This window comes from Marmota monax, unplaced genomic scaffold, assembly GCF_021218885.2.
Source record: "Marmota monax isolate L192 unplaced genomic scaffold, Marmota_monax_Labrador192_F-V1.1 WCK01_AAM20220418_F8-fsc00010, whole genome shotgun sequence".
Classification (NCBI taxonomy): Eukaryota; Metazoa; Chordata; class Mammalia; order Rodentia; family Sciuridae; genus Marmota; species Marmota monax.
The window spans coordinates 22850158-22979568 of NW_026692321.1; the positions used below are offsets into that span (position 1 = coordinate 22850158).

Genomic DNA, 129411 nt, shown 5'->3' on the forward strand with positions numbered 1-129411 from the left:
TCTGGTGTGGAGATGGTCCCCAACCCTTTGGGCTTCCTTCTACAAACACACATGTCTTTCATATAAAATGAACAGCAAAGAAGGCCAAGGCAGAGAGAGTTCTCCTCTGGACACAACTCCACCGGGCCAAGACCAGCAGAGGAACTGTCCCCAGCATCTTGCTTTGGGCTGATGGCAAAATGGGAAAGAAATAGCAGACAATGGAGATGTCTCTTGCTTTTTTTTATTTTAAAGGAAAAAGGACCATCTAAGTCCCTGTCCCCACCTTCACTTGGACACACACACCACATTCCTGCCCTTCTACATCTCCCTGCCTCCCCCGCCTCATCTTCAAGCCTCTGCTCAGGGGGATCTGCCAGGAGATTCCATGTGTATTTTGTTCTGCTCTCCCTGGAAAGAGGAGATGATACTTGAGGCTACTTAAAGGTGGAAGAAATAGATGCAGGTCACTCTGGATGGTGCCCTCTGGTTCTGGCTGCCTGGTCCCTCCAGACTCTGAGAGTCTGAGGAGATCTCATGTCTCAGCTTGGGGACATTTCACTCGGAAAGTGGAGACCTGTCAAAGCCATCTTGTAGACAGGAACCTCTGGCATTCCTGTCCTGCTCCTTTCTCCCACACTATCAGCCTGGACCACAGTAATCATCAAAGGAGCAGGATCACCCCACACTTCTGGCTCCTTGTCTCAAAGAGCTAAATCATGACCAGCGAATAGTCATTTACATGTGCGAGTGACACTCTGCTAGTCATAGGGCTCTGTTTGCAGAGTGATCAAAGATTGTCCAAAGTTATCCCTACTTCCATTTGGTCCCTTCTATTTGAAAAGCCAATCTCTGAGATGGCTCATCAGAATGAGCAGAAGTATCTGGGAAGAAGAGTGGACTTGTTCTTTCTCCCTATGAGATATTAATTGACCTTGTACACATTCAATCACTTATTCTTCAGTGTGTCTATTCTTCCACCCTCGCATCCAGCCATGCACCAGTCATATATCCATACATCCATACATCTTTCACTCAAAAGACAAAGAGAACCTCCCATAGAGAAGACCCTGAGGGAAAATATAAAGATCCATTCCTTGAGCCATCTTATGGATTTAATAAAATCCATCTGTGTAGCAGGAACAATTCTAGATGGATCAAATCAATGTCCTAGAAGACCAGAGAGTTCATGTCCTGAAGGGAAAATAAAGTATTTATAATAGCATTGATTATACAGGGAAGAAGCGTGATGGGTCATGGGGATCTTGTCTTCAAATTGGAAGGAAGATGGTCAGAGGTAGCCTAGGCTGAGGGTGGGTGCTTGAGTTAAACCAGAGGGAGCTACTGGGGCCAGCCTCTAGGGCTTATCTTATTTCCTTCTAGATCCAAGGAAGAGAAACAGAATTTTTATACAAAACTGAACAGCTTTCCCAGCCCACCAAATCATGACAACTGAGAACCTCTGGTATGTTTGAGGAAAAGCACAATGAGAATTTGCCTCTGGGGACTGCTAATTTTTCACAGGTCATTTCCAAGTGAAAATTGTATCAGTGTCTTCGGAGTTGAAAATTCCAGTGCCTAGAGGAAAAGAAAAAATGGCTATGGAGAAGCATTCCCGATCCCAGTTGAGCAGTGAGGGAAATGGGGAGAGGGAGGACTCAACCCTCCCCATTAGTGCTGTTCACCAAGATGTGGTTCTCTCCTCCCGGCCCCAAAGAGAAATGAGCTTCCCAGCCCTTTGAAGTTAGGCGAGCTGTGTGACTTGCTCTGGCTAGAGCAGAGCCTTCTGGAAACAGGGGTGCAGGTTGCTAAGTTGTGCTTTTCCTGACTCATCAGGAAGGCACACAGGAGCAAGCTTGATGATGGAGCCCTGGTCAGTCTGAGTCCTGACTCTAAACTCCTTTCCTGACCCAGGTGGGACAGGTGCATTAACAAGATATAAACTCTAATCGTTTTAATTTTAAGCCACTGATAGTCATGGGCTACTTATTTCCTGGCATAACCTTCACTATCAAGCCCAGGAGACCTCAGAAGGACAAAAAGTTCTTAGGAGACCAATTTCCTGCCTTAAAGAATGGAGGTCACCTGAAGCAGAAAGGATGGATGATTTGCAGAAAGGCTTTCAGTGAGTCACATTCTGCCACATCCCAGGGCCAGATCCTTCACTGTTGCTTTTTTGCTAGAGAATTTTGTGCCTACAGTGTCAAACATTGTTAGGGTGTACTTTCTTCCCAGGAATGTAGGTACTGGGAATTGGACATTTGTTTTCCTAGGGCTACTCTGGACATGTTATGGTGGTGGAGCTGGGGTCAGTTGGAAAGAGAAAAAAAACTACAATTCCCAAACTCCCTCATAACCAGGTTCAGGAAGTGACTTTAGGTACTGCCAACCAGCTATACTCCTGAAAGCCTGCTCAAGTGGCTCCTGCTGGAGGTGAACCTAGCAGCCATGGCAAAAGCTTCCTGGTTTTGCAACTTCCTGTCTATGCTCAAGTTAGCTAAGCCCTGTTTGTGAAGCCAGAAGAACCAATGGCTGACAGCAGTAGACAGCACTGTGACCACCCGCCACCTTGTGTTGGCCCACCTAACCCTGGTGCCTTAGTACTGCTGAGATGTATGAAGCGGGTCTAGTTGCAGCAGGGGAAGGTTCCTGGATGTTGTTTTTGTGTGTGTGAGTGTGTGTGTGTGTGTTTGTGTGTCTGTCTGTCTGTCTTTGGGTCAGGTTAGGAGGAGGCATTAGAGTGGTTCTTTCTGAAAAATGAAGAGAAAAGAGTAGGGCAGCCCTTTCCAGAGAGAATGACTCTGGGGAATTTTTCAGACAGTTATTACTTTCTAAGAATCTACATGGATGGATGAGCACACTTGGGACACTTGATATTATAAGAAGAGGACATGATAGCAGAGCACTCACAGTTCTGTCTGCCTCCCTTTGGGTTGAAGGAAGGGCAGATCCCCTCACCCTACCCAGGGAGATCACCGAAACATAATGGCAGCCATGGCTTGAGGACAGATCAGCCTGTAAACATACGACAACACAGAAGGGAGACTAGAAAGAACAGGCACACGGGTATCATGTGACCTGAGTTCCAGCATCAAGACAAGCCATGTGGCCTCTGTGCCTCCATTTATTTTTCCCCTATGTCAAGGTCATTTCAGTCTTTCGGGGCTCTTAGGAGATACCCAGAGACAACGGGTGGGAAAGCTCACCATTGACATCAACACTACCCACGAGAGCTCCGTCGGCACATGCTGGAAAAGAGTCACAATCCATGGAAGAGATGAGAATCCTGACTACAGAAAGGAAGGAAAGTCACCAAGCCCTGGAGAAACAGGAAGATGACCACTAAAGAGGAGAGGTGGAGGGTCTGAGCAGAGCCACACCCTCAATCTTGATACCTGAAAAGTGCTTGGGGGCCTGGATATTACCTGGGGGTGCCTGTGGCCTTGGATTACTGGGGCCCACTGCCACCCTGGGAAACACACAGCTCTGAGTCCCTGCCTGGTCTTCCAGCACCGTGACCTTGTGCTGAGAGGGGTGTATGAGTATCCAGATGCCTCACTTGGGTGGGGGGCAACAGACAGCCCGGCTCCGGCTCTGATGCAGAGCACCTGAGAACCGAAGAGGCGAGGGCAGACCCTCCTGAAGGTTGAATGGACAACCCCATGGCAAGCCTCCGGTCACACTGCTGTGTAAGGTCACGTCTCCTTTTCTGCCAACCTGTGTGATTTTTTCATCTTAAATCTTTTAAGACAAGAAGCTAAGGCAGAGACACATACCAGGTCCATGTGAAAGGAGGCGACCCTCGTATCCTCCTAATGGCATCACAGGAAGGGACGGAGATTGGGTTCACCTTTGAGAGACAGTCAAACTTGTTGGTGTCACAATGACACTGGCAAAATCTGACTTGGGCCCAGGTGTCCTTTCACACAGGCTGCTCTTCTCCCTGCCCTCTTCTGCTGTCTGCCCACCTGGTCCCAGGCTGCATCACCCCTCCACTGACGGGGCTTTCTGTCCTCACTGACCAGTGATAGGAGTGTGTATGCGCATGCACGAGTGAACACACACACACACACACACACACACACACCACTCCATTCCCGTCTTCCACGTCTGCTCCATTACCTACACTAGAGTTTGCCTGATCTGAAAACTCAAGAGATCTCATGTGTCTCTATGGGGTCAGATGCTACTACTCTAACTCTGATCGCAGTCTAACAGGAGCTTTGGGAGCCCAGTGGAAGAGGTTCCTGACATTCTGGCAGAGAAGTCTCAAGAGAGAGGGTCAGGCAGGCGTTTGGACATGCCACCATGAGCACCCACTAACATGCAGAATTTCCCTCCAGGTTTCATCTGCTCGCTAAATGCCGCCACAGCTTTCTTGGCCGTAGGAGGCAATTCCCCTCATTCCAGAAAATCCTAGTCTTCAGGAACACGCAGTGGAATGAAAAGATTTGACTCAGTGCGGGGAAGTCAGCAGGCGCTTCTTGCCCTGAGCACAGTGTTCATTCCAGCCTCAGAGCAGCTGCAGCTTGTCCTCTTGATACCCCAGTTGTCCAGAGCCCCGGAACTGAGGCCGGCAAGAATGACAGCCCTGACCTCTCCAGCGATGCTTTCCGGAACTTATTTTTTTTAAAGCACTTTTTATCACAATATCTTTATTCTATTTATTTATTTTTATGTGGTGCTGAGGATCGAACCCAGGGCCTCACACATGCTAGGCAAGCGTTCTACCACTGAGCCCCAGCCCCAGTCCCCTGGAACTTCTTGAGATGAAGGGAAAGCAAGCAAACTGACTCTGAGCTGCAGCACTTGGCCAGATGTCACTCCTCAGCCCTGGGGACTGACTTATCATCTAATCAGTGGTCCTAGTCTGTTGGCGTGCTTAAAATAAGCTCCACGTTACCCACCAAGGATTTCAATCCGGTTACTTTTGAGGACAAAAATTTTCAAACTAGACCCAATATAAACAAATATTCCCGGAAATGTGACACTCCACCCTCTCCATACTCCCATCTGCAAAACCCCAGAGCTTTGGAGTTCCACCTACCAGAGGTCACCTGATGGCATTGTTATTTGCATACTTATTTCATTCTACCCATCCAGATAATAAGCTCCTATGAACACAGAATATGCTTCACCCAGAGCAGTGGGTACTGTGCTGTGCCGCCAGATCCCTTCAGGGGTGAAGGACTTAATTCTTCCACTACGGTCAGGGCTGCCAGCTGCCAGCCCTCAACTTCAAGCTGCCTCCTCAGCTGCGGAGATCAGCCCCTTTGGCCCATGCCACACCCTTTTCCCAGCGGCAACTGTAGAAGAGAAATTATTTCAAATTCAGCTGTCACTCAAGGTGCCAGTCAACCCCACATCCACCCAGGGGAGAAGGGGGAGAACTAGCACAGCCCAGTAAAAGTGAGCTTCACTGTGTAAATGGGCCTTGAGCTACTTGGCAGCTCCTCTGCTGTACCAGAGTGTGTACTTTTGCTTTCAAGAGACCTTTGCTATGCTTGCCGAACTCTTGTGTCTCATTCAATTCTTTGTTCTAGATGCCAAGAACCTGGACCCTGGGGCCTCCTGAGGGCTCCTGCCCATGCACCGGTAACAACATTCTGTGCAGAATAACACTATTTTCAAGATTTCTCAATCTATAATTTCTTCTTTTTGTCAAAAAACAATTCCCTCCTGTTCCGGGAATATTCACAGATCAGAAAAGACAGAGGCCAGTAGGTGAGGGAGAGAACATCCCTTCCTGGAGTGTGGCTCCAGCCCCAGATTTTCAAACAGTGTGCATTAGAAAGAAGGACAGTACCTTAGGAGTGAAACTGATGACAGTAGTGTCCTCGAGCAGCAGCCTACAACAGGCAACCGCATGTTGAGACTGAGGCTTTTGAACATTTGGCAGAAAAGTCCCAGTGATAAGGATGAGATATTTTAAAATTGCAGACTTGTAGGTTATAAAAGATCAGTGGATAACAAAGAACTGGGGCAAGAAAAGAAGGTCTGATGGGGGTCAGGATAACCTCAATGTGGGTTTTAAAATCCAAGGGACCACAGATTGGTAGGTAGCAACCTGCTGGAATGCTGCTGTAGTGGAACTCCTAAGACCCAGCGTGGCTTCTATGATGGGTCAGGTCTTTCCTGGTCCGGAGCTGGGGAACTGTGGTGCGTTCATCCTGAAGTTTTGCCAGTTCCTCAGTGAAGAGGAATCACTCTTAATACCACAGCCATATTGTATGTTAAATGTAGTTTATTATATAAATAATTGTAAGTTCTACGAAGTTAATAACTTTGTAAACCATGCAGATTTTATCCAACTTTCTCAATCACTTTACTACCTCTGAAAAGTCTTGAGAGAAAAGATTCCTCTTCCAATACTTTGAAACAGCAACAGGGCTGTGGTGAATCCCGGTTGGTTTTGTGACGAGGACTCTAGTGGTAGAGTGGGTAAACCTTCTAGAATGTGCCTCAAGGTCTGCTCTGATGGAGTGCTGCCTGGATTTCAGAACCTCAGGATCTTGGGGATGGACAGAACCTTGGAAATCATCATGTCCATTCGGTTTCAGAAACTCACCATTGGAGTGTTCTGTCTCTTTATAACTGTCCCTGGCCACCCACACGTTCAGATAAATTACTTCTGGATATGATGTCTTCCAGAAGTGACAATCTGGTCATTAGAATATTTTGCCTTTGAAACATGCACGTAGAACTGCCTCTGAAAAGGAATTAGGGTCATTATGCATTTGTTGAATGTATGGACCCTACAACAGAGCTCACCCTGGTGCAAACTGTGGGTCTCGGGTGATAGAGATGTGTTGGTGTAAGTTCATCAATTATAGCCAATATACACCCAGTGCGGGGTGTTGATAGCAGAAGAGGCTATAGGTATACAGGGACATGCAGTTCTAATAAATTACTTGTGAAATAAATCTCAAAACTGCTTCCTCCACTCTATCCCTCCTTCCTTATTGTTGAAGGTAAGGATGCTAATGAATCCACACCCATCATTCTGGGCAATGAGACACCTGCAACCCCTCCTTTGCCTTCTCCAAACTTTTTGCTCCGCTTTGCTATGAACCTAAAACTTCTCTAAGAAATAAGGTTTTTCTACTTTAAAAATTTTTTTTTACCTATACATGGCAGAAAAGGAAATCTGGTGTGAACTCTGGAGCCAGTGGAGTTGGTACGTCTGATACTTTCTTTTTTTTTTTTTTTAATTTTTTATTGTGGGTTGTTCAAAACATTACAAATTTCTTGACATATCATATTCCACACTTTGATTCAAGTGGGTTATGAACTCCCACCTTCACCCCATACACAGATTGCAGATTCACATCAGTTACACATCCATTGATTTACAAATTGCCATACTAGTGTCTGTTGTGCTCCGCTGCCTTTCCCATCATCCACCCTCCCCCCTCCCCACCTCTCCCCTCCCCTCCCCTCCTCTCTCTCTACCCCCTCCACTGTATAACCCTGAGGGTCTCCTTCCATTACCGTGCAATTTCCCTTCTCTCTCCCTTTCCCTCCCACCTCTCATCCCTGTTAAATGTTAATCTTCTTCTCCTGTTCTTCGTCCCTACTCTGTTCTTAGTTACTTTCCTTATATCAAAGAAGACATTTGGCATTTGTTTTTTAGGGATTGGCTAGCTTCACTTAGCATAATCTGCTCTAATGCCATCCATTTCCCTGTAAATTCTATGATTTTGTCATTTTTTAATGCAGAGTAATACTCCATTGTGTATAAATGCCACATTTTTTTTATCCATTCGTCTATTGAAGGGCATCTAGGTTGGTTCCACAGTCTTGCTATTGTGAACTGTGCTGCTATGAACATCGATGTAGCAGTGTCCCTGTAGCATGCTCTTTTTAGGTCTTTAGGGAATAGACCAAGAAGGGGAATAGCTGGGTCAAATGGTGGCTCCATTCCCAGCTTTCCAAGAAATCTCCATACTGCTTTCCAAATTGGCTGCACCAATCTGCAGTCCCACCAGCAATGTACAAGTGTACCCTTTTCCCCACATCCTCGCCAGCACTTGTTGTTGTTTGACTTCCTAATGGCTGCCAATCTTACTGGAGTGAGATGGTATCTTAGGGTGGTTTTGATTTGCATTTCTCTGACAGCTAGAGATGTTGAGCATTTTTTCATGTACTTGTTGATTGACTGTATGTCCTCCTCTGAGAAGTGTCTGTTCAGGTCCTTGGCCCATTTGTTGATTGGGTTGTTTGTTCTCTTATTGTCTAATTTTTTTAGTTCTTTGTATACTCTGGATTATGTCACAGGGCAACTCTTAGACAATATAAAGGAGTAGAGATAATACCATGCATCTTATCTGATCATAATGGAATGAAACTGAAAATCAACGATAAAAGAAGGAAGGAAAAAGCATACATCACTTGGAGAATGAACAATAGGTTACTGAATGATCAATGGGTTATAGAAGACATCAAGGAGGAAATTAAAAAATTCTTAGAGATAAATGAAAACACAGACACAACATATCGGAATCTATGGGACACATTGAAAGCAGTTCTAAGAGGAAAATTCATTGCTTGGAGTTCATTCCTTAAAAAAAGAAAAAACCAACAAATAAATGATCTCATACTTCATCTCAAAATCCTTGAAAAAGAAGAGCAAAACAACAGCAAAAGAAGTAGAAGGCAAGAAATAATTAAAATCAGAGCTGAAATTAATGAAATCGAAACAAAAGAAACAATTGAAAAAATTGACAAAACTAAAAGTTGCTTCTTTGAAAAAATAAACAAAATCGACAGACCCTTAGCGATGCTAGGGAAGAGAAGAAGAGAGAGAACTCAAATTACTAGCATACGGGATGAAAAAGGCAATATCACAACAGACACTTCAGAAATACAGAAGATAATCAAAAACTATTTTGAATCCTTATACTCCAATAAATTAGAAGATAGTGAAGGCATAGATAAATTTCTTAAGTCATATGATCTGCCCAGATTGAGTCAGGAGGATATAGAAAACCTAAACAGACCAATATCAATTGAGGAGATAGAAGAAACCATAAAAAGACTACCAACTAAGAAAAGCCCAGGTCCGGATGGGTTTACAGCAGAATTTTACAAAACCTTTAAAGAAGAACTAATACCAATACTTTTCAAGCTACTTCAGGAAATAGAAAAGGAGGGAGAACTTCCAAATTCATTCTATGAGGCCAACATCACCCTGATACCTAAACCAGACAAAGACACTTCAAAGAAAGAAAACTACAGACCAATATCTCTAATGAACCTAGATGCAAAAATCCTCAATAAAATTCTGGCGAATCGGATACAAAAACATATCAAAAAAATTGTACACCATGATCAAGTAGGATTCATCCCTGGGATGCAAGGCTGGTTCAATATACGGAAATCAATAAATGTTATTCACCACATCAATAGACTTAAAAATAAGAACCATATGATCATCTCGATAGATGCGGAAAAAGCATTCGACAAAGTACAGCATCCCTTTATGTTCAAAACTCTAGAAAAACTAGGGATAACAGGAACATACCTCAATATTGTAAAAGCAATCTATGCTAAGCCTCAGGCTAGCATCATTCTGAATGGAGAAAAACTGAAGGCATTCCCTCTAAAATCTGGAACAAGACAGGGATGCCCTCTCTCTCCACTTCTCTTCAACATAGTTCTCGAAACACTGGCCAGAGCAATTAGACAGACGAAAGAAATTAAAGGCATAAAAATAGGAAAAGAAGAAATTAAATTATCACTATTTGCAGATGATATGATTCTATATCTAGCAGACCCAAAAGGCTCTACAAAGAAACTATTAGAGCTAATAAATGAATTCAGCAAAGTGGCAGGATTTAAAATCAACACGCATAAATCAAAGGCATTCCTGTATATCAGCGACAAATCCTCTGAAATGGAAATGAGGACAACCACTACATTCAAAATATCTTCAAAAAAAATAAAATACTTGGGAATCAACCTAACAAAAGAGGTGAAAGACTTATACAATGAAAACTACAGAACCCTAAAGAGAGAAATAGAAGAAGATCTTAGAAGATGGAAAAATATACCCTGTTCATGGATAGGCAGAACTAACATCATCAAAATGGCGATATTACCAAAAGTTCTCTATAGGTTTAATGCAATGCCAATCAAAATCCCAACGGCATTTCTTGTAGAAATAGAGAAAGCAATCATGAAATTCATATGGAAAAATAAAAGACCCAGAATAGCAAAAACAATGCTAAGCAAGAAGTGTGAATCAGGCGGTATAGCAATACCAGACTTCAAACTATACTACAGAGCAATAGTAACAAAAACAGCATGGTACTGGTACCAAAACAGGCGGGTGGACCAATGGTACAGAATAGAGGACACAGAAACCAATCCACAAAACTACAACTATCTTATATTTGATAAAGGGGCTAAAAGCATGCAATGGAGGAAGGATAGCATCTTCAACAAATGGTGCTGGGAAAACTGGAAATCCATATGCAACAAAATGAAACTGAATCCCTTTCTCTCGCCATGCACAAAAGTGAATTCAAAATGGATCAAGGAGCTTGATATCAAATCAGAGACGCGCCGTCTGATAGAAGAAAAAGTTGGCTACGATCTACATTCGGTGGGGTCGGGCTCCAAATTCCTCAATAGGACACCCATAGCACAAAAGTTAATAACTAGAATCAACAAATGGGACTTACTCAAACTAAAAAGTTTTTTCTCAGCAAAAGAAACAATAAGAGAGGTAAATAGGGAGCCTACATCCTGGGAACAAGTCTGATACTTTCTTTCTCCTGTCACTTAGACAAGATAAAAGCAATCACTGCTGGGTATTAACAGGGGTGATTTATGCTGAGAGGTGGGGCTTAGGGCCTGATCATCTCATTAATTACCTGTCATTTGTTCATCTTTACAATTGTAGTTTATCTGGGGAGCACTTGGTTTCCTTGTTCCCTTGACTCCCTTCTCTGTCCCCATTTCAGCTCTTTTATCGAGCCCCTCTTCCATGGCCAAACCTTGAGATCATTATGTCTTACCGTCCCCTTTCATTGTTGGTCTAGTTTGATCCATGCATAGAAAAAATAATCCAAGATAATTTATTATTGAAGAAAAAGGAGATAAGTCATGAGAAGGGAAAGATATTTTTTTTTCTTTCCTGTTCAGGAAATGCAACTCTCTAGATTAGTTTTAAAAAAATGAACTCTTTAATTTTCTTCCAATGCAAAAATGAAATTTCCCTTGGAAACCAAATGTATCATTCATGTATCCCATACCACAGTCATTTTTAGATTTTAAAAGGCAGATCTATAATGGAGGAAAAAATGATCTGTTTCAGTCTACCCCCCTTCTCTGTGAGCATTAATTAAACAAGGATAAAAAGTGAAATAATCCTTCCAATGCCCTTCCTCTGACTTCCTGCTGCCTGCATGGTTTCACACAGAGTTATTTCAGTTATTGTAGTTTCTGGACTTAATCCAACTTTTTTTTTCTTCATCAAAGTATTGGAGGCACTACAGTGCCTACAGGGCTTCAGCAACCAAATGTGCGTGTGCACGCGCGCGCGTGTGTGTGTGTGTGTGTGTGTGTGTGTGAGAGAGAGAGAGAGAGAGAGAGAGAGAGAGAGAGAAGCCTTGTACATGGATTTGTTTTATATATGTGTATCTGTGTGTGCATGTGTATATGTGTGTTGTGCTTTATATCTCTGTACATTGGTGTGGATGCTGGTATATGTTTGGTGTGTGTGTTTGTGTGTGTTTTATGTCTGTTTATGTCTCATAACTATTTTGACCCATTTTGTTTAGCAGTGCCACAGTTGTGGGGAGCTCCTGAGAACAACTTTGAAAGTACCTTCCCAGAACCTCCCCATCCTGTTTCTATTAAGCAAGTCCAGCTTTGAAAAGTGCCTCCAGATGAGCAATCGGAAGATTCAGGACACTGCATGGTATTGAAGAGTCCTCTCTCTCAGTTCCCAAGCCTATTACCTCTGCAGCCTATCACCTGGGTAGGTTTTGAACCCTTTGTAATACCCATAATTACAGTGTTCTCATGAGAGAAAAAAAAATGAAACATCTGTAATGGACCTAGAACAGGGGAGGGGACCAATTAATAACAATTGCCCTCTTTTCTCTCATCTCTCTGTGGTGCTTGGGTGAAGGCATGGTTCTAGTCCCCTTCCTCCTGGTGCTGCCCACCAAGAACCTTCTGTAGAAGGCAAGTTGAGAATGAGCCCACTCTGGTTCTTGCCATTTTACCTTCTTTCAGTGCTGTTCACAAGTGCACAGTGACCCCTCCTTTCCTGAACTTAACAGTACTCACAAATTCATCCCCTGATGACGTTTGACTAAATCACTTATTAAGGGTTTCCAGTGTCTTTACTTTGTCTGCCAATGAGGCTTAAGTGACCCGAGGGCAGGCTCATGTTTCCTGTTCCTGTCATTTCCTCCCAATAGCTTGGACTAATCATAGGTGACCTGCAGATATTTGGTACTAGACAAGTCAGTACAGGCCGCGTGAGTGGCCTCCCTTAAGGGAAGTGGTCAGAGAAACCTCCCGTCTTTTGTACACTATGGGTCACACACCAATGCTGGTGATTCTGAGACTTGGCCAGGCAACTAGTGGAGTGTCTTCCAACCGTCTCATCCCCTTCTGCCCTCTGAAGTTGAGGTGGACAAATGGAGACAAGGACACACTTTGGCAGCAGAAGTGTGCTTGATGTCAGCCATTCACCTTCAAGTTCCTTGCTCCACTAGGGGCTCTCCTATGCCCAAGAGGCACCCAGAGACCTCAGGTAACCCCAATGTCTGGAACCATCACTTACTTCCAGACGATTGTGAAACCTGCCTCCCTGGGGACTGAAGCCTTCTATCTGGCTTTCCAGAAGCTGTTGGTATTTCTGGGACCATATACTGTGACAAGCAGACAGAGTCATCCATCATAAAATGTTGCTTCTTCAGAATCAGTGGGCCAAGTTTGGAAGGCCAAATCTGCCACCTATTAGTCTTGGGTGATAATAAAATAAAGGTCGAATAACCAGAAGTTTTGTGAATATTGAAGTCATTAATAATTGATAACATTTATTAAAAGCATAGTGTATACTGGGCTAAGTTCCTTAGATGCTTTTCATTTGAGCCCCAAAACAACTCTTTAAGGCTAGCGCTGTTCCTGCAACTTCTACTTTACAGATGAGAAACATAAAGGGAAAGGCTTGGATGAGATGTGAGAAATAAAACAAGGTTGTCATCCATGGAGTGGCAGATCCAGGGTTAGCAACAGGAAGTCTTTTCAAGCACTGCTTTTGTGGGTATCTTATCTTCCCATCTCCAATGAAGTCTTTTTAACAATAGAATTAAACCCGTTTCTGCCTTTAACTACATAGCTTTTAAAATATACACACACACACACACACACCCTACAACTCTTAAGAAAGAAATGAAGAAATTTATATTGTTGTTTCAAAAAAAAGGAGCAAAGGGCACACTTTGGGGAAAAAATCTAGAATATAGAAAATATGAGCTATTTGAGAAAATATGAGAATAATAAACAAATGATTCTGCCAAGTCCTTTCCAGGCTTGTGATTCTGAATACCAAAAATAGCTTAGCTATTCAAGCTGTCGACCTTCTTCATGTCTGAAATTACTTGTTATCTATCTGTGCATTAGTTGTTTATCATCATGGGCTCACTATGTTGTCACACTCTGCCCTTTGATTGCAATGGAAAGATAAATTAAGCAGTGATGAGTGAAATGACTTTTATCAGCTTGGAGGATTTTTTTTTCCCTATGTTAACCATGTTCCCAGGTTAACTAGGCTCCTCACCTGTTCCCATCAAGGTCATGACTGCCCTGGGGTAACCTGTGATTAGGAACTTGTTGATCACCTACCTGAGGATGGGAGGGTGCAGAGTTAGGGAAGGAGAAGAACCTTCTCAACCAAATGTGAGGCAAGGACTTTTCTCCCAAGTCAAAGGTAAGATATTTCCTAAAGCTTAGAGAAGTGAATTCTTGCTTATGATATATACGCAGATTCACTGCTATACCTTTGCATGGAAATACACCATTTTTCAGGAAGGATCATGTGGCTTCCTGAAAATTTTCTTATAATATTGAAGTTGAACTCCAAAAGCTGTGTATTCCAACCAAGGCTGGCCGACTCCTTGGAATGACTAACACAAAAACCTCTTTACACTGTGCACACAGTTGCTGCCTGACAGACTGCATTGTCAGCCTTGCTTTTGAGGGCTTTCATGGAAGCCAATAAGGGCACAGAGCCAAGACCTGGCCCTTGAGGGGTATTGCAAATGGGAAGCAAAGGGAAGGTTTCCCACCCCCAAACCTGAGACAGGGCAACAGCAGCTTCAGAGATGGGAGGGGAAAGTGTGATCCCACAATCCAGTGGTACCCAACGTGACGGAACAGCTACCAAGAGTGAGGGCTGGGAAGTGGAGCCGGGGAAGGGGGTCAGGTGTCATCTGGAAGGGAAGGGGACACTGTGAGAGCCCAGCCTACATCCAGAAGTTCAGCAACACAAAGATTAAAAAGAATGGACTAGGAGCTCAAGGGAAGCAGACTTATTTGACAAGGAGGAGACGTGGGTACGTTCAAAGGTTAAGAAGGAAGAAAAGAACTTCGGGTGATTCTGGGTGACCTGCTGTCCCCATGTGCTCAGGGGTTTCCTGGGACATGGGACTTTCAGTGCTAAAATCAGTCAAGTCCTAGGCAAACCGGAAGGAGTGGGTCATCCTACAAAACACAAAGGGAACAGGGAGGGGATGGAGCAAGATAATACTGAATCATGGAGGAGGTAGAAAGGTTAAACTGGGAAAGGAAGGCAGATAATTTTTTATATACCAATTTTTATTACATTGAGAAGTATCTTGCCACACAAAGGACAAAGGGTTTATAAATTATGGCAACAGACTCTCAGTTGCTCTGCTAGCTTGGCTCAGGCCTAAAGTCTCGGCCTTTCTCTGCTACTTTTTTTTTTTTATTGGTTGTTCTACACATTACAAAGCTCTTGACATATCATATTTCATACATTAGATTCAAGTTGGTTATGAACTCCCAATTTTACCCCAAATACAGATTGCAGAATCACATCGGTTACACATCCACATTTTTACATAATGCCCTATTAGTAACTGTTGTATTCTGCTACCTTTACTATCCTCTACTATCCCACCTCCCCTCCCCTCCCATCTTCTCTCTCTACCCCATCTACTGTAATTCATTCCTCTCTTTGTTTATTTTCCCATTCCTCTCACAACCTCTTATATGTAATTTTGTATAACAATGAGGGTCTCCCTCCATTACCATGCAATTTCCCTTTTCTCTCCCTTTCCCTCCCACCTCAGGTCTCTGTTTAATGTTAATCTTTTCTTTCTGCTCTTCCTCCCTGCTCTGTTCTTAGTTGCTCTCATTATATCAAAGAAGACATTTCGTATTTGTTTTTTAGGGATTGACTAGCTTCACTAAGCATAATCTGCTCTAGTGCCATCCATTTCCCTGCAAATTCCATGATTTTGTCATTTTTTAGTGCTGCGTAATACTCCATGGTGTATAAATGCCACATTTTTTTATCCATTCATCTATTGAAGGGCATCTGGGTTGGTTCCACAGTCTAGCAATTGTGAATTGTGCTGCTATGAACATCGATGTAGCAGTATCCCTGTAGTAAGCTCTTTTAAAGTCTTCAGGGAATAGTCCGAGAAGGGCAATAGCTGGGTCAAATGGTGGTTCCATTCCCAGCTTTCCCAGGAATCTCCATACTGCTTTCCAGATTGGCCGCACCAGTTTGCAGTCCCACCAGCAATGTACAAGAGTACCCTTTTCCCCACATCCTCGCCAGAACTTGTTGTTGATTGACTTCATAATGGCTGCCAATCTTACTGGAGTGAGATGGTATCTTAGGGTGGTTTTTATTTGCATTTCTCTGACTGCTAGAGATGGTGAGCATTTTTTCATGTACTTGTTGATTGATTGTATGCCCTCCTCTGAGAAGTGTCTGTTCAGGTCCTTGGCCCATTTGTTGATTGGGTCATTTGTTATCTTATTGTTTAATTTTTTGAGTTCTTTGTACACTCTGGATATTAGGGCTCTATCTGAAGTGTGAGGAGTAAAAATTTGTTCCCATGATGTAGGCTCCCTATTTACCTCTCTTATTGTTTCTCTTGCTGAGAAAAAACTTTTCAGTTTAAGTAAGTCCCATTTGTTGATTCTTGTTATTAACTCTTGTGCTATGGGTGTCCTATTAAGGAATTTGGAGCCCGACCCCACAATATGTAGATCGGAGCCAACTTTTTCTTCTATTAGGCACAGAGTCTCTGATTTGATATCTAGCTCCTTGATCCACTTTGAGTTGTGCATGGCAAGAGGAGGGCATTCAGTTTCATTTTGTTGCATATGGATTTCCAGTTTTCCCAACACCATTTGTTGAAGATGCTATCCTTCCTCCATTGCATGCTTTTAGCTACTTTATCAAATATAAGATAGTTGTAGCTTTGTGGATTAGTCTCTGTGTCCTCTATTCTGTACTATTGGTCCACCCGCCTGTTTTGGTACCAGTACCATGCTGTTTTTGTTACTATTGCTCTGTAATATAGTTTGAAATCTGGTATTGCTATACCGCCTGATTCACACTTCCTGCTTAGAATTGCTTTTGCTATTCTGGGTCTTTTATTTTTCCATATGAATTTCATGATTGCTTTATCTATTTCTACAAGAAATGCCATTGGGATTTTGATTGGCATTGCATTAAACCTATAGAGAACTTTTGGTAATATCGCCATTTTGATAATGTTAGTTCTGCCTATCGATGAACAGGGTATATTTTTCCATCTTCTAAGATCTTCTTCTACTTCTCTTTTTAGGGTTCTGTAGTTTTCATTGTATAAATCTTTCACCTCTTTTGTTAGGTTGATTCCCAAGTATTTTATTTTTTTTGAGGATATTGTGAATGGAGTGTTTTTCCTCATTTCCGTTTCAGAAGTTTTGTCGCTGATATACAGAAATGCCTTTGATTTATGCGTGTTGATTTTATATCCTGCCACTTTGCTGAATTCATTTATTAGTTCTAGTAGTTTTTTTGTAGACCCTTTTGGATCTTCTAGGTATAGAATCATGTCATCCGCAAATAGTGATAATTTAATTTCTTCTTTTCCTATTTTTATGCCTTTAATTTCTTTCATCTGTCTAATTGCTCTGGCCAGTGTTTCTAGAACTATATTGAATAGAAGTGGTGATATGCTACTTCTTATGTCATGGTCAGCTCACGTTTGCTATCCAGAGCCTTCTGGTCACTCACCTGTGGCTCTCTGTCCTCCATTCAAGGTCAAGCCATCACCCCGTTAGTCCTGAGCCCTGATCAAAATAGCTCCTAAAGCTCAGGCCACTAGCCCATTCTCTACTGTGGATCAGAACATTCTCCCCTATGCAGCAAATCCCCTAAACCTGACCCCAGAAAATTTCAGACCTTGCCTCTCCTCCAAGGACCTCCCAAGAATATTCTGTGTTTCTCGCCCTTCCCGGCAGGTAATGGCTACCAGTTCAGATACATCCTCACACGGTCCTTTTCTGAAACTCTCAAGTCCTCACTAGGGGTCTACAGCCCTCAGGGAGGGAAGACTCAGACCTGCAGCATAGACACCAGCTGCTAGTGTCCTCCACCCTACCCCTCCTTCTCCCATCCAGCCATATCCATGCAGAGCCCGTGTTTTTGAATCCCTCTGATGCCTCTACTTGCCCAGACTCCTCCATCCTGGGCCCACCTCCTCTAAATGATTTCTCATTTAGGAAGCAGAAGGCACAGGATTGTCACATTTTGAGGCACCTGGTCCTTTTGAGTGTCCTCTTTCCCAGGGTTTAGAAATTTCCCAAAGCTGCCAAACCTCTCCTCTTTTTATCGGTCAGGAGTTAGAAGTAAACAAGACATCTGGAAAAGATAAAACCAGGGGACCAGGGAATAACAGCTGACTCTGCTGCTATTTGTCATTTGATTCTGGAAAGGTCACTGAAGCCCTCTAAGACTTCATTCCCTTGTCTGTAAAGTGGGAATTGCCATGGTCTGAATGTCCATGTCTTCTCCAAAGGCAGATGTTGAAACCTAATCCCCAGGATCAGTCTTTGGGAGGAGATTGGGTTGTGTTATGCTTTAGACATGAGGTCTCACCCCAAAACTCACGTGTGAGACCAGGCAAGTAAGTTTAAAGGTGATATAATGGGTTTGAGAGCCTCAACCTAGTTGGTGCATTAATCCACTTGAATGGATTAACTGGGTGGTAAATGCAGGCTGGTAAGGTGGGACTCATAGGTCAATGAGGGCGGGACTCTGGGGTGTGTATTTTGTCCCCAGTGAGTTTAGCTTTCTCTTTGTATCTTAGAGTCTATATCCTGATCAGCTTTTGGGTGAGGAGATTGGGTTGTATTATGCTTCCACCATGATGTTTGCCTCACTTCAGGCCCAGAGACATAGAGTCAGCCATCTATGGACTGAGGCTTCTGAAACTGTGAGCCAAATAAACTTTCCCTCCTCTACGTCTGGTTTTTTGGACAAATTTATGAAAAAGCTGACTAAGACAAGTTGTGAGGACAGAGCCTTCTTGAATAGAATTAGTGCCCTTATACAAGATCCCCCAAAGAACTGCCCCACATAGGTGAGATGGAAAAAATAATATACAGTGAAGGATCAAGATGTATGGAATTCATTCTCACCAAATGTAAACCTTCTCTCCTAAGTCTTATCACCTAAGACTTCACAAGAAGTGACACATGATAAAGAATGGAACTTTTCAAATCTGAAATGGAACATCTTTATTTTGCCTGAATTTGGTACTTCCCATTCCAGGGCAAGACAAAAACAGTACTATAATTTATTATTGGAGACAACGAATATGTTATCAACAGAAATGTACATTCCAAGATAATGCAGATCCTGCTTCCCAGGGTCCTGCTTATCCTTCCCTCTTCTACGCCAGTGGGTTGAGGAAGGACTGGCGCCATCTTGGATCATAAATCACTTCCAAACAGTTCCTGGAGGGCACAAACCCCCAGGGCAGCACCTTCCACACAGCTGAAGAATTTCCTGCTGAAAAGGATAAGAATTTCCTGTTTTGCTTTTCATTATTGCTTTAAATAATCCTATTCAGAGTCTTGAAGGAGAATCGTAAGCAGCAGAGGCTGAGAGGGGATGTCAACATCTTTTCCAGATTAATTCCAGACGATGGCAGCAGCTTTAGAAATGGCCAAAATGACCAAATGGGAATCACGTCGCAGCCTGGGGGCTATTCAGATTTCAGGGCAGTCATTCTATAAGCTCTGGGTATTTGGGGGTCAGATATTTCCATCTTTTCCTAATGGAGGCAGATGCTCCTCTGGTCACCTGTAGTGGGGACTCAGTGGATAAGCTTGTCAACTCCTTTAGCCACTTCCCTTCCTCCATGAAGAGCAATCAGAGAGATACCCACAAATAACCCTTAGAGAGATGGATGCCTGATGCCTCAGGTCCACCTTTGATGTGGCACTGGGCTTAGTCTATGCCTTTGACCATGACTCTAAGCCATACAGTGTCCTGCCTATCCCTCAGTGTGGTTTTTACCATAGAGTTCAGGGGGAGTTCCCATAGACTCTCAGGCCACAAGATGGGCAGAGCTATTCCCTTTCCTTCCCAAAAGAGTCCCTGAGAATCACACATCTGTCAGGGCAACTGCAGGCAGTGCCCAAACAAATTGCTCTGTCCCTTTTAGACACTAAAGCCACTGGATATGACTTCATATGCTCAAATAACACAGGGCAGACAACTCAAGGGTCATCTCATAACTTCTCTGAGGGTTTTGGTAACATTGGCTTAAAATGTCACATCCAGACTGCAGCCACCTCTTCTCCCCCATCCATGCTCCCACACCCAGAGTAGGGAACAAAGAGACTTGCTCCTCACCCCTGAACAGTGCTTGCCCCTACCTCCTTCTCTCCAACCCCTTTCAGCTCCCCATCCTGACCCCCTTCTGTCTATGGATAGCACCCTCTTTCTTCCAGTTGCCCTTTCCTCAACTGAACTCTTTGCTATCCTCACTCCTCCCTCATGCTCCTTAAATGCCATCACCTGTCACCAAATCCAAGCCATCGTCTAAGATGCCAAGACCTCAGCTAAGTTCCTTCACATGAATCTCTCCTGCATTTGGCCTATTTCCCCATTACAATAAAACTCAGGGCCTTTTCTTCTCTATCCCAAAGGACAGCAATGGCCTCCTAATGCCTTTGTATTCTTGTTGCCTCTTCTCCAGAGCTGTTAGAACCCACCCACACACTGCTTTCCTGCTCAGAAATGTCATGGCCTCAAAAATAAGGCACACACTCCTTCAAGGCCCTGGTATTGACCACCTGTAAGACCCTGCATGATCTGGATTAGGTCCCTTCTCTTAGAGGTTCCCATTAAGTCTTAGAGGTTCCCATTAAGCCTTTGCCACAGCCTGCCTATTCTCCTGCCACCCCTTCTAGATTCAGTGCTTTCCAATCTCTGCAGTTCAGGGCGGCCTCTCAAGATGTCATCTCATGAAGTCCCCTAGGGCAGTGTTCCCTCCCCATTGAATCACACAGCTCCCTACAGTTTCTGTCACACTGTAGGCACCCTATGGGTATTGCCTAATATTTCCAGTTGTCTAATATTTCCGATCTCCTCTCATTCTGGGTACATGATGGATGACCTTGGGACTAGCTTTAGCCAACAAAATATAAATAGCAATGACATATTTCATTTTGGGCCAGAAGCTTTAAAAGCCAATGTAATTTTGCCATACTTTCTTCCCCATGAAATATGTGTCAAGGTAGAGTCTCCATCAGCCTGAGACCCTGATAGCCTGTTATGTTGACTTTGTATGGGTGAAAAATAAGCCATTTTTCCTAAGCCACTGAGATTTGGAGGTTGTTTGTTATCACTGCAAAATCTAGCTCATCCTGACTGTTCTAAGTTGGATACTAAGAGATCATACAGTCCCATTCCTTAACTTACAGATAGGGAAACTGAGCCTTAGAAGAGGTCACATTGTTAGTTGCTGACCCAAGGGTAGAACCAAGATCTCCTAACATCCAGTCTAATACTTCTTTCATGATCCAATCCTATAGGATCCCGGAGACAGGGCCTAACACTGAGAGTCTGACATTTTGACTCCCATCCTCTACTACTTAGCTACATGATTCTGGATAAGTCACCCCTGCTCCTGGGCCTCAGTTTTCTACTTCTAAAATGAGATTGGGACAAAAATCCCTTCTGGTCTGAGCCTTGCTCTGTCTCCCCTCCCTGCACTATCCTCTGGGCAGTGTTCATCATGGCGCCTTGCACAGGGTATGGTGAGGGTCTCCTAGCTACCTCATAGGCATCTTGTCTCTTCATGGGAATAACTAATGCTATCTCTCCAGAGACAGAGTTCAGATGAAAACACTGACCCCCTTGAACCAGTTCCCACCCCTCTGAGTTCAGCCTTTTGTGCCCACAGGCATCTGAGTTTATGTTTGCCTCTCATCCATCCAGGCCCTGGATTAACTGTTTCCCCCTCAAGTGACACTCAAAGTCCTTAACTGATTCCACAAGTACCTTGTCTTTGGCAATACAGCAAGCCCTTGCAATGAGAGGGGTGAGCTTGTTTTTTATACCATGCCCCAATTCTTGAATCTTCTAAGGGTTGTCAGCCTTTTAACTTGAGTTACTGGGTTTTTATCTGGGACACATTCTAATTCCTTTTTTTCTTTCTTTTGATCTTCTTTCCTTATACTACTTCTGCATGAATATAACCAATTCTTTGAAAGTTAGGAAATTGATCAAGGTTTTAAAATGTGGCAGACCATTTCTCAGTACTAGACATAGTGCCACAAGTTGAGACTGCCCCGCAGCCATTAGCCAAATGTCCAGCCTCCCTTTAGAGAGTGGTCAACCTCACAGCAAGAAGGATCTGAGAGTGGGTGCCCCCTTTCTTATATGGAGAACAGGGAGGACAGAGGTCTGAAACACTCAGGGGTGGGAATGCCTATGGAATGAAGGTTCAGTCCTCATGAAATTCATGTTAGATCCTAATCCCCCAGGTGATGGCATTAGAAGGTGGCCTTTGGGAGACAATTCAGTCATGAGGGTGGAGTTCTTATGAATGGGATTAGCACCCTAGAAATCTTAAGAGACTTCAGAGGGTTCATTAGCCCTCTGCTGACCATGTGAAAAGCCAGCCTCCTAATGGTACAGATGAGGAAACCAAAGTGCTGAGATAAGTGAATTTCATAAAGATTCCAGATTCAGAGTCAAGATGGAAGCCCAGGGATCCTGCAATAGTCTTCTAGAAACAAAAGCACACAGAAAATCAGATATTGGTTTATACAGATCCCAGACAAAATGCTAAAGGTATATTTGCAGGGCTACAAGAAGGTGTTAGGTGACTTGCAAGTGCAAGCAAGCTGGATATTGGGGGGATTTCTTATTCTTCTCTCAGAAGGTAATGATTTGTAATAAGGTTAAGGTTCAGCAAAAGTATCTGCCTCTTGAACTCACAGATGTTCATTCTAGGAGAAAGGATTCATGCAAGCCTGCCAATCATCCAGCTGGTAGTATTCATACTTGGAGCCACTGGGCCCATTAGTTTTGCTTCTGACCTGCAGCAAGATGTTAAACAAAATACTGGTGATTGAGACAAAAGAGTGTGGACTCTAGAATCAAAGATTTGCCTGGATTCCAAGTTCTCTCCACCTCTGTATTCTTCCTGTAAATTGGGGATGATATTGATAATACTTTACACTGGTGTGGGTTAAAGAGACATAATGGCCAGGCCAGTTCTAGTAAGTATAAGGCACACAATCAGACCTCAATACACTTTGGCTTTGCTTCTCTTGAATGCTTGAGAAAAAGGGCCACTGTTGTCCATGGCCTTTACTAAGCATTGAGATGCTGCTCCCTTGAGTTGGCTCAGCCTCCTAATGGATGCCTGTAGAGCAACTTCCTAAGCCCAGCCAGGACTCACATGGAGCATACCAGCCTCCTCCAGTTCCCTCAGTGATCTTGACAGCAACACTGCCACCTGGGATTAGAAAGAAACCAAGTTGGCATGTCAACCATCTTGGTCTCCCCCACCATGTGGGACCAGCCTTAGAGGGAGAGAACCCTGGAAGCAACAGTTTGGGATCATAGCTCCTCGGCTAGGGGATAAATTTAGTGCATGGCTTGGATATGGGAGAGCCTCTGCCTCCCTGTGATATTTTTAATTTGAACATCAAGTAAAAATAGAATTTCCTGTTGATCTGATAAGAAATTCCTGTTTTTCCAGGGAGCAGGGCAACCTCCACTAGGGGGCATGAACAGTGGGGGTTACCAACTATTTCCGAGATGAAGAGTTAAAGAAAGGAGGGGCGCGGTGGGCCTTGGTTCACATTTATTTATTTTTAAAGTGTAAAGACAGCTCTCATGCACAGGGTGTGATGAATAATCTCCTACATGCATGGAAGACCTTGGCTGGCTTTGGAAAAGCTCTCTCTGCTGGAGCTTGGGTATTTTTAGTTGTTAGATGCACTTTGGTTCAGACTTCTCAGGCCTGAACAATTGGACCTAAAGAATCGTGACTGGTGGAAAAAGGGCAGCATCCATGGGGAATGCAGGTGCCGGGCCTCAAACTTTGCCCCAACTCCCCACCCACTCCAACTCCAGATTGTGCCTCTTCAGAAGGAGTTCAAGGAGTAGATCTCCAGTGACAATTTGAGGTGTGGGAGGCCTCCCCGTATCCACTTCCCCTCTTTCTTTAGAAGCTCCTTGATTTCAGTTTGCTACCCCTAGTGAAGACCCTAGCAGAACAGTTCAACAAGGATTCTTGTCTTCCCCTAGTCAAGCCAGCCCATCAATCAGACCCTCTCCCGGAGATTTTGAACCTTGAGTAGAATGGGGCAAAGACAGAAAAAAGGACCACAGCTTATTCACCCAGCAGTCAGTTCCTGCCCCTGTCCCTAGACCTTGACTGATCCCTGCCCTTCTGACCCAGTTATTCACTTCCCCTTCAATCCCGTGGGCTGCCTGGTAGTCAGCCCGATAAATCTCCATTTTCTAACACAAGCAAATAATGCAACTAACGCCAAAGTGACTAACACCAGTCTACAGCCAGTGAGTCAGATGTGGCACCTCGTGTGTCTTCTAACAGGAACAGTCACAGCACTAATGTGTGATCTATTGACTGTTGGAGAAGCACCCCCACGTGTGACAGCACCTCCATCCTTCTCACAGCTCTGCGAGGAAGACAAGCAGTGATCACAGTGCCTTAAAAGAAATGAGGAAGCGCAGGCTCAGGGACGTGCTCAGCCATTACACAGCCATCGCTTCAACCCAGGTCTGTCTTCTGACAACCTAGGAGGCTCGCCACCAGAGCACCCCGACTCTCACAGGTGGTCAAGTGTGATCCAGTCTCTAGCCTCTGCTGCCTATGGATGCCCATAGCTCACCGGGAATGGAAAAATGGTACCTTGATTTTTTTTTCTTTAATTAATTCATTCATTCATTTATTCTAATTAGGTATATATGACAGCAGAATGCATTTTGATTCATTGTACACCAATGAAGCACAACTTTGCATTTCTCTGGTTGTACACCATGTAGCATCGCACCATATGCACAGTCATACATGTACCTAGGGTAATGATGTCATTCTCATTCTACCATCTTTCCTGCCCTCATGCCCCCTTTTCTCCCCTCCCTCCCCTTTGCCCAATCAAATTTCCTCCATTCTTCCCATTCCCCCCCCACCACCATTATGGATCAGCATCCACTTATCAGAGAGAACATTTGGCCTTTGGTTTTTAGGGATTGGCTTACTTCACTTAGCATGATATTCTCCAACTCCATCCATTTACCTACAAATGCCATGATTTTATTCTCTTTTAATGCTGAATAATATTCCATTGTGTATATATACCATAGTTTCTTTATCCATTCATCTGTTGAAGGGCATCTAGGTTGGTTCTACAGTTTAGCTCTTGTGAATTGAGCTGTTATAAACGTTGATGTGGCTGCGCCACTATAGCATGCTGATTTTAAGTCCTTTGGGTATAGATCGAGGAGTGGGATAGCTGGGTCAAATGGTAGTTCCATTCTGAATGTTCTAAGAATCTCCATACTGCTTTCCATATTGGTTGCACCAATTTGTAGTGCTGCCAGCAATGTATGAGTGTACCTTTTCCCCCTCATCCTCACCAACACTTATTATTGCTTGTATTCTTGATACTTGCCATTCTGAGTGGAGTGAGATGGAATCTTAGAGTAGTTTTGATTGGCATTTCTCTAATTACTAGAGGCATTGAACATTTGTCATCTATTTGTTGATAGATTGTACGTCTTCTTCTGAGAAATGTCTATTCAGTTCCTTAGCTCATTTATTGATTGGGTTATTTATTTTTTAAATATATTTCAGAATGTCTGGTTTGCCACAGCATTCAAGCAGAGGACACACAAAGACATTTAAATCCATCTTTAAGATGTCACCAGGACTGTATTTACATATTCGTATAGATTATCCACAATAACCAAAAGATAGAAACAGTTCACCTATCCATCAACAGATGAATAGATGAACAAAATGCAGCAGTAAATGGAGTAGTATTCAGCCACAAAAAGGGATAAAGTACTGAATGGATCTCAGTGTGAATGGACCTCAAAAACATCATGCTGTGCAAAAGAAGCCAGATATAAAAGACCATGTATTAATACATAATTACATTTATGTACAACATCCAGAATAGGTACTTAGAAGTAGAAGACAAGAGGCTACCAGAGTGTGAAGAGAAGTATGACTGGAAAGAAATTTTAATGGGTAGAAGTTCTGTTGAATGATAAAAATATTTTTGAACTAAATCAAGGGTGATAGTTACACAGAAGAATTAGCTTATTACAAGCTGTAGAGCTGTTCACTTTAAATGGTTGATTTTATGTTATATGCATTTCACCTCAAATTATATGAGAAACTTAAGCCAATAAATAATAATAAAACAAATTGAAACAAAGATCCATTCCTTTATTTTTATTCCTACAAGTCTTCCTGACTCTTTTCTCGTCCCCATTTATATATTCACCATCACCTGTCTCGTGGGGGTCCGTTCCCATCACTTACAATCACCGTGTTTTATTCTCTCAAAACACCCAGGGACTGTAGACAATGGCTCAGTGTGGTGATGGAATCTTCCAGTCTCTATGTCTAAACTGCCTCTGCTTCAGCCAGGTGCTTTGTTGCTGGATTTGGGGGAGCTCTTTCTGATGCAGCACTTGCAGGATAGAAGACCCTCACGGGCCAGTATCTTCTGCAAAGGTAGATGGTGATGAAGACAGTGTCACCAAACTCTTGCTCTTAGTGACAATAGCTTCCATTTGCGATAAAATAAAATAACTCTATTTGTCCCTATATAACAACTAGGTATGTTATATTGGGGTACAAACGTTTTCCACTGGAGTTGAGACCGTCTTCCTGAGCTCCCTACTTGTGGGGAAGGGTCTCATGTCACCCTGGCTTTTCCTTCTCTTTCCTTCTGGATTAGACCTGGTGCACATCTACCAGTGATAAACCCCGATCCCTCTTCCCCTCCACCCCTTCCCTCATTGATCTGCAGGATTTATGGGGTTTGGTGTCTGTGTGACTTGTTAAGTCTGGGCAATGCCATTGAAACCAAGATAACAAGAGGATCCACATCCCTAAGGACCTTTCCAAGGGTGGTGCTGTGTATTATAAGTCAAGATGGTCTAAGGAAAGACAAAGTGAGATCTGCTTAAAACAAACATCTCTGACTTGAGGGCAAAGGTCTCATGGGCAGCCCAGCTTCCCTTCTCTACTGCTGCATGGAGGATGTAGTTTAATTAGGTAACGGGAGGCTCTTACTGGGAGAGTTGTCAAATGTCATCCATGGGATTCTGGCGGGTTGAACGGCTGTGTGTTTGCTTTCTTCCCCATTTATATGCTGTTGCTGAACATACATCTCTGGCTCTACTCTGCCAAGGTCAACAGGAGTCAATGAGAGCTAAGATCCTGAGAGCTAAACTGCCAGGACGAGGTCTACCAAAACAAACCAATCACATAAAAGAACATTCTAGTAACACTTTACATATACTATTTTATTTAGCATTTATAATAGTCATAGCTAGAAGAGATATAACTATCCCCATGACGCAAATGAAGAAATAGAAGCTCAGAAGGATTAGGCAAGTTGCCCAAGCCACATAGCAAGTCAATGTGGAATTTGGCCTGGATGCCCAAGTCCATACTTCTCCCTCCACCTCATCCATCCCTCTCCTTTCCTTTTTAATCCATTTCTAGAGGCTCTTCTGAGAGCCATTAGATGACCTTAGACTAGCTCCCAACATTTAAGATCTCTTTTCTGAATTCCTATGCCACATGGCAGCTCTGTTACAAACCTGAATGCCAATTTCATGACCTTCTAATAGATGTGAATCCCATCTAATATTCTAACATATGACTCCTTGTCTTAAGCATGCTCTCTGAGTCCTCAAGGAAAGCATGGATTCCTTGAGGGAGAACACCTGTTCTGCTCCCCCTGTTCCAGCCTGGCCTAACAAAATGCAGAACAAACAGGAAGTGACAGGGCCACCACACACTTCTGGGATCTGGAATGCAAAATGGTCCTTAAGGATTTTTATCCACCCAGGATGGACGCCTTATATAAATCCCCTAGTGATCACATGAGCTAATGAATAAAGAGAAATACTGCTTTAACCCACTTTACCACCTCTGATCCCTTCTGCCTTTAAACAGCAATCCATAATTTCTTCTAAGAGAGAAGAGTTAATTACATTCTTTCCAGGGTCTTGGCTCTTACAGTGCCAGAGATGATGGGATCTACCATTATAAAAATATGGGGACAGAACTATGCTCTTAAAAGTAATACAGGTTGGGCTGGGGTTGTGGTTCAGTGGTAGAGTACTTGCTTAGCACGTATGAGGCCCTGGGTTCAATTGTCAGCTCCACATAAAAATAAATAAATAAAATAAAGGTATTGAGTCTATCTACAACTAGAAAAAAAATTTTTTTTAAGTAATACGGGTTCACAATCTAAACTTTGGACCCAGGTGTGTTTGGGAACTTCAAATTTTTCAGACTTACGTGTGGGTACAATGAATCCTGTAACAACCCTAGCAGTGTCCAGAGTAGTGCTTTGTTAGTATTTCTGCAGTAAACATGCACAGATTCATATTAAGTGGGAAAAATAAACAGTGTAGTTCCAGAGTCTGGGAAGTCCATACACTGTATAAATACAGTGTATGCCACTTCAAGATGGGTTCTTGCTTCCAAATGAATTTGATACCAACCATACAATTTTCAGACCTTTTTTTTGACATCAGAATTGTAGGTAATGGATTGCAGGCTTATAATAGACAATAATTATTGAGTGCTTATTATATGCCAGATGCTCTGCTAAATGCCTACTGTAAGTTACTTCAAATAATTCACCAACAAACAATGAGGTGTGTTCTCATTTTACCTCCATTTCACAGATGAGGAAACAGGTTTAAATGGATTAGTAACTTGTCCAAGATAATACAGAGAGTGAGCGCTGGAGTGGGACTCTGTGAGTTTTATCGATGTCAGCCCTCTGCCATCTTTATGGTTCACTCTGAGGACATCCAGAAGGGTGAACTGAGAAGTGACAAGTGAGCCCCATAAGATCCCCATGGGACCTCTGGGCTGCAGGGCTGGGCAGATTTTACCCTTGGACACAGAGAAGCTGAGCCCTTGGCCTCATAAGCAAGAGACAAGAGAAAACCAACCATCTTCTTTGAATTAAGTGAATGACAAGTTCAAGGAATAGTTTTGGTATTGACTGAGAATTGAGAGAAGCATGACCAGGGCTCACCTGGTCTTGAGGGTGCACACAGTGCACCTGTAACAGGAGGGTAAGTTGAGGTCACCCAAAAGGAAAGGAATCAGCAGCTTGATCCTTCAGTGTTCCTATGCTCAGTCAAAATCCTTTCACTGCCAATAACACCTTGGTTTTGCAGTTCATTGCTGCTCTGCCACACTTGACTGATGATTTTAGGAGATGTGCTATGAGGGGACAGAAGTGTCACTCTCAGAAGTGAAGGAAGTTGGGCAAATCCTAGCCAGGCCATGGAAGAAGGCATGGCTTCTTCATGCTGCCTGAGAGTGGAAGGAGGGTGTTAGTCAATTTTCTGTTGCTATAAGAGAGTACCTGAGACTGAGAGATTTGTAAATAAAAGAGGTTTATTTTGGCTCATAGTTCCAGAGTCTGGGAAGTCCAAGAACATGGCACCAGCATTTGTTTGGTGTCTGGTAAAAACACTGTGCAACTTCAACTCATGGTGGAAAGTGAAAGGGAAAGTGGTGTGTGCAGGGAAGAGAAGACACAGGGGCTGCCTTATTTTATAACAGCTGGCTCTCTAGTAACTAATCCAGGACTGAGAGCGCAAGAACTCCCCAGAGAAAGGCATTAATCCTCCTCTTCACTACCTAACCATCTCTTAAGGGTCCCACCTCCCAACACTGCCACATGCCAATCAAATTTTAACATGAGTTCCGGAGGGGACAAACTGTATTCAAGTCATAGCAGAGAGGGTCCAAGAGCCACACGGGCTGGTACATGGTGGGCTCAGCCGGCCTCAACAAAGACCTTGGACTTGATCTGCAGTCTTTAAGCAGCTTAGAGGAGGGGTCTTGTTGGTTCCTTGTCAACCTAACCTTCCTGGAAGATGACTTGGGTTGCCTGTGATTTTCCTCTCATAGTCCTGAGATTATCTGAAATAAGGGACGGTCCTTACAGATAAGCTGTCCACTGCTTCCCTGCTAAATCCATCACATCAGAAAAGGCTTCTGGTGAGGCAGGAGCAGCCGGCCATTCAACTGGCCCTCCAGGCCGTCTGGGGCAGCCAGACTGTGTTAGAGGGGGATGTTGGCAGGACCACACTTCTTCACTGGGGTCTTCCAGGACCATCCCTGGCGCCCCCTCAGGCCTGGGGCCAAGTTCCACATGATGTTTAAGGAGTCACAGTGCCATGAAGCCTTCATAAACTCCATGAACTCAGGGCCAGGCACAAGGGCCAGCTGAAGGACAACGGAGAACAAAGTTCCACAAAGTCAGGACGTTCATCAGGCTTACCATTGTGTCTTCAGGGAAGAGCGGTGTTTGGCAATCGGTTCTTAATAAACATTTGTTGAGTGAATAAATGAAAAAGGACGTGTGTCTTTTGGCCACTGCCAGGTATGGTTCAGCTCTCTCTGAGGGGTGTCCCTGCCTTGAGTGGCTTTAGGCCCCTCCTGGCTGGCAGCAGAGCTCATCTCAGTACCACGCCCCACCCTGGAGGCTAGAAGAGAAAGGGATCCAGAGCGGAGCATTCAGGCCTGACTGGCTGGCACTGTCAGCTGTGGCCTGTCAACCCCCTATTTAAAGCTCACAATGTCTGCTCTCATTCCACCGATAGACCTGCCATTACTGAGCATTCAAACCCAAACCAGCTGCTCTGAAGAGCAGTAATTAAGTCAGCAGACCATGATGTCTGCATGCAGCGCCTTTCACACCTGTCTGCCAACAGCGGGGTTACTGGGGGAGAGAGATGTTGTCTGTGCCTAGATTAGTAAGCACCCTTCGAAACTGTGCAGAGGACCTGGGACCAGTGGGGCAGCAGGAGGTGGTCAGCCACACGCAGGCCATCTTCTAAGCCCACACAGCAACTTGCTGACATTCCTTTGGGGTGTCATGTGGCAAGCTCAAGATGAGAAGTTATGGGGCTATGGGTGGGGCTGGAGGAAAAGAAGCCCTGGCTGTCAGCAAGAGTCTGTGGTGTCGGCCAGGAATATTGCTTATTTAGTATTTGTTGAGTGCATCTGTGTAACAGGGACCACACTGATGTCCTTGTCTCTTCGTTTGCTCCTATGTGGCCGGACTTTAGCAGTTTGCCCAGAGTGAGGAAAGCACAGCTCTGCCTACAAGAGACATTCTGGAAAGATTTTTTTTTCATAAGTGGGATGACAGCCCCGATTAGAAGCTGTAATGAGATGAGAAGCTCTTCTGCCCAGCTCCCCTCTCCCTGACAGTGCTCCGAGATCTATCCTGCATGGTGTCCTAGGTTCAAAGCATCAGGCTGGGAGGGGCAGAAAGGAGAAGGGTGGTCAGAATGGAGGGCAGTGTGTGAATTTCCTCCCTCCAGACCCCCTGCCGCTTTCGGTAAATATATCCAGCCTGGAATTCCTGCTCAGCTGATTGTCCAGGAAAAGAAAAAAATAGCCACGGAGCTCCTGCTGAGCCTCCACTCCGCTTCAGATCCCATAAACACCAGGATTAAAAATACCAGGAGCGCTTGAAAGGGCACCTCACTCACCAGAGCCCTCCCAGGTCAGAGACGGAGCAGCCCCTCCAAAAGAACACTGGTAGGACTCCAGTGTTCTGGAGGCTGGTGGACTCCAGCCGGGGCCTGGGGCACCTCTGCACCAGGGGCTTTGGTAAGGAAAGCCGGAAGCAGGGGTGTCTCTGGAACCTGGAAGACCTGAGATGATACGCATATAGAAGGCCTATGGGTCCCTACTTATAACGGAACCCAAAGCCTGTTATGCTTTTCCTCGTAGCTGAGACATTGAATAAAATAAAAAGTAGGAAAGAGCCAATTGTTGTCACCAAGTGGGGAAGTGGTTGCCTTTTCTACTCCAATGGCTCCATCAGGACTGTAGCCGCCAGGTCCTTCCTGAACTTTCCAAGACACCGAGGAGTGGCCTGGGCTTGCTCCTCCAGAGGGAGGGACTGGGATGCTAAGGAAAGTTTTAATCCTATAGAGCAGGCAGTGATTGAAAGAGAAAGAGACAAACAGAAACAGAGAGAGAGAGAGAGAGAGAGAGACAGAGAGACAGAGAGACAGAGAGACAGAGAGAACACACCCAGGTAGGCAGTCATGAAATTGGGCTGAAAGGATCCACACGGAGAAGGTTACAGGTAAATGTCCCCTGGGCTGGGAGGACACCTTGCACCTTTCCTGAGTACAAGATGATCTGAGTCCTACCTAGAAGGGTTTTTTGTATTCCAGAGGAGCCTTTCCCAAAATGTAGAGGTAAACGCAGCGTGCGTTGGTTAAAGCTACAGCTGTTCCAGCCCTGAACCGCAGGAGGAGGTGGGCTGCGCTCCTCAGTGGGGGCGGGGAGGACAACCTTCAGCGCCAGGTAGTCCATCTGGGTGTCTCTTGGTGCTCTTAGGCCTGAGGTTGACAGTAAAGGAAAACGAAGCAGTCCTGGGGAGGAGCTGCTTCCAGAACTCCTAAGACTAGGATCTGAGCGGCACAAAGGCTGGGCCCTTATAGATGCTCTGATGAGTTGCCAGGTCCCAGCTCAGCACTGAAGGACTTGTTCCCTCGGCTGCTGTGAGTGCTTCCAGTTGATAACCCCTTAGAACTGCCTCGATAGAGTAACAGTCACCTGGCTCAAAGTCACATCGTCTTCCCAGGTCACCTGCGTCCAGTGACTGGCTGGCCCAGGGGTAGTAAAGCCCTGTACCTTTGCCAAGGCTTAAGACAGAGCCCAGCAGCAGCTTTATTTGGAAGAGAGTAGGGAAGTGGGTCTGGCCTAGAAGCCCAGGGAGGAAAGAAGACCAAAAAGAAAGGAGAGGCGGGTCCATGGGATCCCTCGTGCTTCACCTGGTCACCCTTTGCTGAGCTACCTCCCCAGCCCTATTTATTTTATTTTTGAGACAGGGTCTCTCTCACTAGGTTGCCCAGGCTGGCCTGGGGCCCATGAGCTTCCTGCCTCAGGCTCCTGCGTCAGTGGGATTCCAGGTGTGCACCACTGCATCCGGCTTGAGGTTTACCCGAGATCATATGCATGAAGCCCTTGGCACCGAGCCTAGCACACAGGTACTACTCAACTAACTTCCTGGTTAGCCTACTCAAGTAGTGACAATGCGGATACAAAAGACAGAACATCAAGTACAAAATGAGTGATGTGGCATACGGGATGCAATAGTCATGGGCCATCTCTTCACACGCCAAGAAAGTACAGGGAAACCAGAAATGCTGGAAGATGGTCAGGGCAACAAAGCCACCTTTGAGTCTGGTGATCTATGTGCCTCTGACCCTGAGCCCTACAGTCCTGCCTGAGCCAGGGGAAGGCACACAGAGATAAACCCAATGTTGCTTAGTGAAGGGTGTCCCAGGTTTAGCAAGCCAGGGTCCTGGGGGGGGGTGGTCATGTACCCCTGGACATGGGCCCTCCTCCCGCTGTGCCTTCCTCCCTCCCCACACCTGCTCCACAGACTCCTCCCCTTCCAGGGCACCAAGCACTCATTGGAAGCTCAGCCTTGCCCATGACCAGAAGCTCAGAGGCCAGAAAACAAGGCTTTTCCCCCCGCCCCCTCTCTCTCTCTCTAACATCTGTGAACTCTCTTCATTGTTTCCCGAATTACCAGGTCACCAGGAGGCTTTTTTGTTTTTCTTTCTCTCCTTTGTGCTTCCTTGGAGACACAGAGCCTCCTGGGGTTAGCCTGTGTGTCCAGTGTGAACCTGCAGGATAACTTTGGATCCCAAGTCTCTGGTGTTTCTTCGGAGAGGCTGAGCAAGGCTCCCTGTGCATTATTCAGTTCTTTCTCTGCAGAAGGAACTGAAAACAGCTTCTCTGAGTGTCCAGAGGCAGCCCCCGGAGCTGGATAATGGGGGCTGTGTTCGTGTTGTTTGTGTCTCACCCTTCCTTCTTCGGGCTGCCATGCATTATTAAGTAGCCTGAGTCAGAACCAGTCCTGAGACTTCCAGGAACCTTCCTCACTCAGTCACTGCTAGCAACTCTCTAGTGCAGCCAGCTGACAGGTAGTCATTACTCCATCTATATGACCTTCACCTCTGCTCACTCACATCCTCCTCACTTGGAGGATGGGTTGGGGGTTTGCAGTGAGCCTTCTCTCCAGAAGCAAAGCGCTCTGCTCGGGAAAGCTGTTGTTCCCTCCATGATGCTTCGAAAGCTTGCAAGTGGAGTAGGCTGTCACCTCTAGCGAACTTCACCGTGTCCTCTGGCACATCACCACTAAGTGAGGTGTTGAATTTGATGACCTTTTTTGATGTCTTCTTTTTTTTTTTCCAGGGGTGGGACGGGTACCAGGGATTGAACTCAGGGGCACTGGACCACTAAGCTACACCCCCAGCCCTATTTTGTATTTTATTTAGAAACAGGGTCTCCCTGAGTTGTTTAGTGCCTTCTTTTTGCTGAGGCTGGCTTCAAACTCAAGATCCTCCTGCTTCGGCCTCCTGAGCCACTGGGATTATAGGCGTGCACCACCATGCCTGGCCTCTTTGATCTCATCTTGATCCATCTTTAAATGCATTTCCCAATGACTTTAGCATTATCTTGTAGAAGTTTCTGCCATGAAGGGAATGTTCACTAAATGCTACCCTGCCTAATAATGGCAGCCGGCAGCTTCACGTGGCCTTTGAGCCCATGAAATGTGATCAGTGCAGCCCAACAACATTTTAAAATTTCATTTAATTTAATTAATTGACTTTTAAGCAGCCACAGGAGCTGGAGGCCACCATGTTAGACATCACAGGCCTAAACTTCTGGATTCTGCCTCTTTAAAACTGTCCTGTAGACTCTATCTGAAAGTTATAATTAATGCATATCCACCCATGCCTCTGCATTTCCCCAGTTTCCACCCTGGGCTAAGCCACCATTATCTCTTGCCTAGGAAGTGACCATGTTTCCTCCTTGGTTTCCCTTCTCCAACTTTAGCCCCCTAGAATCCTTTTGTTTACTGTACAAGAGATGGAACACAGAGCCCCACACATGCTAAGCAAGCACTCTACCACCGAGATGCACTTCCAGCCTTTTTAATTTTATTTTGAGGCAGAGTCTCGCTAAGTTGCCAAGGCTGTCCTTGAACTTGTAATCCTCCTGCCTCAGGCTCCCAAATCACTGGGATTATGACATGCACCGCCATGCTCAGTCCTAGGATCCATTAGCTACAGTGGAGAGTGGTTTTAAAACAAAAATGATGAAATATCTCCTCTTGAAACTCTTCAACAGACATAATAAATGAAACTATCATGTATAATTATAGTGCACCAATAAAAAGTATGGCATTTTGCAAAGTACTAAGGTTTTTGTGGAGTGAAAGTTAAATTTGAGTAACTGTAACTAATTTAATTCAGTTTATATGTTTTGGCTGGGTAAGCATAAAAATGTGTATTTTTATAACTTTATTTCATGTTTATTTGCATTGTGGTTTTTCAAGTACGCTGAAATTCATTTTTACTTGAAAAAAATCAGTCTCCTGGTTAAATATTTTTCCAAATAACATATAATTCAAAAATAAACTTATAATATATAAAATAATTAGCTGTTATTCAGAGAAGCTTCAGCTTGTACGTTTATTACAGTGCTAATTATTTCCTTTCTTGATTCAGTGGCATTAAGACAAATGGACCAAAATTTCAGGACATATGAAAATTATAGACTTTATAATTTTTAACAAAGACTATTTTTTTCAACAAAGTCTCAATGGCTTCCTTCATTGTTTAATTAACCATGTATATTTTTAACTCCTGGGTATTTGTGAAGCTATACCTAAATTTTTATTGGCTTATCATGATGAAAATTATTTTCATGAGTCAAAAAAAAATATCTTCAACAACTTCCCCACTGCAATAAAATTGAAAACCCCTAAAGAGGCTTATAGGTGCCTGCACACTCAGCTTGCTCTCTGCACACTCAGACCTGCTACCTGCACACTCAGCCTGCTCCCTGCACACTCAGCCTGCTCCCTGCAAGCTCAGCCTGCTTCTGCACATACAGCCCTGCTCCCTGCACATTCAGCCTGCTCCCTGCACACTCAGTCTGTTCCCTACACACTCAGCCCTTCTCCCTGCACACTCAGTCTGTTCCCTACACACTCAGCCCTTCTCCCTGCACACTCAGCTTGCTCACTGCACACTCAGCCCTTCTCCCTGCACACTCAGCCTCCTCCTGCACATTCATCCCTGCTCCCTGCACATTTAGCCCTGCTTCCTGCACACTCAGCCTGCTCCTGCACACTCAGTCTGCTCCTTCAAGCCCTCAACCCTCCTCACTCTCCACCTTGCACCCCTGCACTCCCGCCTCTGGAAGCTGCCAATCCCTTTTCCGTTTGCTCTAGAGCTGTGCTGTCCAATACAGTGGTCACTAGCCACATGTGGCTGTTTAATATGTATACATTTAAATTAACTAAATTTATTTAAAAATTCAGCTCCTCAGTCACAATAGACACATTTCAAGCTCTCAATAGTCACATGCGGCCAGCGGTTACCATGTTAGATAGGAAAATACAGAAAATTTCCATCATCACAGAAAGTTCTTTTGGTTAACACACTTCTAGAACATTCTTCCCCTTCATTCCTACCCATTCTTCAAGTCTCAGTTTAAATATCACATTCCCACAGAGGCCTTTACTGACCCTCCAGTCTAAATTAGGATTCCCTGCTTGCTTTCTCACAGAGCCAGCAATTTCCCTCTTCAGTTCTCACAACTGTTTGTAAAGTGAGCGCTTGGTGTGTAATAATTTCTAGGACGGCATCTTTTGTTTACCCATCAATCCCCAACCCCTGTCTCATTGTGTGTCACTTAGTAGAAGCTCATCCTTGAGGTGAATGAATGACGTAATGCAAGAACCCAGGGACAGATAGAGCGCTGCCTACTGTTTACCTGCCTCAAGAAGCGCACAGTGAAGTAAGAGCTCAGGAGCCGCAGGCCCTGAGATAATATCCTAACCTCGGCGCTTACCTTTAGCCTTTGATATTTAACCACTGAGAGCCACTACCTCCTCCTGTTTAAAGAGGAAATGTTCCTGCCTCTCAGGCTGCTATTGAGAAGAGTTGTGTGGGATAATGTGTGTATATCCCTTGGTATGCCCTTGGTGCCACATGTATGTGCATTTCTTTCTCTTCCTCAGCTCTCCTGTGTCCTTGCATCCTTCTCCAGAGTCCCTTTCCTTGTCCAGTGCTTCTCTGGCCCTGACTGTTAATTCCCTCTTTAGTCCTCTTTAAGTGCCATGACTGAAAAGTCAAACCAAAAATTTCCCCACCCCATCTGGGCCCTTCTTCACCATCTTCCCTGTCTCTGGTTACATAAGCCAGCCTGCACTACCTCCCACCCAGAGCTCATAGAGGCAACTCCTGTCCCAGAAGCACTCAGAAGAGCAGGTGCACACGGCACCTGTCATAGAGTGGGCCTTTTTCTTTCTTGGGCATTTCCAGCAGTTTGAACCTCTGGTCCATTTACCCCAGCAATCCCTCCAGGGTTTATTTAAAATACAGATTCCTGGGCCCATGAAATCTCTGCAAGGGGACCTGGGACATTTCATTTTCAAAAACCAACTCAAATGATTCTGTTGCTGTCATTGAAGACTCTAGGGGTATCATATTAATCCCCATGGAAAACCTGAAGGATTTTTCTGATAAGTCACTCGCTGGTCTTTCTTTAATCTTTTAATTTTATATTAAAAGATCATTTACCAGCCGGGTACAGTGGCACATGCCTGTCATAGCAGCAGCTCAGGAGGCTGAGGCAGGAAGATCGAGAGTTCAAAGCCAGCATCGGCAAAAACAAGGCACTAAGCAATTCAGTGAGACCCTGTCTCTATATAAAATACAAAATAGTGTGGGGATGTGACTCAGTAATCAAGTTCCCCTGAGTTCAATCCCTAGTACTTCCCCAAAATAAGATCATTTTCCAAATCCTATTTAGTGAATTATCAAAGTAATTATTATTATTCGAAACTCATAAACTCACAAACTATAGTTTGCATCTGAAATGTCTCCCAAAGGCCATGGGTCCCCAGTCAGCAGCACCATAGGGAGGTAGTGGGTTAAGAGGTAAAAACTATGGGAGGAAGTTAGGTCATTGAGGGGGCTGCCACTAATGAGGATATTGGGACCCTGGCCTCTTCTTCTCTCTTCTTTGTTCTCTGGCTGCCATGATATGAACAGACTTTCTCAGCCACAGTCCTGCCATGATGTACTTGTGCTACCACTGGCCCAAAGTGACAGAGGCAAGCATCCATGGATTAAAACCATGAGCCAAAATAAACCTTTCCTTCTTTAAGTTAATTATTTCAGTATTCTGGCCCCGTGAGAGAAATTTGACAAACACATAACACGGGAACTTAGGTTTACAGTGAACCACAACCTACTGCTAGAAGGAAGCCATGCAGGACCAGACTTCTATGAGGTTCATGTCCCCAAAGGTCACTGCAAGTCCCCTTTTCCATCTAGAAGAGATCGCTGTTATCCTGAATTTATAATAATTTTACATTACTGCTGCTTTTTCTTGAAATCCAATGGTAACATATGGTCAGTATATTACTATGGATTTGCTTTGCTCTGAGTGATCTGGTAAGTCCTGTGAAGTGTAGGGATGAAGATTGACATCAACACAAATTAGAGCCTACACATTCCCAATAACTAGATTTAAGACAGGCATCTTGCTGGGCAAATATAAATAATCTCAGAGCTAACACAGATGCATGCATATATAATTTCTCCAAAATTTGCTTTTTATTGATACCGTATTGTGTTAATCAGGTGCATTCTCCATGTGGAGCTGTAAGGTAAAGCGGGGAATGCAGAGAGGTTGAACAGCCAGGACCAGGTTCTGAGCATAGAGCCTTGGTGACTCCTTCCTTTAATTGCCTTGGGAAGAAAAAGACATATTCCCTTGAACCCTAGGCCCATGTCCTTCCTTCAGAAATGCCAATTCCTCAGGTCCCTTCCTTGGCCCTCACCGAGTTCTCCTCTTAACTCTGCCCTCAGACGCCCCCTGGATACGCACAGCGGGGCTGCACCGGGAAGTTTCTCTGGCCCTCAGCAATCAGCAGTTGGCAGCATCTCCAGCCCATATCTTCTGTTCCCTCTTCCCAGAGGCCCCTTAGACTTACCACTTTCCCACAGGGGAAACCACAGAGCATATAAGCAGCCAGCGCTGGCTGCAGATCTTCCCAGGAAAGTTCCCAGGGGTTCCGGAATGGCCCCCACATATTACCTCCCTGTCTCTGATGAGGTGCCATGCTGGACTCACACGTGGACCTTAACCCCCCCACACTGTGCAGACCTGCGAAGTGGGGCTTCATACAGACGAGAGGGTTGAAGGTCTGAGGATGCAATGCCCCCCCCCACTCCAGGGAGCCCTCCCTGCGGGATCCTATGGAGGGGGGGGGTCAGCCCCTGAACAGCTCCTCTTGGGCATTTCTTTCTGTTTTTACTGTCTTCCTTCATTTCTGTTAATGTTAACACATCAAGATCTTATTTTGCAAGTCTAGAACACATTTTGTTTTTTTTGTTTTTTTTAAAATTGAAGATCATTTATGTATAATGAAATTCACAGCCCCCTTTTTTTTGGGGGGGGGTGCGGTACCAGGGGCATTCGACCAGTGAGCCACATTCCCAGCCCTATTTTGTGTTTTATTTAGAGATAGGGTCTCACTGAGTTGCTTAGTGCCCTGCTTTTGCTGAAGCTGGCTTTGAACTCGTGATCCTTCTTTCTCAGCCTCCTGAGCTACTGGGATTACAGGTGTGTATCACCATACTCGACAATAAGGAAATGCACAGCTAGTAACTGCACCAATTTGATGAGTTTGGATAGATGCATAACCCCATCAACATACCGAATGCTTCCATCACCCCAGAAAGATTCCTAATGCCCTTCCCAATCAATCCTCACCCTCCAGGGAAAACAGCTAAAAAGCTTAAAGGTATTGCAGTTTGTGTGGTTTGTTCGGTTTGTTCGGGTGGCTGGAAGCAGGAGGCAACAGCAGGAGCTTGTGACCTGCAGGCAGCACTAATATCGCCACCGCCCTGCTGGAGCAGGGAGCAAGGCTTTGTTCTTTCAAGCTTTCTTTCCTTCCAAAAGAAACAACTTCCCAGAGAGGGTCCCAGCAGGCTCCAGCATGTCTCCCTGGTGTCTCCTGTCACAAGGCTAGGGAGCCTGCCAACCCCACACACCTGGGGCCTCCCCCTCTTGCCCTCCACTGTGTTTGACCACAGGTGCTCCACTGCCTCCTGCTCCTCTTAAGAGCCTGCCCCAGTGTTTCAGCATCAGCACCTGCACCTTTTCTTTGTCTACCAAAAGGCCCCACCTGGAGCCCTCAGTGCCGCTGGATCAAGTTGAGGACAAAACAATACAGGGTGGTTCTGCCAAGGCTCCCCATAAGGAAACTGGGAAAAGGGCCAGTCATCTTACCAGCTGTATCTACACCCAGGCTCTTCTCCGCATTCCTGCCGACCTGATGACATCCTGTTTAACATGCCCGTAAAAACAATCCTTGTTATGTTCATCTCAGCCTTGCTAATAGTAAAACAACTTGGGAACAGGCCAAAATGTCAACATGGGGAGACTCGGTTAGATAAACTGTGATGCCATTCATGCAACAGAAAGTTACGCATCCATTAAAAACAACATGGAGGAAGAACATTAATAGACACAGAGAGCCGGGAGGAAATACTGTCAAGTTTTAAGGGCCTCTCACAAAACACCAAAGTGTTCAAAGTTGTTTGGAGTGTTGGGATCACGGGTCATTGTTACATTCTTTGGAATTTCTAGAACTCTGTGCAAGGGATATATAATCTTGAGAAAAAAAAAGTTATTTATTAAATGAGCCCAGCTTCACATGATTACATCTTGAGGATGAACAGCAAGTGTAGAAATACTACAATAACAATCTCACTTGCACAACGGGCAGGAATGTCACTGAATGTTCCATATGCCTTGGGTCAGGAGTCTCAGCTTTGGTAATAGTCTCATCCTGCCTTGGACAGATCTTACTCTATCCAAGAGTTGGCACACATATCTCATCGTTTGGAGGAGGTAGCTTGGTTTGCCCTCCAAGGAAGGAGAGCTGTTCTTGATTCTCCAAACCGGTGGTTTCTAGCCTCCATGATTTTGTTGTTTCCCTTCTCTCTGCCTGAAGAGCCCTCTAGCATGGCTTAGCAAATGTAAATTCTGTGGGAGGCACAAAAGTGACTCCTTAAAGATGTCCATGCCCTAATTCCTGGATTTTATAAATATGTTGCATTGCATAGCAAAGAGGATTTTTCAGGTTACAGACCTTAAAATAGGGAGAGGAGCCTGAATCATGTAGGTGAGCCCAATTTAATGACATGAGTCTGTAAAGTACAGAGCTTTCTCCAGCTGCACCCAGAAGAGAGGTGGCAGAAATGCTCAGAGAGATTGGGCACATTACAGGGACTTGCCCCTCCTGCTGGAGAGGTACACATGGTAAGCACAAGGATGGTGGTCAACCCCCAACTGACAGTCTACCGGGAAGTGAGGAACTGCATGTGGGCAGCAACTTGAGTGGACTTAGGAGCAGATTCATCCCCAAACCCTCCAGAAAGCACCACAGCCTACTAACACCTTGATTTTGACCTTGTGAAACTCTCAGCAGAGGACCCAGGAAAGCAACACTTTACCCAGGCTTCCGATCTACAGAACTGAAGGATAATATAGGTGTTGTTTTTATCTGTTAAGTTTGTGGTAACTTGTTACAGCAGCAAAAGAAAACTAATACACTGCTGTGGTTTTGGTGAGTCTCCCTCAAGAGTCCCTGTATAAAAGTTTGGTCCCTAAGGTGGCAGTTTTTTTGAGGTAGTAGACATTTGGGAAGTGAGGCCTGGTGGGACCCCTTTGGTCACTGGGGTCATACTCTTAAGGATGTTAGGGGACCCCACTGGTCTTCTCTCTCTGCCTCCTGGCTTGAGATGGGAGCACTTGCTCTGACATGTGTTCCACCCAAGATGCACTGCCCTCAACAGAGGTCCATATCAGTGGGACTGCCCAGTCTTAGAACCCCCAAAACTATGAGCTGAATAAACCATTTATTTATCTTTATAAATGTAATTGCCTCATGCATTTCATTGTGGTGATAAGAAGCAAAGATACACACCATCCTTCAGCATTCAGTATAAATGCCATTTCCAAGAAACTTTCTGAATCCTCCATTAAGGATGATCCTTCCTCTGAATTTTCCAGGCCCCCTGTCCCCGAGTCTCTCCTGTCATTGCCATAGCCTGCCTGGCCTTTGGGCTATTTATATACATGGGAAATTTCTCTTATTAGACTATATGCTACTCAGGGCAATATGTAAGGCTGATTCGTTTTTATTTTCTTTTCAGAACATAGCACAGCAAGTCATGTATAGTCAGTGCTAAATTTTTGTTGGAAAAATGGCTCACCACCTGGATGGATAATTATTGTTTTGATAAAATGAATTGCTATGGCAATTAGGAATTGAAAATATGGACCCTAGGAATATTTGCAAATGTAGAAAGGAATGGCTAATTGACAGTGAATACTGACAATGTAGAAAAACAGATTGTGCGGAAGTAGGATATCTAAATGTTTCTGATGCTTGGAAGCCAGCAGCGCTCGGGCAGCCGGGCCTAAGATGTAAATTAATACATAAAATAAATAGGATTGCAAGTTGGGGATAAAGGCTTGTGAATACAGCTGGGTGAGGCTAATGGGCATTTCCCCAATCTCAGCTGTGCCACATAGCTGTGGGGAGCTGAGAGTCTGCCCAGGGCAGGGTGCTGGGAAAATCACATCAGGGTGGGAAGCTGAGACATGACAATCAATCATTTATGTTATTTTGGCTAAAATATAACGATGTGAACTGGTCTTACCTTGCTTCAGACCACAGTCATCCATGTGCTGCCTGTTCCCCATCTCCCCATATCTCATTATGGTTGAGGGTTTGGCTCATTCCTGCATTTTCCCTTCCACCTGAGTTTTGAAAAACTTATTTTAGATTTCCTGGCATCTTACCCCTGGAAGGCATGATCAAAGGCCTGAAAGCCACAACTCTGCTCTCTATAAAGTGCCTTTTATCCTCATTCACTTTTTCAGTCTTTACAATAGCTCAGTAAAGCTGTTGATCCCCATGCCCATTTTACTGGTGAGAAGACTGAGGTTCAAAGGAGCTCACAAACTTGCCCAAGAGAGAAGAGGGGAAAAGAGGAGAAGCGTGGGCAGTCCACACAGGTATGCTAATTCCTAACACCAAAGAGAGGGCTGAGGGATGCTGTCTCACTCTCTCCGGGCAGGTGCTCAGTCCAGCCTAGATGGGAAGCAAGTAAAGGTAGTGTCTCCGGCACCAGGAGGACCCTAGAAATACCCTATCTCCTGGGAGAAGGAACGCAGCTCATGCATGGACCAGTTCACCACTCATTGATAGCTCATGGATCAGGACAATTGGCTGAATGTGGGTAGGTACCTGCCAGGATGAGATGAAGACAGTGGTGGGGGGAGAGGGGAGCAAGTCACATACCACTCAGACTCTCAGAAATGTGCTCTGAGTTCCCAGGGTTGATGCAGGAACACATCAGAACAATGCAAGCAGCTTGGGTACCCCACCTTCATGTCCCTCCTCCCAATACTTATAGCTCAAAGGCCCCATGGAGAGCTCTGCTATCTTCCTTCCTACTAGAAGATGTGTAGGAGGAGGGGAAGATGGGAGGCTGGGACATGGGAGGCAAGGCAAGGGTGTGATGGTAGTCCTCAGGACCTCGCCAGAGCCAGTTGACAGTCCACTATTTTGGTCCTAGGGCATCAGATGGTCCCTTCCCCTCCCAGTCCTCCTGAGTGGCACCGCTGGTCATCTTGCCCCACCATGGCAGGAAGTGGAGTTTGTTCTTGTCCTCTCTTCTTGGTGCCCTGATACCTCAGTCTGACCCAACCACAGCTTCCCAAGCAGGTTTCTCATGCTGGGTCTCCTTCCCCCACAGGGTGGGGAAAAGAATGCCCCCAACAGACACACATACATATGCACACGTTCTCCTTGTTGGCAGGGAGGATGCACAGCTTTTTATCTCCCAAGAAAACCTCCTTCCTCTCAAATTTACACTCTACTACTTCATTCCTCTGAGGTGGGTGGTGAGCTAAAGGTGGCAAAAATCCGTTCCAGCCACCCACTCTGCAAGTCTTGCATAGACGATTTAGCACCTCACTTTGGAATGAGGGGATGTTTTTGCACTTACTATTTTGTTCCCCGCCTGTGGGCTTAGGGAAGAATCTCATTGTAGCATCTTGTCACAGAAGCAGAGACATAGAGACACAGAAGGCAAATGTCCCTCTTTGCACAGAGTCCCTCTTGGGCCCTGAGCTGTCCACACCCTTTCTCTACCAGCAGAGCTAAATTTCTATCACTCCCCAACCCAAAGGTTGCATCAGAGAAGGGTCCTCTGACAAGCCCAGGAGTTTGGTGGCCTTGTAAGCCTGGCTTTGCCAGTAAAGGGCCATGGGACCCTGGACAAGTCAATTACCCTCTATGGGACTATGTTTCTTATCTCTAAAACAAATGGATTGAGCTTGATGTCCCCAAGGTTCCTCCAGCTCTAGGATATTGAGTTGGTCTGGGGGACTGTCTGGGGCTGGCCGGGATCAGGGCAGTTCAAGGTCAGAGATGACGCCAGAATCCCTTTGGGCAGTGCCTGGCATTTCCACTTCAATGAATGGGCTGCTTTATTTCAGGTGACAGGATGGTCATGGGATCTATCTCCTATCTTAGGGACATGTCCTCCCCCACTTTAGGATAGAAACAAAACAAAAGGGCAGGCCCAGGGGGCACATTGTGCTCCCAGGACTGACCGGTTCAAGGAAGCTGCATGTTATGAATAGCCCTTCCCCACATCCCCAACTGGGAGCACAGTGAGCTGGTTTCCAAGCTCCCCCTCAGCTAAAAATAAAAATATCTTGAGCTCAGGGATGTTCCCAGTCATAAATCAATCAGCTAGCACTATTTCTGTGTTTATCCCTTGTCCAGGGTTCCTCTTATGACCTCCATCCTGGCCTCCCCATCCTGGCCTCCCAGTCACCTCAGTCCTGGAGGAGGATGAGGTTCATCAGTGGCTCAGTCAATATTTCAGCAGTTTCAGATAGTTGTTCTGGTGCCTCCGTCAGCCTCCATGATCCTGCCTGGGTCCACTTTGACAGGCAGATCAACTCTCAACGTATTCCAGGTCTCCCCGCCTAGGAGCTGCCCACTGTTTGTGGTGGGTTTCTAGGAGTAAGTGTTCCTGAGTTAGCTCCTAGGCATGGCGAAGGGTAGGGCTTCTCCTTCGCGTGATTACATGGATTCGGTTACCTACTCCTAGAGCCACTGGGAGGATTAAACGAGACCATGAAGGTGAAGTATTAAATTTGGCACCTGGCACATTGCAGATGCTCAGAAAATAAGAATTGCTTTTCCCCCTGCTAACCTTCCATCTGGAGCTCAGTCCCCATGGCTGACCCATGTTCTTAAAGAGCTCCTTTGAGGAGATTTTTGCCAGCCAGTCAGCTTCAAATCTGGCTCTTGGAGAAGCCCTTGAGGACATTTGATCTACTCTGAGATCCTGAAACTAACTTAGTAATTAACCACAGTGCTGCTGTGCCATCTGGAGACTGCATCTCATGCTCAATCTTCTACCGCCCTCTGCAGGTTATAGACCTGTACTGCAGGCGGTGCTGACTGCTGGAGGTGTGCAGCCCCACAAAGACCAAAGCACCTCCCTCTCTGGGCTTGCAGCAGTTACTGCAGAGCAAGGTAAGGTGTCTGAGGAGGACAGCGCCTCTTAAATAACAGTGATTTATAGCTCACAAATCTTGCTCATTGGAGCTCCATGACCACTCTACTTCTGCCTTGGTTATCAAAGCACAGATGGGAATTCTGAGTCACAGCTCAGCCCTGAGAGCCTCACCAATGATGTCTCAGGTCCTGCCCCAGAACATTCTAGAAAATCATCTGAAGCAGACCTGCACATCTCACTGTAAATACCACCTTGATGTTTAAAACTTCAGCCTTAACCATGCTGTAAAAGAGACTGCACATCTGGAATACTTTGAAAAACGGACTTTTGTAAAAAACAAACAAAAAGTGTGTGTGTGTGTGTGTGCGCGCGCGCGCATGCACATGAGTGGTTATGCTTTTTAGAAATGAAATCTGGCTAAGAAGTGGAAGATACTAGCATTTGGTGTGATTATGATTACTAATAAGCATTTCTCCCATGCCAACCAGCTGACAGTTTCATTTATTAGTGACATCAAGCACCAGCTCAACTGCACAGTTTCTGTCGTGCTCCTTCTATGGCCAGAACCACAGACTCTGTCTGGCAGGCTGGATATTTTGGACAGTGAAGGCACATGACAATGTCTCATCGGCCACCCAGTACTACGTTGTGATGAAATCACCTGTTGGAGAAACCAAAGGAGACGTTTGTCTCTCTTCTGTTCTTTACCAACCGCAAGAGCTTGAGGGATTCTAAGTGGAGTTCATTCAGTCCAGACATTGCTTCATAGTAAGAGAGCCAAGTCTTTGATAGCTGAAGGTCCCTTATATAACTAGAGTTTTCAGGTCATGTATTTATAGACTTAGAGCAGAAGAAGATCTCAGAGATTATTCCCATCCAATCCTTTCATTTTGCAGTAAAATGAAACACAGAAAGGGGGAAATGACAGTCCAAGGTCACACAGGCAGGGACAGAGCCTGGATGAGAACCCAGGCCTCCTCACTTTCCCTCTGGCTGGTATTGATTTCAATAGCATCGTTTCTAGGTGAGATTTACTCTGGCTTCAAATGAAAATCTGATCTTACACAAAGGGAAGAAATCTAGCACATTGCAGGTTCTCAGTAAGTGAGACAGTTGGATTTTTGTGTTATAGAGTAATTTTACTTTATGCAGCTTAACAAAATTAGATACAATTAACCCTGGATTTGCTTCATTCTTTATTATTTTCTCTAGTGATGCAAAGGTGGTTAGAGGTTTTAATCTCACCTCACTGTTTCGTTGTAAAATGTGAGTATGGTTGAGGTTATAAGATGGTAATCGTTGGTTTGAAGGAAAGGCTTCCTGAGGAAGGCACTCAGATTTAGAACAACTTTGGTTTAAGTTTCTGAAGGTTTGTGGGAATCCTCTTGGAGGGGCAGACACCATTAGCACTTGAGGTTACACAGGCTGTCCAGTGAGTGGGGACATCGCACAAACACTTCTTAAACCTTCCCCCAATCCATGATTAAAACAGACTTGCCCCAGAACATTCTAGAAAATCATCATTCTTGAAATGATCCCAACTGCCTCTCAGCCTCACAGTTCTAAATTTGATCATCATTGTTTGCAAATCATATTTTTTCAAAATCTTCCAATGCATTCCAGTTCTTCCAGGTGAATCACAGCTTTGTCGTCCAGCTTGTACAGATCTGGGTTTTGTAGTATGTGCTTCCTGATCCATGGAAGCTCCACTGTAGCACAAGAACACTCTGCTGGGGACTTTCTCTTCAGACCCTCTGAGACCAGGGCTTACAGTTCTCCTGTGCTCCAGTGACACACTAGGAAGGAATGAAGAGCTCTCATTGCCAGGATCTTCTGATGGTACCCCTCCCACCCTGCCATACACATGTCACCTCCCACCACTGCCAGCCACCCTTCTAAGACCAAACATCATTCTATAGTCTCAGCCATTGGGAATGCCCCAGGGCAGGACCCTTTGGTTTCCTAGTCATTCATTTATTTTTACTGAGCACTTTCCAAATGGCAGCCATTCCCTTAGGCTCTGGAGATATGGTAATGACCAATTTAGAAGTGGTCCTTCCTCACTGTGGTACTCAATCCTTAAAAAAGCACAATTGACTCAGAATCCGCTGCTCATGCAAATCCATTACATGGATTTTAAATCACTGATGTGTTGTTACATAGAAAAGAATCTTTGTTTTAGGTTGGAGGCCTCAGAGGGCCTCTTTAAATGATTAAGTTCCACATTGGATTGTTTGTAAGAATCTAACCTTGCAGTACGTGTGAGCTCATTGGAAGCCTTGCAATGCCAGGTAATGAAGGAAACTCTCAGCATTGGGGGCCATCACAGGTTGTGGGCCATGGAAGTTTGTGGGAACTTCACTGTCTAGGAGCTTACACATGGTCTGTGTGGTTTTTAATCTCATGGCTAAGCTATAGGCAGACCTGAGGGGAACGTGACCAGGGGCCCATATGGCTCTTTCACCCTCAATGCAGAGGTCTGGGATGGCAGATTTGCACCACCACCCCTCTCCCCTCTGGACTCTCCTACCCTCTCCCCATGCTCAGAAGACATCTGGTCCATGAGTACCCACTTCATTGCTAAACCCAAAGGCCTATCAAATTTCAAAAGGACGAAACACAGCTTGAGTATCAGATAGAATCCGGTTCTGCTAACCCAGTGCAGATGGTGGTAGCAAAGGCAACCTGGGAGTTCAGTGCACACAGCGACCAATAGCACAACTCAGAGCAGGGCTGGTTCTGAGAGTCCAGCAGTGGAAGATGTAGTCCTAGCAGGCTCTTATTTTGTCACAGAGGGACTTCCCAAAGTGTTCTGACAGCCATGGGTTCCTCTACTGCATACCCCTCCATGGTGGTAATCACCACATAAAGCCATCACTTGGTTTCCCAAAAGGCTGTGAAGTCCTCAAGGGCACCTACGTGTTCCCAGTATCGGTGTGGCATATGGTAATCATGAGGCAAATGAGGCTGATCTAGTTAATAATTTCTTCTCCCCCTCCACCGCATCTCCCTAGTGCCTCATAACAGTGTCTTTATTAGAGGGGTCCCCAAATACTAGTGACTAACACTAAAGATTTGGCATATTTGGAGTTTTCTTCATCGCCTGAAACTAGATGGAAAATGGTGAAATCTGTGGGGAATGGCAATTACCACACATTCCTCCCACCTCTAGACAGGCCCAGCGGTAAGCTGCAGCTTCAAAGGGGTTTCTCCTTCTTCCTTTGCAAGTTCAAGTGCATACCCAACATGCACGGCAATCCAGCCACTGACCCAGGGTTGCCCAATTGAGAGACCCTGGCATTTCTCCTTTCTGTAGAACCTTTCTGCAGTGTGCCAGCCTATCCCCAGCCCCCGCTGGAGGGAGTGAGTGTCTGAGAGGCATCCTACCAAGGTGGTGAACTGGTCCACACAGGCATTGCGGATCTTCTCCGGGGTCGCAGGGCTGTCCAGCTGGAAAAGTTGCTTTGTACTATAATCTGCACGCTGAGCTCGAGCTGCCCGAATGGCATCCTTGATGGCGAAGAAGATGGAGGCAGCCAGGAAGAGGGGCGGCTCCCCAACAGCCTGAAGGGCCAGAGTGCAGGGTAGGGCATCAGCAGCTGCCCTCGCACACAGACTCAAGAGACCAGGCAGCAAGTCCACACCAGGGGGGCTGGTGATGCCAGCAAAGCCCCACCCAGCACTAGCAGGGCAGCACCCAATCCAACAGGAAGAGGTAGTCAGAACTCATCAGGGACTGAGAACAATAAGTCTGGACTTCATGGGTATGCTCCTGTAAGTTCCTGCTATGTGACTTCCTCTGATGATACTTTGTAAATATAATGTACTATTATAAGTTACATTAAATAATTATATTTTGTGGATTCAAAAACCTGACATGAGTTTTGACCCTTTCTTCAAAGTTACTAGCCTAGGGGGAGTATCTTACGGGCACCATAATTACACTTGCAGCATCTTCTGGAATTATAGGGCATGACAAGTAGGAATCAAAACACTTTCTCACAGAGAAATTTTCCCCAAAAGCATAGATCAGAGACCACCTCCATCAGAATCACTAGGGATACTTATTTTAAATGCGTGTTCCAGGAACCTACTCCTCAGTCCTACCAAATCAAAATTTCTTGGGGTGGGCTCCATAGAGGTGCAATTTAATCCTGAACCCTGGTGACTCCAATGCATGACAGAGTGTGGGAGTCAGTGGGAAAGGTCACAATGTGTTCTGGACCCACCCACTGTAAAGGGTGAGATAAGCCAATGGATATGGTCACCTTCCTTCATAGTGATTATTGCCTTCCTTTGTAGGTCTAGGATTATACTGATCAGCTAAATTAATTTTCAAACTCTGTTTTGTACTTACTGGGAACAAGGAAGAATAAAGGATAGTTATTTACACTCTTTTGGCATGCTGACCAAATCGTAAGTTTGGGTCTGGGTCACTGAAGGAGGCACCAGGGTGAGCTCAGACATTGCTCTCCCACCCTCAGGGAATATGCTGATTTCCGTGGGACACAGGGATGCTGCATCTATAAAACCATCTCTGAGGATCAAGCCCCAGGGATGCACACCTGAGATACAGGTAAAGGTTGGGATTTGCTCTACAGGATGTGATTAAGGAACTCCTCTGTCTACCATAGGAGCTGGCTTCAGACTGCAATAAGGTGGTGCCCTCAACCCTGTTTAACTGGTTCTCAGGTGGCACTGCCCAGCCATCTGCTGTCCTCGCCAAGGCCAGTGTCAGGCCCTCTTCTTTCTGCAAGAAGAATCCCTTGCAGACCCACCAGGTGGGTAGCTAAAGCCCCTCATCGCCACCTGTGGCCTCCCACAGTGCATCCTGGAAGGCAGCACGGACTCAGAGCAACGTACCTTGGACGCGTAGATGGCCTTCTTGTTGGGGCAGTCGCGGAGCAGGGACACCCTGAATTCAATAGGGATACTTCCAAATGCAGGTATCTTATAGGTGCTGGGCCCGCGGGTGTGCAGGCTGCCCTCGGGGGAGTAGTGCAGCTCCTCCAGGGTAAAGAGGCCAAGGCCCTGAACAAATGCCCCTTCCACCTGCAAGATAAATGAAGACCACCATTACCTGCCTCTCCCCTCCCCAAGGACAGAATCACTAGCAGCAATGAACACAAAGTCCTATATGGAAACTAATATAGTCCCCTACTAATCACCTGGTTCCTACCCCAACCCTGCAATAACCTAGTTGGCCTTTGGCTTAGACAAAACAAAGGCGTGAACACTGAAGGTCAATGTCAAAATTTGTAGGCAATTCTAGGAGGATCACATGGGACAGGCATAATTTCCCACTAAAACCTGTCACATGCAGATGGAGATGTTCCTTCCACATCATCACTGAAGAAATTGTGGCCCCAAACTGAGAAGTAAGCTCATAGGAGGAATTTCTTGGATAGTAGTTTCTTTGAGATTGACCTCCAGTCTTACTGAGCCTGTTCTCTGGGAGCAGATGCCCCTGCTGTGGCTTAAAGATCTCTTCTAAGGCACCTGACATACTACGCTGGCCCCATGACTGCTGTCCCAGCTCAGAAGGGTGACATGTGGCATTACCATGACTGAATGAGCCTTCAGGGAGAGGCCAGCTGGTAACCATCCTTGGCTCTGCAGTTCCTAATGTAGTACCTGCACCGGGGGGGGGGGGGGGGGGGGGGGGGGGGGGGGGGGGACTCCCCAGGTGACTGCTCAACGAACAAGTGAACAGATTGACTAATGACTAGATGTCCGTATCCTCAGTAATTGTCCTTTTTGAGAAATGCAATGTTTATTTTCTACCATATGCTCACTACATCTCAACTCTCTGCTCTTCCCTCTCTCTTCTGTTGCTATATATAATCCTCTACTTTACAAAAGCGAATTTCTTTGGGTCATTCCTGAACTCCTGGTTGTGCCCACGTCTTTGACCCCCAGGGCCCTCCCATGCCCCATGCTCATTGCTTACATAGATTGCCTTCCTGGAGGATAAATGCTGTCTTGGCTGAAAGAGTGAGGAGGAGAGAAAGGACTCTTCTAACCTCAGACCCTACTCCCTGGGCATCGATCCCAAACTCAATCTCCATGCGCATGCGCATATGCACACACACATACACCCAGTGTTTTGCCATTCATCATCTTGTTCCCCGGGGTGGGAGTGCCCTTTCCAGGTTAATCCATATTCATTTATTTCCTGCCTCGAAAGTTGGGAGGGCTATCATCAATCTAAGTGCCCTTCTGGGGGAGACTCCCTACAAGCCATTTTCTGGCTGTTTAAAAATAATATTAAACAATCTGCTGTATGGCTGGTGACCCTAGTGGGGATGAAGTACATCAATGGCCCATTCTGTCACCACTCTGGTCTCCCATGGGCCTTACCTGTCCAATGTCAATGGCAGGATTCAAACTGGAGCCAACATCCATGACAATATCGGTGCGGAGGTTCTGAAGTAGATGGCAAACAGAAGCAGTTTGAGAAGAAAGGAATGTTTAAACTAACCGTAGATGGGTCTTGGCCAGCCCGGACAGTGTTTTCACAAGCAAAGATCCCTGAGCACACTCAGGCAAAAGAGTTAAGTTTCCACCATGTCTTGACTGTCCTTGTCACTGCTGAAGTTTGAGATCCTAGCAGCTAGGTAGGGAGCAGCAATGATCTCTCAGCAATCAGAACTAACTGTGTACCCACTCATGCATGAGTAGCAAGGGCGGGTTCCCAGGGGCCTGTGGGCTTGAACCTGAGTCTGGGTAGACGATGTAAGAAAGGGGTCAACAAACTGTGTTCCAGGGCTGAATCTAGCCTGTTCTCTGGTTTTGTAGGGCCCAAAGGCTAAGAGTTATTTTACTAAATGGGTGAAAAAAATAAAAAGATGAATATCTTTTGACAAGAAAAAAAGATCCAAAATTCAAATTTGTGTCCATAAATAACATTTTACTGGATCATAGTTGTGTTCTTTGCTTATATCCATGTTGACTGCTATCACATGACAACTACCATGTGAGTGGATGAGGCAGAGACTCTGTGGCCTGTTGAGCCTAAAATATGTTCTTTTTGACCCTGTATGCAATATTTGCCTATTCCTGATGTTAGGCATAATTTTCCCAACCAGAAACCCTGACTCTATCAGCTCTTAGGATTACAAATCAGTTGTTTGTCTTCTCTTTTTCCCCTTAGGATTAAGGTTTTACAAACTCCTTACCTTATGATCCCCTGTTAAGCAGTCAATTTCTACTTCAGAGCAAGCCACCCCATAGGTGAAGTAGTGGAAGGGATTCCCGGAGTTTGTCTCAAATTTGTAGCCAAGGTTGGGTGTCCTTGGAAAGAAAAGGGAAGAAGCTGAATGTATTAGGATAGCCCACCCTTCCCATATCCCACAGCCTGTTCCAAAACCTTTAAGCCCTAATTATTTTATTCTCCATTCAGCTGTTAAAAAAAAAGATCCCATTTATTTTGAATATTCTAAAACTTTAATGAGACTCAGGTATTACCAAGCATTTTCCGTTCCATTTTTCTAAGGCCCGTGTTATAATCTTTCTGCACAGCCTCGTGGCATTTAGTATCAGCATGCTGGCTTTGCATGGTAGAAACAGAGGTGATGGATTTGCCGGGGTTCACAAAGGACACAAAAGTCACTCTGAAGGATGGAATGAACTAGAATCCCAAGTCTTCAGAACTGTGATGGCGCTTGGGTTAGTCACACAAGCTTAGCTGCTTACCTTTCTCAAGTGAAAGTTCCCCCAGGGAATTCATGCCAGCCTGGGGGCATCTTTAAGTGCCACTCCCCACTTCCTGACACTTTCAAAATTTCAGCAAGAGATTTGAGAAAAATGTTATTTATAGAAACAAATGTTTCTTTTTTGATCCTGGGAACCTTATACAATTCTGATTTTGTGGGGCGGGGATGTAGCTCAGTGGTGGAATGCCTGCCTGGCACGAGCAAGGCCCTGGGTTCAATCCCTAGCACTGTACACACTCACACACATGCAAAAGCCCAAAAGTCACATGCATGTGCATCTTTAGTGTCACACACACAGTATATACTAAACTGGACCTGCGTTATTTTATATATTATACAGAAGTAATGTGAACAGATATGAACAGGAAACCACAAAAATAAACTAATATAGGACCAAGGGAAAAGACTTCTCCTCCCAATAGAACCAGCACTTGACCTCTGACTTCACCATATTCATCTAGCTCTCCCTTATAAAACCCTACTTTTATGAACTTCAAATATATAATAGAAACTTTTTAAAAATCTGCATTAGTTTGTGTTTGTATAAGCCCAATATTATATGACCTGGAGAATATAGGACAACCAATTCATATATACACACATATATGTGTGTATGTACATATACAGAGAGAATATATATTCATGCATATTAATAATGTTCATACGTTCATGCAAGAAATTTTAAAGCAAACATTTTTAAAGCAAACCATTCTTCAGTCTCTTGACCTGTGAAAGAAAAGGTTCTCGTTAAATTTCCCAGAGATAGCTAAAACATTATGACTGACAGTAAATATGACCAACTCTTTTTACAGCTCCTAGTCAGATGGGCAGGTCTCTAGCTATTCACACTGCTACTGAATTTTAAAACTGCAGAAGGTATGTGCTCTCTTTTAAAATCTCACTGCATTAATAAAGTTCCCCTGTACCCTGCATGTCCTCTTCCATTCTGAGGGAAACCTGTTCTGAAGAAGTCTGATGCCCAGTACAAAGAAGCACACAAGGGTTACCCAACTCAAGCAGCAGACACCCCAGAACTTGCCAAATGCCGGGGCAAGGTCAATAGTTGGTTGGTCCCGTCTGGAAAGGGAGGAAACAGGCTCCAAAGGAACCATGTACTTCTCCAAAGGAAGAAGTACACTCAAAGACCCAAACTAGAACTTGATCTCCCAATGCAGCAGCTCCCGCTTTTGCCCTCCTGACTCATGGTTTGGTAATCCCACAAATCTAGAGCATCCTTAGATTCAAATTAGTGGAAATCCATTGGAGAGATAAGCGTTTCAGTAGAACTGCCCTCTCCTGAGCATGGACCGACAGCATTTGAAGCTGGAGGGGACCTGGGACCTCAGGATGACCACCCATGGCGAGACGGGCAGGGCAGGATCACACTTACTTATAAAACCCAGTAGCAGACAAGCTCACTGCATCCTCGTAGGCAGCTTTGACCTGAGGGGAGGAAATGGCCATCAGGAAGTGGCAAGTGTGGTTTCCCAAGAGCCTGACTTGCCTTCATGCTTTCATGAGCTCACCCTCTTCATCTGGAAGCTGATCTGCTAGGGGCTCCTCACTCCTACCACCTCCACCAGGCCCTCATCGTCTGGAGGCTGGAGTGCAATAGTAGCCTCTTAACTGGCCTCTCTGCCTCAGGTCACCTCCCCAGCCCAGCTGGAGTAGCACCTTAACACACGGCACTGCCGAGGCAGCTCCCTCCTCTAGAGCTCTGGGTGACTCCCTATTGCCTGTGGAGCAGATGCCTGACGTTAAGGAACACAGCCTTCCCTCTGGCCTTCAGCAGCACACCAGCCAAACTCGAGTGTGACCCCTTCCCAACCCCTCCACGTCCCCACATTTAAGTTCTTCCACTACTTCTATTTCTTCCAAGACTAGCACAAACTCACTGCTTTAATCACCTCTCTTTGGTGATTATTTTCTACTCAGGCCATTGTAAAAGCAACTGTCTAGAGTGTTCCTCATACTCCACATGTTAACCTTATACTTTTACTTACAGTTTCCTAGCAATAAAATTATTCGTCTATACTTTACTTGTCTAATAAATAGCTTTTGGGATACTCCCACGCATTGGCATATGAAGATTTAAACTGCTCTTGATATAATTTGGATCACCATCATTGTCAATTACCAAGCTCTTTACTAGGTACCAGATGCTAATTAGCAATTTACATATCTTATCTGAATACTCACCATAACCCTATAATATCTGTACTATTATCCTCATTTTACAGATGAAAAAACTAAGGCTTACAGAAAACATTTTGGGCTATGATCTGCAATAAGCCTATGATATATTTTTTTGTGTATGTGCACATACATGCTGGTGATGTGGCTTAGGAAGCATGGTTGTCTGCTTCAAGGGACATGAAACGACATGGCTGGTAGTAGAGCACAAAGCTCAGATCAACTGGTCACATGACAGGAAACATTTAAATTGCCTGCCAAGTCCATGCTAAAATGCAAACTACTGGAACAAGCTACATCCAAGCACTAAAGCTACATCCAAGCACTATTTATGCATATGATATCCGTAAGTGTGGGAAGGAAGTCGAGGTTATGTGAGACCTGGAAAGATGAGGAGGTTTGGCTGTGTTGAGGGAGATTGGTCGACGTGCAATCACATTCAGTGTGTTACTCTTATGCCCAGTTCTCCTGTTCCAGTACTGGGACAAGAGCTGGAGCCTCCATTGATATTCCTGCCCATTGCAGGAGCTGCAGTCTCTCCCCTCCCCCCCAAGAGACTCCTCGGCAGCTTCCCTCTGAGGGCTCCTTGTGTGCAGGCATCTGGTTTAGAATTCAGTGCATTGGGCTCACTCTTCCTGCAGGTGTGTGTTGTGTTATTCCTAAGGCCACAGGAGTGATGGAAGCTTCTGGGGGATGTTTTCTCACAAAGGGCAACTCAGTGGACCCAGACCCAAGAGTGGATGAGGGGAGAGGCTGCCAGGGGCAGCCCTCAGAGAGATGGAGGCTGCTCCATCCAAAACATGATGTGGGACCGGGCTCAAGAGAGCAAGGACTTCCTAGGGAGGTGTGTCTGACAGTCATCCTACCCTCTCAGGCTCGGGGCAGCCAAACCCCAATCCCCACAGGCTGTCAGGATCCTGGATCAAACATTTTCAAGATACTTCTCCAACTCTGAAATCTATGGAGAAAGGGGCCAAGAGAGGTTGAGTTTTACTTGCCCTGTGAAACCCTGCAGACCACCTCAACTTCCTCTGCCTGTGCGACTAGATTATAATGTTTCTACATGTGTTCAGGGTAGGGGAGAGGCCCTGCTGCTGTTAGCTTCTCTCCATTTGCAAGAGTGTCTTTGATCGGCTCAGACTTACCCAGTCTTTCCAGGAGCCTTTGGGATTCTTTTTCTTGAAGGGTTCCAGCCTTTCTAGGATGGTCTGACAGGCTGCCTGAAGAAACCCCCACCATACACAAGACAGGTCAATCCTCTGCCCTCTCCAGCCCAGGATAAGGCCACCTCCAAACCATGCTGTGCCCAGGGTTCCGCTCAAACAGCCTTGCTACCCTCCAGAATGAATGAGGCCCAGGATAAAAGTCACAGGGCTCTGCCTAAGGGGCTGCCATAGGTCCTCACTAGGGAACCTTTCCTGACCTAGTTCCTGGGCCAACAGGGAATGTTTGCAAGCCTCCCAAGAAGGTGCCTTCTTCCATCAAACTCTCCTACATGGGAGAGAAGCAAGTGGGTCTGACCTAACCCCTCCCATAATCAAATTTCCATTTCAGCCAGTTACCATGTGGCCAGTTTCAACACCAAAGGATGTGCCTTCCCTGAAAACTCGGCTTTCCCTCCACCTTCCCTCCCCTTCTGCACCCATCGCTCTTGGCTTTGATGGAAGTTGGATTTGGATTCTTGGACCTCTCTTTTTGCTTGGTGTTTGGAGGCAACATCCTCCTGGGAAACAGAGCCAAAGGTATGACCATAGCCAGAGAACTGTCAAAGATTCATCCCGACTCCCAGAGGAGGCTCTCCAGGCCCCAAGCCCTGAGCTGGCCCTCTGACGTGCTAGCTCCTGCAGGCTCCTTACGTAAACAGCCTGACCGTTGATGTCAGTGCTGACAGAGGCAGCCGTGGGAGAGGTGTTGGGCACAGTGTTAGTGCTCGTCTCACTGATGTAAATCTTGGAGGTGGGGATTTTCAGAGCTCTGCTGGCAACCTGCAAAAAGAGAGGACATCACCCTGTAGGGAAGAGGCTATCATGGCTGCCTTCTCCCTAAAATAGCTCAGGTTCCCTGTTAGAGGAAAGAAAAGAATTTTGTCAACTCTAATCCTATTGATTCTGGGATGTTCTTGCACCTGGCTGATATTGAAGGAGCACCTTATAAAATGGTTTGGAGGATAAAACATTCATAAACCCATCAATGACTAAAGGGACCTTTTCAAGCTAACACCAGCCTTTAAAACAAAAACAAAAACAGTTTGGCCAGTCTTCAGGGGTCCAGCAGATGTGCTAACCATCATGCCACCCCATTATCCTGGCTGCCCTGTGAGAGCTCTTAAGGAGTGTGGGAAACTAGCTGCCATTATATATTAAACATCCCCACCTCACACACAGAGCCCCAGGGCCCTAGCACGGTGGTAATGAAGGCGTTCTCAGAGAGCACTGGCCTGTCCCCTTTCAGATGAAGAAACTGAGGACAGGAGGGGAGAAGGCTTGCCCAAGGCCACACGTACATGAGATCCCAGGCCCTGGCACATCTCACAGCTCAGTTTCTCACACAGCATCCTCCCTCACAATAGCCACCAGATGTCAGAGAGGATGTCCACAGCCCCGGGTGCTCACCTGGACCATCTTGGTGTGCAGGCCTTGGCCCATCTCAGTGCCCCCATGGGTCAGCAGCACAGAGCCATCTGTGTACACGTGAATCAGGGCTCCTGCCTGAGGAAAAAGAAGGATGCCAGACACAAAATTCAGTAAATCCCACTCATTTTAAGGCTTAGGGCCTAAGAAATGGAGCCCAGAAAAAAGAAAGCAAGCAACTGTGGATATAGACCCAGACAACATTTGCACAGTGTGAATCTCCTCATCTAATTAGGTGGCCTTCGGTAGTTCACAAAGTGCTTTTGCATCTATCTCATCCTCAGAGGGAAGCAGGCCATCTGTCTTTGATCTTTGTCCTCACTCTGTACATGAAAGCGCAGTGGCTGTCCAAGCCCTGCAGTTGGGAAAGGTGAGGGCCAGAGACTGACCCCAGATCTCCACCTCTCACTGTCCTGTGACATACTGTACAGATGGTGATATGCAAATTCAACTTTCACTCCAACAGCAAAGAGCTTCCCTGGTCAGCTCTGGTTACCAGTGACCATGGGATTACCCCTGCAACAGGCGAAGGAAATGGGGCCTCAGTCCAGTGGAGATGGAAAAAAAAAAAAAATATATATATATATATATATATAAAGCAAGTACCTGGTTCAGAAAAGGCACAGTGAAGCTTATTCCAAACTTGGTTGGGATTATGCACAGTCCTCTCTTTTTCCAACAATTCTCCCTGGAGATAAAGGAACATTCTTAAAGAGTTTCTACTATGTATTTTTAATAGTTTGGACGTATTTTCAGTCAATATCTTTGTATCAAATCAGAATAGGACATTCCTGAATCCCAGGATCCCAGGCTGCCCTGGCACGTGTTATCCCATGGTGATAACTGTGTAGTTATCACCATAACTGAGTTGGGCCCCGATAGTGCAGTCAAAATGAAGGAAGTGTAGCTGCAGCAGAGCTCACTGTTATTCTGTCTCCCTAGGTGGAACCTGCATTGGGTCAGTGTGCCCTAGTGATCTTGGACTGTCTTTGTCCCAGGGAGAAAGATAACAATGCCTTCTCTGTGCAATTATCCCCACTTTACCGATCATGAGACTGAGGCCCACTCCAGAGAGACAGAATGATTTCCAGGATCAAGTGTATAAATTAGCATCAGAGACGGGCACGTAGCTGCAGTGTCCTTAGTCCTGGGCCAGGGCTGTCAATAATGTGTACACATCCTTGCTCAAATGATAGGCCACAGTAGATGGACCATGACGCCGACTGCAGGCTTGAGCCGTCCACCTGGAGGCTGAGGATCTTTACACGATCTTAAAGGGGTAGCTACCAATGAGTGGGCAACTTCCACAGCCTCACAGGTTGTCCATTAAATGATGAGCTTCATAATTAGGGTTTGGCAGGAAACCCAAGGGAGACGGGACTCCTTATTCCTGGTAGCTTACTTGTTGAACTTGTCGACTTCACGCTTCCGAGCGTGATACTGAGAGCTTGCTAGACATTCATCCCAACACCTGGGCAGGGTGAACCCCTCAAGCTTCTGGTTGAAGTGTGTCAGGTCCCCTTCTTTGTACAGGTTTTTCCTCCGCACCTTCCCAAGGAGAGAGACACCGAGACCTTGTTGGTGGCTAGATGCTGGGGTGGGAGTGGGGCAGCCTAAAGTTAAGCTTCCAGGCCCCTCAGCAGCACCTACCCATCCTCTGCCCTCAGGGGAGATGCCCAAGACACAAAATCACTCTTCCCCCGAGGCGGACTCAGCCATTCTGACTTATGCCACCAAGTTCCCAGCTTACTTCCTCTGCTGGCAGCCCACAGGTCACTGCGACTTCACTCATCCATTGCTCGGCAATGAACATCCCCTGGGGACCCCCAAAGCCCCGGAAGGCCGTGTTGGAGGGCAGGTTGGTCTTGCACACCCGCCCAGTGCCCCGGATGTTGGGGATCTTATAGCAGTTGTCCATGTGGAATAGAGCTCGTTCCATTATCTGAAGCCAAGGAAACCAAAGTAGGAGAGAACAGAGCAAGATATTCATTGGCTCCTCAAACAGCAACCGTGAGGGCTGCAGCCATGCCTGCCTTTCCAGCCCCGCCATCACCTGCTCTTCTCCAGAACCAGGCCATTGAACAGCCTCCTTACCGCACCTTATCCACCTGTGCAGACCCTGGGCCCTTCTCAGACCTCTAGATGGAACCCATCCATCACCTTCCTATTTATTTTTTAAAAGCTGATTTTCACTACATTCATTGCAAATTGGATTTTATTTCCACTCAAGTTGTACTGCAAACAGCTTAAGAGTCAAATGCCTGTATGGGTCACGTTGTGACAAAGAGCAGCCTCCTCCATTTTCCTTCCTTCCTCTCCCTAGCAGGGACCACTTCTGATTCTCCTCGCCTGTTCTTTGGTACCTATTTGGATTAACTCCTACATCGCTAAATACCTTTTCTATTGCTACTTCTCGGCCTGTCCACTTTTAGACTTTCATATTACCTTCCCCCTATAGAGAGGGAGGGTTTAGTTCCTGCCTGATGCCTTTTCCCTACATATATAACAGTTTCCTGTCCCCCAATAGAGTTGTATTTTGTTCTGATCAATAGTCAGTTGGACATAACTCTGCAAATATTAAAGCTGAACCATGTACTTAAACTAGGATTACCTCCGCCTTTCTTGATATCACTTTTCACCCTGAAGTTAATAATTGACATATTTTTCCATGTGCTTCATTTTCCATTCACTTACTAGTTGGCCAACTGAAAGTTTTCTCCAGTTCTAAAAATATGTTCTCAATATGTTCACATTAAAATTTCTATCAGTTGCCTCTTTTTAAATAAATCATTCCTGAAACTGTCTGACCTCCAATTGAAATTGGCTGCCAACAAGCTTCTGCTCAGCTGTGGCCTTCAGAGTTTCCCTCGGTCTCTCAGGGATTCCTTTCTCCCCGATTTTGAATCTTCTGTTTGTACATCCCATGCCTTCCCCACCCCATATTTTTTGGTTTTACACCTTTGTTTTGTTGGAGTGTATTCTTCAATATCTTCTCCAGAAAGGGTACACAAAGAAGGACCTTTTCAACACCTTTCATGTCTGAAATGCCTTCACTATACACCTATCCTTAGCTGGTTTACAATTCTAGGTTGGACATGGGTTTTCCAGTTTCTTTCTGCATTTTGAAGCCTGGTAGTGTTTTCTAGCTCCCTCATATTGAAAAGTCCAATCAAGACTTTCTAATTCTTGGAAAGTGTTCTGGTTTGACCTTCCTGAAAATTATAGCATCCCTCTATCTCCAGGTTTCTAATTTTCACAATAATCTGACTTGGGATAAGCCTATTTCCCTTTATTGCACTGGTTGTTGGATGGTCTTTTTGAATCTCAAAATGTATGTCTGTTGGTTTTGGAAGGCATTTCTTGAATTATTTATTGTAACTTCCTCTTCTGTCTTCTTTTATTCTTTATTTCTATCATTTGGACCTCCCGAACTGGTCCTTGAATTTTCCTGTATTTTTCCCATATTGTTTTCTGTTTGGGGGAGAGTCATCAAGTTTCTTTCAACCCCTTTTATAGTTTTAATTCACAAGAGCACATTTTTATTCTTGGACTGTTCCAGTTTTATAGCATCCTGTTCTCTCTTTCAGGTGTAATGCCTAACTTCTCTGACAAGATAAATGATAGCTTTTATTGTTTTTGTTGGTTTCATTTTGGCTCTAGTTTACCTCCCCAGGTGGAGTCTCTCTTTCCCACAGTTGTTTTATGTGTCTTCAATCATTTCAGTCCTTAGTCATCCTAGAGGATTTTTTTCTATGTTCCAATTAAGTGCATTTCTGCTTTCCCTTAGAACATTGTCGACTTGTAATTTCTATTGCTTTTTAAAATCTATTTCCCCTGCCATTGGTGAACTTCTTAAGGGCAGAAACCATGTCATGAGTTTCTTGATGTTACCACCCTGGATACTCAAGAAATATTCACCAGAGTGAATTAAAAATCTTGTAAGATTTTCGAGGACAAGTACTGTGAGTGCCGATTTTCACTACAACACCAAAAAGCATGTGTTGTACATGATGAAAACACTATAAATATTTCCTTTTTTGAACAATTTTAGCACTAGATCTGAAGTATGAATTCCCCTAATGGAGCCAATTAGATGGCCCCTAGCAGAGAGGGGTGGGATCCCAAGGGTGTAATGAGAAAATTCTGCTTTTCCTGAAAAGCATTACATTTTTAAAGAATTTATATATATGTAACTCATGGTTATAAAACTAAGAATTAATAAGCTTTGAAAAATAGTACCATAGAGGTAAATTTGTTAATTCTCACAAATTATTGTATTTCATCCAAGGACTCTAGTTATCTTCTAAACAGCTCAACATTCCAAGTTCATCTGCCAAAGCTGTGATCACGATAATGAGGAGTGCAAACTCCCACTTCTCATGTTTCCCTACGGTATATTCTGTGATCAAAGGAGCCTCAACTGAGATGAAATATGAAAGCACCTCATAATTGCATTTGACATTACTCAATGTTTTCTATTCTGGGAGAAACCTAGCATGAATGTGCAGTATGGGGACTTCTACTCCCATCAAGCGACACTAAAACTCATAAATATACATATATATACATATATATATGTATATATGTATGTATTTCATATATATTATAAATATTATAATATTATATATATAAATACACACACACACACACACACACCAGCAACACAAGAAACTCTGAAGGAAGGAAAAATGGTCAACACACAAGGGACCTCAGGACATGAGGCATGACAGGATGATGAGTCCCAGGTGGATTCCTTTTGCCTCATGAATCTTAAACTTGGAGCAAGAGCAGACAATCCACAAATACCAATGATTACAGAGTCCAAAGAGGCACACCGTATTCCCTAAACCCTGTTCCCTCCAGCCAAAACACCAGGAAAGGAGGAACCCAGCAAAACTGAAAACTTTTAGACAATAGCTACTCTGCTCCAGCCAAATAACAGAAAAATAATCTGTGGTCCCACTCCTACTCACACCTGTAAAACCTCTGTGCATCCATGAGGCTGCACCAGGTACCCCTGCAGTCTTGCCAGGGAAGGGTCAGAGGTCAGGTAGGAAGCTGAGACTCTTGTCTTTGATGGTCGGTGATAAGGCCCCACCCACACCCCTGGAGTCACTAGAGAACACACAAGAAGCTTGGACTTCCACACCTGCAGCCACTCTTCCTTCATTCCCTGCTGGGTGGAGTCAGAGGAGACCTAATGAGGAGTCAAGCCTTTAATCATAGCACAGCGATAAGGAGAACACCAGGATGCCAGGGAGAACACGAGAGATTGAGATTGTCCACTCCTGCCCAGCAGGAAGAAGGAGCTGCCCCACCCCTAGGTGTCAAAAAAAGCCAGTGGAAAATGAAGACTTGTACCCCTACCTAACAGTAATTAGATGGCGCCTACCCACTCTGACCCCATGCTAATGCAGTATCAGAAAAAGCCAAATAAAATAGAAGATTAAATAATGTCTAACATTTTAGGACTCATCATCATCATTTCATCATCTACCAATGAACCCAATATTAATACACAACAGAGCTAAAAAATATGTCAAGTAAAAACCAGAACTGAAAGAAGAAATGAAAAAAATCCACAATTAACAATTGGATATTTCAATGGCACTCTCAAATTTGATAGGAAAACTAGAAAATCAGAAAAGATATAAAATAACTCAATACCATCATCAACCAACAGGATCTAATGGACATTTATGGGAACCTCTACCTACGGTGGGAAAAAGAAATTCCTCTCCAAAGACATATTCATTTCCTAATCGTGGGAACCGTGACTACTACCTAATGTGGTGAAAGATGGGATCAAGTTAAGGATTCTGAGAGAAGTGGGGGGACCTTGAACATAATCTCATGCATTGCTAGAGAGAGGGCAGAGGAGAATGAGAACAGGCACACAGAGGAGGTGCTGTGGGGACAGACAGCGGTAGAAGTGATGACACCTCAAGCAAGGGACCCAGGAAAGGAATCCCCGCTGGCACTCCCAGAAGGAGTGCGGTCCTGCCAACACCTTGATTTTGGACTTCTGGCCTTCAAAACTGTGAAAAAAAATAAATTTCTACTATATGCATTGTTAAATTACACTAAACTTTGCTGGAAGATGAGTCCTTATATAAAGAACTGCCACCTAACTTAGTTCAGAAACTAACTGGAAATCTAACATAGCGATTTACTTTTGTAACAAATAACTGCATCTTAGTCAAACACAGTAGCCAAGTTTCAGTTACTCACAGGCAGCCAACAGATCAAATCATGTTCAGATGAGGCAAACACCCAGCTGTAAACAATCAAGCTGTTTTGGGATCTCACTCCTATTTTCTGTCCATAGATGCCACCTGCCCACACTGAAGCAGAGCTCTCTGAACACTTCTGGTTCTAAGGGCTACCTGATACACAATCCATTCTTTGTTTAATTAAACTAATTTAATTTGTTTAAAGTTCTTATTTTAATTATGCACAGATATATGCAAATTAATATACGCAAACGCAAACGCGCGCGCGCACACACACACACACACAATGGCCACACCCCATAAAGTTCTGTAACAAGCTTTGCTGGCTTTGATGGATGCTAGAAGGACAGATGGGGTACTAGCCAGAGATTCATCAAGGATGAGAACCTGGAGGTAGGGACCAGTTAGGAGGCTGTTGCAATAATAACAGACAAGAAGCTAGGAGGCCTGGTCCTGTGTGTCGTTAGGCTGTGGGGCATCTCTTGACCTCCCAGTCACCCGCTGGATGCAGGAGCAGATCCTACTTACACTCCGAGAGAGATCCTCGGTGTTCCCGGCATTGCTGAAGTGATCCACCACCAGAGCCACGACCTTTCCAGTCTTCATGAAGCCAACCTGAAAAAAAGGAGAGTGAATCTCATCAGGGCCCTTCCTAACTCTGTTTCTGATTATCCCCCTCCCACTTGTGTGACCTGGAGGAAAAAGGACAAATAATAGAAGGTGACCTTGAGCAACCACCAGATTGCAGCAGATGGAGAAGAACTTGACCTCTCCAGCCATTTTGGCCCACACTCCACTCCTACCTGCCCCCAGCTCCTGAGAAAAGGAGTAAGGAGGTAGAGAAAAGAAAGCTGGTCATGAGAGGGCAGGACAGTATCCTCTCAGCTTTTGGCGAGCAGATATTAAAAACTCTACTCTGCAAGATCCTGAATGTGCTTGCACATACTTGACCTTATTTAACCATAAAAGAGAAAATCTTTACAGACCATTTGACAAGTATGGAAACTGAGACCCCCCCCCCCAAAAGATCACATTGCTTTCTTCAGGTTCACAAGAACTTAGGAAGAAGAAATGCAATCCCTTTCTAGAAGACAAATCATGAAACCCAGTCAGAGCAGGTCAAAGGGAAGTTATTCAAGGCCAGTTTGTGGAGGGAGAGGACTTCCGGGTTACAGAGCTGAGCTGAGCCCTATCAAGTTATCTCTGTGCACAGGGAAAGGAGGCATTGGTGGGGACAGAACCAGTCATCCACAGAAAACCAGAAAAGGGACCTTCCCAGAGAGAAGTTGAGATCATTCCCAATCATGCTCTGGCAGACCAGGTGCCCACTGTAACAACCTGTGCCTGTCTAGGACTCTGGGAGGTTTTATTTCTCATGGCAGGTTGCTAAGAGGTCATTCTGATTTCTACATCAGGTGGTGAGCATGTTGCCATTAGGTGCTCTGTGTGATGGATTACCCCACGCCACTGACAGACTCACAGAAGTCATGAATGCCACTCTGTGACATCTCTTGGGGAGTGTCCTGTGGCCTCCTCTAACACACCCTTCCATTTTGCTGATGGCTGGTTTCAGTTTCTCTGGGTGCTATTTCTTCTTGAACAGATAGTCATGCAAAAAGTAAGAGCAAGTCCAGGGTTCCTGGACCTTTCCCTCCAGGGTCCTTACAAGATGGCACTCCCCGCCCTGACACACCCCCATCCAGAACCTTGTATCTGGCCAGGAAGGGATGTCTGCCACCAGTTATCAGCATGTCCTCATCACGGTCCAGCATGCAGCGTACAGGACGGCCTGTCCTGGAAGGAACCAAGAGGATTAGAAAGCTGTGAGCCTTCAATGGTACCCAGCCCTGTGAGTCTCAGAGATGCAAACAGCAAGGCGACCTTCCTTTCCCACCAGGCACACTGAGAAGACCCGTACTGGGCTGCTCAGCTGTGCAAGTACCATGCAGGACAGGACAGGGGATAATATCAGGACAAGAGGCACACCTTGCCCTCAGGGAGCTCACAGCTAGTTAGAGGAGATAAAATTGGGACCCATGGGTCAGAACACAAAGAAATAGGCTATATTACCCTCATCCTTATGCCCAAGGGTTCTAAGAAGAAAAAGAGCTGCGAGAATTCAAAGCAGGGGAAAATGACTTCCAATGAGGGGAAATCCAGAAAGCCTTCCCAGCAGAGGTGACCTTATCCTCTTCCCAGAGCTGCTGGAGGAAGCAGACTTTGAAACTTACTTGTATGCAGCCAAGGCCACTGCTGTAGACACCACAGTGCTCCGGGTCTCCTTCCCTCCAAAGCCTCCTCCCATTCTCTTCACTCGGACTACAATCCGATTTTCTGGAACCCCCAACATTTTCGCAACAAAACTCTATGGAGGAAAAAAATTCTTTCACTGATGCCTCATCTGGACTTATTTGGGCCTGACCCTGAGCCCACCCCACAAGCGTGGACCTGACTGCTGCTGTGAACTCTGAAATTCCTAGAGTGAAACCTCTTCCCTCCTAGTTAGTGGTGCAGGGTCCTACACTCAAGGTCATTGCAGACTGAACTCAGCAATCCAGACACTTGTTATCAGCCAGAGAGACAAGATCACAGCATGTTGTCAGAGCCAAAACTCTTACCAGCCAGAGGCTGGTAAGTCTGGGTAAGACTAGCTACCCAAAATGCTGGCAATTACTGTGCATTACAGGTGATAGATAATATCTGCGCTATAGCAACTAAGTTAGTGATCCCTGTGAATATCACTGGGCCCAGCTCCTTCATTTTAAAGATGAGGAAATGAAGGCAAGACATGATTTGACCAGAGCTATTTAGCACCGGAATCATCAGAACTAAAAATTACCAGGCTCTGGTGCAATTGTTGAAACTCATCTAATTGATATAACAATCCTACCAGGCTCCATTTTACCAAAGAGGAAACTGAGGCAGAGAAAGCTTACATGACAAACTCAGAGATACCAGCCCTCTTGAGGACCAGCCAGATCTCCCTCTTCCCATTTCCCATACTGCCCTCCTGGTCTGCTACAGCCTCTGCTGTCATCTTTCCAGTGCCCTGAGCTGACCCACAGGTCATCCATCTACCTGTGTCTTCATGGTGTTCTGGGTAGACACAAAGAGCTCCATCTCCCCCGCCTCGCCTTTTGGGACAGCAATGGTGCAGTGAGTCTCCAGGTAAAAATGCTCCTGGCCACCGATGTACAACTCTCCTGGGGAAGCAATGACAGCCCCACTGTGAGCCCCTTGCGGCAGAGGGGCATGCATGCTTGCTTAAGGAAGCCATGCACTCTGCCAAGTGGCCCAAGCAGGAACCCCAGGCCCACAGGTAACCTCTGGTTTCCCCAAGTTTGGTGGGAAAGAGTCTCAAAGTCTTAACCATCTGGAAGTTTTGTCTCTCCCTCCCACAAAGAAACTAGAAGGACACTGAAATACATCAGGCATAGAGCTCTTTTCTCAGTGCAGTCATTGAAAATCACAGATTCCTAAAAATTTGGAAAAGTTGAAGAGAGAATTAATAGATGTAATTGAAAAGCTGAAAACAAGAGCATCTTGCAGAACCGAAGCTGTCAGGCCTGCTGGAGAGTTAGTTGGCTTGCTGGTGACTTAGCAATGCCCAGGAGCCAATGTGGAAAGCAATTCCAAAAGGGGCTGATCAGCTGCCTGTCATAGGCTAAGAGCTGAGGAGCTAACTTCACAGAATCAGAGGCAGAAGGACAGGGACAACAGGGAGGAGGGTGAGCTAGCAGAGGAGCACCTTCAGGCAGATGGAGAGGTTAGAGGACTGGCAGCTCCAAGCTGGCCACATCTGGGATATGACTTCTCTGGACAGTCTTCCGAATCAGAAAACACCACACCTACTCTCTCTAGGATACTAGGATGCTTAGCTACAGCCAGCCCAGGACAGGGGAGTGGAGGTTACTATGGGTGAGGCTCTGTCCCAACGCTGTCTACTGCTCTGTTAGAGATGTCGGAGGTGATCTTCCATTAGGAAATTTGGGGGAATCGCCTTTTCCTGCTCCAGGGCTCAATGTGGATCTCTTGAATTTAATGGGCAAACCAGGGTCACCCCATGCCTACTGCATAATGTACAGCTGTACCTGAAACAACATTATCTGCTTCGGAAAACCCCTTCTTGAGGTCTCCTTTCTCGATCTTCAGCTCAGATCCATAAAAGGAGTTGTTCTTTATAGCATCCTGAGGATCAGAAAGAAGCTTCAGTGGCCTGACTCAGGGGAGGAAGACAGCATCTGCCTGGGGAAAGGAGGTCTCTGAACTGTGGCCTCTCTTCTCACACGTGAATCTCCACAAGTTTCATGAACAACTTAAAACAAGCTCCACTGAGGCCCAGGGAGACATGCTCCTATTTCCTCACCTATACATGGATCCTAAGGAAAAGAAAAGAAACCCAGAAAAAAAACAACTGGAGTTGAAATTTGGGGAAAGAGGAACTCAGTTTGGTTGTTAGTGGACTGGGCCCAAGATGATACATGAAAGGAAAGGACAAAAAAAAAAAAAAAAAAAAAAACAGAGGGTAGGAAGGGATTTTAAAATACACTTATAGATGTTCCTTGATCTGCAATGGAGTGATGTCTCCATCAATCTATTATAAGTTGAAAGTATCACAATTAAAAAACACTTAATATACCTCACCTAGCAAACATCACAGCTTAGCCTCACCTACCTAAGCACCCTCAGAACACTTACGTGAGCCTATAGTCAGGCAAAACCATCTAACACAAACCCTGCTTTAAAATGAAGTGTTGAATATCTCTGGTAATTCATTGAATATTGTAGTGAAAGTGAAAAACAATGGTAGCTGTGTATGCTTTCACACCATCGTAAAGTTGAAAAATCTGAAATCATTTAAGTAGCACCATGGTAAGAAGGGGACCTCTGGTAGCCAAATTCCCACCTGCTGCTCAAATCTCCTGTGAAGGATCCTTCTAACCACACCTGCAGGGACAGAGAGCTCACTCCTACACACAGGCAGTTACCTCAATGGTGATAATAGCCGGAAGGTCTTCATAGGTAATTTTCACCCCTTGAGCTGCCCTCTGTGCATGCTCTGGAGTGTCAGAAACCACAGCACCAATGATGTGCCCAACACAAGTTACCTAGGAGCAAGAGCAGATTGTCAAAGAACACGACTGACAGCTCTTGTGAAGCGTACTATTTACAAATTGTTCAAAAAGGCCAAGGAAGTCCCCACATTCCCAAAGAACATTTTAGGAATGTCCTGGGGCTTTTCAAGTTTCCTCATCCCAGTAACTGGGGGTATGAGCCTCTTAAAACTGGGGTTATGAGCCTCTTAAAAAGAGCTTAGAATCAGTAGAACAGAACAGAGCACAGAGAGATCACTGGTATCAGAAACAGATTTCATCTCAAGGGCCAAGTCTGAGTTTTTAGTACTGGTAGCGTATTGAGAAGCTGCACAGGGTAGAGTATAGTGATTGATTATGGCTGTCTGCCATGAGCAGAATGGAGATAAGGTGCCCAAGTAGGTCAAATCAGACATACTCCAGCACGCTGAGTCTTCCTATGAAGAGGTGGCGACCAGAAGGCACCATCAAGACTGGTTAGTAGTTACCAGATCATGACTAAACCTTAGGCCTTGACTCTCAGTTTTATTGTCGGTCCACTTTATCATTCTCTTAATGTGCTATTTCCCAGATTTATACCAAGAGCTCCCCAAAAGCCACAATCATGTCTTATTATTTTATCTAGAAGCCCTAAAAGCAGTAGCTCACGAAAGATAAGACTTAAATTCAATGATCTATAAATAAGATATTTTTCAATTTATAGAATAACAATTGTTTTTTTTTTTTTCTTTAAATTCGATTCCATAAAAACTTAATGAATCTTCTTCAGGGATAATTTTCATCAAACATTCCCCCTAAAATAAACAACAAAATACATTGTCCAACTCATCACTTTGGAATATAGGGTTTCTAACAATACTTAGCATGCAAGTCTCTGATAATTCTCTCTTAAGGACCCAGTTATGAACTTGGTTAATGCAGTGATAGTGTATCTGCTGACCCCCACTAACCAAAAGGCTAGCAGTACTCCTGGAGGCTCTTGGAGCTTGTAAAACAATATGTTCTTCTAAGGAATCCTTACAGATTCCGGGTTTCATATTTGTAGATTTTTTTGTTCTTTCCTTTACCTTTACACCAATAATAAGGTGAGTTTAACTTTCAGCGATACCTACCCACATCAGATGGGCAACATTTGATCTGTGTTAGAACTATGAGATGACCATCTGAGAACTATCCTATAGTAAAGTATAAGAACTTTTGTAGCAACTGTCTTAAAGGTTTGGAAACTATGTTGCTGTAGAATTCCATATAGTTGAAATCAATAGGTGAATTTTCATATATGTGAGCTATCAATCCACAAAGTGATGGTATTATTATTTCTTTTCTGGTTAGTTCATTTAATGTTTTCTTATTTTTCTTTTAATAAAAGAGTTTAATGTCATACATTAGGAACCCAATTTTTATAATCACCAGCCTTGCTTTACTGTCATGTAGGCCCAGAGTTACCCTGCTATGTGCAAACAGCAGCCATCAATTAAATGTTGACATTTTAAATAATAACATATTCTATCCCATCATGAGTTGTACTGAATAACGTTAACCAGAGCGATGGTCATGGTAAGTGCAAATGTATAATCTTCAAGATGAGGGCAAATTGGAGCCATGAGCATGAATTAAAACTTCAATACTTATTCTATTTATTTCATACAAAATAAAACCCAAGCATACCTCACTTTCCGCAAAGACTGTTTCATCATTAAAAAGTCCAGTTGTGTTACTCCCAGGAATATCGGCAGCTGAGAGGAAGCAAACAAACCCTGGCACCTTCTTAGCTGCTGAAGTGTCTATGGACCTGCAAGAATGAGCCACGGGAGGAGCCAGGTGGGCAAACTGAAGCAGGAGATCCATCCCCTGGACTGGATAACTGGCCTTGTTTTAATGAGCTTTCATTCCCCCCCAGGCTTTCTCAATCTGGCCCCTGCCTGCCTCTGGGACATCAGCCCTGTGAGCAGACCCTCCTCAGGAGTCACAGGGCCCTCACTCCTCCTGCTGCGCTCTGGATGGTGATTTTGAGATGATTTTCCATCCTCATCTCAAGGCTGGGAAGCGCTGGAAGACGCTTGCTAAGGTTACCTTTGTGTGGGAAGCCTCTCAGGTGCTCCCAGCACCCTTCCCCTGGAGCGCCAAGGGCTCCCCACGGCAGCTGCACTCACTTGATCTTGGCATGGGCCCTGGTGCTGGTGACCAGCCGGAGAGACAGCTCGTTCTCATAGCGGGGGATGTCATCACAGTACACTGCCTCCCCGGAGGCCTGCATGTTGGCAGCAAGGTGGGGCATGGGACGGCCCACCATGTCCTCCTCAGATTGACCTTTGGGAACCTCCTGGAAAATCATGATCACCAGTCAGGCTGAGGACACGTTTCTCTAGAGGTTCATGGACACTGGGGAGTCCTTGAGGCCAGATACCAAACCAAACCCAGAGGGTTGGAATGAATGAGGTAGAAAGGCTTTAGGGGTGAAAGTAACAGTGAGGCACCTAAGAAGTCACTGATAAGGGTGCTCATAGTGTAAGTATATCAAGGAACCCCTCCCCCCAAAAAAGGAGGAAACTAAATGTCCATCAATTGAGAACTGGGTTATGCTATAGCATACAATGAAATAGTATGCAACCATCAAAACATATTTCTGAAGAATTTTTATTAAAAAGAAAGAATGCACATGCTAATTGTAAAAATAAGACATGAAACATTCTCTCTGTAATGATTCTAATCATGTAGGGAAAATAATATATGCTATAAATATCACATATGCATGTTCATATATAAATGGGGAAAAAGAACTAAACAAATACAATGAATCTCTCTTGGGTGATTTTTATTTTTGTCTTTATATTTTCCTGTACTTTCCAAAATATCTTAAGATATATTAATTTTATAATAAAGTTCTGTTTTTGTTTTTTCAAAGTAATAATAATGGCTAATATTTTTGAGTGTTTTTACTATATACCAGGAACCATCTAAGCAATTTACTTTTATTAACACATTTAATGCTTGGCCATCCTATGAACCAGGGACCATTATTAAGGAGCACTGGGTGTTCTGGGTCAGGTGGCTGGAGACGAAGCTGAGGTGGTTGTTGCAATAAAGACTGTCTGACTCACAAAATCTAAACTGTTTATAGAAAACGTTTGCTAATCTCTTGCTCAGTTACTCTCAAAAACTTGTAGCTGATAGAATGGTTTGAGCGTATGTGTGTATGCACATCCACTCAGGAAGACATCTGGAGTTAGTCTAGACTTAGTCCTACATAGAAAAGATAAATGGAAAAAAAAAAACTGTTTTTTCTTTAAGGCACAGGTGCAGACTAATCCTAAGAAAGAAATTTAGGCCAACAAAGGGGAAACAGCTCCATCTGCTATGATTCCCCCTTCTTACACTGGACATGTAGGCACGAGAGTGGGGAGCTTTTCACATCTAGGTATGATTCAAGCTGGGCACTGGTCAATGGTCAGTCATCGGCCATCAGGGGTGGCCTGAGCTGGCCTTCATATCAGAACACACATGTATACTCACTTGGAAGAGCTGGACATTGGCTGGAGGGTCTTTGTGGAAGAGCAGAGTGGCACTGGTGAAGGTGGGGTCCAGCAGGCCACAGTTCTGTGGAGGCGAGACAACAGAGGTGGCCATGACAGCGTTGCATCATTGATCCCTTTCTTGGTGTCCCCAAGTGATAGAGGTGATGAGGGTTCCCCTCAGCCCGTCAGGTTATACCCTCTGAGTACTGGAGGGGTCTACCTCATCCAGACGTGGGATCTGAGCACTCAGAATTTAACAACCACCTCAGCTCCGTCTCCAGCCACCTGACCTAGCACACCCAGCGCTCCTTGATTCCTCCCACACTCCAGACTTCCCCTTCTGCATTACACGTGCTGCTCTCTCTGTCGGGAATTCTTCCTCCCCAGCCTTCCCAGAAAAGTCTCCCTTCCCCCTCTATTCCGTGGGAAGTACTGAATGACATGGAGGATATTCACAATACTTGGCTAAGGTAAGGTGGGTATAAAAGTCTTCATGAGGTGTGATCCCAAATCTGTTTAGAAAATGACATCGCCAGATCAAAAAATCGCAAGATGGTAGATGTGTTTATAGACGATGGAAGGACAGATGGAAACAATGACAGACAGGGCAAACAGCATGTAGGGAAAAGGTTAGAGAAGTGTAGGAAAAATCAAAACTTAAGCAGTGACTTTCTCTGGGACCTAAGAATAGGGGGTAATTTTAGTTTTCCTTTATATTCTATATTTTTAAAGCTTTCCAAAATAAATCTTTAATTTTTAAAAAATGGAAGTATTTCTAATGTTTTAAAGAGGGATTTGGCCCAACTGTCCACCTCTCTATAGCGTCTTCTCTCTTCTGTGCTCCCTCAGCACCCCGCCCTTCTTAGTTGTCACACCAGCTGGCCTTTGCTGACTTGTTCTGTCCCACACTAGGCTGCCCTTCGTCCCAAGTGTAGCATGGTATGTAATAGGCGTCAAACAAATGCTTGTGATAAACTGATCTTGGGAGGGGGCTCCACCTCAGCCTGCCAGTCGCCTGAAGGCATATCCTATGTTCCACGTCCCCCACTTACGTCCTCATTCCACTCTACCTCTCTTCTCCCCCTCTGCTCCCTTCCTACACCCACAGCCACAGTCGTGTCTGCTCTGCTTCTGGAAGGGCCATCTGGTCCACCGGCCCCTATAGCATATTCCACAGCTGGGAGGAGGAGAGGGGTGTGGCTATTCAAGTTCCCCAGTGAGCTCATGACACTGGCAGGACAAGAGCCTGTCCATGTCCCTGACCCAGCCAGCTGGTTGGCTCATGTCTGTGGACCCTGCGTCTCTGGTTCCTGCTCCTGCTCTCAGACATTTAGAGTTTAACAGGTTTAAACCCCAACCAGCCTCCAAACACGCCTGCTGCTGAGAATCTGCACCTCACCCACCTCAGGGTTCTCTTTGCCCAGCTTCTGAAGCACCGTCAGGTAGAACTTGAAGAAGAAGCTGAGGCTGAGGGTGCGCCGGAACTCCACCATGCCGCCAGGGGCATCTGGGGCCAGGTGCAGCTCCTCGGCCAGGCCTGCACGCACATCCTGCAGCAGCTCCTCGTTCCAGAACCTGCCAAAGAGCAGATGTGGGGAGTGCGCCTCACCCCTGCCCCAGTCATGCCATGTGGAGCGCAGCACCCAAAGCCTCCTGGCCATGCAAACCTCTGTTCAAAACCTGGCTCAGATACTCAGAGCTGTGTGAGTTGAGGCAAGTCGCTTAACCAGTTACTTCACCTCCTGGGCCTCTGTTTCCTCACCTTTAAAAGTAGATATACTCTAAAAATCACAAGATAATAATAGTTATGTCTTCTGAGTTTTTATAACATGCTAAGCATTGCCCTAGTTGCTTTTTATGAATCATCACTTTTAATTTAATTAAAAACTACAGTAGGGAAAAAGTCTCACACCCATGTTACCACTGAGAAGACTGAGGCATGGAGAAACTGTGTAACTTGATTTATGTTACTTTCCTGGTCAATATTGGAACCAAGATGCCAAATTTCAAGTTAAGCTTTATCGTGTGTGGGTTTTGTAAGGATTATGTAGGATAATGCCAGTGAAGAACTTGGTACAATTGCTGCTTATGACAGTCATGGGAATAGTGGAAGGAGGATTAATAATAGAAGTAGTAACGGCAGCCAGAGTAACAGTGGCTGTGGCGTTAGCAGTAATGGTAGCAGCATCGATGCTACCAGTAGGAATACTAGCAATGGCAGCAGTAGCAATAGCAGTGGTGGTAATAGTAGCAACAGTAATGATAGCAGAAGTAGTAACAGTAGTATGGGAGAAGCAATTTTCTTAGCAGAAAACAGCTGCAGAAACCCTACTATTTATGTACAATTAGTGGTAGCAATAGTGATTTACACTACTAGTCACAATAGCACAGTGGCAGCAGTAATATTAGGAGCAGTAGCAGCAAAGCTAGAAGGTAGCAATAGTAGTAGGAGCAGCATAAAATTCTACTAGTAGCAATAGGAATAGCAGCAGTACACATAGCAATAGTAATGGTGGTGGTAGCAATAGCAGTAGTAATAATAGCAGCAGTAGTAATGCTATTAGTGTAAATACTACAAGCAACAGTCATAATAAGAGTATCAATAATCGTAACAGTAGTAGAAGAGGCAGCAATAGTAGTAACAATAATAATAGCAGGAATAGCCATAGTAGGAATACTAGTTATAATAATTATATTGGTAAGAATAACAGCAGTGATAGTAGCAGCAGTGATGATAGTGATGTCAGTAGTAAGAGTAACAGCAGCATTAGTCCTAGTAAGCAGTACCGTGACCACGGTAGCAGAAGCAGCAGCACTAGGAACAACAGTGATAGCTGCAATATAGAAGCACTAACAGTAATAACAGAATTAACAGTAGCAGCAGTAGTAACCACATGATAGTAGTACAGCAGCAGTAATACTAACTAGAGTCACATGTCACTTAATAACAGGGAAATATTCTGAAGAGTGTGTTAGGCTATTTCTTTTTTTTTTTTAAGAGAAAGAGAGAGAGAGAGAGAGAATTTTAATATGTATTTTTTAGTTTTCAGCGGACACAACATCTTTGTTTGTATGTGGTGCTGAGGATAGAACCCAGGCTGCGTGCATGCCAGGAGAGCGCGCTACCACTTGAGCCACATCCCCAGCCCTAGGCTATTTCTTTATGCACTTACACAAACCCCTATGTGTATAGCCTACTGCCCAAGTTATGTGGTAGAACCTATTGCTCCTAGGCTATAAACCTGTACAGCATGTTACTGTACTGAAACCATAGGCAATTGTAACACAATGATTGGTATTTGTATGTCTACATGTATCTAAATGTGGAAAGATACAATAAAAATACTAGGTACTAGGAATTTTTCAACTCCATTGTAATTTTGTAGGACCACTGTCATATGCGTGGCCCATCACTGCTCAAAACATCAACATACTGTGCATGATTGTGCTAGTAGTAACACTAGTAGCTCTAGTAATATCAGTAGCAACAGCGGCCGTAGCAATAGCCGGAGCAGCAATAATAAAAGTGGTAGTGGCAATAGTAATACTCCAGTAGCCAGAATAATGGCGGCTACAGCAGCTTCACTGGTGCTAGCTCTTACTTGGACAGCTGCTTTGCAGTGGTCTTGATGGCTGAGATAGTTCTGTCTGCCATTCCTCCATAGCAAAGGGCCAGCTCCTTCACCTCTGTGGTCCCTGGCTTGAATAGGACTCTCATGCCACTGGTCACCTTGGCAATGTCATCTTCTCGTCGGGAGGCCTGCTTGAATGCTGAGAAAAACTCACCCTGAAAAAGAACCGGTAGATGCCTGTTCTCCACCTTGTTTCATAAGGACTGCAAGTGGCCAGCCTAAAACAGGACTGTGAGGTGAGGGGAAGTGAGGTGATAATGCCGCCGCAGAGCCGTGGCGACCTTGTCTCGGGATCAAAGACAAGACGTAAGTACCACACTATGGGAGGAGTTCCAGGTCACATTCCCAGAAGCTGGAAAGAGTCAGGACTTCTCCCCGTTGGTCATGAATGCTGGGGGTCAGAAATGCTGAGGGTCAGGGACACAAATCCTAGCTGGGAGAAGTAGGCTCCCGAGACCCACCCTGGGGCCCAGGGTCAGGGCCCACCCAACCTCTCTGAAGATTCATGAAGCCTCAGTCAGCACCTGGCTTCCTCTCAAACAGGGACAGGGAGATGGCACAGGTAATCTGAAGCCATCTCACTTGTGGGTACGCCCTTCCTTGTCCCTCCCACTATTCTAATGTCAACTGAGAAATCTCACTTTCTGCAAGAAAGTGACCCACTAGGAAACAATGCTGCCTCTGTGCTCTGAACCTGTTCTTCCCCTGGGTCTGAGCCAGGGTCTGTCTTGGGGGAGAGGAGGACAGGGGAACTCATTTTCCAGGGAAGAACCATCTGACTTCAGTTCTTCCGTGCCAGGTGCTGAGGTTTGTACCCCATGGATTGCACATTCTGATTAACACCAAGTGGGAGGTTAAGGAAAGATCCACCCAAAGCATAATGAAGCCCATTGCTGAGGCCCCCAAGGGGCACAGATTTCAATTCTCTGGAGCTGTGGAGCCCCTCCTGAGACTAAGCTCATATTCCTGGTCACCGAACCCAGCATTTGGACTTGGTCTGGAGCAGAGGTTCCAGATGTTCACTCTCAGAGTCATTCAGGGACATTTTCACTTGAGTGCCACAAGTGCTCAGCATCAGGTTAACAGCATCCTTTGTTGAGAAATCTAATTCTGGGTATTAAAATCTCCTTTCTTTTACAAAATGGTATTTTCCATTAATGACCATACCTGGCAAAATAAAATCTGAGTAGTGCTAAGCCTGTTTCCTTCCCCTTCCTTGACTCATAATTTAAAAAAAAAAAATAGTGATCTGTAAAATTCAAAATTTCTGGGATTTGGGGAAAATCCCAAATTCTGGGAATCGCTGCTCAGAATGTTCTGCAAAGACAAGCTAGAAAATCCTTAAGAATCCAGTTCAGGGCTATCATTGCTGTAATTGGATTCACATTCTCATTAAGGAGGTCAAAGTTAGCAAAGGCAAACATCCCTCACACACTTGCTGGAGCAGGAGCTGCCGTAGACCCTTCACCCTCCTCGCCCACTGCTTTCCCCGCCTCTCCAGACCATTTTTCCAAGAGGCCCATTGTGGGATGTGTCCTGAGTCAGTGGCTGCTAAGAAAGGAGAGAAGCACCCAGATCAAGCCACTCCAGGCCCTAAGAGCAAAGCACGCAGAGGTGCCTAGATCTCCCCGAATGGGCGAGAAAAGCTGTTCACAAAAAAGAAATCCAGCAGTGCCAGCCCAGAGCAAGGTCAGGGTCAGCACAAGTGGGTCTGATTTAGACATCTTCTGTACTCCACATGCAAGCCCTACACTCTTCACCATGAGAAAACTGTGCCCTTGACATGGGACAGGAACACTCAACTGCTGAATTTACTCTTGGGACTATGCTGGTAACCTCCATGGCTTCCAGACATCTGCCAGGAACAATCTTATGAAATATTTCAGCCCCCACAAGACCATGCACGTACATAACATTTGTGCCTACTTTACAGGTGGGAACATTGGAGCTCAGAAAGGTAAGATGACTCACTCAGGATCGTATGTCTAGCTGAGTGACTTTATGCCCATGCCCTGTGTACCCCTGCCCTGCAATGTCCCATTGTCCTGAGAGGAATAGGGTTGGTTCATCAGAGAGGAAAAACATCAGTATCAAGGTCAAGGGATGCTAAAGTTGGTCCCGAGGCGGGCTCTTATCTCCAGGTCTGAGCTCAGCAGCATGGGTAATTTGGGCAGAGCCTGGAACCCTGCCTCTCACCTCCCTGCTGTAGGGGATCTCAATGGAAAGCAATATCTCCTCCGGACTTAGCAGGGTCTTTCTGTAGCCAGGGAAGAAGGTGTGGTCCATCCGAACAGTTCTCCTGGTGCCTGATAGAGACAGGAAGAAGAGGGCCAACGTGAGGGAGAGGCTGGGGGTTGCATAGGGGGCAGAGGACAGCCCACCAGTGAAATCCATTTTCTCTCTGCTCTCTGACACCCAGTCAGAACACAACCGAGGCCAAGTCCTCCACCTGGAGTCCTAAAGCAGCGGTGTGCTGGCGGGTGTCAGGGGAATCCCTGATTCTTAGCATTTGTCAATCTGTAGTGTAAATGCTCTCTCTAAAGCCAAGTGACCATGTTACATCACTGAATGTGAGGTTGGGACAAGTGCAGCAAAGAGTTAACACAGCAGCCCGGGCTGCTGTCCCTTGTGAGGAGGTAGGCTTACAACAACGGCCCTTGGCTGGCATCTGGGAGCATGGATTTTGGAAGGGTTTGCACCATTCTGCTGTAATAATGGCTCACTATGCCTCTGCCATGGACACAACCTATACAGTCTATACCCGCTCTTCTGCCAGGAGTCCAGACTTCTGGTACATGCCTGTGTGACCAGTCACCAGCCCCCAAGAAAACCCTGGGTGCTCAGTCTCCAGCAAGCTTCCTTGGTGGATGATGCTTCATGTGTGTTGTCATAACTCATTGCTTGGGGAATTAAGCATGTCCTTTGACCTCTGTGGGGCATCCTGAGGCTTGTTCCTGGGGTCCTCTGGACTTTGACCCATGCACCTTTCCCCTTTGCTGACTGGGCTTTGTGTCCTTCCATTGCCATAAACCTGAGGAAGACTCCGAGCTGGATCCTCCTAGCACATCACCAGGCCCAGGGTGGTCTCAGGGACCTTCCAACAAGACAAAGATGCTCAGGAGAGCACCACGGCAGAACACTTCCACAGCACAGATATAGTGGACGTAAACAACCTCAAAAGCATGGCATAATAGTCAAATGAAGTCTAATAGGAATTCACGGATTTTGAGTATTTACCACCTTTGTTTTGAAAATTATTTATTTTATTTCTATGCTTATGTAATTTAATTTTAAATAATGGCCATGTTTAACAAATGGCTTGCAGATTCCTCATAATGGAACAATCAGCTGTGGGAAGCTGGTGCATTCTGGCCCCAGAGCACCCTGGGGAAAGGTTGGCAGGAAGCTGACCCAGTTGTGAGTTCTCTACAAAGAAAAGACACAGCTCTCCCAGCCTCCAACCCAGATGCATTGCCTGCAGCTTCCATGAATCCAAACTGTAGGACAGCCGGGGCACTGAACTCTGGGCTCGGTTTCTCCATAAAATGTCCTGTCTGGTGTGAGTTTCCTCCCCCAAGTCCCTCTTTCTGGACCTCTGCTCCAGGTAGCTCACCTCGGGATACCAGGGTCAGTTTGGCGCCGCTGGCCATCAACACAGGATTAAGGTCAGAGATGGGGCTGGCGGTGATAATGTTCCCTCCAATGGACTAGGACAAGCAAAGAGAGTGAGTGACAGCCCACCCCAGGACCCCAAAGCAGAGGGCAGGCAGGGGACACAGTCTACAGGGAGCACTAAGGACCTGCATCCCAGGTGGACGAGAGCAACCCAGTAACCTGGGCCCTCAGAAAAACGTGCTTGACTTGAAATCAGAACCCTTGGAGTTGGGTCCCAGTTCTGAAATTTAAGAGTCAGTAAATGGAGACAAGGCCTTTTAAATTGTTTGACATCACTCAACCTTTTCCTGAAAGGACTGAGGTGGTTTATCACAGAGACCACCGGGAGCTAGTAAAATGAAATAGAAGATAAGGATCAAGGAAAAAGAGGAGGAAGACTTTAAGTGCTATATGTGGATCTGCACTTCCTGGCAACTTGGCAAAAAAAAAAAAAAATGGAAGAAAAATCAGATAGAGGCTTCTCATTACTGGAAAAGAGGAGGAAGTGTACAGTGGAAACAAAGTCCTTCCTAGAAGCAGATTTAGCAGAACTTGGGGGCACAGTGGAGCTTTCTGAGCTTGAAGCTCCTCATCTGCAGTCAGAAGTGGCAGGTGCTCAGGCAGGTTTGGGGAACAGAAGTGGGATGTTCTGTTCTTAAAAAAATAAAATTTAAACATGGAGTAGAAAGGATGCCTGCTTCAGAGGGCCACTCTGAAGCCTGATTGAACAGTCAACAGGTGCACCCTACCCTCCTCCAGGGGGACTCCATCTGGTTCTCCCCACACTCTGAAATGGAACCCCCTGCTCAGTTTTGCCTTCTCTCTAATACAGTTCTCATTCACCTACTGAGAGCCCCAGCCAAGTTCAAGAAGAGGGAGGCCAGAAGCTGTACCTCTGCAACCTCAGAGGCGAGGACTATTTCTCGATGTGGCCCACAGACCACCTTCAGCAGAAGTATCCAGGAGACTTGGGCTGCATCCCAGATTCACTGAATCAGAAGCTCTGAGTGTGGGGACCCGGGTCTGCATCCTGGGAAATGCTAACCACTAAAAGTTGGGCCCACTGGGCTGGAGCAGGGGGGAATCTGTAGCTGGGGCCAACCTGCCTTCGGCAGAGAGGCCCGCACCCATGGGCCTTGCTTGCCTCTGAGCGACGACTCACCGCCACAGACTTGACCTGCTTCCCTGCAAACCAGCGCAGTTGCTCCAGGAATCCTTTGAACACCTCAGTTTTCTGGGCAGGAAGCTTGGCAACTGCATCTACCAGGATCTTTTCCACAGAGCTCAGGGGGCACGCAGCCCCAAAGGAGATGCCTAGACCACACACTCAGAATCACAGTCACACCCTCTACAGTGAGGACACGTCCCACGCAGGTCCTCGGAGACCCAAGCAAAGCTGAACCATGACCTACATCTTTACGTAGACGAGGAGAGTAGGGCTCAGAGAGGTTCAGCTGCTCACCAAATGCCCAGGCCTCAGGACTCTGTAACCTATTCTCTTTCCTCTAAGCCAGCAGTTCTCCAATAACATCAGCATATGCAGAGGTAAAGTCCTAACATTGGTTTTTTAAAAAGCACCCAAGCACTACCACCCCTACTTCTCCACTTCCCCCCACCCATGAATGACTCTAATGTGTGGGCAGGACTGAGGAAAATCAATGAAATCTCATAGACTCTTGCTTGCTGGCACCTGACCATGGAAACCTGGGGGAGGAAAGGCCAGGAGGGGTGCCCCCTTCTCTAGTCACCCCTCTTCCCTGTGCAAACTGGGCTCCAGGGAAAGCAGGTGGCAGCCAAAGGCCAAGGGCAGGCTGTCCTGGCACCCACCTCCCCCTTGGGGTCCATCCCCAGCATCACTGTGCCACCGTGGGCTCAGGGTGAACCCCTTACCCTCTGGTCCATGTGTCACTGTATTCAGCTCAGGGATCCAGGCCGGGCAGACAATAAGAGGAAAGAGCATGTTCTTAAACTTCATCTCAATGCCTGGAGAGAGAAGCCTTTATAGACCTCAGCCGCCCCTCCCACTATGCACAGCTTTATGACATATTCCCAATTGCCACGTGCTGGGGACGGTGCAGGGCTGGGTTAGGAAACACAGTGGGCAAGGCATGGGATTAGGGAAGACTATGTCTTTCTCTCCCTTACAAAAAAAAAAAAATCTATCCATATTCAAATGAAATGAACTTAAATTTACTGTACTGTGTGTATGCATGTGTGTTTGTGCTGTGTGTGTAATAACAACATTAAAAAAAAAAAAACACAGGGATCTGGGTACATTGGAAATTCTTCCAAGCTCTTTCCCTGTTTTAACTAACTTAATCCTCCCAGCAGCTCTATAAGTACTGTAGGTTTCTGCTCACAGATAAGGAAACTTAGGCACAGAGAGATCAGGCTTTTACCCACATCACACAGCTAAGAACAGGCACATTTCAGTTCTCGAGCTACTGTTAGTTTAGGATATAACAATAAAAAGATAAAAGTCCAAAATTAAAGCGAAAAAGGAAAATGAGAGCAATCTTCCTTCCAGTCCTCAGAATCTGAGTTCTTCAGGGTGTGGGGCTTTATAAGCCCACAACCATGTCCAGCGTCTGTCCTCTCAGCTAAGCAAGTTAGGAGCCTCTGGGACACATGCACACCTGGGTTCCCGAGACCCAGTTGGTGCAGCACCTCTCCTGACCCCACCCGTGGGGCTACAGATGGGAAAGGTTGGAGATAAATGCCGAGCCCCCTACCCAGTACCCAAGGGTGGCCTAGCCCCATGCCTGTGCATTTCTGCATCGAGTCTGGCTTGTGTGGGTGTCCTCACCCCCAGAACACGGAATGCAGATGGAGGCCTGGGGCCCATATGGATCTGGCTTTCTCTAAGCCCACTCCCCCAACACCCTGCACTGGCTGTGGGCAGTTACCTGGGGTGTTGAGTTGATATAATGTGTGTGAATTCCTTTCTCTTGGAAGCCAGGGTTTGTCTGACTCACAGCAAGGAACATGTCCAGTGTCAGGACATCCTGGGATCCTTCTATCTACCTTCAATCAAGCCCTGGACCCTAGGCTATGACTATATGGGCAAAGGCAGTGTAGCAAAGAGAACACCAACTGTTATGAGTCCTACTAAGCCAGAACCACACAATCACATCACAGGCATGTCTCACCAGGCACAATGTGTCACACAAGTGCAGCTGGGGACTCTGTACTGTATCTGTGCTTAAGAGGGCAGGGCCAGCTCTCTGATCTAACAGCACTGAACCAAGCCACCAGGCTACCTTCTATGGCTGAGGATTCAACTAGAACCTAGATACTGGAGACTCCTTCAGGAACCAGAGCCAAGAGACCCCCAACCTCTGCACTTGACTACTTGAAAGCATGGCATGCCACCTCACTCCCAATCAGAGGTCCTCTGAGATAAACCTTGACTGTGCCGTGATCTTCAGCTGGGAGCCTCACTAGGTGCAGGACCTAGCAAAGTGGACAGACACCAGCCAAACCAGGCTTAGAAAAGATGGAGAGTGACAGGGCCTGGGCCTCTCTGTCATCTTGTTCTGTCTGAAAGAGCATGGGGGTTGAGACTGCACATCCTGAGCCCCCCTGGCCTTTCCAACTATTGGGGCACAGTCCCAGGCAGCACGAACACAGTGACACTCCCTCTCTTTACCACCCTTGTAGTGGTGGCCCTAGGGTTCTTTGCTCATATAGTCATGGCCCTGGGGACCAGGGGTAGCAAGACTTAAGGAGATTAGAAGGATCTCTAGAGATCCTCTGACACTGGACATGTTCCTTACCATGAGTCAGACACCCTAACTTGTGTCCTTCTCCTTTACCTTATCACATCATCCTCCAGAAAAGGGGTAGTGGGAGGCAAAAGTGTGGCATTTCTAGACACCCCTTCCCCAGCATCTAAAAAACTCTGGCTAGACTCTGGCTCCATTCAGCCCTCCTTCTTCAACTAGGAGAGCCTTGAAGGAAGGAACTATGTCCAGTTGATCTTTGTGTCCCAAGCCCTTCCCTGAGACCTCGGCTTGTAGCTGGCACTCTGTAGATGTCCAGGGAGAAGAGTCAATGAGCATGCAAGGATTTCTTTTGATACTCAAAGCAGCCCTCTGAGGAGTTACCCCATAGAAGGAATGGGAAATGGTGGTGAGGGAGGCCAAGGAATTTTCCTGGGAACACACAGCCAGCCAGGGTTCAAACCAGGTCTGGGTGACTTCAGAGCCAGGGTCTCAGCAGGGGAAATCAAGTAAGTGTCCAGGGCTCTTCAGTGGTTTCCCAGGGTAGTCAGTGGGACAGAGGTGGGGTACAGAGTGGGGGGAGGTCAGGGAGGGGTGAGGGCAAGCAGGAAGGGTCCAGAACCCCTCCCAGACCCTCGGCAGTACCCAGGCCCTGGCCCTTACCAATCTCCGTGTTCCCCACCACGAGCTTGGCGTCAGGGTGCTGAGCTTTGAGTTCCAGCAGCTCCCGCAGGGTGGAGGCCTGGATCCAGGTCACACGTTCCCCTTCAAAGCGCAGCTGCTTCTGGGGAGTGTCCTTCAGCCTCTGGGAATTGTAGCACGCTTACTGAACTGTCTCCCTCCTCTTCCCATTCCCCCGAGAAATTGCTTTACTTCTGTAATGGGGCCAACTCCTCTGTTGACTTGCTTAATACCTAGTTCACCAGAAAGACCTAAGTACTGGGGAATAGGAGGGACTAGCACACACTGAGGCAGGAACTCCACTGGCACTTAGTAAACACATCTTCCCCATCTTGACTTCAATGAAGGAGGCCGTGTGAGTCTTGTTTAACAAGCAAAGGAGCAACCCAGAGAGATCAAGGAGGTTGTGGGACCTGCTGACCTTACAGAAAGCCCAGGTTCCTTGCAGTACCCCACGCTATCTCCAGGGGGCGCCGTGGGCAAGGTGCGAGAAGGAACAGAGGTGGAGAAGGAGGGAGTGTGAGAAGAGAAAGCGTAGGAGAGCTAGATCTGGTGCACAGCTGGTGACACTGGGCTGGGAAAGAAATCCCCCCAATCAAACTGATGGTGTTTTCCAGGTTTCACAATCTGAAAGAAGTGATGTGGTAGCCTGCTGCAAATCTGTCCCCTCCAGCCTGTCAAACCCAGGAGGGAGGCTGTATAGACTCCACAATCCCAAGAAATGCATATCTGAAAAATTCAGAGTGGCCTCTTTCCCTGCCATAAATGTCAGTGGGAAAATGGGCACGACAGAGGTGTCCTGAAGACGGAACTATAAGCCATGAATCATGTCCTTCAAATATAACTTAGTTTGTTTGTTTTAAAATAAATAGTTTGCATACAGAGAGAGGAATAGGTGGCTTTGTGGGCTTACACATTAGATAAAGTCAGGAGGTCCCCAAGTCACTAGAGAGCACCTGCTACTAATGCAAGTGTGCTAGAGAGACCCACTTCCTGCCCTCATGGGGCTTATAATCTAGCAAGGAACATTAGACATCACATTAGCAACTGTAAGTGTGACTTGTGTGAGGAGCTGTGGAGTGTGGCCCCATAGAGGTGTCAGAAAAAGGAAGGGAGCCCAGTGTGGTGGCTCATGCCTGTAATCCAGCTACTCTGGAGGCTGAGGCAAGAGGGTAGCAAGTTTGAGGCCAGTCATAGAAACTTAGCAAGACCCTGTCTAAAAATAAAAAGGGCTGGTGACATAGAGAACCCCTGGGTTCAATCCCCAGTATGGAAGGAAGGAAGGAAGGAAGGAAGGAAGGAAGGAAGGAAGGAAGGGAGGGAGGAAAAAGGAAGGTAAATTTGAACTGACACCTAAATGACAGGGAAGGTGCAAGGTTCTTAGTGGATATAAAAATAAAGCAGGTCTCAGGGTCTCACAGCACAGACACGGCTGGACTGCTCCCTGCGGCATCACCTACCAGCAACTCTGGAGGGAAGATGGGCTCCTGGGTGGGATCCAGGGGCATGAACTCTTCTGGTTTGAATAAAGATGGGGAGAGAGTGACCTACAGGAAGAGAGAACACGTAAGGAACTGCAGTTCTTCCTTTCAGGATTAATCCAGCCCTTCCTCCTGGTGAGCTGGTTCCCAGCCCCTGGTAGAGGGGCAGGCAGCTCCTGGGAAGCAGAAGAAAGGAGGTCTTGCCAGACGACCCCAGGGCTAATGAACACCTTCACCACTCTCTTCACCTGGCCATCCCCAAATCTTGCCATAGTTCCCTCTTCCAGCCACCGCAGCCAGGGGTGTGGAGAGAGCTCAGTGACTCCTCTGAGTCTGAGTTACCCCCAGGCTCCAGGCAGAGAAGACTCACTTACTGTGTGGTCTTTCTTCTGGTTCATGCAGCAGTTTGGGTTGTCTCCACTTCCCCCACAGCATCCTCCATCCTAGACAGATGACATTCACACATAGACATTTATAGAGATTTCACAGAATCTGAGGAATCCTGATGATTAATATCTACTGAACTCCAGCTCTGGTACCTATTCCAGCACCAACAGGAAGAGGAAACCCTCACCCCATCCCACATGCCTGCATTCAGAGTCAAGGCCTCCGCTCTCTTATCTTTGCTTTGCTGATGTGTGTTACAGAACACATGGATGAACACTTAGGAGTGACAGGGAAATGGTCTCCATCAAAACTAGATCCTGTTTTATCAAAAGGTATTTTTCTCATAGGTCCTCTCAGGACCTAGAGGCTTCACTTTTTTTCTATGGGGCTTGGCTGGGTGTCTCTCAGGCTGGGCATTCTGTGGGACTCTGCCAAGGATGTCCAAGACCAGTGCTGATCCGAGAGATGTGTCCATCCAGTGTGTCCAATGGCCTCCTCCCTACCTACTAGGTACTTCTTCCCAGAAAGCTGAACACTCTTCACTCCTCATTGTGGGCCTGTTCTGGAGGAAGGGTCCAGGGGGAACCACTCATCACCCATGTGAAGGATCTGCTCAGGGCCTTTCGATGCCAATGGCAGAACACTGACAAAGAACAGAATCACTGTTCCCATAACTGAGGTCTTGCAGAGCGGGGAAAGGATGTGTTCATCAGGCCCATCTGCCCTAATAAGGCAGGAGTTGCAACTCCGGGCTTCAGAAGACATTTCGGAATTGTGGGGCTGTGCTGAGACACTAAAGTGAGGAAAATTTCCAGGCACTTTTCTGGGGTAGTCAGTTCCTGAAGGAGCAGGCTGGGAACAGTCCCTTCTGCATGTGAGTCACAGGAGACACCATTCCAGGCTGTCATTTCTTAAAGGGTGTGTCATGATTCACCATCTTTCCTAACACGGCTCTCAGAAGACCATGGAGGCTGAAGGTGTGGACATGCAAACATGGGCAGACAATGGCAGCAGAGAGGAACCTTCCCTGGTCCGACCCCCTGCCCATGGGGCCTGAGACGTAGAGCCTCCCACATTCATAGCTTTGCTGTGTCCATTCTGGAACTCTCTACGGCCCCTTCGCCCTTCCCCTCTGTATTTAGGTAGGAAAGGAAGAAGGAAGACAGGGTTCCTCAAGCCTCTTTTCATCTTCTTGGCGAAAGAGTGATGCAGGGGAGTTCTCAGGCCCACGAAAGTGAGAGGAACTTGCATGTGGTGAAGCATCAGCCTCGCTCGCCTGGCCTTCCTGAGGGAGGAGACGTTCCACCCAGGTCCATTTTCCAGATCATTAAGGTGCCAGCACAATCGCACTTAGATCTTTTTCCTTGATAAATTAATTGGTATGTTTATGACACAGATTATTGTGATGTTCAATAACAGGTCACTGCCCTCCAGGTCTTCTGAGGTTGGATAAGGCTGATTTCTCCTGCCACTGCCCTTCTGAGATTCACAGTTTATGAACTAAGACTGCTAGGCTTGTGCTTTTTTTTTTTTTTTAATAAACTAGTTTTTTTTTTTAAGGTCGATTCTAGGTTCAGAGTAAAAACTGAGCAGAAAGTACAAACAATTCCCAGATACCCTTTCTCCCTCTTCCCTGCCCTGGCTACACACATACAACCTCCTCTGCTCTCAGCATGTGCACCAGAGTGGTACATTTATCACAACGGATGAAGCTACCTGGACAGGTCATCATCACTCAAAGTCCATGGTTTACCTGGACAATGTGTGGGCTTTGACAGATGTATGATGATGTGTATCCACTATTACAGTATCATGCAGAAGGGCCTCACACTGCCCTAAAATCCTCTGTGCTCTGTCTGTTCGTCCCTCCTGCCTCTGCTCTAGCAATGACTAATCTTTCCGCTGCCCTCATAGTTTTGTCTTTTCATAGTTTCACGTAGTTGATATCATACAACATGTAACTTTTTCAGATTGGCTCCTGTTAGTTAGCAATACGCATTGTAAGATTCCTCCGTGTCTTTTCATGGCTTGGTGCTGAACAATATTCCATTGTCTAAATGGGCCACAGCTTCTTTATCCATTCACCTGCAGAAGGACATCTTGGTCATTTCTAAATTTTCACAATTATAAGTAAATATGCAGCAGACATTTCTCAAAAGAAGAACTATCCATAGCCAACAAAGAGATGAAAGAATGTTCTACAGCTTTAGCAATCAGGAAAATTCCCTCTCACTCTGTCATTTAATTCTCCTATTTTTTTCCTGACACCTTTCCTTAAAGTCTTCTTTGTCCAAAATTTACATAGTTACTCCGGATTTCCTCTCATTAGTGTTAGCATGGTATATCATTTTACATCCATTTACTTTTGACCTAGATCTGTCTTTATAACTTGGGTTGCATGTAGACAACATATATTTGGGTTTTATTTTTTTTATCCACTCTGAAAATATCTGTCTTTTCATTGTTATATTTAGACCATTAACATTGAAGGTGATTATTGATACAGCTAGAGTGGTATCTGCCATATTTGTTACTGTTTTCTATTTGCTTCCCATATTCTTTGTTCCTACTTTTGTCTTTCACACATTCTCTGATGTGGTTTTAACAGAGCATTGTATATTTTCCATTTTCTCTTCTTTCTTAGCATATCCATTGTATTTCTCTTACTTTTTTGAGTTTGTAAAATACATTTATAACAAATCCCAGTTTACTCTCAAATAACAATATACCATTTCACCGATAGTATGAAGACCTTATAACAAGATATTCTCCCTCCCTCTTTCTCTTTTTACCATTGCTGTCATCATGTATATACATATATAAATGCACTATTAGTCAAATACATGTTGCAATTCTTGTTTTGAACAATCTGTTATCTGTTAGATTAATGAAGAATTGAAAGGTTTTCATTTCACCTTCACGTATTCATTCTCCAGTGCTCTTCATTTCTTCGTGTAGATTTAAGTTTATGACTTTTGTCATTTTTCTTCTCTCTGAAAATTCCCCACTCCCCCCACCTTCTTCTCCCATCACCCCCATTCCCCATATTGCTAGGGATCAAGTCCATGTCCTGGTTCTCTACAGAATCTCTTCTTGTGTTTCTTGAAAGGCAGGTCTGGTGACAACAATGTTCCTCAATTTTGTTTATCTGAGGAAGTCTATTTCTCCTTCACCTTTGAAAAACAGTTTCTAATTTGGTGGGAGCGTTTCCCTTTTCAGTACTTTAAATGTTTTACTCCATTCTCCTCTTGCTTGCATGGTTTCTGAGAAATCAGATATAATTCTTACCTTTGCTCCTGTATAAGTGAGAGTGTTTTCCTCTAGATTCTTTGAAGAGTTTTTTCCTTTATCTTTCATTCTATGAAGTTTGAATATAGCATGCCTGGATTAGTTGTTTGTTTGTTTTTTAATTTGGGGATTTATTGTTTTGCTCCAATTGGCTTTGGGTTTTTGTTTTGACATTTATCTGGCTTGGTGTTCTCTGAACTTCCTGGCTTCAATTATTTTAGTCTGATTAATTTTAGGAAATTCTCATTCATCTATTGCTTCAGATATTGCTTCTGTGTCCTTCTCTCTTTCTTTTCCTTCTGGTATTCCCACTACATATATATTTTGCTTTTGTAGTTGTCCGCAGTTCTTGAGTTTAATATTTTTTACACTCTTTTTTCTCTCCACCTTTTGGGTTGGAAGTTTGCATTGCCACATCATCAGCTCAGAAATTCTTTCCTCAGATATGTCCAATTTACTAATGAGCCTACCAAAGGCTTCTTCATTTTATCATACTGTTTTTTATCTCTAGCGTCTTAAAATACTTCTCTTTTAGAATTTCCTTCTCTCTGCACACATCATCCATCTGTTCTTGCATGCTGCCTATTTTTTTTCCCATTAAAATCTTTAGCATATTAATCAGCCTTTAAAAATTCCCTGTTTGATAACTTCAACATCTCCACCCTGTGGAGCCTGGTTCTGCTGTTTCATCTCTTCAAGTTGTGTTTGCCTTTGAGTATGCTTGGAATTTTTTTGTGTGTGGGTTGTTGAAAATAAGTCATCTGTGATGGATAAAAGGATCTGCTGTGAACAGACCTTTAGTAATATACTGGTAAGTGTGAAGGATCCTATTGTCCTAACTCTAGGTCTCTGTCTTTTGGTGAGTCTGTGTACCTGAACTGTGAGTGTCACAAGTGTCTCAGGTAGATTTTTCCTCTCCACAGTGAGTCAGGGTGGCTGAAACTTCTCTTCTTCCAAGTAGGAGGAAGAGAAATTTGCACTCATAAAAGTGTGAGGACTCCCCATGCCTGGGTCCCCTAGAGTTTGTATCTCTGAGGCTTGTCCACATTAAGGTTCCAGCAATTCATCAATTACTGCTCAAGTTTCCCTGTTGCAGTACTCGTTCATAAAGAGGCTTCTGCTCACGTGTTTATGGCCAAGTATGCTGTGATTCTCTGTATCCACCTGTCTGCCTCCAACTTGAGAAACAAGAGTTCATCCTATAACCTTGTTTTTCTGATGAATCTAAGAAGACTTGTTGATTTCTCAGTTTGTTCAGCTTCTTACTTATTGTTAGGATGGAATGAAGATGTCAAAACTCCTTATGTATGTATCAGAAGCCAGAAGTCTTGCGTGCGCCTATTTTAATGGTTTTTCCATTTCCTTCCTTGTGGCCAGATGGACATTGTCATTCTTGCTGTGAACAGTGTGCTCAGCTTTTCTAGTGTGTACTAGATTCAGGAAAACTAAGGAAATCAAGTTTGTTAGAACTCTGTGTAAAATAAAGGTAAATTGTCTCTGAATAAAGCCTGGGGGCCTCTGGTGAGTATTATGAGGACACGTCCTCTCACCTTCTGCATGTCAGGCATTTGGCAGCTCAGCCTTGTTCTGAGCTAACCTGCAGGACAGCTGGGTGGAGGGGGTTGCTGCTGCATAACAGAATATCACTTCAATGATAATAAAACTCAGACCTCAAGCAGTAGTGCAACTGTCTGCTATACTCAAATGCCCTTCTCTTATGAGGCACTGTGAGGACTGTGGTTAGTTTGCATGTCTTTGAGCAGGTGCCTAGGTAAACAGATAGGCAAGATTGACAATCACTGTTCTCAGGGAAGCCTGAGCAATTAACGGAGATCATACATACGGTGGGTGAAGAAGAAATGTGTCAACATCATAATTCACAGCTCCATTTAGGGACAAGTTAAGATGTACCAGGCATTGTTCTAAAAGCTTTGAAGGAACTACTTATTCTTTACAAACACTATCAGGTTGGTATTATTATTATTCCCATTTTTGAAACAAGGAAACTTGCCCAGGGTCATTCATCATGATAAAAGACTTGAACCCAGGTCATCAGACTTGGAATATGTACTTTGAATGATTTTCATTTAATTGTACACCTCCTACTACTTCATCAACTGCATTCTCCAGGGCCTGGTGTTGTCTGTCCTTGTGAAGACCCACCTCTACCTCCCCCCACCCTTTCTTGGATAAGGTAGGGCACAACTCTCCTTCTCAAGACGTAACAGTTCTAAAGGTCAGTGCAAAGCACAGGTGTCTGTAACTGTCTCCTGAACCCAGAATCAAATTGAGATGACAAGGTTTGATGGGAGACAGGAGCAACTTGACCTGGTTGAGAAATCAGGTAAAAGCTGAGGGGACTAAGCCAAGGAAAGCGAAGCCAGCGCTCCATGCCAGATGGCAGGTACATGCCATTGGTTACATAATCAATGCCCACATACCCGGCTGTGGAGTGAGATGAACACTGCAGGGGTTCACAAACTGTCTGGAGATCTAATTATCAACTTCATAAGACCAGCAGAGTGCCAACCTCAGAAGCAGCCAGGAGAGAGAAGGAGGAGGGGCACAAGCGCTGAGCCAGGCTGGGCTGTTGTTAGATGCCATGTTTAGCGCCCATGAGCCTGCCAGTCTCTAGGAAAAGCTGCCAAGCCTGAAAGCACTGAAGGAAGCCAGCACTCAGGCAGGATGCCTCTTCTAGAAAGCAGAGCTCCAGGCCTGCACTGGGAGGAAAGCCCCGGGCTATGGAGAAGAACAGCAGAATCCACTCCCCACAGCACCTGTCCCCGGCAGAAGGACCCGCTCACTAGATATCTCACCTTTCCTCTCAGAGACCATATCCCTTGGCATCCCTCCCAGCTGTGATCCCTGAGGGTTGCTGCTTTAAGAGCAGGACACCTGCAGCTCTGGGGCCTCACTTACCCGGGCGAAGGTCCGGAAACCCTGGAGGATGGGCCTGTAGCCTGTGCAGCGGCACAGGTTCCCTGTGGGCCAAGAGAAAAGCTGCAGCATTGGTGCTGGCCTTGGGCAGGGGAGGGCTTGTGGCCTTGCCCCAGCCCAGTTGGATGCTCCATTTACAGCTTTGCCTTTGTTGTCCTGTCTCCTCTGTCTGGAAGGTCCCTGTTCCTCTTCATGTCTCTAACCTCAAAACTTCCATCATGACTCCCCCTCCAGGAAGATTTCAGAATAAGTCAGGGGCCCCTGCTGGTGCTCCAGGGTGTCTGGTCAGACCTTATCAGTGAGCTTATCAAACTACATTATAAATTCACTTCCTCTTCAGAGTATGAATTCCTTGAGAGGAGTAACTACATCTTGCCTCTTGTGCCTGTACAGCACAGGACTCAAAATACTTAATTGGAGAAATAATAGATTGAAATGTAGGGAACAGGTAGGGAAACTTCTCTGCTCACTTCAGAGGAACAGACACACGGGACAGGCTCCTGGGCCCACTCACAGGAGGCAAACTGGGAAGCCAACCCTTGCCTGTGGCTGAGTCCTGCCTGGCTACCTTCCTCCTATATGGTCTGTGCCCTGAAGAATCCTGAGTTGGTGGAAATTGATAAGAGGAAGCCATATCACTGGACTCTGTGCAGTATACCAAGTGGTCTCCCATGCCAGCTGCCCACTGCCAAGGCCACCTCAAAGCTGGAGAAGGGCAAGAAGACATTATAGGAAGCAGGGGACCCCATGAGGTCTATAAGCCAACCAAGTGTTCTCCAAAGCAGGAGAAACTAACTTTATAGCAGATCTTAGCCATTGCTCTGGGGTGGCCTGTGCCTTTCCTCCAAAAGGTGTTCTGACACTCCAAGCCTCTTCCTGGCTGTCACCCTGACCCCATCCTGACCACCCCCCGCAGGGTCCCATCTGCCACTCCACCTCCTTGGCTGTGCCTGAAGGCCCGTACCTTGGAAGGCATTCTCAATCTCCTCCATGGTGGGCTCTGGCTCATTTCGAAGCAGCGTGTACATGCTCATGACGATGCCAGGGGTGCAGAACCCACACTGGGAGCCATGGCTTTTTGCAATTCTCTCCTGAAAGGGACAAATGAAACAGATGCCTGTGTTGGCGAGACCCCCTCCCCATTCCCTGAAGGACTCCCCTGAAGCCAGCTCCTCCTGAGAGACAGTGGGGGTAATGATCAAGTCAAGCCCCTCCTTAGAAGTAAGGTCCTGTAGACCAGCCATGGGCACCTGGTCTATAGGAGGAGGACAGTCCTAATCTTTACTTCTAAGGATTTAATGAGATAATTCATGTAAACCCTTGACCTGTGCCTGGCATATGGGAGGCAGGCAGTGTTACAATGAGCAAGCCACCCCTTTTAAACAGCAATGAATATTCTGGGAAGTAGGCCCAGGAAATATAAGAACTTAACATGCTGTGAATGGAAGAGTTGTGTTGTATTCCTCTGATTACACTACCCTGCAGTCCAGCTCAACTGACCTTCCTGGAGGGCCAACAGGGCACCTCTTATTCCAAACTAGAGTCCCATTGCATTCCTGTATTCTTAAGTGGAGGCAACACTGAAAGTCTGGTGGAGGCCAGAGAATTGGAAAAATATGTCAAACTGAATTGACTCTATGCATCGAACGTCACAGGATTCCCATGCAAAGCAGGAAGATTTTTACTGTAAGGAGATTTTCCTCATTCACGTGGCTTTCTTTTTTGTTTTTCTTCTGCTTTTTGCTCTCTTGGGAGTCTCTCTTGTGTTACATAAAATTGCCAGAATATTATAACCTTAGTATCCTGTATATATATTAATTGATTTTATGAATATTGACTGAGAATCTCTCATGCACCCGGCACAGTAAAGGCACTGGGAACAGAACAGTAAAGAGGAGAGACAAGGAGAGATCTCCAAAGCCCACATTCTCACAAGGAAAACACTGACAAAGAAGGAATCCCAGGTAGAGATTTTGTGCACAGAGAGTTTTTACAGAATGACATGCATGATCCATTGTGATGGTGGCTGAACACAGTGGTCAGAAAAAGCCAATTTGAAAGGGAGCCCTTACCCTGAATTAAGTAACACTATTTGAATCATAGAAGAGCATATTCTAGGGAGAGAGAACCGCAGTGAGAAGGCCCTGGGCCCAGAACAAGCTTAACATGCTAGATTTGCTGGAAGGCCACGGGTGGAACTTGCTGTGACTAGAGAAGTTGGCTCACAGCAGCTCTTCCCACGCCAGGGTTGGGATTGGGAACTTCATCAGGGTGTGATGGGAAGCCTTTGGGGATCTTCAGCAGGAAGTGTGTGATCGAAGACTGAGGGTTTCCTGATCATACTGGGGGATTTAAGGAATCACCCTGGCTCCTAGGTGGAGGATGGGTTGCAGAGGGCAGGAATGGAAATAGGCCTCAGGATAGTGTAGCCGACCAGATAAAAGGGGATGGTGGCTGGGCCCAAGTAGCAATAACGACAACTGAAAGAATGAAGATGTCATTAGAGGTTTGGGTGGTAGAGTGGACCCCACTTGTGGATGGATTGGATGTGGTCTTTGAGAGAAAGAACCAAAGGCAACTCCTAGATTTTTATCCTGAGCAACTGGGCAGAGGAAGACTGTGAAGGAAGAAGTTAGGGGCGGGAAATGAGGTCTTGATAAGCTTGAGGTTAGACATCCATGTTGAGTAGGCAGCCGGAAGTGAGTCTAACCTGAGGGAAGGTCGGAGCTGAAGGCGTGGGTGTGCATGCCCCTTGCATGTAGAGAGATCCAAACTCACCGAGAGAGACACGGAGAAGGGAAGGGCTCAAGGGCACATCCTGGACCCCACAGAAGGAGAGACAGAGCAGAGGAGGAGCCAGCACAGGATGCTGATGTAGAGGAGGGAGGAAAAGCAGGGGCGTAGTGCCTCAAAACCAAGAGAAACACATGAATGGACAAGAAGTGAAATCCAGCTGTTGCTCAGTTGGTGCCAAAATAAGTGCAACAGGAATAAGGTCTGACTGCAAAGGGAGGGGTTTAAACTGATCATACAGATAAGATCCCAGTGTTTATTCATTCTTTTTTTTTTTCATGTTTGTTTCAAAGAAATGACAAGCCCTAATTACCCTTCTCACACCTCCTGCAGGTTGGACAAGTTGAGTAATTTCCCCATTTCCTGTCTAAGGAATACAATGATAGAGGCAAAGCAACACCACCCCACCCTGCCCTGCCCTAGGGACAGGCCCAGCTCACTCATCATCCATGATGTCATGAAAGGTGTCAGGGAAGGCAAGGTCTCCTAAAGGGCACATCTCCTCAACTGGTCACGGGGGTGATTAAGGCCTGGGCTTAACTTTGGAACCTTTAGTGATTGCAAAATCCCAAAGTGTCCCTTCCTCAGTTTCCCCAAACAAAACAATGGCCTTTCCTTCCCACAGTGCTCTGCTCCCATGTGTTTCCACTTGGCCTGAGAATATCCTGACCCTCTCCAGAAACCCCTCAGATAATTGCCCACTCTCTCCAAAGATGTTCCCAATTCTAATTCATTTTCAAGTGGTCTGATTCTACCTGAAAGCAGATAGAAAGCCTTAGCCAGGTACTCATCCATCACTATTATCTTATTTAGCTCTTGATAACCTCTATCCTAGTGAAAGTGGAGGCTTGAAAGCACATTTGTATTTCCTGTGAGCGAGAAATAAAGGTGCCACTAGAATTACCACTCCACGGAACGGAGAGTAGATCAGCCTTTAATCAAGGGACACAGAGAATTTGGAACCTGGGAAGACTGAGGGTTTCCTAAGCTTACCGGGGAACAAGATGAGAAAGCACCCTGCCCCTCCTCCTTCCATTCTGGTGCAGCTGGACCACCCTGATCACCAGATTCAGTTGATCTCTTGGATCCCTTGGGGTCATGCAAAGTTAGCTCCACTCTGGCCACAGGAGGGAGTTTTGGGCTTGGAAGCCTTCCCTTTCCATCTCACAGCATCCAGAAGAAGAGAAAGTGACCTTTGTTCAGGTTGTGAAACTCTACCTGACAACCCCAAACCAGTCTGCAGCTTGGCCTGAGCCTTCCTGCAAAACGCCCTGACCCCAAGAGCACAGCTCCTTCCCTCTGCTTACCTGCACAGGATGCAGCCGAGTCTTGGTGCTTCCTATTCCCTCCACAGTAGTCACGGCAACATGATGCAAGGAGCAGATGGGGGCCAGGCAGGCATTGGCAGAAAAATGGCTAGAACCCCAGATTAAGGTCACTCCATTGTCCACTCAGGTCATCAGAGCAGTGTAGGGCCTGGGGGACTCCTCGTGGGGAAAGAGAGGGAAACGGGAAACACCAGCCCCTTGAATAGAGCTTCCCCTAGAGTTTCTTCACTTGCCTTCCTTAGCCATCACTGGTTCTCCTGTACCTACAATCAACATCAGTGACTGAGTGCCATTTGTATGCTAGTACTCAGCTGAGAGCTGGGGAATGACGGTGAATGAGATGAAATCTCCAGCCTTCAAAGCTTGCAGTCAACCCAGGAAAATAGAAGTGGGTGTAAAGATGCAATTTAAAAACTTCAGGAGGGCTGTGCATGGGGCACTTTGAAATCCACACAGACAAGAGGCACTTAGGCACTTAGCCCTGTCTTGAGAAGTCAAGGAAGGCTGCCTGGAGGGGGTGATTTGGGGTCCACTCCTAAAGAGCTAGTACCAGTTTGCCAGGTAGAGAGGCTTGGAAAAAAGACATTGGGAAAAAGCTTTTGCCAAGATCAAGAAATGAGTGGGCCTGGGGCATCAGTAGCTCACACTGTCTTGGCCTGGAAGGAGTGCTGGCACACAATGAGAAGGGAAACTGGAGAGGAGAGCTAGGGCACCATGGAGGAGCCTGGACTCCAACAGGGGCCATGGAGAGCTACCAAAGGAGCGCATGAGACAAGCTGTGAGCCTGATTTTAGAAAGATCATTTCAACAGCCGTTCACAGAACCTGGTCAACAGTCATGAGCCAGGAAGTTACTTGCTAAGTTATCATTGTACAATGTCCCTGTCCGTGGTTAGAGCTCGCTCAGAAACACAGGCTCACATACCTGTGCACATGCATGCACACGCTCGCACACTCACGGGCTGGCCCTGCATCTTAGCCCTCACAAGGACAATCAGGCAGCAGGCAAAGGATACACGATCTTGTTCTGGAAATGGTCGTACTTGGAAAGCATCACTGTGCAAGCCCCGCAGCCCCCTTCTCCACAGCCAAGCTTGGTCCCGCTCAGCCCCACTGTGTGGTCTCGAGTTAAGGAACATGAACTAGGGGAAGGAAACTGCAGGACTGCTGGGAATGCCTGGGCAGAGTCTCATGGGTCTGCTCATCCATCCCCACACAGGGCTCAGGGTCCTCCACCTGGGAGGCAGCAGAGCCAGGGCCTCCTCGCTCAGAGGAGACACTGCAGCCCGGTGGGGCAGGAAGAGAGAGCAAGACAGCAGGTTCTCATCTGACAGCATCCCCAGGGATGCCTGTAGGGCTGATAAAGTCCCAGGATCCAAAATTGGAGCTAGATCAGAGGCTTTCAAATATCCAGCCATGATATGTGCAAGTAGAAATTAAAATAAAGGTTTTTTGAGACCAGAGACCAGAATCGGACCCAACGCTTACACAAACTATGGAAAGATAATCTGATACTTTACCTCACTAGTGGGCGATTCTAGAGAACAGCAATTGGTGGGCACATTCTCTGCAACAGGCCTCTAACTGCCCATGCCCCCCAGCCCTCTACAGCAGATTGAGGGGACTGAGATTATTTTCACCTGTCACTTCCTTCATTTTCAAGATAAAATGAGCAACTAGCCATGATACAGATCATATACTTGGAAAGCACTTATATCCATGTGCCCAGAAGATCTTCACAAGAACTTGGTTAGCAGCTGGGGTAGTAACCATCATTTTTCTCACAGAGTAATAAACAAAATAAAAATGAACTGAGACCCAAGATGTAGCATGATCCACACAAGTGTTCCCTTGCTTGTTAGGGCCCCAAGGCTCATCTGATTTGGTGTGCACCCCCCTCCCCATGCCATCTCTCTAAGCACACCTGAGACCTGAGGAGAGCTTTCTGTGTCCTTGGTTATTTTTTTCACAAAGTAGATACAGTTATCTGCCGTTCAGACATCGGCAGGGGTGCATGAAGACAGGGAGTGAGAGCTGGAAGTCCAGCAAGGTATTCCGGCCTCTGGATCTTTCTAGAAGCCAGGGTAGAAATCAACGGTCTTCTCTCTTACTGGGAACTCCCACAAAGTAAACTTTAGCCCAGACAACAATAACATGTAAGGACTTTACTTGCCAACTTTTGAAGTGGCACCCCCTTTCTCCACTGAAAAGACTTAACTGGGCCTCTCCAGAAACCTTCACCATGGCTGATTTTAGGACTGTCAGCAAAAGAGTCTCTGCAAAAGAGTTCAATGTAGATAAACTTCCTGTTTTTGCGTCGCCCTGTTTACTTGGCCACTGGCCGAGAAGATGTCAGCACTCCAGGTGCTAGACACCCCCTTACTAGGTTTTCACAAACATATCCACTATAATACTTTGAAGAAATGTGCAAACAAGGCCTCTGGCCTTGAGCTGGGCTTCACAGAGATGTCTACATTTTTAATATAAGTTACAACTGGGCTCCATGGTAACAGCTGGCAGGGGGAGGAAAGAAGGGGGAGAAGAAGCGCTCCCCTTCTCAGGTGTTGTCCTTGAAGGGTTAACTTGCCCAGAACAGTGAGAGAAAAAGCTGCTTTTATGTGAACTTCTGCAGACTGTGAACTTCTGAGCCCCTCCTCTTACACGTTAGGTATAAAACTCTGAAACTCCCTGAACTCAGGGTTCAGGGGATTAATTGATTACAGCAAAAGCTGTGCCCTCTGAACCTGGCTGCAGCCAAATAAAACTGTTTCCTGCTATCTTTGGTGCCTTGCCTGGTCTGTCCCTACAGCACTTTCAGTTTGGGATTTCACTTGCACTTTGACCTTTCAAACAGCTTATTGCTATTAAGGCATTTCTGAGGTTTCTGGGCCTTCAAAACTAAAACTGAAACTAATAGAAAACTAAAACTGATCTCAACACCTGAGACCTGGGAGGTCTATTCCCAGACCTCCCAGGCAGATGGGCTGGAAACGGAACTCCATGCAGTCCCCTGATCCTATCCACTGGGTCCTCTGCTGCAAAAGAACCATGAGGTTCATCTACTATGAATCTCTGGTCACCAAACCCAAACACTGTGCTGTCTGATGGGAGACCACTGAGCCACAGTCAAGGTCAGGGTTTCCAGGTCCACTTCTGAGAGTATTGGACAAGTCTTTGTTGTCCTCAAACATATCACTGGAAAGAGCACCAGACAACCCTCTGGGAGAAGGAGGGGTTCTTTCACAGATGTCAGGACCAGTGAGCACAGTCCTGACAATAGACCCCCAGAGAGTTTCTGGTATGGATGAGAGGTCAATAGCATGTTCTCGGCTTCAGTCCAACCTCTATCACATTTGCCCAGAATACAGTAGTAAGGCAGGTCATGTCACATCACCCAGGCCTCACTCCCTCCCCTGCTGAAGGGGAGTGGTACACTTCCATGGGATCGCTCTGGAGATTAAGTGAGATCAACTGTACAAACCTGCCTGCGCATAATAAGTGCTCACTAAATGTTAGCACCCACTATTATTTTTGTTGGTTTTGACCCAGAGTCTCGGCATACTTTAATACTCTGAAAGGACAAAATGTACAGAGGATCTTACAGGAGTCCTGCCCACACTGAGAGCACAGCAGCACCCCAAGTCTCCCCTGAGGAGTTCCCTGCCCTTGATGCCTCCAGGGTCTGCCACTGCCACAGCTCCCACTCAGGCTTCCTCTCCCAGTAGACACCTGTACCCTTGTCTTCCGCCACCAGAAGGAGCTGGAAAAGTTCTCCGGAAGTCCACTTATGTATCAAGCAAATGTCAGCTGAGGAAGGACTGACTCCTCCCAGGGGAAACGAAGCCCACCAGGGCTAGAGAAGGTCTTTTTCAGACACAGCATCAAACATTGGAAGTACTAGACTCTTAGCTGGAAGAGATCTCAAAGGAGATCGCTAATAATCCTCTCACTCAGGAACTGAGAGTTTCAGATGCAGGGAGCCCAAGGACTACACAAGGTCACACAGCTACTGAGTGACACCACTGTAGCTAAACACAAGTGTCCAGACTCCAGATCCAGGGCTCTTTCCTCCACACCTCACAGCTGCCCTATTCACACTAGGAAATGACAAAGCCCAGAAAATAAGACCCTGTTGCCCCACCCTACCCCCGTTCCCCTACCCCCACTTTAAGTCAGGATACACTTTCTTCTCAGGTAGACCAAAAGGGTTGTTTCTGGGTCTGCATTTTTCTCCACCACCTACCAAAAAATGAAAGAAAAATACATTATGGGTATACTTGACCATCCTTCTGCAATTGATTTCTCCCTTCCATGTCTCATCCAAGAATTGGTAGAATTAGCAGAGATATGCCAATTAGATAATGAAAACCAAGGTATTTTTCTTGGCAATTCCATAAGAATGAACATATAAACTACAAGCCGGAATCCATACAGTCTCACAACCCTAAATGCTCAGATTCTACCACACTGCTCAGCCCTGCACCTCCCATCCTGGGCTGACCAGGGCAGAGCCTCCTCTGAGTCAAACACATCATCCCATCTCTCCTTCTGGGCCACATCTTGGAATGCCAGGGACAGCTGCGAGGGTCCACGTGGCAGGCTCTGGCTTTGTCTCCTTGAGCATATACCCTCAGACCCTGTTGTGACTGGAGAAAGCCAGTCATCTGGCCTGTGGCTCACTGCAGAGTAGTGTATGGGATGGGGATTCACAGTGAGTAGCTTGAACATTTGTTAGGAATGGAGGAGAAATCTCAAGCCAAAGACCTATCGGTATGTTCAACAAGGTAGGAAAAAAAAGCCCGTCTATAAAGTGAGAGGCTTGTCCCCAGTATGAATTGTCAAAGGAAATCTATGAAGCCCTTCTTCACTACTCCTCATGCATCATCAGGATAGTTCTGGAGAAAACCTGTGATAAGGGCTTCTTCAGAGAGAACTGTACTGAGTCACACACAGTTTCCTTAAGTGGAAGGGAAGGAGGAATCTGCCTCACACCCCAAACCCAGGGCACATAAAGCCACAACACCACCTTTGCAGCATAGGGGATATGGTAGTCTGGAATATGGAAACAGCTATAGGTGGACTTAACATACAATTAATAACTCACAAGGAGGCACTTGAACCTCTAGTTAAGATCAAACTGAGACCAGGGCATGCTCCTAAAGTGGCAGAGCCCAGGATATGGGTGGCCATGGGCTGAGTGCAGGCCATCCATGAGGTAGAGAGAACTGGCTTGGAGATGTTTAAATTATTCTCAAAAAAGACTCCCAAGGGCGGGTGAGGAGCCCTCTAATGGGGAGTCTGTGTGGAGTAGACCTCCTAACCCTGGAGGCTGAGGAAAAGCCAGAGAAAAGCACATCACTCTTGTCATGAGACATGCAAAGGAATGCTCTCTGTGGTGGCCCCTGAAGAATCTGCAAAGTCATTGCAGGAGGAGGGAAAGGGTCAGCTCCCAACAGCTGAAAAGCCCTGAAAGCCAGAAGTCATCTGACAGCAGTACCAATTGAACGACTGCTTCCTCGCTCCCCTTACCATGCCATCCTGAGTTGAGACCATGTTTGGCAACTTACATAGATATTACGACTCTTTGTAACTGCAAGTAATCAAAAAGTTTATAAAACTGCTAAGAGTTTGCCCTTTGAATAAGGCTGAAGGACATTGGGAGATAAACTTAATTGCCTCATATGATCATGCCCCTTGGGTCTAGTTTGTTCAACATCCTGGCTACAAAGTTCACACAAGGAGTCATTTTTTTTTCTCCTGGAGGAAAAATCATAAATGCAAATAATCATGATCTTATCACCTTTCTCATGCACAGCAGTAAGAGCCTCTTTGGCTGTTGTTTCCCTCCATGTTTTTCCTTCCTCCTGTCATACACCAAACTGAAAATCCCTCTTCTATCTTCCAGCCCCCATACCTTTCAGCATTCTTGCTCTCTTATATGTGCACCTTGACTTCACAGAAGACCCTATTGTCCAGTCAAGGCTTCCCACGCCACCCCAACCTCGGTGGCCCACCCTCCATTGAATTCCCACAGGTAACGGCCATGCTGCTGTCATAGCGTGGCTGCAGGGCTTCCCAGGTGTGCGGAACACTCTCAACAGGCTGCCGATGGGCATTCCCAGCAAAAACACCTGGTGAGGAAATGGATTTACGAAAACTGGGTTCAGTCGATTGCTCTGGGAAAACTCGAGCATCAAGAGAAATAATGATTATAAAGCATTAGAGCCCATGAAGTAAGATTAAAATCCACGAATCCAAATAAATGATCAATAAATGAACAAATGGAAGAGAAGAGAAAGCTATTCCTGACAGAAGAATATCAGGTGATAAATACGACTGGCCATCTTGTAATCAACACGACAATTAATCCAGCTAATCATTAGTGGGTTAAATTTAATGAACAAGGCATTTATATAATCTCAAAGTTTCTGTTTGCAGATGATTCATTACAAAGGTAAAAAGAGTTACTTGCAGCGAAGGAAACTAGTGGACCCCACGTTTGCCAAGAGATCAAAGTTCACATCACGATCATGCACTCCCTTAGAGAACGCACTGAGAAAGACACCATACTTGTGTGGCATTCCTGCCCCAAAAGCTGACTCAGAATCTAATTACAGGAAAGCATGAGACAAACCCAATCTGAAGAACATGGGAACAAATAACTGGCCTATTCTCTTTAGAAACAGCAATGTCATGAACGACAAAGGAAAACAGGTACTATTTCAAATTAAAGGACCAAAATAACTAACCGTAAGGCACGGCCCTGGATTCTGCCTGGGGGCAAAGAGTGGGAAAGAATGATGTTATTGGGAGAATAATAATTTTGCAAAAGATCCATAAGTAATGGTATTATATCAAAAATAAATTTTCTGCATTCTATAAGTGAAATCTCACTCTCTAGGAACATTCTTATTTTAAGAATTTGAAGTAAAGGGGCATGAATATGAAACCTTCTCTCAAATAATTCAGAAAAATTATACTTTATAATTTATACATATATTGTCTAACATAAAATTGAGTGCATACTTATATACATCTGTACATCTTTGTACATATGCGCATGTTTGAAGAATAAAGCAACTATAATAAGAGGTTAGCAGCTTTTGAGTAAAGGGTAGTTCAAATTGCTTTATAGTCTTCTTGCAACTTTTCTGTAAATTTAAAACAATTTAAAAAATATAAGGTTTAAAACTATATTTCTTTTGTTCAGGATTTCTCAGAGCTTTTAATATCCCTCCATTCATTCCACCCACATTAATTGGGCATTTACTATGTACCAAGTACTATGCTGAGAGTTTTAAGAGTATCCAAGAAGACTATTTCATGAGACTAGTTTCCTATAAAATGCATTTGGAATACATTACTTCACCTGTCCCTGGGTTCTTGAATGGCAAATGCCTGGTCTCAGACATGGTATTTTTCCAGTACTTGTCCTGTATTCGTGTCTTGGAAGGAGCTTGATAAATGTTGGCCACATGAATGAGTGAATGAGTGAAAGTCAACAGGAGGCTCTTTCTAGCCTACATATGGTTCCTGTGGAGTCGCTCCTAGATACCTCCAGCTGCACCCTAACTGCTGAATCCTCTTGGACTTAGGCACCAACATCTCCACTAAACAGAGTGATTACTCAGCGACCACCCAAAAGGACTATTGTTACAATAATAAAATCCTTAGGGGCTCTTTTCCTCTGACTCTGACTCTAGACCAGAAGATCTAAGATATGTAGTCACCCAGGCCGGTCCTCCCCCAGAAGGTCCTCTGGGTGTTTGATGTTTTGCGTCTAGCACCCTCTCTAGACCTCAGAGTCCTGGACAGAACAAGCCGTGTAAGAGGCTCACATTGAAAAACAAGTCACCAGGCCAGGCGTGGTGGTGCATACCTATAATTCCAGCAACTGGAGAGGCTGGGGCAGGAGGATCCATAAGCTCAAAGTCAGCCTCACCAACTTAGCAAGGCCCCAAACTTAGCGAGACCCTGTCTCAAAATAAAAAATAAAAAGGGCTGGGGATGTGGTTCAGAGGTTAAGTGCTCTGGGATTCAATCCCCAGTACCAAAAAAAAAAAGGGGGGGTTCACCAAGTTTGGACAGCTTCTTTGGTAACTACTTTGCACAAGATCCTATAACGAAAGGGCTGAAACATCACAAGAATGAAAGCAGAACAAGCTTACTCATTGCTGCTTTATGAGACCAGGGTCCCTCACTTGGCTGTTTACAGCACCACAGTCACGTCTTTACTCTCTGCACTGTGACTCCATCTTTCCAGTATTTCTCAAGAGGCCCCATCTTCATAAATTACAGATATGAACATTCATCCCAGAATCTGGCAGTAGTAGAAGCTTCCAGAGAGATACTAGGGTGTGATATAATGATGCCCTCTAAAAATTTAAGATTCCTTTCCTAAACTGAAAATAAAGTTCAAGGGAAAACAATCTTTCACCAAGTCAGTTTACTTTGAAATGTTCCCATCTAGATCCAGAACATAACAGCAAGCCATCCCTGAAGAAGACCAGGACCTTATGCTATCACACGCAAATGGATGGCTTACTAAAGAAGACCTTAGAGTAAGGCATAGCTTTGGAAGTCTCTGGATCCAGCCACTCACTGTAAAAATCACTTATAAGGGGCTGGGGTTGTGGCTCAGTGGTAGAGCACTTGCCTCACACGTGAAAGGCACTGGGTTCGATCCTCAGCACCACATAAGAATAAATAATCAAAACCAAGGTGTTCTGTCCATCTACAACTAGAAATAGTTTTTAAAATCACTTATAAAAATTCCAGAGAAGATGTCTTTGTGTAAGAACCTCTCCAGGAAGCCAATTCCAAACAATCGTTTCTTACATCTCCATGAAGTAATTGCTGAAGGTAAAGAAGTTTAAGCAGTTGGATGCAAAAGGCTTACTACCACACCTTGGGAGTTTTGCCATACCTCTTGGTTTGGCACAAGATGTCACTCCTGAAAAGGAAGCATCTCAGACAGCTCTGAACCCCAGCACCTCTGATGGCACCACTCGATCAATAGTCTTTGTAGCACTGATGTTATGTTGGCTGATGAAATTCTCTTGCTAGCCACCTAAATATATCCTGACAGGGTAAGTCCTGGAATCCTGTGAAGCACATTTTAGTTCTTAAAAATTACCTCAAAAGTCTCTCAGCTTTTCAATTCAATGGGAAAAAAAATGTCAATATAGCGAGACAAATAAAAGTGCCCTTCTTTGGGGACCCCTTGGGAGCTTTCATCATTCACAAAGCACGGCCAGTTACAAAGCACAACTGCGGCTACTCTTTTGTGACCTTTTCCATTCTCAAGCGTGGAGCTGAAACACTGCACTGGACCAATCTGATTCACTCCCTCCACGTCCACACTTGCTATTTCACCCTTCAGGTTTACAACACAGATGCAACCCTGCCAAGCAAGCACCGTGTCTCACGACTCACTGGAGTGGACAGGTCACAGAGCTCAGGGAGCCAGATTCAAACCCTGTGAACCTCTTGGTGCAGGGAGGGCAAACAGAGCTGGAGACGATGGAATGGCTTCACTCCCTCTCTGCCTGCACCTGCAGTAAAGCTGCAAAGATTCTCGCTCTTGCAATGCCCAAGGACTCGCACCCATGCCACCTTTCTTAGGTCCCAGTGCACTAATGCAGTTAATCTAAGCAGGTAAGATTTTTGCAATACTTATTGGTAGAGCCAGGGAAGGGGGAGTGTCTCCTTTATGAAATCATGTTTGCCACAAGGTGTCAGTATACGTCCCCACACTGTCAATCAGAACAGCTGTTCCATATGTGTATATATAAACACACAATATATCAGAATCAAAAGCTTTGCACATTACATATCCTGATGCTAACTTAAAAAACATATTCCTGATCCTTCTCCAAGTAAAGAAAGCCACAAAATCATTAAGATATATCTAATTCAACACAGAAATATAGGTGTGGCTGGTCACTTCCCGACTCACCTAGAACTTTGTCCCTTTTCCTGGCTCTGCCAGTGTGTCTCCTATTGCAGAGTAAGCACTCAGAACCCTCCACCCCTCACTCTTTTGTGCCTGGAGTGTCCGGCCTGTGACCTAGCCCTGAGAGGGTTTCTTGTCTCAATGTTAACAAAACACAACAACACTTTTGAAGAGAGGAAAACAAGAAGGACCAGGCTAGAGAGAAGCAGAATACACCTCTTCTAGAGGACACGCATCCCCTCCCAAAGAGCAGGGACTCCAAGCCTAAGGTCAACTCCGGCTTACCTTTCTGCCATTCACAAAGAAAACCAACTCATCTGCTGTCATTGTCACTGGTGGAGTCCCTAAACTCCAGGTACCACACTCCTAAGAGACACTAGCAGTTACCACTGCTCTGCAACTTGAAAGCTACGCCTCCTATAAAATGAAACCAAGTTGGCCAATGGGAGAGAACCAGCTTGCAGCTTCAGGGCACAGACAGTTCTTGGCAAAAGCCACTGGTTTACATAATCCAGGAAAATGCAAACAACCCTACACACCAGTCACACTCTACAGCTGTGGAGAAGAGCACAGAGGAAGAGTGCTTCCACAGAGTGGCTGGGCCTGTGTCTTGGTACAGGTGACCATGGACTTGGGGCACTGCCCTCATGTTTTGTTGCCAGACAGACCGAAGGGAAGGACCATTGTCAGTGACTGCTGTCCGGACGAAGCTGATTCCCTCCCTCCATGTCCACACTTGCATTTCACCCCTCCAGGTTTACAACAGCACAGATGCAGCCCTGCCAAGCAAGTGCTGTTGTCTCACGACCTGGTGGAGTGGACAGGTCGCAGAGCTCAGGGAGCCAGATTCAAAGCCCAGCATTGGACTTCAGACTTCTCTTAGCTGCTCCAGAATTCAGTAGTCATCCCATAAAGGGGCACGAGAACAACATACAGGGCAGAAGGCTGAGGGACAAATGCTATTTCAGAAGTGCCTTATAAATTTGCAAAGAAATATTTAACCCTGTTGCAAAGGTATTGCCATCAACACAACCAAACAATCTGACAGCAAACCGTTTTTGAGATTTTTCTTTTATTTGAATTTTCTCCCAAGAAAATGCCCTTGATAAGCTGTCAGAGTAACTCATAAAAATGTCTCAAAATACCAAGTAAATTAAAATGCACAGACCACCTAGGCATAGACCACATTAACAGAGCTGAAAAGCCTCCCCCCATCAGTACCATTAACTCCTGGTGTAAGCATACGTGGGCACGGTCCACCCAAGCAGAACCAATGGGCTCTCTGTAGTCCAGCACCCTCCAGCTCCCCTCCCGGACACCAGCTTCCCCTCTGGTCTTCCTCAGTCCTCTAACAACCTGCACAGGCACTCAGCCAACCTTCCTGAAGGAGGATGTCCCCTACACCCTTGGCAGGCTAGGTGCAGGGAATAAAGGAACGCCGGGCAGATGTGCTTGGTGCAGCAACAGCTTAGAGACCCTGAAGACTGCCCAGAAAACCACGAGTCAGCACCCTACCCTTCTCCCAGCGCAGCTGTTATTCAACCAGGAGAGGGGATTTTCACTCATATCATCATCAAACATTCCAATTTGCCCTGGACTATCCCAATTTTAGCCCCAAATCTCTGGCAAATCCCTCAGTCCAGAGCAAACTGGGATGGCTGGTCAGTACAAGACACTAGTTGTTAACCAGGGTGGTTTCCCCCCTTGGGAGCCATTTGGCAATGTCTGGGATAGGTCTCAATGTCAGGACTGGGGAGAGTTGCTACTGCATGGAGGACAGAAGCCAGCAGTGTGACTAAACGTCCTACAAAGCACAGAGCAGCCCCCCCACCCCCCCACAGCAAAGAATAATCCAACCTAAAATGTCAATCAAGCCAAGGTTGAAAAATCCTACATTAAAAGGAAGAAGGAAGAAGGTGGGAAGGGGGATCACGACTGGGCCTGGAGAATGTTCTACACTGAGTCATTTCTCCCTAACCCTCATGCCTCTGTGATTGACAGGCTTTTTATCTAGTCACTGATCCACCCAGCTTCACAAACCTGCCCCTTCTGCTTAGACAGTCCCTAACCAACTTCTCAGAGAACCCTGAGGTTCAAACAAAGGGCTGAGGAAAGAGCTCAGGCTTCCGAGTCAGGTAGATGGGCTCAAATAGTACCTCCACTACTTTTATGCAAACTTTGCAAACATTACTCTCTTGACCTTGATATTCTCATTTACAAAATGGGGTTACTGTGCCTACTTTGTAAGAACCAACTCCTCTAAAAATTAAATGAGACCTAGGTTAAATGTGTCCCTCCCAATAAATGTTCCTTATAACATCCCGGTTTGCTTCTCCCCACTCAGAGCATCTCTACCCCTTTTATTGAATTTGGAGGCCAAATTCCTCTCTGCTTCTACAGAGCATTGAAAGGTAAAAAAAGAAGTTTTCAGTAAGGGTTTGTGTTGTCATTCAGAAAGTCCACTTCTATTTTTACGGGTAGGAACCTCGGGTACTGAAGTCTGACAAAAACTTTGAAAACCATGATTACTTCTTACTCAGCAAAATATTTGCAACCGTTTTCTTCCTCTGTGACCTTGTTTTTTAAATTGACGAATTAAAAGTGTATGTATTGATTAGATACAACACGTTTTGAAATATGCACACATTGTGGAATACTCGATTGAACTAATTAACATGCTCATTACCTCACGTATGTGTCATATTTTTGTAGTAAGAACACAGACAATCTTTATAATACATTATCAAATATAGTTATTATGTCATACAATGAACCTCTTGAATTTATTTTTCCTTTCTAACTGAAATTTTGTATTTTTCCCCACTATCTCCTCAATGTCTTCCAATCCTTAGAAAGCTATTGTATTCTCTGCTTCTATTAATATGACTTTTTAATATTCCACATATAAGTGAGATTGTGTGCTACTTGTTTTTCTCTACCTGACTTATTTCACTTAACAGAATTTCCTTTAGGTACAGCCATGTTGTTGCATATAACAGGGTTTCCATTTTAGGGGTGTATAGGATTCCATCATATGTGTTTACCAAGTTTTCTTTATGCATTTCATTCATTGATGGAAACTTAATTTGATTTCATGTCATGGCTCTACTGAAAATAATGCTGTGATAAACATGATAGTATAGACTCTCTTCAACCTACTGATTGTGTTTCCTTTGGAAGTATACCCAGTAGCGTGGTTGCTAGGAGACCCTTCCTACTATTTAACTTAATGGATGTTTAACTTAATTTACATTTCCACCAACATTGGGTGAGGGTTCCCTTTTCTCCACATCCCTTTCCCTATACTTATTTTTTTTCTTTCCTTCATTCCTTCCTTCATTTGATAATAGCCATTCTAACAGTTATGAGCGGATAACTCTCTGATATTTTAATTTGCACTTCTCTGATATTGAGCATTTTTTCATATACCCATTGGCCATTTGTATGTCTTCTTTTAAAACTTCTATTCAGGTTGTTTGACCATTTTTTAATTGGGTTATTAATTTTCTTGCTACTCAGTTATATGAGTTCCTCATATGTTTTGGATTCTAACCCTAACCAGATATATGGTTTGCAGATATTTTCTCCAATTCCATAAGTTTCCCCTTCACTCTGCTGTTTGCCTGCCTCTGCTATTTAACTTATTGTAGTCTCAGTTGTTGGGTTTGCTTTTGTTGCTTGTACTTTAAAGATCATATAAAGAAAAAAAAAACATTGCCAGACCAACATTATGGAATTTTCCACCTGTTTTCTTTAAGTAGCTTTGCTTCTTATGTTTTGGTTTTATGTTTAATCTTTAATCTATTTTGAGTTGCTTTATATGTGGTGTGAGATGGGGTTCAGTTTCACTCTTCTGCTTGTGGTTGTCCAATTTTCCCAATACCATCCTCTAAAGAGACTCTTCTTTCCTCATTGTACTTTCTTGGCATATTTCTCAAAAATCAATTTTCCATAAATGTGTGGGTTTATTTCTAGGCTCTGCTTTGCTCCATTGGGTTAAGTCTCTCTCTCTCTCCCTCTCTGAATCAATCTCTCTCTCTCTCTCTCTCTCTCTCTCTCTCTCTCTCTCTCTCTCTGTCTCTTTAATGCCAGTCCCAAGCTGTTTTGATTACTATAACAAAACAGTATAATTTCAAATCAAGTAGTGGATGCCACCAGTTTGCAGGGTGGCGGGGGGGTAGGGGGGCTCTCATGATTAATTTGTCTATTTGGGATCTTGTATGATTTCTCATGAATTTTAGAATTGTTATTCTACTTCTATGAAAAAATGCCACAGAAGTTCATAACCCACTTGAATCAAAGTGTGAAATATGATATATCAAGAACTATGTAATGTTTTGAACAACCAACAATAAAAATTAAAAAAAAAAAGAGCCAGACCATCCTAAAGAACATTTTAGGGTTTATACTATTACAGTCCCAAATCCATCCAACAGCTTCACTAACCAGAGTTGTGGGATATGTGTACAAGAACAGGCAAACTGGTTGAACAGTTTAGTACAGAACAAACACAACCACATACAGACATGATTTAGGACAGACAGCACCACAGAACACCCAAGAATGCATAGTGTTTTTATAGATGGGGCAGAGGCAAATGAAAAGCCAATTTAGATCCATGGGATAGTGACTTGCCCCTGCATCACTGCCCTTTCAACACGATGTTTAACATTTTCCCATCAAGAGATGAGCTTATTTCCCTACCCCCTGTGTTTGGGCAGAAATATAACTTCCTTTGAAATCAGTGAATGTGATGCAAACAAAGGTTTAAAAAGAGATTGTAAATGGGAGTTTCTTGCTGTAGCACTTGAAACCCCACAATTGTCATGAGTGAGTCCTAGTTGACCTGATAAATGTAAAGGACAATAAGGAAGAGCCCAACATTCAACTCTCTAATCTCTGGGGAAATTACAATGAAACTGTCTTCCACCAACCATCCAAACTATGACTTGACTTATAGCAAATGCTGAAAAAGATAGAGTGAGAGAGCCTAGACTGAAATAATTTCTCATCCAATCCTAAGAATCTTGAACCAAAAGGCTTGAACATTTTTTCTCATACGTGGAAGACTGAAGAAAAGAAAAGAGATCTCATGAAAATGGAAGGAGATGAAGGGGATCAGGAGAAAGAAGATAAAAGGGAAAGAATATTCTAGAAAATAAAATTGATCAAATTATATTATGTGTACTATGAATATGTCACAATGTATCCACTATTATGTATAATTATGATACACCAATAAAAATTAAAAATAGTTTTTTTTGAAAAAAAAAAGAAAAAATGCCACAGAAATGTTGGTAGGGATTGATTGGACTTGTAAATTGCTTTGGCCAATATGCACATTTTGACAACATTATTTCTTCCAATCCATGAATATAGGCTATCTTTCCATTTATTTGTATCTTCAATTTCTTATACTTTATCCATGTTTTAGAATTTCAGTGTATAGATCTTTCACCTCCTTGGCTAAATTTTCTCAGTACTTTTTTTTTTTTGGGGGGGTGACTATTGTAAGTAGGATTGTTTTATTGATTTCTTTTTCAGATAGCTAACTATTAGTGTGTTGGCATACTACTGATTTTTGTAGGCTAATTTTGTATCCTGAAACTTTACTAAATTCATTTATTAGTTCTAACAGGTTTTTCTTGGGGTCTTCAGGTTTTTCTATATATAAGATCATATCATTTATAAATAGGGCCAATGAATATTCTTCCTTTCTGATTTGGATACCTTTTATTTCTTTCTTTTGCCTACATGCTCTGGCTATGACGTCTAGTACTATGTTGAATAGAGGGGATAAGAGTGGGCATCATTGTCGTGTTCTTGATCTTAGTGGAAAATTTCTCAACTTTTCACCATTGAATATGATGTTTATTGTGTTGAAGAACATTCCTTCTGTATCTAATTTCTTAAGAGTCTCTGTCATTTGTCAAATTCTCTGTAACTATTGAGATGGTTATATGATTTTTTGTCCTTCATTCTTTTCATATAGCATTTATAGATTTGCATATATCAAACCATCTTTGCATCCCACTTAAACACTGTGAATGATCCTTTACAGGTGCTGTTTAATTTGGCCAGTCCAGAGATTTGGGGCAAAGTGTCTGTGAATAAATAAGCTTGCTCTTGAAGTCCTCAAGCAGGCTAACCTGATGCCTGGGTCATCAGGCATCAGGGTCTGGAGCTGGGGTCCACAAGGTTGAGCCTGGAGCCAGGATTCACTGGGGCCAATCTGTTGATAGGATCCAAAGGGGGTAGTCTTGGAGCCTGGGTCTGTGAGGGTGAACTTAGGACATGTTTCCATGAGTACCAGTCTTTCCATGTACAAAGAGGCCAAGCTGGCATTATTGCACTTAACCTGAGTCTACAGGGGCTATCCAGTACTGGGATGGAAACGGATGCTCTGGGATCCCACCTGGCACCAAGGGGTGCCAGGAGATTTAGTACACAAGTATTATCCTGGAGTCTGGGGCTTTAGGGGCCTACTTGATGCTGGGTTTACTGGGACAGGCCAGTGCTGGGTTTCAGGGCAAAGACTAATGCTCGCTTTCCTTTTCTTCTCCCAAGTGGAAGATATCTCCACTCTTGGCTGCTTGTGGTGGGGAGTGTCCTTGTACTGCTATTCTTTCTACCAGTTCATCTTTTCTTATTTCTGTCCTCCATCCAGCTGTTTTAACCTCTTAATTGGTTCTCTTGGCTCTTGTGAAGGAATTTTCTTTCATGTATTTTTGTTCAAATTGATATTTTTACAAAAGGATGAACACTAGAAAGTCATATTCTGCCAACTTGATGGTTTTAGATACCTTTCTGCAATTTTTCAAGTTATTATAAATTAGGGGAAAACAACTTTAAAATGAGAATTTTCCAAATTTAAGACCTCCCGAATATTCTTTCCGAGGTGGGATGAATTCTGAAATTGGGGCTGAATTAGTGGAATTTTGTGATCTTGGAATAGGCCAAATAAAACTTACATTGTATTACCTTTATTTACCCGCACTTTATTAAGAGTTGTCTTGGCTTACTTTGTACAGCATTGGCATGCAAAGTCCCAGAATTCACAGAAAAACCTCCTGGAAACAGGTCTCTTCCCCCTTGGAACTGCACTTTCAGGAAATCATAAGTGATAAGAAAAATGAAAATCCTGCCAAGAGCTGTTTTTATTTCTGGAATCATGAGCTCTCTCGGGGCTAAGCGTTCTCTGGAGGAAGAGTCAGTTCAGGAAGAATTTTACAGAGAGTTCTCTGAAGGGCAGGGATGGGCCAACAGTTGTGGAGTCTGCATTGTTCTTGAGTTTGTGCCCTGGCCCCTTGTGCCCTAGCTATGCCTTCAGCTCCCTTCAGAAGCCTCTCTGCTGGCCTCTGCAACAGCTAACCCTCCAGTCTGCTCACTTCCTCTATTTGCATCTGGATGTGCACTTTGTCTGCAATCTAGGGGAACCCCCATTCATTTTCTGCACTTATTACAATTTTTAATTAAAATGGAAGTTTTTTTAAACATATTCCATTCTTTCAGAACTTCTTTTTTTTAGTTTTATTGATTTTATTTTTTTAAATACTTGACAGCAGAATTCATTACAATTCTTATTACACATATAGAGTACAATTTTTCATATCTTTGTATATAGAGTATGTTCATGCCAATTCATGCCTTTATACATGTACTTTGTTTTTTTTTACATTGCAATTCTTATTACACATATATACCACGATTTTTCATATCTATATACATATAAAATATGTTGACACCAAATTCGAGTCTTCATACATGTACTTTGGATAATGATGTCCATCACATTCCACAGCCCTTGCTAATCCTCTGCCTCCTCCCTTTCCCTCCCACCCCTCTTCTTTATCTAGAATTCATCTAATCCTCCCATGCTCTCCCTTCCTACCCCACTATGAGTCAGCCTTCTTATATCTGAGAAAATTTTCAGCATTTGTTTTTTGGGGATTGACTAACTTCACTTAGCATTATCTTCTCCAATGCCATCCATTTATCTGCAAATGCCATGATTTTATTCTCTTTTAATGCTGAGTAAAATTCCATTGTGTATATATGCCACATTTTTTTATCCATTCATCCACTGAAGGGCATGTTTTGTTTTGTTTGTTTGTTTGTTTGTTTGTTTGTTAGCTAACACTGGTTTTACTCTTAACATATGCTCCATTCTGGATGAAAGATTGTGTCATGTTCTCAGAGCATCACTGTCCAAACCCCAAGTCCTCCCTTGTCCTCCCAGACATCTATATTATTAACTTAATAATAGTTCTTGATACCTGAATAGTATATTTCACATGCTTGGATTTCATTTGATCCTTATAATAGCCCTGTGAGGTGAGCAGGGAAGTTATTATTATCTTCTCTCTCTAGTCAAAGAAAAATGAGGATCAGAAGAGGACTTGCCAACTTTTGCATGATGAGCAAGTGCAAGTTTCTATGTTTGTCACCAATACCCTAACAAAGAAGTGATCTCTTTAATGGCACTAATAAAACCAGGATTTTAGCAAAGTATGCATGGCCCTTCTCAATATACCTGAAATATAGCCTTTGATGTAAGTATATTTCTTTTACGAAGAAAGATGGGTTAGTAAAGTATCTTTCTCTCATGCCTATATGGTGAGCCTCTGAGATCAGAAGCAGAACTACTTATCTCCATATCCCTAGTGTCTAGGATAGGGCCAGGGCTACAGGAAATATCAATAAATCCTTGTTTAATTGAGTCCACAAAGCAAGAGATGAGTTTTGACATTGCCTAAGCCTCTGCCTTTTTCTAAACACAGAACTTCTTCCTATCATTTAGTGTATTCTTAGCACCATTTAACTTCTCTCACCAGATCCTTTCACCAAATCCTCTGTTAGATAATCAGCTAGTAGTCCCCAGCATAAAAGCCATGTTATTCTGTTATTGCTGAGGAAATCAACTTTTGATTTTCTGCACAGATTATCCAAAATTGGGCACAGAATCAAAACCGAAATCATGTGAACTTCAGCCAGATTATGCACCACAGACACATAAAAACTCAAAAAGGCCCAGAAGCAAATTTCAACCCATTTTGACCTGCATAATCCTTCCGCATCTTGATAGTATCCTTCACACTCAATAAATTTTGTAATTCCAGGGTTATTTTGAGGTGATGACGGTGAGTTCGGTGGCTAGCTGGACACAGTAAGGTCTCCCTTCTCTAATCTGAATGACTCTCACATAATTCAAGAAGGGGGGTGCTTACTTCTTTGCTCACTCAAAGCCTCAGCTCACACATGCCCTGTAGACAATTCCGGCCAATGAGTCATCGATGGGAAAATTATTGGCACAACTGTTGCACCCCCACTCCCCTCTCCTGATTTATTTTTCTTATCATCTGAAATGCTGCCCAGTGAGCATTTCTGTCTTCCTACACCCAATAAGATGTCAGCAGGAAAGGGATGTCAACCGGCCCACCAAATGGGCACAGAATCAAATGGTCACATTCTTTTTCTCTGGTGAGGAGTTCTACTGGGAGGCCACCACACAGCAAGGAGTGACGTTCCCAGGTTCCATGTGCAGATGAATCCATGTGACTGAGTTCTAACGAATGTAATATGGGTGACAATCCAGGTTCCCACTCTCTCTTTTCTACGCACAGTAGATGTCAATGCCCAGGACGACCTTGGAAGCCACACACCTAAGACAGAGGAGCTTCTAGTCATCTCAGTCCTTAAAGCAACACCCTGAGCTGAACACTTCCCTCTCCCACCCCTCCTGCCTAGTTGACTTTACCGGAGCAAGAAATGAACTTGCACTGTGTTTACCCACTGAGGTTTCTCGGTTCATCTGCTAAAGCATCTAGTATTACATTTAATTATACAATAAGTTCCACAGGGACACACTTAGCTGTCTGTTTTACTCAATGCAAAATTCTGCCTGGATATGGCAGACACAATACAGTACTCCCCTACTCTCTTATCCACAGTTTCGCTTTTGATAGTTTTGGTGACCTGCGATCAACCATGATCTGAAAGCATTTGATGGGAAATTCCAGAAACAAGCTGTAAGTTTGAAATTGTTCCCTGTCCCAAGTACTATGATGAAATTTCCAACTCCTTGCTCTATCCACAAGGATAAGAGTCCACTCTCTGTCCAGTATATACATGGTGAACGTGCCAAGGAATCACAGCGCTTGTGATCAAATAACACTTATTTTACTTGCTAATGATTCCAAAACAAGAGTAGTGATATTGCAAAGAAGAGTTAGGAGGTGTTTGTTTGTTTGTTTGTTTGTTTTAAGAACAGATATGCATGCATAGGAAGAAATACAGTATATTTATGATTCCTATCTGAGGTTTCAAATATCTACTAAGGTTCCTGGAACACATTCCCTGTGTATTACTATGATACTATTGGATACTATTGTATTCATTTAGAAATGTTTGTTGAACATGAATGAATGAATGAGAGTAAAGACAAAAATCAAGTTTTAGTTAAAAGAGAACATGGCTTACATGTCTAGCTTGCTCACATGCAAAACTGCATGAGGGACATCACCCAGGATCAAGAGCTCCTCAGTTGAAGAACGTGGTCTATCCCTAGGTCTCAAGTGTGCCCACTGCTACACTTTGTTTTAATGGTGGACTCCAACAACTTCTGTATTAGGTAATTTCTCCATCTTTTTGCTTTCAACTTTACTGAGACTTTGATGTGTCAAGAATTGAACTATGAATTGATTTAACACTTGGGTCAAAGAGGTATAAGAATATTATTGTTTTCCTTTATAGACAATCCACAATGTCCTGAGCCGCCATTGCACAAACTGGATCCCAAACTCTTTATTGCACTCTTAAACATCACCATTCCCCAAAGCAAGGCTATAGAATGCCAACTTACATAGTGATACATTTAAAACAGCTCTTGCATGAAACTTGAGAGCTTCCTAGTTTTATTACCACAATCTCTGGAAAGTCCATTTAGGGATCAAAAGTTTATCAGAAGATCCCCTGCTGATCTTATTCTTTCTTTGTCCTTGTTCTAGAACTCTCCACGGGAACAGTGTTGTTATTGTTATTTGCTTTGTTTTTCTTCTTAGAAGGAAGGAAATCCTTCTTTCCTGAAAAAAAAAGAGGTCCTATGTTTACATCCCAAAGGAGAAAAGTCCCTAAAGCAATCAGGGGTACAACGTGAGTCACGTCCAACCTATTCTTTAGAGTATGTACAGTATTTCTGGAACTCAGGAGACATCAGAAACTGGACTGGCCTCCTCCAGATGGTCTTCCCTACAGCATGAGTCACTTGGTGGTGGCTTTATCCATGCCTGCCCCAGGCTGTCACATTTTTGAAGAAGGGTCTGCCCTTATCTCCAGAGCCTGGAAAGCCAGTTGATGGTTCACACTTGTGTATTAATTTTGGAGATTTTAGCTATTTGTGGGTAATCCAGAAGGTTCATGATGTTTTTCTGAAGATGAAGTTTTGCTCATGAACTATATATAGCATGCAGCTGCACCTCAGTGCAGTGAGCAATTATTCAGATTAAGAGTTTAAAGGGATTACTTGATTTATTAGCTTGATTTTAGTGCATTTTATGGAGATTGGGAATACTGGGACATGCACACCTTTTTACTATGTAGCAAGTAACCTTAGGCTCTTTTAGTAAAATATATAGTTCCCGCTATAGATGGTACCACCAAAGGCCTCCAGCCCTGAGGTCAGTCCTGAAGTCTGAAGTCCTCTCCACAGTGAGAGACATTATGAAGAGGACAAAGCTTTATGAAGCTGCCAATGTGTGCCAGGTCCTAGGAGAGGTTATCCTTATAGATTCCACTTATCTTTCAAAAAAAATCCTATGAGATCGATCGATGTATCTATCTATCTATGTATATATATATTATTATAATAGATAAAAAAAAGTTGACTAGGCTCAGGGGTTAAGCAAGTCATGCGAAGTCACATGACTGGTAAGGTGAAACCAAAATTTGACCCAAGTCCTGTGATTCCAGAATCTTCTGACAGCAATAGAGAGCAGAGGTTAGGCAGACACCACCTAGAACAGCCCTTTCACATTCATGGAAGAGGAGGCAGAGGAGAGAACAACTCCTTTGCAGAGCCTCGCTGACACTGACTTGGCACCAGCACCGGCACCAGCGAGAAAGTCTGGACTGAAGAGAACCAGAGTGAGGAGGGTAGAGACGGAAACACGTGCACCATGACACAAGCAGGCTCAGGGTTGCAGGCCTGTCCTTTAACACACGGAGATGGTGCCTTTCTGTTTCTGCTCTTAGAGTTACTTTAAAGTGCTCTGAGGATGGAGACCCCCGAGGGAACAGAAGTCTGACCTCTGACTATGAGAACCATGGAAAGCTCTGTGATCTTAAACTGAAATGTAGAAGGTAAAGAAGTTACAGGAACGGAGAAGACCCCAGGGAGGTCAGTGTAGCCAGCATTCCATCTGACCCTTTGGCTCTTTGAGGACCTAAGGAAGGGCCTGGGTCCCGGGTTCACTCTGTCAGGAGGAGAAGTGAACAACTGCCACCTCCCTCCAGGGCCCCAGTCCCAAGGTGTGCAGAGAAGAGGAGAGGAGAAGCACTTTCACGGGAGCTGCCTAACACTTGGACTTGGTTTTAATTCTGTCAGGATGACCAGAGGCTTCTGGAAAGCAGTGCCCCCTGGTGGGCTGGAGACTTCCTGGACCGTGGAGGGAACATGAACCTGGAAAGGAAGATTTTAACCCTTCCTTTCTAACACCGATGGTCCAGAATAGAGAGAGATGGATTCAGCACAATAAGCAGAGAAGAAGGAATGAATCAAAAAGGGGTGGGTCCAAAGGAAGGTGAACACAGGATGGCAGCCATGGTGACCTCAGGGACCAACCACTCCATGGCCTCTTGGTCAAGTTTCCTAACCCTGTGATTGCTTTTTTGTTGTTGTTTTGTTTATATATATCTTGGGGCACTTAATCACTGAGCCACATCCCCAGCCCTTTTTTATATTTTATTTAGAGACAGGGTCTCACTAAGCTGCTGAGGCTGGCTTTGAACTCTTAGTCTTCCTGCCTCGGCGCTGAGATTACAGGTGTGCGCCACCAGGCCTGGCTTCCCTGTGATTCTTCTTGTTGTTGTTGTTATTCTTTTTAGACCTACATGACAACAGATTATATTTTGATTTATTACACTTACATGGAGTAGACCTTATTCTAGTTAGGACACCATTCTTGTGGTTGTGCATGATGTGGAGTTACCCTGGTCGTGTATTCATATGTGAGGCTAGGAAAGTTATGTCCGATTCAATTTTTGTCTTTCCTATTCCCATTCCCCCCTTCCTTCCCTGTGAGTCTTGATTGCCTTCTGTCTCCAGTTGACGAGCCAGACCAGATGGTTAATAGTCCCTGGTAACCTGGCCACTGTGATTTTATAGTCTTGATGACTATCAGTATTTTCACTAAATCAAAATTCTCCTTTTCATCATCTCTATCTTATTATCACCGTTATTCTGAGAATGCCATGTAGAAGCAGGAACCAGGGAAATAAGGACCTGGGTGCTGGCTGCCTGAGAATGTGTCACACAGCCCCTGTGGCTATGTCTGGGGTGCCAGAGAAGCAGCAGCTTCCAAGAAACACACGGAGCACCTTGCCTGGAGGCTGAAGGGGAGTGCTTCAGTCATGTGTCTCTGAGCAAATATTGTGGACTTATTCAAAAAGCAAACCTTATCTGCATCTATATCTGTGTCAGTACCTATATATCTTCATCTGTATTTATATCTATTTATCTGTTCCTAGGCAGAATCTTGCCAACCTCCCCTACCTTTGCTATGAACAGAGGCCCCATTGAACCATTCTAGAGCATTTTGGAACCAAATATCTGGTTGAGATGAAACCATGGAAAGAGTCCCGGGATAAGAGAAGAGGACTCAATGACATCCAGTGATCTGCTCCTTTCTTTGTCACTTTTGGCCAGCCCTTTCCCCATCTATAAAATTCCAGGACCCCTTCAGCTCTGACAGTCTAGCATATCAGGGCCTGGGATAATGCCGGGGTATCACTGCTTTTGTATCCTTCTTCCTGGTGGCAAGACCTTTCTATGAGCATGATGGCCTTTTATTCATGCTTTCTGGGTCCCACCCATCTCTGAGCAGGTTGTGACAGTGCTACAGGATACTCCCACTTGTCGTCCCACAATGGTGTGGCTAGAAGGCTAAAGAAAGGGTTGTCATATCAGATTAAGGAAGCATTCTAGTTTCTTGGATAATTGTCATTTTTATGTAACCACCTAGACCAGTATTTTCTAATACAGAATATCCTTGAGTCATCCTTTCTTTAGTAAGCCTCTCAAGTTTTCTTAGTTTTCTTGTGATGTGACCAAATACGTTGTTAGCTTGAAACTCTCCTTCACCCAGGTTCGTTCACACATCCACTGGGGGATGGAAGTTATGAGATGTCTTCCTAGAGGCAAGATCTGGTATTTTTGCACACTCAGTACAGTAACCCTGAAAATAAGTCTCCCCATAGGTATGACATGGCTCCCGATAGCCCCACCTTGAGGCCCAGGCAAGAGGTGGTCTGGGCCAGCACTCTAGAGGGCCTGCTGTGACAGACCTCTCCCCACTGAGTAAGAAGTGCACTGGGCCTAAGGAAAGTGACAACTCAGAGTCCAGGTCACAGCCCTTTTACAGCACATCTCACAGGCCACAGTCCCTCCCTAGATCCCCTGGGGTGACTCAAGGGGCAGTGGGCTTAGCTTGGCTATCTGGGCTGTGTTATCGCCTCATGTGCTTGAGAAATGACTGGCTCAGAGTGAGAGAGAGCTGGGGATGGAAGTCACAATGGGGAGGGGAGACAAGCTGAGGGAGAGGGGTGGTGGTGATGTGTAGAGTCTGGAAATCGTCCATTTAAGTCTGATCTTTGAGGTAATTATGAGGGTTTGTCAAGGGAGGAGCACAGGGTATTTTGATTTAAGTTTCTGTTATGAAAGTTTGCAACTTATAAATATGTAAACATATAGCACATAGGTCTCCATCTGTACCCTTGCCCCACACCCTCAGTATCCATGGGGGATTAGTTTCAGGGCTCTCTACAGATATTAAAACTTAAGGATACTCATGTCCTTATGTAAAATGGCCTTGCATTTGCATATCAACATCATGCACCTTCCCATAGAGTTTCAATCATTTCCAGATTATTATTAATATCTATTACAATGTGAATGCTATGCAAATAGTTTTTATAGTTATTACTTAGGGAATAATAACCAAAACAAAAGTCTGTACATGTTCAGTACTTATGTAATTTTTCTTTCTGAATATTTTCTGTCTGGTGTTGGTTGAATCCACAGATGTGAAAGCCTCGGATACAAAGAGCTAATTGTTTATTATTAAAAAGGGGGAAAAGTAGATGAGCAGTTAAAAAGACACACAACTTTAAAGGAAAAAAAAATCTCTCCTAAAAATCAAAGCAAGGCAACTAGACTCCAAGTACAGTTCCAACCACTCTGTCTTAGCACACAGGGCCATGCCACTGGGCCAGATACCAGGCCTCCTCTGGCCTCATTAATGGCCACTTCTCCCACACTACCCATCTGTGGCCACAGGAAGTTTTGGTCCATAAGCTCACCACCATGTTCATGCCTCCATAGCCCAGGTCATTTGCCCAGCCTAGAACTCCCTTTCTCTCCTTCTTCTCCTACTAAAATCTTTTAAAGTTCATATTCAGTGAAATCAGCTCCTCAAACACACACCCACAACCACACCCATGAACAATATCATTCCCTCATCTATTTCCATTGCATTTTATACCTTCCTCTATTGTGCCATATAACACAGAAACTAGATTTTACTTATTTTCATGTATGCAATAGCATAAGAGCAGCCATTAAATATTTGCTCAAAGACCTCGGCTCAGTGGCAGAAGGCTGAGGGAAAGCCCATTTTCACCTGAAGAAATAGACTGAGTGAGTGAGCAGCAGAAGTGGAGGTGGAACCCCAGTTTCCAGAGTAGTGTCCTTTTTTCCTCTACTGGACCCCTGAGATTGCAACCTCTATGCTCCCACTGTTCTCTTAACCAAGCTGTTTCCACCAAGCCTGGAAACCAACCAGCACAAATCATTCATTGCCAGATTGCACCAACAAGGAAGAGTCGGGGGGAAAACCCTCAATGCTTAACAAATAAAACAACAACAATGAAAGTTCACGGACAAGGAAGTAACTTCCGCTTAAATAAACCCCAGTCACCAGAAATGCTGGTTTAAGGAAAATAGGACTTTCCAGAAGAGAGACAATGGTACAGGAGTTACGCCTGGCTTGAACTTCCGTCATGGCTGATAACTGCAGGAAACTCACTCATGAGGAACATTCCTGAAGTGGTTTGGAAAAAATGCTTACTAAAGGGGTGGAAGTGAGCCAAAATGGGTGAATGGAGACTGTTAAGAAAGAAGAGGTGAGAAAGGGGCAAGTGGGAAAACAGGTCTGGGCAGAAGGTGAGGAAGGCCCAAGGAAAGCCGGCCCCAGGCACAAGAGGGGTGAGCCGTGCCCCTGCCCACCTCTGTGGCCTCAGGTTCCAGTGGCATGATGCCAGCTGGACTCCACACCAAGCCAGGTGGGTCAGCTCTGGCAGGAAGTCACGGAAAATGGGTGAGACAGGGGCCATCTGCCCCTCTCCACTAAAGGTCCTGGAAAGTAAGACAATCTCTTCCCATTTCCCTGCCTGTTCACTGCAGGGTCCCTTTCCCCTCTCAAAGCTCCCCCCAAGTTCCCCTTTTGCCCTCTCAGAAAGCAAAAGCCCCACACTAAGACCCTTTCTGCTAGGGCAGGTAGGCTCTTTCATTTTTACACTGTGTAGGCAGCGTGATCTGTGTTGGGATTTGCAGGATACGATAAGAATAATGGTAATGCCAACTCATGTGGCTAAATACAGTTTTTCAGAGTCTAAGAATATGGCATGAGAATCAGATATCAACTCCAAGAAGCAGTAATAGGCATGACCTGATTAAAGACTTACTTTCACACACCTGGCACCTGCCCTCTCCCTCAATAAGGAACTAGAGCTACATCTCTTTCCTACCAGTAACTACTGAAAGGAAAAGAAGCATCAAGAATAGGGGGAAGACACTGTTTGCGTGCAAAGCTTAACAGAAGCTTCCTCAAGGACAGAGCTGCAGGCCCAAAGTGCCCTGCAGAGCCACTGGCTGAGGATTAGTCACCAACAAGAGCTGGTAGAACAGCTTCAGAACAGATGTGATAGGGGCAGGGGCAGTTAGTGGCACTGTCTGAGATATCGGTGCCAGCAGTCGCCCCAGTGGGTCCCCCTAATTATGGTGTGCTCTCTGACTTGGGAAGCTCCACAATTAGTTCTGGGAAGCGGTGTGAGCAGAGGGAACCTGCACCTGGCCTCTCCTCTGGAGCACCCCAGTGTCTTCAGATGGCAGTAGGCAATGCCACAGGGGTCCAAGGAGCCTCTCTGAGAGGATGGTCTCAGCCCAGGGGGGTCCCACTGGAGTTCTGCTCACCCCTGGCTTCCTATGTCAGCCCAAGGCTTGGTTTCATTTGCACATCTTGGGCCTGAGTAACCAACAGGAGTCAGGAAAGAAGGCTTTGCTGTTTTGATTCCCAAGTGTTGCCCCTCAGGACTTTGCTTTCATAGGTGTAAGAACTCATTTTTGTCCTAAAGAAGTTGTTTACAGGAGACAGACAGATACACACACCCACATTCACACACACACACACACACACACACAATACCAGTTCAGTATGAAGAGATTTCAAGGGAAAATGTGCTAGGGATGTGATTTAGATGTGATTTAGAGAAGGGAATACCTAGAGATCTTATGGTATGGACATCCTCATCACTAACAGGCAGTGTGGGAGCACAGGAGAGAAAGAGGCATCAAATTCAAATTATTTGTATATCTCAGGTTCCTTTCACTGGCTTTGCACCCATAAGCAGATCCTTATATTCTCTCAACCTATTTCCCCATCTGCGTAATGGAAATGGTAATATTTTCCTCACCTGGTTGTTCTAAGAAGACAGTATTTGTTAATGGCCAGGAGCAGAGCAGCTATTTAAGAAATGTTTCTTGAAGCAGAAGCTGGAGCTTGGCAGTACCTATACTATATTTTAGACCACTCTCCCCAAAACTTCCTGGCCTTGTGCATCTAACAATTAACAATGATGCTCTTTAGGCACTTCCTTGGGAAATGTTCCTGCACCCCACATTCCATACTGAGGCATACCAGTGACCACTCAGGTGGGGAGGGAGCATGGGCTTCTGCATGCAGACCAGACTGGAGTCACAGAACTGAACTAAGTGCACAGGTCCTCTTCCTCTCACTTGCAGAGAGCCAAGCAGAAATTAGACCAAGTGGTCTTGGACACCTTACAAATCAGGGCTTCAGAATCTTTATAGATCAGAATCCACCGTGCTCCAAGGTCCTATCTAAGAAATGCTTAGTGGCCCAAAGGACATCAGTAAGGAATCAAGTTAGTGCCAAGTGCTTTTCTATTAGGTGCAAAAGACCTTATAAACAATCTCATATTCTCTCTGGCTCCCTCCCTCCTAAACCATAAATATATAATCTGCTTTACATTGTGCTCCCAATTGGTTATGTGCAACTGCATTTAGACCAAGAGACCCTGATTTCTGAAACCTGGAGAGATTTAAACAAGGCAAATCTTCATGGAAATGATACATATTACTTAGGCAGAATCAGTCACATATCACAGACAACTTCAAGAAAGTGTATCCATCAGTTATCTTAGTTTGGGTTAAACTGCAAAAGTGATCTACCCCCAATTCTCAATGGTTTACAGAAATAGTGATTTCATGTGACATATGGCCATCAGGTGATCTAAAACCCTGAGATCTAGACTGAAGAAACAACCCCATATGGGACATTGTCATTCTCATGATGAATAGAAAATAAAGCTTGTAGATTGGTGCAATGACCCTAATGCTTCTGTTGGCATACCATACTCCTACCCTTGGCCACAGTGAGTCAGGTGAACAATACCTGACATCCAGAAACACAAGCCTTCTGTATGGAGATGCTCCCACCACTAGGCACAGGGCCAAGAATGATGGTAAAAGCACTGGAAGGTGCTTTTACCTTTTTTTTTTTATCACAGAGGAGGATGGCAGACACTGGAAACAATGATTTCATTGATCACAGTAGGAAAATAAAATTCTCCCTGTAAATCAAAGTGGAAGAGAAGGGAATATCAGTGAATATTAGTAATGTGTACCATTAAGAGTTACAAAAAATAATCACAAAGGATTAGAACATCGTTAGTGTAGGAGAAAATTCTATATGCTGCCTGCTAGTGACTGGGGATAGTTACCCAGAAAATCAGACAATGATCCAGGTCTGGGATAGAGAACTTATCCTTCATCTACTTTCTACTCAACAACAAATTCATTCAACAGATAATTAGTGGGTATCTACTCTTGGGTACCTGCTATTGTACAATGAAGGAAAAAACAGACCTGGTTTCTGCCCTCATGGAGATTAAATATTATTAGAGAAAAGTAGCATAAAATCAATAAACATACAAATAAATATATACAGATTAGGCTACAAGTTACAATGGAAAAGACTGGGCTGTCAGAAACATGTCATGATATGGTAAGAGCGAGGCCACACTGAGGAAGCAATGGTGAATTTGAATGCTGACTCTGAGTTAGTCAGGCAAAGAGTGGTGGAAAGAATGTTCCAGGCAGAGTGACAGCTTATACAAACTCTGAGATGGAAAAGAGTTTGATATATCCTGGGTACCAGTAGGAAGAGGGCAAGCCCAGAGTGAGAGGGAAGGCACGGAGATGGGAGGGTGGGAGGACAGCTAGGTCATGCTTAAGATCACATGAGGGGTTTTAGATTGTGTTTTTCAGGAAAGAAGCCATGGGTAGTTTCCCGTGGTTGGGGGGAGTTTGTGTGATGTTTGAATATTTATTGGCTGGATCCAATAGGGAATGAAGACCAAAATGCTAACAATGGAAGAAGCCATCTTATAAGGCAAAAAGGGGATAGGATCGAGAGCACTAGGGAGGAGCCCAGCTTTGCAGAGGGGAAGAGGGACATTTCTCTACTGCCATTTACTCTACTCATTCTGGCTACTATGTGGAGAATGGGTTGAAGTAAGGTCACAGTTGAAACAGGAAGACCAGTGTGGAGGTTAGGCATCAAGAGATGGTAGGAGCTTGGGTTAGATGTGTGCAGATGGATATGGATATGTCTATAATAAACCCCAAGCATCTGGGAGGCAAAATTGATAACACTATGTGATGAACTTGCCCTGAGCAAGAAGGTTGGAAGAAAGATAGAACTAGTTCTCCCCCAGTTCCTTCTCCCTAAAGAAGGAGAAGCCTGAGGGGTCAGGAAGGGGGAAAACAGAAGTTTATTAGGGACAAGGGTCACAGATATTCATTTAAGGGTCATAAGCATACTGTGATATCCAAAGTCATGGGAATGGCTGCTTGAGTTAGTAGTTAGTAATGACAGTGGAATCAAACTAATAGGAAGGTGGGGTCACTGGTTTCCTTTAAATTATTTTTAAGGCAAATGAGTAAATAACTTATAGAAAAACAACAGGTACACAGACACTGAGAATAAACATGGAGAAACAGAGGGAGCCAATTAAGAAATATGTCAAGAAAGAAAGACCAATGGGGCAAACCCCTGATACAGTCTTCCAAGGTCATTGTAAAGTTAGGATTTATGGCCACAGCTTTCTCAGTGAATTTCAGAAGAGAAATTTCTTCAGTAGCACAGGTGCACTAAGGTAACGTTTGTTGGAATACTGACCCTGATACACATATTAACATAGGATTGGCTTGTAGGTGAAGTCCCCTGAATAGGATGGCCACCCTGAGAGTTCTGAAGAGGACCGACTAATGTCAAACCCACCCCTGTTGGACGTGAAGGAGGAGTTGAACACCAGACTGATGAAGAGTGCAGAAGGTGGACCCCAGCTCTCCAGGCAACATGAAACAGCAATTGGAAGCAGCCCCATTTCCTTTGTCCTTCTCTGCTCTGAGATGACCAACTCTCTCTCTTAGGAGTGCTCTCTGCTTGTGCCTTACTGTATTTTCACTCATAATAAAATTCTCTTGCTTGGCTTCCCATAGCTAACTTAAAATTTTCTTTCATCAGGATACAAGACCTGAGGTTTGGAACCTCAGCTCCCCCCTCTCCAGGGACAGATGGAATGAGGATTGAAAGGGAGAAGAGCATCGTGGACTTCTTGTATGAGAATGCAGATGGCGAGGGAGGGGACTGTTGGCAGAGGCGTCTGGGGAGACCAGGGAATTAATAGAAAACCAAGGGAGTCCAGTGTCATGGAAGTCAAGATAAGATAATGTGGCAAGAATGGAGTGGTTAAGAGCCTAGAATGCTACAGACAGGTCCAGGAAGTGGAGGACAGTGACTTTAGCCAGATCCATTTCTATGGAGTGGAGGGGGCAGAAACCCAAACTGAATACACCGAAGAAGACATAAGAGGTGAGGATATTGTTGACTGTTCAAAACATTACATAGTTCTTGATATATCATATTTCACACTTTGATTCAAGTGGGTTATGAGCTCCCATTTTTACCCCATATACAGATTGCGAATACACATACAATAAATATATAATTTATTTTGAAAATTTAATTATAATCCCATTGTATGTTAATTTTATATGTTCATTCATACTATGTTTTAAATTTTTTCCAGTCATAAGATATCCTTTTAAACACACTTAAAAAAAAAAAAAAGAGGTGAGGATATGTCTGCAGGCAGCTCTCCCAAGAAAGGCTCCTAAGGGAAACGGAGAGCCAGAACAATAGTTGGAGGAGTTAAGACAAGAAGGGTGGTGAGTGGATGTTTGAATATTTATTGGCTGGATCCAATAGGGAATGAAGACCAAAATGCTAACAATGGAAGAAGCCATCTTATAAGGCAAAAAGGGGATAGGATCGAGAGCACTAGGGAGGAGCCCAGCTTTGCAGAGGGGAAGAGGGAGCACCTCTCCTGAGACACAGGAGAGGAAAAAAAATTAGGTAGGTAATGCCACCAGGTGTTTGGATTTGGTAGTGGAGAGGAACAGGTGGAATTTCTTGTGTTGCATCCTGGGGTTTGGGGAGGAAGGGTATTTGTAATTTTTTTAAAAAAATTAATACAAGCCAAGGTCACGAGCTAAAAGGTACCCAGCGCAGAAAGAGTGCAACTAGAAACTTGGAGAATTTGCAAATATTCCTTGAAAGCAACGGAATGAGCTGAGGCCAGCAGTGTGGCAACTGGTGGTGCCAATCTCCCACATGAGGTTGGATATCGTGAGCCCAGAGAAAGATTGGTCATCACAGGAGAGAAAAGACCCATCAAGTATGGGACTTTTTCCCAGAAACACTCAGCAGCATGCAGACAGGTAGGCACAAAAAGGGCAGTGTCTAGGTCTCTGCAGGGTGGAATTGCCACGGGCAAATGCAATGGAAAAAGAGAGGAGAGGTGAGGGTATCTGTGGGTTCTACCCTGGCTAAGAGGGAAGTGAAGAAAGCTCTGGTGGATACAGAAAAAGCAATGGAGTCATTAAAGTGGAGAGCTCAGGAGGTGAAGGAGAATGAAGTTCAAGAGCAAGATCCTCAAATTTACAACTTAGGAGTTGGTACATTAACAATTGCTACCTTCTCATGGAGTTTTTAATTTTGAATTCACATACCATTCAATGCATGAATCTTCAGTGTACAATTGAATGATTTTTGACT

At 45.0% G+C, this 129411-nt stretch overlaps 1 protein-coding gene across 3 annotated transcripts; it reads right to left on the minus strand.

Moving 5' to 3' along the window:
- Positions 1 to 45959: 45959 nt before the first annotated feature.
- Xdh (xanthine dehydrogenase) lies at positions 45960 to 107143 on the minus strand. Of its 3 annotated transcripts, XM_058578450.1 has the most exons (37): positions 107003 to 107112; positions 102777 to 102893; positions 100944 to 101001; positions 97779 to 97875; positions 96743 to 96851; positions 93607 to 93733; positions 92625 to 92686; positions 86405 to 86473; positions 86010 to 86096; positions 84532 to 84673; positions 82037 to 82129; positions 81309 to 81460; positions 80106 to 80199; positions 78689 to 78798; positions 76463 to 76647; positions 74264 to 74435; positions 72859 to 72942; positions 71499 to 71668; positions 71014 to 71137; positions 69241 to 69360; positions 68344 to 68440; positions 67331 to 67455; positions 66484 to 66617; positions 65959 to 66046; positions 64781 to 64867; positions 59770 to 59961; positions 59422 to 59567; positions 58626 to 58707; positions 58002 to 58097; positions 57246 to 57374; positions 56535 to 56609; positions 54587 to 54639; positions 52660 to 52774; positions 51842 to 51907; positions 50345 to 50533; positions 48869 to 49045; positions 45960 to 47277 (listed from the first exon to the last, which is right to left on the minus strand). In XM_058578450.1, exons 1-37 carry the CDS (start codon positions 107042 to 107044, stop codon positions 47227 to 47229), a joined length of 4116 nt encoding a protein of 1371 aa, XP_058434433.1. In that variant the 5' UTR covers positions 107045 to 107112; the 3' UTR covers positions 45960 to 47226. The 3 variants fall into 3 exon arrangements, with proteins under 3 accessions (XP_058434433.1, XP_046297539.1, XP_058434434.1); XM_046441583.2 differs by lacking the exon at positions 102777 to 102893 and having other exon boundaries at positions 107003 to 107143; XM_058578451.1 differs by lacking the exons at positions 45960 to 47277; positions 48869 to 49045; positions 50345 to 50533; positions 51842 to 51907; positions 52660 to 52774 and adding an exon at positions 53729 to 53922 and having other exon boundaries at positions 107003 to 107115.
- Positions 107144 to 129411: the final 22268 nt, after the last annotated feature.

Bases quoted from the DNA above. Each gene is read 5' to 3' on its own strand.
- Xdh (XM_058578450.1), bottom strand. From the start codon at position 107,044: ATGACAGCAGATGAGTTGGTTTTCTTTGTGAATGGCAGAAAG. The intron at 86,097-86,404 runs GTAAGTGAGTCT...CTCTTCCTGTAG, and splicing joins ACCAGAAGAAAGACCACACA to GTCACTCTCTCCCCATCTTT. The intron at 54,640-56,534 runs GTAAGTCTGAGC...TCCTCCCCTCAG, and splicing joins AAGGCTCCTGGAAAGACTGG to GTCAAAGCTGCCTACGAGGA.